Raw genomic sequence first — 144,179 nt, forward strand, 5'->3', positions numbered from 1 at the left:
CTCATCTGTGTTTTGTGCTAGCTTATAAAAGCTGTCTGGTCTCAGACACCAGTATTACCCCACGGGGTACTGCACGTCACATGCAACTGAAGGTCACTCCAGATTTCACAAACAGGAGTATCTTAAGTGGGATCCCTCTCTTGGATCACAAGCCCAATGGTGCCCTCTGCTTCTGTTGCTTGTGATGGGTCCAGCGTTACCAGCAGTTGGATTAGCTCAGGGACAGCAAAAGAAAAGACAAATAGGACAAATAACATCTCTGCAGCCCACCTAGTGCTAAAGTGGGCACTACCCATCAACTTAAACAGCCCATCATTACATTTCCCCAAGTCCTGGACATCACTTCAATATGAACGGGGCTCCACACAACCTCCCTGGGAGATGGTGTCACTGTATCTGTGTTGTGCAGCAGCTGGCTGGCCCTGAAGGCTCAGTTCTGCAGCTCATCCTAAGTAGTGTAGAGGAGGAACAACCCTCTCAGCTGAGTGGCCAACAGGATCTGCACCCAAGGACCTTTCAGACACAAAAGTCTAGAGTTTTTGGGCCTGACACACCAGGTTGGGAATTTAAAGGGTGCTGGTGTATGGCCAGGCATGATTTACAGACCTGTCCTGCCATGCAAGAAAAGCTCAAAGCTTTTGGATGTGTCATTGAGATGAAGCCTCCAAAACTTCTGTTCAAATCCAGATTTCCTCTCCATGAATATCTTTAGCAATATATGTGAGATTGATCTGATCCAGGAGAGTACACCAGGACATCACCACTCTTGGAAAGTAAATGCTTGAACTTGCTTGGAGGTGTAAGTTGAGCTGAACTTTTCCTCCAAGACCAGGAATGAAAAGACATGGCAAATTTGACTCTCAATAGGTTGGAGAAGTTCAGGTTGATTTCAACAGCATACTGCAGTCTTTCCCCTTCACTCTGTTAACAGGACCCTGCTTTTCCAAGGCCTAATGCCCACTTCTTGCAAGAGGAAACTCCTTTAATGTATCCAGCTCTATGGCTGGTGAAGCCTGTTTGTAAAGCACAGAATACTGAAAATGTAACCAAAAATGCTATCACAGCTACGTGCACTTGTGGGACAAAATTGAAAGGAAACAGTTCCAGGTTGAGGCCACAGTAACTTGGTAATTGAAATGTTATCCACAGCATCCTATAAACAATGAGCTAAATGCTAGGGACCTTCTTTCAAACACTGCTTATTATTTCCTTTGAAGCCTTATGCAAGTGATGTTTAGAATAAAAAATGAGCTGGCAATTTAGGATTTTTCCCACTGTTTGTATACAATTTTCTTTTTAAAACGTAAGTAGAAAAGAAAACAAAGGTTTCACAATGAGAACAAACTGAAATGCAAGAACTTCTGTGGGAGACTGAAATAGCAGCAGGATTAAGAGCAGAAAATACACGCATCCCGCAGGCTCCCTTCTTGCCTCTGAGGCCTTTCATTCAAGTACTGACCAGGACCACTGTGGCTTTGTTTATGGCATCTGACAAGCTCAAAGCCTCTGGCTGTATGACTGCATTAGGTATTTTTTTTTTTAAAGCATTTCTTGAAGCTCTAGGGAACAATAAAACGGTATTAGGAATCAAATGCAGCTCTTCCACATTTGCTCAGCACTCCATCTATACTGTTAGTGCAGAAGTGAATTTGTGTGTGTATGTGTATTATACGTTGAAATATTTTATTTAACTGTCACAGAATTCTTAAGATCTGCTTTTTATATTAAGGAAATCCAGACAATTTCAGAAGGATCTGAATGTGATCAAATCCTTGTATCTTCTTGTTTTATAAAACCGATTGTCTATATGTAACTTGTTATATTACATTTAAGAGTTATTCATAGCATGTTAGCCTAAATTAAAAAGCTTCTTTTTCATACATAAGGATTTTGGGGGGAATTTTTAAGTATTTGTGGAAGAGGATGGATCTTTAGGACTTGTTTCAGCACCACCAGAGTCAACAATTTCTCATCAACCTCAACATCTGCAGGACTGAAGCCCTAAAATTCAAATGGCTTACAGCTGTCATCTTGCCCTCTAGTGGCATTTCTTTAAAGCCACCACTGAACAAAAGCCAGACGGGCTGGAGTGTTTTAAGTTTATGGGGAAAAAATAAAAACAACAAAAACATAAGTTAACTTATGTTGCAGACGGAGAAGCAAATAGGCATAAAAATGACCAACTACTCTAATTTCCCCTAGCACAGCAGGCAAAATAAGGCTCTGAAAACTTCACAGGAAGGTTTGGAATTGAATGTCAGGCAACTCAGGTAGTTTGATTTATTTTGTTGGTAAACAATGTCCTTTTTTTTTCCAACTCCTTCTCCAACATTTTTGTTGCCCTTCATCCCTGATAAGAATATACTAATGTTTTGACATTTTATTTCCATATAGGGCTATGATGTCAGACTTATCTGATCTCTAAGTATCACTTAGGTTTGCAAGGACTGGGAACAAAGATTAAAAGCCATCATGACTACAGGAGTAGCGGTGTCTGTCTCATCTTGTTTGTAGGATGCAAAGATGATGCTGAGATTCAAAACTTCCAGTGAAGTGAAGATGACACTAGTCTTCCCCTTTCTCATGGTGGAAAGGAGGACAGATATTTGCCAAGGCACTTCCAGGCAGGTTGTGCTGAAGCTGACTCATAGCAGCATAAATGGATGCTGCACTGATCTCATCTATTTCATATGAAGTTTCCACAGTATGTCACCTGCTTCTTGTCTTGCACAGTATTTTGGTGTCTACTTGCGCTGTTCTCTGGGTCAAAACAAAAGAGGCTGGGAGCAAGGCAAAAGAAAGTTACTCTTAGGCACTAGCAGAAAAGACACTGAAAAAAAAAGGGTAAAATCCTATAGCAACCCAAGATGCAAATCTCTTTCTTGAGCTTTATCGTGTGTTTCTACCTAGTTTTACACTGGACCAGCACCATCAGCAGAAGCTGATCTAGCTGAAACCTAAACCAGCACGGGAGGAGGTGATTTCTTTTCAGTTAGAACATCTTTCCTATCTGGTTTAACAGGTAAAACCCAACACGATTGGGAGACGGAAGATCTTCCCAGGAAACCTGGACTTCTATCAGAGTCATCTGCAAAGGTACTGACTGAGAAATCTGCCAGGGATTTGGGGCAGAAACTAGAAGTCCATAAGAGCATTGCTGTACAGGACCTCTCTGTAGGTCACCAAAGCCTTTGATGTATTCCAGAGGCTCACAGAGAAGAATCTTCCACTCTGAGAGAGACAAAAACCAGCTTTCTCCGTGGAAGCAGTCATGGGCAATTCTGTTCAGAAGACAATTCAACATGTAGCCTCCACCAGTTTTCCATCCACTTGTATTTCCACAGAAGAGGAAATCTGAGGCTCTGCCTTTTATGTTTTGGCATCTTTTAGTAGTCCATGGAAGAACACTCAGAGGTACCTCGCTGAAAATGGAACAGTCACTGTTTCCCTGGAAAACTAAATGATATCAGACTTCAGGCTACATTTCTGCCAAAACTTTCACTTCTGGATAGCAGAGTCAGGATTGCAACACTCATACTTTGGAAAATTCGTAAGGACAATTCATGCTATCACTATTATGCCCTGTGAAACATTTATATTAGCTTTCATCTTAACGATCATGTCAGTTGGAAAAAAGTGTGTTTGCAAACATTTCTGAAAGCAGTAAAAAGAAGTGTCTTTTCAACAAGGCTTTCCTTTGTAATGGTGCAAAATGGTTTCTGTTTCATTCTGGAGAAGTCATCAGATTATGACAACTATTTCATCTAAATTTTCCACTGATCCTGAATTCCTTAGATGGTGCTTACTCACTCCTAACTCTGGCAAGCACCCTTTTGCTTTGAGGGTACACCTGCAAAGTTCTGTACCAGTCAGGGCATCTATCACTTCATGAGGGATTCTGCTGTGCCATGATTTCTCTGATCGTTCAGAACAAAGTAAAAAACTTTACTAGGCACAATTGTGAGCCACAAAATGGCTCTTGATCTATAAGTAAAATTGGGTTGAAATACGTATTTTGGCTCAATCTGCTGTGGAGATGGTCTGAATCAGAGTTCATAACCTAAAGAAATACAAAACAACTTTAAAGTATATTGATCTCTATAAAGAGTTTTGGATTCAGGCTTCCCTCCAGTTCTTCACTGTGAGATCATAATCTACCTGAGTTGACTGTTTACTACAATTAAAGTGCTCCTTTTCTGAAAGCAAGGTGATGTTTTATTTTTCTGTAAACCAAAAATAATTATAAATCCAGGCTTTTAGAGAAATATTCAAAATACTCCAACTTTAAGGACTTCAATTAACCAGTTTCTCTTCCTTATTACCCTTTATAGCCCATTGACAATGGTTATTTTTTCTGAACGTTCCTTGAATCAAATACTTCTGACTCTCACCTAGACTCACACTTTGGGAAAGCCTGTTGCTCTACAAGCTACAGATGGACCTCAGGGAAATAGGCTTTCTCATAAAACACCTTAATCAGATGCTTCTCTATGAAACAGTTTCTCTAAAAATAGAGATACAGGATATAAAACCCCACAGGGCAGTGGTATAATTTCCCTAAATGTCTTTAAAAGTCAGGTGAAATAAATCAGTGATTGCATTTTCAGCCTGAATCTTTATTGAGATTATTACCATGAATCTAGAGAGATGTATGTGGACAATTCTGGAAGAGCTATTCTACCCTGGCCCTACTAAAAAGAACCTCCCACTGATGCTGGACATTTATATGCAGTACAGACCAGAAAGAAAAAATTTCCTTTGAGTAAGTCTAGTGACCTAAGATATTTCTGTTTGTACAGACTGAACTAAAGTAATTGAACAGCCTGAGCTGTGCAGTGCACTCAGCATGCAAGCATAACATGCCTACAGGCTGCCAAGTGAAATCAAAAAACACTCCTCAAAATCTTTTCTAAATTTTGCCTGGACCACAACTGAAGTACATTTCTGTTGAAGGCAATACCAGTGTATACAGTTAATATGTGTTCGTGCATATATGCTTATATTTTATGTTATATATGTGCATATTATATATGATCTTTTATATATATAAATGATCAATCTCTCCATGCATATATGCTTATATTTTCTGTTATATATGTGCATATTATATATGATCTTTTATATAGATAAATGAACAATCTCTCCAGGTAAAAGACAAATGACTTATGAGAAGGCTCAGGTCCACCTTTGCTTTCCAATTAGTGGTAGGACAGTCAGAACATTTTTGAAAGCCTGTCCAAATATCACTCCTGCAGTGAAGCTGGGACTAGTAGCATAAATGGAGAAAGACAGTCCTGAGCGTAAGCATTTGACCCCTGGCGCTCTAGCCACGGACTCGATCACAAGGTTTCCTGCTCGTACTCTGATATAACCTACACGGTACCAGTACTAACTGGAGTAAGAGGCAGGAAGCTACCATGCAGTTATCCAACAGGCTCTGGATAAGAAATATTCTTAGATAAAAAAGTGTGGATACAATTTTATATTAACAAAGAAAGATAAAAAAGAAAGGAATGTGAGTGCTATGACTAACATGGAAGAGGCAAAAGGAGATCTACAAAAGGCTGTGGTTATGCATAATTGACCCCAAGAAGTACCTTAGTGATGGATGTGTCTTCTAAAGGCTCTGCAATGATCAGAATTTCACTGAAAGCACTTAATATATTCCTGGACTGGTTCTGCACAGCTACCTCAATTCCAGTAAGGCCCTGACAAAGCTGCTGGGGTCAGCTGGAACTCAAATCTTGATGCTGAGCTCCGTGCTCTAAAGGTGGAAGCCTACACCAAAAGGAAGTAGTGGGTTTGCGTGGTCTGAGCTGTAGGACAGAAAGGACAGCAGACTTCCCTGCTTATCATCTAGCCTTTGGCTTTGTTTAAAGCTGAGAAGACACCATTAGTCAGTCTCTCATATCCGTGCCTGAGAGGAAGAGACAGATTTAACCTTTGGCAAACTGAAGCCTTTAGGGACCTTTGTTTAAACTTTGTGGGCTGTGTTTCTACGAGCAGAGTAAGCCACAATACAGCACGGAAATATAGGACAAGTGATTAGTGTGTGCCAGATCTGTGGAGAGCGGGTGGGAAGTGTTCATCTGCATATGCTGTAACAGTTCATTAAACACAGTAAACTGCCTGTAAAAACTGCCTAGTGGAACAAAGGCACTTCATTTTTCCCTCTCTGTTTGAGAAAGACAAAGATCACTGACTCTACCTCAGCACTCATCATCTTAAGAGGATTCTGTTCACCACAGGGGAAGTACCAGGTAACACTTCGCTGGGGGTAGGAGTTTGCCTGTGCCTATCAGCTGCCCTTGGCCTCAACTCCAGAGCACAAAAAGTATACTTCTAGACTAGAAGAAAACTTCCTTCAAGATGTTATGCAGCAAATCTTCACTGCTACATTGGCTCTACATATGTTAAACATTTGCAGAGACATGCAAGTGCAAGAGAAAATATCAGAACAGAGACCTTCAACGTGGCTGCAAAGGAAATGTTTTAATTCAGTCATCAAGATGCAGATTTCATTGTCAGACAGTATCATACAATAAAGCTTTGCCATCTAGTTTGGGTGAACCTGGGTTATCTGTCATTTAACATGTAAACTATGTCAGAAAACTGACAGACATTCATATCTCCACTAAGTTACTTCTTCTAAGAAGAGTCCTTAAGTGATTTGCCTTCTCTTGCATGTATTTGCAGTGTATTATTACTTTAAAGCAGAAAGAATGCTATGCCTCTGTACATCTCCTTTTGACAGTAGTTATCTTGGATTTCAGCAGAAATTATTCAGATTGAAAGGGATGTGTTATTGTAACCGACTCCTATTTATGCCCCAAAATATCATTCCCTGTGGGTGGCGGGGGAACCTCCACCAACACGCTGATTTGTTCTGTTACTACATGTTCTTTGATATTATCAACAGCCTGAAAAAATGAATCTGCCATATGTCTATACTCAGCCATTCTCCATTTGGTTGAATGTACAATTCCTATTTTATAGAGCTCTGGATTTTACTCTCCTGAATCACACTGAATGGAGAGACTTAGTACTAGGGCAAATCCAATGATCTAAAGCCAAGCAGGACAATTACCATCATCCATCTGACCTTCTGCACCACATATAAATCTATCTAGTCAAGCCCAATCAATTTGTCGTTGAAGTAGGCTATCTATTTTAGGAACACATCTGCCCTTTTAGTCAGCTGCAGAAAGCCTGAAAGTATATGGCAGAGCACCCAACATTTTTCTAAAGAAAATGGAAACTTATAGAAAACAAGACTTTTGGGACTGTGAGAGTTTTTGCAGTGGTGCACTAGGTTTGGAGTATATCCTTAGATACTGTGCAAGTTTGCTGGAGAATTTCACATTCTCTGTGTATCCTCTTCTTTTCTCCCTCCTGCAGACACACGAAAATGCAACATTTTCTATAAAGTAAGGGAAATGATGAGTACAAGGAAAGTGTGCCATGTCAACTAGTGTGGCATGACAACTAAGGGCAGTCAGATCAGCTGCCCAAAGGAGTATTTCTGGTCCATTCACTAATTTGCTGGGCAGGAGAACCCCTATAGTCAGGTTGGATAACTCTTCTAGTTTGACATTTTACACCAAAGCACACATACAGATATGATTTTTTTAATAACAGCTATAGGATATATCACATTAACTGTATTTCCTACCAGGCATGAAAACCTAAGTAAGATTTGTCCAGATCTTAAACACTGGCTTGGTGAAAAGTCTACGTTCTGGCACTATTTCTCAGGTTCTGCTGCTGTTCTGTGATGACATGAGGTGGGGACCTCCTCTTCCACTGTTTTTTCCTCTCTTTTTGTGTACCCTATCAACACTACATGATATGCAGACTTAGTTTCTTCTATCAAATCAGGAATTTATCACAGTCTGCCCTGGGCAGCTGTTGTCATTTTGCAATGCCTACAGTTAGAACTGCCTCACTCCAGCCTGTATTATCACTGGACCATTTTCAAGGCAAGTGATACAATTTGTTACCCCAGCTTCTCTTTGGTTTGACACTCATGAACTTTCTTAGCCTTTAATATTACCTGAACACCACCACCTGCTCTTGATTCTATAAAGTCATTTTTAACCCATAATGTGCTGCAAAATCTTCTATGAATCTCCACCTACAATAGCAGACACATGGACCATAGGCTGCACCTTGGTATAGACTGTGGTCTGTGAGAACAGTGTCTGCTACTAATTCACTTTACTCCTTGCTCACCATACAAGAGTGAGCCAACAAAGCATCTCACACCAGCAAAGCTTTCTCCTGGCTGCCCAGTAATGAGCTGGGGGGAGCCAGGAGCAGGGGAAGAGAGAGGCAGTTCCCCAGGGGATGCCAATGTGCACACCAAGCACGGAAGCAGGGGTCTGCAGGGGGAGCAATGGCACAGGGAACTTGTGGGAGGAAAACTGGGTGCAAAGGCAGTGGCAGGCATAAGCAAGTGAAAGGCGGGTACCAGATTTTAGAGGAGAAAAGTTAGATGTTCCACGTCTAGATTGACTGGAGCAGAAGTAATTTTTGAGGGGAAGAGGGAGGGGAAGCATTTTGGCAGAGAGAGGGAAGACAGAGAACAGAGGCTTGGTGCAGGCCAAGGCTTATGTCTGTCTAAACTATCAAGGCAAGGTAAGCACAAGACCAGTCTAAAGAGATTTGGGAACACCTACCTTAGTGAAATGACCAGAGTTAAGACTGAGGTCTAATCTTGTCTTAGGTTCAGTGTATTGCCATGGGCAAGGAATCAGTTAGATGGGATTAATTATGTCTACCTATCTATTTCAAAGGGCTGCTGCAAGGATTAATTAGTCATTGTTCATCGATTTCTTTGAAGACGAAAATGTAGAACTGTATAATTAAATGACATAATTAGACATAAGGTTATGTGACTTTGATGTTTGTCAAAAGTGCATAAATTAATACCCTAACACCTACTTCCATTTTATTCTTGGACATTTTTGTAATCACGGATAAGGACTTAATGGTGCCTGTAAAACATTCCTACAGACTTGTCACATGAATAAAATCCACTTTATAAGTAAGGCTATATTAAAATTATAAAGATTAAAGGAATAAAACCTGGGTTTATATACCAAGCTTCCTGTTGAAGCTAGGAGATAGAGCACTGCTGTTTAAAAGTATTGTTTCATCTACAGAAACCAAATTTCTGGTTGCCTTCCAACACCTGGGAACTATAGCTGTTTCTCACTGCAGCAGTGAAACTCCACTGGAGAGAAGGGAATTACTGATGTACATGTAGTAAGGATCACAGTCTAGGACTGGAGCTGTGCGTGCTGGGGTGATGTGCTAGCCCACTGTCTTCTCTAGGACAGGGTCAGGCCAGAATACATGGGAAGGGTGATGGGTCATACCCATCTCCTGCTCAAATTAACTGAGAGATGGTGATATTCTGGTTGGCACACAGTTTCAGAAAGCAAAGAAACTGTGAAGGACATACCAATTCAAAAGACACTACACAATTTTATGCCATCAGCTCAGGCTGAAGGGGTTAATACCTATGAAAGAATCATGTCTTTGAAATTCAGTGGTTTTTTGGTTCTGCACACCTACCCACACAAGTGTAACAGAGGCTCCTCTGTGGTTTTTCACCATGGTATAATACTGAGGAACTTTATACCTATGTGTCATAGCTTTGCCCCAGCAGGCAGCTCAGCACCACACAGCCACTCACTCACTCCCCACTCAGTGGGATAAGGGAGAGAATCACAAGGGTAAATGTGAGAAAACTCATGGGTTTTCTCAAGAGCAAGAAACACTGTAGATGTTGTAGCTTAACCCCAGCTGGCAGCCAAGCCCCACACAGCCACTTGCTCACTCGCCCCTTGGGGGGATAAGGGAAAGAATCAGCAAAGTGATAAAACTCATGGGTTGAGATAAAGGCAATTTAATAGGTAAAGAAAAAGATGTGCATGCAAGCAAAGCAAGGAATCCATTCCTCACTTCCCATGGGCAGGCAGGTGTTCAGCCATCTCCAGGAGAGCAGGGCTCCATCACGTGTAACAGTTACTTGGGAAGACAAACAGCATCACTCTGAACATCCTTCTCCTTCCTTCTTCTCCCGGCTTTACATGCCAAGCATGACACCATATGGTATGAGATATCCCTGTGGTCAGTTGGGGTCAGCTGTTCCAGCTGTGTTCTTCCCAACTCCTTGTGCCCCCCAGCCTCCTTGCTGGTGGGGTGGGGTGAGGAGCAGAAGAGGCCTTGACTCTGTGCAATCACTGCTCAGCAGTGATGAAAACACCCCTGTGTTACCAACACTGTTTTCAGCACAAATCCCAAACACAGCTCTACACTATGAAAAAAACTAACTCTATCCCAACCAGAACCAGCAGACTATAGTAGGAATGATTTCTAATAAGATAGTAATAATAATAATATGATGATGATGATGATGAAGATAATGAAGAATTTGTCATCATAAATTACTCTGAAACCATCATGGAAAGCTGCTGTAGAAAGTTTCTAGACTAGACTTGTTATCAAAGACTTTTTTCTTTCTTTTTTTTTTTTAAATGGAACTCTATTAAATGTTTCTGAAAGGATACAACAGCTCCACCACCACAGTTTGCTTCTTTGTAGGTGTTGCTTAGAATTAATGTAATTACAATGCAAATGAAGTTTTGATTTAATTGGTTGTTTTCCAAACAGCTTTTGTGCACTGATTGACTGAACTTGGTTGGGAGGGGGAAATGAGAGGGAGTGTAGAAAATGTTGCATGAGGCACTACAGTTGTCTCCTGAAGTTCCTGAATATAAACAGACACTACACCACTTACCACAAACCTCTGAACTCTGCTATCCAGACAGTTCTCCATCCACCTCACTGTTCACTCATTTAACCCTCAGTTCCTACACTTGCCTGTAAGGATGTTATGGGAGATGGTGTCAAAAGCCCTACTGAAGTCAAGGTAGACAATATCTACTGCTCTGCCTTCATCTATCCAGTCAGACAAAACCATCACAGAAGGCTGCCAGATTGGTCAGGCTTAATTTCCCCTTGGTGAATCCTGATAGCCGTCTTTTCCTCCAGATGCTTAGACACGACATCCAGAACGAGCTGTTCCATCACCTTTCCAGGGACGGAGGTGAGGCTGACTGGCCTGTAGTTTCCATCATATCCTGTGGAAGTAAACCTAAAGATGACCTCAGCCAGGGAATGCATGCTTCCTCCCTTTTCATGGTTTAACTCCAGTTGGCAGCTGAGCACCACACAGCTGCTCCAACCTCACCATCAAGACTTGCCATATATTTTAACTTGCATTACATATAAACACATGCATATGCCTGTAAGCTTCACCACCCTTTTACACAAATATACCCATGAATTATTGGTTCTCTCTTGATACAGGACTTGGCAATAATTAATTATGTAGAAGTGGTAAGGTTTGGTGTGACAGAACTCTGAAGCAATCTCTGAGGGACACTGTGACAGACTTGTCATTTGCATGGCATGTTAATAGGCAGTGTATATTCGTACAAGTCTTTATGATGGGGCCTTTCCTCAGAAGCATGAGGAAGAAACCTGCCAGCACTTCCTCTCCTCATCCAGACTGCTTAGTGCCTGTCTGCCTGACACAGGGAATTCTAGACACTCCCAGTCCAAAGATTTCATGGGTAATCCACTACAGCAAGTGAACTGGAGGGAGAACAGAGGTCTATTCTAGAGAAAACATACAGAAAAGGGGTGCTATGGCTCCTGTACCTAAAGGGTCAGCTTTTCCATTACTCTGTACCTGCACAAAGTGGGCAGGGAGATCAAAATTCTCTATCTACTTGCACATCATATTCAATCTCTGCATCTTGCTCTCTACACCACCACTACACACACAGAGCACAGAAACATGTTGCTATGGAGGCTAAGAAGAAGAATGGAGTAAACTGAAACACTCTGATTTTATAACATCAGAATGAGGCCTACCTTGCATAGGTGCAAACTGCCAAGAAATGTGTGAAGAATTTGCTTTAGCTACCTCTAGTACCTGGGCTTAGACCCTCAGTCCATCCAGACCCTGGGTCCTAAGTTTCCTGAAGCATAGAGACACTCCCCTCCCTCCCTGCCATGTTCTCTCAGTCAACCTCAGACCCCACAGTCTCACAGAATCACAAGGTTGGAAAAGACCTTTAAGATCATTAAGTCCAAACATTCCCGCTAAAGCATATCTCTAAGTACCTTATGTACCCTTTTTTTAAACCCATCCAGGGATGGTGACTCAACCACCTCCCTGGGCAGCCTGGTCTATGGCCTGACAACTCTTTCAGTGATTATTTTTTTCCTGACATCTAATCTGAACCTGCCCTGGTGCAGCGTAATGCCATATGTCCCTCTGCCATATGTCTGGGACCCCCACACCCTCCCACAGCCAGCTCCTCCACTCACCTCACTCTGAGAGACATGAGCTCACCTGGCTCCACTCATTCCCTAAATCCAATGCACTAGCATTGTTCAAAATCTGTTCGTTACAGCCTTAGCTGGCATAATCATGTTGCCAGCTTCCTCCATGCTCTCTTTTATTTATATGTTCAAACATTTGCCTTTGGAATCCTCCCACTGCACAGAGGCTCCTCACTGGACAATGTCTAAACCCAGAGCGGCAACTGTACCCTTCTGAACGGAGGCTTTGTCCAGATACAACATTACTTATAATCACCAATTCAGCACAACAATGCTTTAAACTAAAAAAAAAAACCCAGACCTGCCTCAGAAAACCTGGCATTATATTTGGCATCATGTGTTCCAATACATACACATGGTGCTGTGACATACACTTTCTCAAGCTAGGCAGTTTCCTGGAAAGATTATATCCCTAAAATGTGGGGGATGAATGTTTCAGGTGTCTTTCCTACCCTGAGACAACTTTCAGCTGGATACATACATCTTGGACACAATGTGTCCTGTAAAAGTAACCTCTCTGCAAGAGTGGTGCAGCAGACAAAAAAAAGCCCACATTCAGCAAGCATCTAAACACCTTTGTTAGCAGTGACTGGAGATAAGTTACTAGTTCTGCTTCATCTGGAAACTGAAGACAATTATGTGTCCCTCACTGAACACATTTTCATAATACAACCATGTCACACTTGTATTTCAAGATTTTCAGAAAGTCTTGAAATGTGTTTCAAGAATCACTGCCAGGCAAACTATCTGAATTTTCTTAACCAAGAACAATGTGCTGTTTTATCACACAATATGCATTCTGGATATTAATAACATGACAAAGTTTTACACAAAGGTCTCCATTATTTACAATAGTTGTTATTCAAGTGACATTGCTTGTTTCATCTAAGTAATCACAGCTCTTAGGCTAAAATTGGGAACCGATATTGTGTAGCAGCTAAGAAAGAAGCAGATGAGACTATAGACATGTAAGAGCTTTCCAATTTAATATCATATATGCATTTCTATATGCACAATGATAATGCTCCCTAGGTACAGACTAGCAATCAATCAGGTTTAAATCACAATTGGTTGGTAGATGAACATAATGAACACTGGGTATATTCTTTGAAAAAATCATCATAACACCCTCTTGCCAAAAAATAGCAACACTTCTTAAAATTATTTCCTCTGTAGCACAGCCCCTTTTCCATGTGCAGAACAGATCACCTCCTGTTTAAATACCACAATCGTGACTGCAAACTACGAGAGTCAGCCAATACTAAAAACACTTCTGTGCTGTATATGTTCACAATAAGGAACAAAAATATGAAAGCACTTGCGAAAACAGATTGTGCACACTGGCTTCAGGGCAGCGGAGAGCTGAACAATGGCAGTCGTCTCCTGATACTGTGCTTCAACCTGCAGCCGCCTGCTTTGCCCAGGAGCCGCACCTGCCTCATCACTTATCTGACATAAAAGAAGACAGAACATTTTCTGAAAGATATATAAACACCCTAATAGGTAATGTTGGTGTCATCAGAAATGGCAATCAATATTATTTCCATTCTCACAATCTTTCAGATGTACTTAATTATCTGCTCTCTTGGGTTTTTTTTTTCCTCATTTTTGGGTTTAATTTAAAGTCAAATAAGCAGATGAGGCAGATGATAACAGTGCTCTACCTCACGTGTGGCATACTGTGGTCCATGTCCCACTCTGAATTTGGTTTCTACTGGTGGTACACAACAGCCTCAGGCAAATCACTTCTTTGCATCCTGTCTGTAAAATGGAGACGTTAATTCTGTACTTTCTCCTGGCTATCAACTGTGTGAATTCCCTGTAGCAAAGACTTTTTGTCTCTCTTCACGTGCTTAGGTAGGGAGTTTGGCATAATCAGTCCCTCATATTGACTGATGACTTCTGTTGTCATAATCCCAATGTTTAAAAACTGGTTAACTTCTACTTACAGTTCCACCATGGACTTCAGAAGAAATTCTGCTGCTATTTCAGTGAATGTCAATGTGATTAAACTTATAGACTTAGGAAATAATTAAAACAATATTTACCAATCATTCTGAGACACTTAGCTAAGATATACAGAATACTTTTAGTCCTTAGGATAAATGAGGCAAGCACACCTCCAGAACACTGGTAGTAGCACAAATTGAGTAAAACATTAAAAAATCTCACTATATTTGGGAATGTGATGCCTTCAGGATGGTTTCAATCTTCAGTGACATACATACTTCTGCCGATGACTGTGAAAGGAGGGAGTGCTTATGAATGGCATTTCACTCAGCCCTCTTGCTATTCAATTAGATGTGGCTGAGATGTTAAGTGGTTTTCAGTAAGAACATAAGGGACCAGCAGGAATGGCTTTCAACAGCATTAATCAATAATGCAATAGCACAGTGGTTGATAATGAAAAAGCAGCAGTTCCTAATGGTTAGCACTGTGCTCTCTGAGACACCGCTCTTCTCTCACCTGAGATGTTGTGGAGGGATGGTGACCCTTCTACGCCACAGACAGGTATGCCCTCCAACAGAAGGACAGTTCTCCAGACTTTTTATCATTTCCCCTCCCAACTACCATAGCACCAGAGTTACAAAACTAATTTGCGCTTTCAGTAATTGGATGTAGCCATCCAAATAGCTCCGAAATTTCAGGGCATGAGTTTATGTGCCCCACTCATCCCTCCAGAGTGATGACAACTAGGCCTTGGACTCATGATCATGCTAATCAGAGGAAAACAAATTTTGCACAAGATTAAAAGAAAAAAAAACCCCAAACAAACCTGTGAGCAACTTCTTGCTGTGAAGTAGGTGTGCCTCAAACAAAAAGCTTTACCCATGAGGATACCTCTTCAAACAAGAAATACATATTCTCGTGACTCAAAGCCTGTTTTTTGTTTACAAAGGTGTTCCCCAATTTAGACCAACAGTACAAACAGTAAGTCAACATCTACTGCCAATCATTCTTACCCCTATTAATCTCCATAACTGCAAGCCCTTCTTCCCCTCCAGATACCCTTGTGCTGGCTGTAGCCTATTCCAGGGTGCAGCTTGTATATTTATCTTCTTCACACCAAAGGCCCTGTAATAGTGCCAGCTGCCTGAGTCAATCATGGGCTACCACAGCTGGGACAAGGAAGCTCATGAAGCTGTAAGTTGACTGACCTCAGTATATGAACTCTAACAGCAGCTAAAAAGACTCATCACTAGAAGGAATCTCAAGTGCCAGCAGGAACACTAACCAGAGGATGTGAAGAGAACCCCTCAAAGTACCAAGTGAAACAGCTAGCACATACTCTGGCAGTATGAGGAGTACAAGGAGTACAAGGACATTGATTGCAACTACCAAGGAGATTCTGAGGGCTGTAAGGGAAAATAGCCAGTTAGAGCAGTAGCTTGCAAGATCCTAGGCTAGAAATAATGACAAAACAGACTGCCCTCTTCCAGGCTGTGAAGGAAGCATCTGCCATGCTCATGTCCCTCCTCCCTTCACTGCTGTTAGTGCAATTCTATCTGCATGTGCTTCAAGTTTTGCCTTTCACAGCATAGCCTACTGATTTAAAAAACTGGCCTCCTCCCTGTCCTTTGGTCTTTTGCCTTTTGCCTTTTATTTCACAAAACAGAGTCTAGTGCCTGTTAAAGGAAAGACAGAGTGTCCTGTTTATCTTCCTCTCCTGTTGATCATTTTTCACTGACATGTTTCTAACAAGCAGGATTTCAGCACCTCTTCTGGGCAGGACCAAATAAATCCACACTACATTCTTTCTCTGGTTCTATAAGTGGTTTAGAGGTCCTGGTGCCTAAAGACTGCTCTGTGGTACAATGAATAAACTACTTCACAAAATAATAATATCATCTAAGTTACAAAGCAGAATTATATTTTTTTTTTAGTGCAATCTACATTATATCTGGCATCAGGCAGCCTGCAAGTCACCTCTGAACAGAGCCTTCTGACCACATGCTATTCCTTTTACACGGTGATCATGTGCCACGGAGCAAATGAAACAAGAACTGGAATGGGGTCAGATGGGCATCCCTGCAGAGAGTATTAAGATAAAGGACTTTATATTTAAAACTGGAAGATCCAGTCATCTTAACACGGGCTAAAGATTAGGATCAGTGCTTACACAGGAAGATGAATTATACTCTGAGAAGCAGGGAATCTATCAGAATGAAAAGCCTGCTTCATGAGAGCAATTTAGCAAATGCAATTTCAACTACAACTGTAAAAAATTATGAACCTGACATGCTAGTAAATGTCAGATTCTTGAAGCTTGTTATTCACTTAATGTACAACAGAATTGTCTTAATATGCTACTTAAAGTAGGCGAAAACACGAACCCATTTGCTTTGTAATTCTGTAGTTGTAGGTACATAATCCATTATCAGTGGCTTTTTTCCTACTGATAGTTCATAACATCCCCTAAAATTATTATCTAAAAGGATAATGATACTGAAAACAGCTGTTTTCAGGTTCTTTTGGTAGAAAAAAAAAGAGGAATAATGGAAAACACTTTGTTTTTCTGCAAACATAAACATGCAGTTATTTTTTTATGCTAACACATTAAGTAGGGATGTAGTCATTAAGATCGCTATCCTATTTTGCATATTTTAGCCAAAATTGCTGGAAAAAATATACAGTTTCTCATATAAAGGAGCTATTTGAATAAAATTAGGTTTTTCATAATGTTTCCCATCATAACAGCAGTTGCCATCATAACAAACAAACTTTAGATCAGGTGTTTGTTAACACTGAGTTTCTAAAGACAAATAAAAAGCACTCTGGGAGTACTCACACTACAGATTTGTTTCTGATGTGTTGTAACTTACATTCAGAGTGTACCAGCAATTTTCAGACTTTAAACCTTTTACAATACTTTACATTTGTTTCACTCCAACCCCCTGTCATTTGATATAATAATATACTGCATGAAACACATCTCAACTTTGATTGCAGCTAGTCATGCATGATGTGAGCAAGATCTTTCCACTTTTCTCCAGCTACAAGATAAAAATCTGTGTCCTTGCAGTGCTGATAAGGGATCTAGAGTCTCTACAGACTGGGAGGAACAAAACAGAGGTGAAGGGATGCTTCTGTTTGTCCTGAACACATCAATAGAAATCAACTGTGTTTAGCCAGCTTGGGTGTGTATGCAGATGAGCCAATGGAATGATGGTCTTGGAACACAGGTAAAAATCAGATGTAAATCTCTGAGTCACACAAAGTAAGAGAAAGGCTGTTAGATGGATTAAGTAAATGAAGTATGTGGGATTTGGGGGTACTCAGTTCTCTTCTGGAGTATGTACTGTCTGATTCTTCTTCTTCAGCATGTACCACTCCATTATTCCTGACCTCAAGTGCAATTTTCTTCTTCAGCAGCAACCAGGGGATGCAATTCCTGTTGAGCAAACTGACAGATGTTACCAATTTGGGGGCGTTTATTACAAGAAATTTTGTAAAGCTCCTGTTCCAACACTCAGGCAATTATATCAGAATTTCAGTTTCCAAGGAAGCCTGAGGATTACGTCCTCCAACTTTCTCCATCCATTCTAACAGGGAGATGGTTTGACATGCCATGGCACAGCAGTACTGGTTAGCATGGCCAGGTCTATAAAAACTGGCTACTTCTTCAAAAACAAGGAATGCAAAGCCAGTAGAAGCAAGCATGTTTTGGGAGATGTAAAACTGATAAGCAATATACACTGACAGCAGCAACAAACCATTCATTCATCCATTCCACCAGCCCTGGGCTAGATAACAAGTTTATACACAGTAACTACTTCCACACACCCCCTAAAACTACCACTGCAGGGTTTCCTTCCTGCCCTGTCAGACTATTAGGAAGCAGGAAAGGGCATGATTAGTTGGTTATATATTGTGCAGAAAGCATAAACATACAGCAATCACTTGCCACAGCAACCTTAATGTATGGAGAATCAATTGCAGAAATAAACTGATTTTGATTACAGGAGTAAATGCAATTAGGAAATCAGCTCTATCCAGTCAATGTAAGAGAAAGGGAAAGCTGTTTTAGAAAGGAGTTCTGTTTCTTCAATTCATTAAGAGCTTAATAGGCATTATGTTCATATTCAGTTTTTTGGTGTACACTTAGGGTACCTAGCTGCAGGTTTGTGGTCCTCAAACCAATGTTAGAATCACAGAATATCCTGAGTTGGAAGGCACCCATAAGGATCACTGAGTTCAACTCCTGGCTCCACACGGGGCCAGCCAAGTCAGAGGATGGGACTGAGCTCATCATCCAGACACTTCTTGAACTCAGTCAAGCTCGGTGCTGTGGCCCCTTCCTTGGAGAGCCTGTTCCAGTGTCTGACCACCCTGTCAGTAAAGAACTTCTTTCTAATAGCCAATCTAAACATTCCCTCAGGTTCTATCTCAGGTCACTAAAGAGAGGAGATCAACACCTGCCCCTTTTCTCCCCTTCATCAGGAAGTCATGTCATACTGACAACTGTGGTCACCAGGAATAAAATTCATCCAGCCCAAGGTAAGTACGAACCTGTGAAATGCCTGTGTCTGAGTGAGCCACCCTTGGGTCACTTTATAGGTACTGGAGAAACACAGACATCTTTAGAGCAAAATGCATCTGTGGTAGAAAATTAACTATGTTTGCCTGTAAAGAAGACCAGGGTGACACACTTAGGCTAAAGACACTGACTTTCTGCATCTGAAGTTAGGGCTCAAGTGATCTTGACCCGCTACAGAGAGCCAATGCTCAAGGTTGCTTACTCATTTCATCTAAAAAACCCGCTAGATTTCTGTAGAGATGTAACCACAATCACAACAAGCTAAGATTTCCATCTACTGGTCAAGTGGCTTAACCACAGTTTTAGACTCTGATGGTGCTCACTCTCTTAACGCACTTAATCGATGTTTTTTCTCTGCACGTGGCACAGCTTCAACAAGATAACAAGTTACAGCCCGAGGGTATAATTTGGGCTACCAAACCTTGCTGCGGAGGAGAGGCAGGCAGTATCTTTTTAGAAAGAAAACCTCCTATGTGGAGGTTTATTACATAACAGGATAACAGTACTAGTGAGGGCTTTCAAACAGAGGGATGAACCTCAATTAGGGCTGTGAGAAGAATGGGACAGCTGCTTGTGCTCAGGAAAAAGGGAGCACCTGCATAGATGAAGTCAGGAATTCTCTTTTTTTTTTTCTTATAAATTTCCTTTATATTGAGAGTGCTAACTGCACCTAGTTTGGCAAAGCCTGGGTACCCAACTCCAGGAACCTAGACCTAATCTTAACTCTTTAGGCCTTGTCCTTATTTGAAAAAAAAAAAGAAAAGAACAAAAAAAAAGAATGACTCCTCTGCTTTTCAGGGACACTGTTAAACAAGTAGATCAGAGATTCTCAGGAGATCAGATGCTGTTGCAATGTTGTGCAAGTATTTTAAGATGTTATCCTACATACTTGTATCCTAATGATCTCATATTCTTGGCCTTTGAAAATGTCTATCTTTGCAGGGAGAAGGAAGAGTATGAAAAGGAAAATGTCAAACCACACACACAGTCTTCAGCCTCATGCATGGAGCACACAGTAATTACTTCCAATCCTGGTATAAGGTTTATTGGCAGTAGTTAAGCTTTTTATAGTAAGAGCTTAAAAGGATGGGCATTATGTAATGCCCACTTCCAAGAGTATTTTATGTTCTCTGACATTTCTTGTCATGTTTTTGATAAAGACTGAGCTGTTAGACAAAATCCTGAGAGACTACTTAAGTGTAGTTACCTTCAGAGGTGCCAGGAAATGTCTAGCCTTTTTTTTTTTTTCCCCTGGCTATTTTGCCTCAAAATACTTCAGTTTGCTTTTTCTGCAGTTGTGATGGCTACAATATGAAAGGAAACAATCAGCATACTAAAAAGGGGTGAAACAATAGCATTCTGCTGTCCAGAACTGGTATTTCCCGTGTGAATTAAACCACGGGCTGAACACAGAGTTCCAGTTTGCACCTCATGACAATTTGTCCCTGGAGTCTACTGAAACAAAAGGAAGTTGGATTAGTACAGACAGGGACGATCTAAACTCTAAGTAGCATCTACAGAGCAAAACAAAGGCCACAAAACAGCTCTACAGTTTAAAGGCAGGCATGCAGAAGTCAGGAAATACAGAACTGAGACGTTTGAAGCAACATTGGTTTGGCCTCATTTGTGTTTCCATCTTTTGCTACGTGATCCAAGACTTATTTTCATAGGATTCTGTCAGTTAAGGAGAATAAAGACTAGTACCTCTTCTGTGTTGAGCTGTTCAGTGTTTCTTCTACAAAACTGTGGCTAGACAGCTCTGAATTTTCTGTTTGTCTTAAATACTTGATTGTACTTCCCAGTTATTAAGAAATGCATTCTCAATATTTCAGTGTTCCAAGGATTAGGAAATTCATATATGAAAGCCCTGGCAATCAGGGTAACAAGACAAAAATCTGAGAATTGGTTTCCTCACTTTTTGCCCAAAATATTATTTGTGAGAACTTTCTCCTATGAATGCCTATTTGGTGCTTCAGCAAATCTAATCTCCTGATTATACACTGATCTAGTATTATTTTAAACATTTTATGAAGTCCATCACAATCACTTTTTTCATGCAGATTGGAAAGCTTTCCACAGATTAAATTTTCACATCTAAAAGCTGACAAAAAGGGGAATTCCATATTCCAAGTCCCAAGCCAATTTTCTGTCCACTGAAGTTCACAAGTACCAGAATTAACGTAACATTACATTTCACAATATGCTGGACTGGAAATGTCCCACTGTTTAGTTTTTATACTTTGAAAGAGTATTTCCCATATAGTGGGAAGACTGTATTGCATCCAGTGCAATACACAGCCAGTAGTGTCCAAAAAAACAGGTGGAAGGAATTTTTTTTTTAAATGTGACTCCACGAAGACTATCTAAGCAGAGGTGCTGAAGCATCAGCATTGATCTTTAAGTAGTTTGGCAGATAAGACTGTTGTGAGAGGTCATACCTGTGTAGAACTTTAGGTATCACCAACAGACTGCTGTATTATCAAATACCATTAGAGGGATGCATTCATGACTTTGAATATATTATGACACGGGGTATGTCTGTTTGCACAACATATTGCAGTATACCTCTGAATGCCTACTGAATACTGACATTATTTTCCACAAAGATGGCTAAAGCACCAGATTAGTTTTGTAGCTCAACTTGGTTCTTTCTGTTACTGAATGCCTTAACTCAATTTCCCTGAGGTATCTGTTCTTGTGTGAAGTTCCAGTCAGGCTCCCTCCATTCCTGAAAACTGTCTTCCAGTACCAGCACTGAACCCAGCAATTTCCGACAGGACCCTTATCTGACAGGACTCTCTGAGGAGACTGAGGGAACACTGTGTGCAGCCTGTGAATTGAACACAAAGTACAGAAGGCTGTGATAATTACAGACACAGAAGAATGCTAGCAACAGGTGACACTGTACATAAATGACAAAGCTCAAGTTCTTCAGGACATCCCTATTTCTCATTCCCACGTTTACAGATTACAGAGAGGCTCCTCCAAACAGAAAATCCTTCTGCATGAGAATCACCACATGCCTGACACTGCACATCTTTTAAAAAGATGTGGAGTTCTGCTCTGACTGCAGAGCTCCATCGCTGCATTTCTCTGTATAGCAGCAGCACAACCCTCCTCTCACAGACCGCAGCTTGGGCTCAAGCAGGTGGGCTGGCGCTCTCATCCCAGTGGGATCCCGGCACAGCAAAGCCACCTTCCCCCAGCCTCACGCCCACCCCCAGACATCCACCAGTTCCTACAGAAAGCACCTCTGCAGGGGGGGCTCAGCAAACAACACTGCGGGGCTGGCCCCAGGCACCCATCCCACGGCCCCCCTCCCCAGGCAGCGCGGAGGGGCAGCAGCCAAGCCCCGTTCCCGCCCGCCTCACGGCGGCAGCCCGCAGGGAACAGAGGGATGGGATGTATGGCTCCCGCGTTAGGGCAGCGAAGCTCCTAAAACCAACTCCCAAGCCGGACACATCACTCCCTAAACCAACATCCATGACTACCTACAAGGCTATCTTGGGAGACGAGGAGCCATACTACGCCTGCGCGCCCCCCCACCCCGCCCAAGCTTCCCTACGGATGGCGCCATGTGCCACGGAGGGGGCAACACAAACCTCCCCCGCCGCCCTCAGCGACCGCTACTTGGTACAGCCCGCTCGCGCTGCCTCGCGGGCCCCCTCCCGCGCACGCGCACCTGCAAGGGCCACTCGCGCCGCCCATCTCGCGCCGTTTGAATCCTGGGGGCGTTGGGGCGCGTCGCGCGTGCGCGCGACGGGCCGGAGCGGCGCCTCTGCGCCTGCGTGGCTGGCCGCGCGTCAGCGGCGCGCGCCGGAGGTGGCGTCGGGAGCGGCCGTTGCCGTTGCAGCCGCTGTCTCGCGCGAGGTGGTCGCCGCTGTGAGGCGAAGCGCGGGAGCCGTCGCCATGACCTCTGCCTTGGAGAATTACATCAACCGTATCCTTCCGCCCAGCGGAGACGCCCCGGGGTAGCCCCGGGGAACGGGCCTTCTCTCCTCCGCGGCAATGGCGGGAGGCCGGGTGCAGGGCCCGGCCGCTCGGTGCCGCTGAGGGCCGGGCGGCGCGTTCGCTCCGAGGCGCTGGCGGCTGCAGCATGGCGCGGGGCTGGGTGCTAGAGCCACTGTGGGTATCGGGTTCCTCCGGGCCTGCCAGGGTGGGAGCTGTGAGGGGATCTCTAGGCCTGACAGGTTGCTGAAGGGCTTGCAGAAAGCATGTCGGCCGGGGCTGCTGGCCTCTGGCATCCCGTTCCTCCTGGCCGTTGCCTTGTTTTCGCCCTTCCTGGTTGACTCTCCGTTTCTATTTAGGTGGGACTGGCATAACAGGTAGAATGGAGGTTACAGGAAAACCAGAGAATATAGCTGTTAGTGCTGCAACCCTGACCTGTGGTGAGGAGCAAGATTCACAATGGGCCTGGCTCCTCAAAGGACTGTTAACGTGTGTTTAGTTACCATTTCTACACCATTTGCACAAAAGCTGTGAGTTGGTGCTCTTGGAAACTTTTTCTTGCTTTTTTTTTCCCCCCTAACTTCTCATAGCCTATGGGCATTTTTATTTATAAACAGTAAGGTATCCAAAATCACTCGGGATAATGGATATGCAATCATCAAATTGTTATTGTTAGAGCTTTAGAGTGAATGGATGCTTGATGCCAGACTTGGGATCCCCACTCCTAAGCTGTTTTTAAGGGCTTAGCTTGAAGCGTTTTGTGAATCTCCTGTTTCAGTGTTTGGTTAGTGTGGTTAGTAATAGGAAGAGAGGTAAACTTAAATCTTCAGTATGCTTTTAATGGTGTTTAATGTTTGTGTGTCTTAGAATCACAGACTGGTTTGGGTTGGAAGGGACCTTAAAGACCATCCAGTTGCAGCCCCCTGGACAGAGGGGCAGGGACACGCCTCCACCAGACCAGGTTGTCCAAAGCCCCATCCAACCTGACCTTGAACACTTCCAGGGAGTAGGCAACCTGTTCAAGTGTCCCTGCTCTTACAGTGCAGTGGTTTTTCCATGTATCTGATCTAAACCTACACTTCATCATAAGGCAGTTACTCCTTGTCCTGTCACTACATGCCCTTGTAAACAGTCTGTCTCCAGTTTTCATGGCTCCCCCTGGTTGGGTAAAGGAAAACTTTAAAAAAGGTTGTGATTAAAAAAAATATTGTATTATAATTTGTTAAAACAAAAAGTTGAAATGCTGATAGGCTCTTACTGGCTCTTAAAGCTTGCGCTAATTATGAGTGATTCAGAAAATGCTAATGTTTCTATTTCAGATATTTAAGCATTTCCTTAATGAATTACTAGGTACTGTTGCAGTAATTACTTCTGATGGAAGAATGATTGTGGTGAGACTTGTATTTTGTTACATCTTATTTTGTCCCCATCAAGACTTTATATCACGGCAGTGAAGAAGCTATACTAGGATATCATCAGTTATGTGTTCACATGTTTACAACTGGGGGTTGTTTGGAGCTTTGTGGCCATTATTTTACATTGTATGATCTGAACAGGTTTTGGTTGTGGCCTGTCAGCTTTGTCCTTTGATAAACTCGTGTGTGCAGGTGTTCTGACTTCATGCCAAAAGGCCTTTTTTTGGAGGAATGCATAAAAGAAAATGCGCTACTACTTTTTCTGTTCAGCAACTCAGTTTCCATCTGAAATGTCCTTTTCACTAAGCTCTTTAACTTCCTTGCTAAAGCCATTTTCTTCTATGTGATTTTAGAAAAAACAGCTGATAATTGTTGAAGAGTTTTTATGGAATTCTCTGTAAGCCTGAAAAGCTGAGGACCAAAAAACCACTTAAATATTAGACCGTATAATTGTGCTTATTGTTTCTGTGTGTTTGGGGGGGGGGGGGGGGGGGGTGTTGTAGTATTTCTTCTCTCTCCCACCCCAACCCCATTCTCTTGTATTTTAAGTTAAACTTAATCCTCATGCAAAGATCATGCTATTATATTTTTCTGTCTGTACTTAGCTTTGTGCAGTGTCTGGAAAGAGAAAACTGTTCTTTCAGCAGAAAAATACTAGCTTCACCAAATCTTGTATCTGGTTGGAATCTGGTAAAGTTTGTGCTGTGAGAAAAGATAATTTCTACCAAAAATACTGGGATGGAATTGGTGTATGTGATTCATTGCTACATAGTTAGGTGGTATAAACGGGTATTAGTACTGTTTGAATGATGGTCTCTTCCATGAGTTTGAATTTCTTAATCGATTACTGATGGTAAATTACACAAATCATTTGTTAGCTCTTTTCTTTTTTCAAATGTCTATTGAGGTGTCACGGAAATTCTTCCTTTTGTATGTTCTGGAGGTGTTCTTGAGTACTTTTGTGGAACTAAATCAATCTCCTTCCCAGAGACACCACTTAAAATCACGTTTTAAGAGTAGTTTCAGTACTGTTGGCCAAAATAATAACAGTTTTTCTCCTCTTTGATTTCTGTAACTTTGTGATTTCTGGAAACTTCAGTACATGGAAGACTAAAATAGTGTAAGAGTAGTAAAATCAGTTGCCCAGAAGTCTGCCATTGGTATAAGGGAAATGTCATGCTCAAGATTACTGTAGCTGTTAACATGAACACTCAGTAGTAAATACAGATCCTTTTCTTAATTGGTCAGTTACTTTTAGAGTTTAATTCTCCATCTGTTTGTGTTTAAGCCTAACAATAAAGCATAAATAGAGCATCTGTTCTCTAGTCCTTTAGTACTGCCACTTTGTTTAAGATATCCTTAAAAGCAGAGATGAGAAATTTAAAAGGGATTTGGAGTGATGTGCTTTTGTGTGGTTTTTTTCAGGGAACCCTCAAAGGTTTTGATCAGACCATTAACTTGATTTTGGATGAAAGCCACGAACGAGTGTTCAGTTCTTCACAAGGAGTTGAGCAAGTAGTGCTGGGATTATACATTGTAAGAGGTGATAACGTGTAAGTATAATATATGCTTGTTTAAAACAATTCATAAAAATTTAGGGGGTGGTCTATTATATATATAATACCAATTCTACATCTTGATAGCCTCAGCTGTATCTGTGGGTAGCACTGACTGTGCTGCCAAAGCTGAGGCATATTAATTAGCAAATATCTCTGCTTCTGTTACTGAAGTGATTACAGTAACATTAAGATACTGTTGGTCAGGATTTACCGAGCTGTACATTGACCAGCTCATGCACTAATAGCAACCTAGGAAGGTCAGTGTAAAGCTCAGCATTCTCCTTTCTTGAGTCAAGGCATTGTGTAGATGTTCTCTATTCCAGTGTGTGAACAGTACGATCTGTGGCCAGAGGAAAACACAGAAGAATGAACAAAAGATGAGATAGAACTTGAGTGCGTCAAGTCAGCAGTCTGGTGTGCAGAGTTAACTGTTAACAGGACTTTTTTAGACAAGGTTTTCACTGGGAACTCTGTAACCTGGGAAATGCACGAAGGTTCTGGCTTCACAGTGTAACAGCTGGACAGCAGAGCCAATGTACTGACAGGTCACAGGTAGGACTTGATATTTGATGTAAAATGCCATGACAGAATGATAGTAAAAGCTCGTTAAATGCAGAGGAAAGTAGCTGATGTGTCAAACAGACGGGAGGGTTATAAGAGAGGAGGAAAGAAGGCCTGGTAAGTGGGACTGCTGGGAAGATGATTTTTGCAGCAGCATTCTGAAACTGACAACAGAGATTATTTTTCATCACAACTGGAAAAAGAGCATGTCACAGTTACCAACCTGTGAGCTCAGACAGGAATTTTAATCTTACAATGCTGTTGGACATTTCTGCTCAAAAATATGTCAAGGCATAGATTTATGTTTACATAAGTTATGTTTATCTAGCGTAATTGAGAAAGCTGATCACGTTGGAAGGCTCTCATTGCTGAAGCTTTTCAGCAAGAATAAGTAAATTGGTGAAAGTGCAGAGGTAGGGCTAACCATGCCCCTCTAGCAGTAACTTCCTTCAAAAAGCCAAGTCATTGTTACATACTTTACCTACAAGGATGCTTTTATTTCAGTATGTTAAAATTTGCACAAATACAGAATTATTAGTTCTCATGAATATGTTTCTAAATTTGTAAAGTTAACAAAAAAAAAGAATACTTTCTATAAAAGAATATCTTGAGCACAGTTATAGAGGTAATTGGATGCTGTGGGTTGTTAAAAGGAAATGGGGACATAATTGCTTCATTTAAATTCATTTAGTTTTCTCAGTTCTTGCAGAAAGGAAGATACTCTGACAAGTTATACGTGAGGGTATTTCCTTGCACAGTGTGGAACTTAATTGTGGCACTGCAGCGTGTAGCAAAGACCAAGAATAGGATTTTTTTCCCAAAAGCTATTGGATGAATTAGTGGCATTTTCTGGTGGCTGTTAAGTCTTTTTGTGGATACAGTCACTACCTCATAAGTCTCTGAAGTGGTAGATAGAAGGAAATGTCAGATGGATTAAACTCTTTGTTCTTACATTTTCTCTGTTTTTATCTATAGTTTTTATCCCGAGAACATCTATTGTCTTCACCTTCTTTTCTCTTCAAGGCAGTTTTACTGAGTCCCCTAGTGGTTTACTCCAGGCACGTCTTAATATAGCATAGGTGAAGAACTGGGTATTCACCCTTGGTTAAGGTAATGCTATTTGACTGAGCTGTGTGGAAGGAAATTATCTTGCTTATCTACTGCTGTATGCACTTACACATTGATATAGGTAGACATTATTCCTGAAAAGCTATTATCTCTCTGGAAGGTTTCCAGTTCTTGTTTGCGGTGTACCTACTGCCTAAAATAGACCAGTAGGAGTTTGTTTTTAAAATCTGTATTTAATAAAAAACAAACAATCAAAACATCAAAGTTCTTTTAGACTTTACTTACAGCCATCAGGCTTTCAAGCTTAAAGGGTGGAGCTCCACAATAATTTTTTAAAAAGAAAAAAAACCCCGAAGTTCTTTGCTAGCAAGTTAATTTTGTGGCTTTCCAGATTTGCACCAGAGGGTTTCAACAACCAATAATCTGTTTTCTATTCCAGTGCTGTCATTGGTGAAATTGATGAAGAGACAGATTCAGCTCTTGACTTGGGGAATATTCGAGCAGAACCTTTAAACTCAGTTGTGCATTGAAAACACAGGGAAATGCACAGGGACTTTGTAAATCTTTGGGTGTACAGACCTATTTAACAACGTGGATGATTTTTACAAACTGTGTTTAATTTGTTTTGTCACCATTTTTTTATTATGAATATATTGTAGTTTTGCATGTAAATTAAAGTTTCTACCTTTTACTAAAGATGCTTTCATTGGATTTCCTTTGGGGTTTCATGCTGCACAGTTTCACTGTAAAATAAGTACTGGGAAATGCAAGAAATGTCTCTGATAGTTCTGATGTTGTGTATATATACACCTCATTCTTTAAATAAGGTTTCATTCCTAAAGGTAAACCAAAGCTTTTTGTGATAACTCAAGATTATTTGGAGGTACATTGTTTAGCAGACAATTTAACCATGTTGAAGCGTAGTTCAGGCTGTAAGTAGAAAACTGGGTTTGGTCATTTTATTTTTTGTTTTCATTTGGTTTGGTTTTTTTTGTGTGTGTGTTGTAGAAAGCAAGAATGTTTAGTTTTCACAGACAAATTAATGACTTCTGATGCAATACGGGTTTTGTGGCTTATCAAACATGGTTCTCTTATTCCCAAAGATTATGTTAGAGGTGCAGGAGTTCTTAGAAGTGTCTTAATGCTTACAGATAAATTGAACTGGAGAAAGACAAAAGATTTTGGAGCAGGAACACAAAACCAAAACTAAATATGCACATTTATATGAAGCCCATAAAATTCCAGAGCAACTCATTCTCTATATTCTCTTCTCAGCAGCTGTTGTGTTGCTCAAAATTTTTGTAAGATCTATAAAGAGAGAATTGTGTGTGTGCTGATGTGTGACCATTGTCTTGCTAGTGTATAGCTCAGAAGACACAGAAACTTTAGCTAGAGAAACTGCATATTTTGAATGAAATTTGCCATAAAATAGAATATAAGGATCACGTGTAACTGTGATAGACCTCTTATACATCAACAACAGCCAAATTAAGTGGGGCAAACTCAGTTTTAGGCCAGATCCTACTCAGTGCTCAGCAGAAACGCTGGTATTGGTACCATTGGACCAAGCTTTTTTCTTTGTCCTCTAGTGTGCCAGCAAGTTCCTTCTCCCCTTGACCCCCCCATATATAAATGCACTGCAAGTTCACTGTTTGGAAACCAGATACATTGAACTGAAAAGACTGTTCTTCATGAAATCTGGCTCTCAATTCTTGTAGCTTCCAGCTTGTACAGAAGCAGCAAAGCAAATGACGAGGAGTAGTATTGCCTGCAAGCAGCCTTTGCTTTGTTCTTGCTGGAGGGAAAAGTTCTCCCAACTTTTCCTCCCAACAAAAAAAGAGTGGCTCCTTTTTCAGGGTTAAAGGCATGCCCACTGAGTTTTGATAGCCATGCAACTGTTAGCTGGTTCTTCAGGGTACATGAAGAGCCCTGCTGAGAGAGAACAGAGGGGTTGTAGACTGTAGTCTTCCTGAAACCATCTTTTCCTTCTAAAAGCTGAGATTTAAGATCTGGTAAGTAGGACCTTTAATGTGATGGTCAGTAAAATCCAACGTGTCCTTGCAGAGCAATAAAGTGACTTTACAAAAAGGGAGCAGGGCAGAGAAAGGTGATGCTAAGGACAAAGGGAAGTAACGCTGAATTGGAGGTAATCGTCATATTCCATTAAGTTTCCTGCGTTGCCCTAGGTTGTTGACTTCCTCCTTTTGTTTGTTTAATGGAGATCTTGGAGGGAAAGGACAAGTTCTGGAAAAGGATGCCTCTGGTGAAATGACAGCTGGCTTTTGAAGAGGTTAATTGAATTCGTTTGGTGTGCATGGAGCAGCACAAAGGCCATCTTGTGTGGTCCAAGGGCACCTTCCCTAATTGTGATTCACCTGGAAGTGCCTCCATGTCCACATATTTGCCATCAGAGTTCTTTGTGTATTATGTGGCCTACAAGCAGGTTACTGGATCTAAAGAATGTGGATTCTGTTTTGAACACTTACTCTGACAGTGGAGAATTTCCTTATGTTTCAGCCTTTGCTATCTACTGTAGCCTGTTATCCTCAGTCCCTGGAGTTAATGTTTATCCTTCAATCCATTTTGTCAGTAAAGCAACTGAGAGACACATCTAATGCTGTGCTAGAGCTGAAGGCAAAACACAAGTGGTTTGTATGCCAGATGTATCTCATGGCCATGGCCAAAATAGTTTCCTAGCAAGTGCACCAGATCCGTGGGCTTAAGTAGGTGTTTCATACCAGTGGCAACATGATTCCACCTCTTGGCCTCTGCTTACATGTCGTTAAGAAAGGATTGAATAAACTCCACTCCTAATGTGATAATGTGATAAATACCGAGCCATGAGCTGTTATTCCTGGAGGAATTGAATGACAGGGACCATGAAGGCAAGGATGTGGATGCCTCGATTGGAGAGACTTGGAAACTATGAATGTGAGTCATGGCAGTGAAACATCAGAATGGTTTGTGCTTGCTAGTTTTGTTTGGTCTGTGGTACATTTTGGCACCTGTGTACGCACCTCTACTAATTTTTACTGATTGTGTTCTTATTTCTGCTTTCCAGTTGGGAAGACTCCAGTTTATTAATTAGAATTATGAAAATAAGTCTGTGGATTTTCTTTTTTAAATTTTTTTTCTTTTAGTGGAAGAGCTCCTGGGTCCCAGTAAAGATGTAGAAATGCTGTCTTGTATCAGTCAGTCTTAGCTTCCCTGTTGCTCAAGTAATAAGGCCTATTTCACGTGTCAAGAGTCCGCAGACAGAATTCCACAGAACCCAGATGTGCCAGGGGTGATATTTGTACAGAGCAAAGCCTTGAGGCGAGGGAGGGCCAACCTGTACCAGCCTTAGGTTAAAACCACGTGGCAGAAGATAGTAGAGACAGGAGTTTGGCCTGCAAATCCAGTTCCCGACAGCCTCTTCTAGTGTGCAGTTTTCTGTCTTGGGGTCCTTTTTCAGTGGCCTTTTTTTTTCTGTTACAGTAGTTTTTACAGTAATGGCAGAAATGCCTGCCAATAGCAGCGTGTTCCCTGAAGAAAAGCTCCACTGACGAAGGTGGAAATCAAAGCTGAAAACAGAATCGCATTCGGGCTTCTGCCAAGAACTACTTGCTAACATTGAAAGCCTGACCTTATCCAGGCGGTAATATCTTCCTTCCTGGAGCTTTGCAGCACGTTCCAGGAACTCTGGAACTTGGCGGTGAATGACGTGCTGCTGCCGCTCGGCCTTACGTCGGTGTCGGCACCACCGAATGCCAAGACGTTTCGCTCCGGGCGGCTACTCGAGCTCTTAGATTAAAGGGGTGTGAGTGTGTTACTCACAGGAGCACAAGGGCCTGTGCATGTGCTGGTTCTGTCCCCTAAAACATCTTTAATGATTCCCCCACAGTCTTCTTTTTGGTTTATGCTCCAGAGTTACCTTCTCTTTGATTTAGTGTTGTTTTTTCCAGCAGTGATTATTTTTACAGTGCTCTGCATAGAACTGGAGTGGAAGTTACACGTGGGGAGAAATCACAGAAGCTGGATTCAAAGTAGTGAAATCCATCAAAAAAAAAAATACAGAAGCAAGCAAGGAGAGAAACCTGATGAAGCAAGTTAGTGCTCATTCCAGTGGAAGTCTCTTCAACACAGATACAATTATTCTGCATATTATGCGAAATACTGAGAAATTGTAAGAAATTGTCCTCAGAAATACTTTAGGGCACTAGAATTCCACATGGAAGAAGCTTCCTATTCTAAAATGTTATTATTTTAATTATGGTTCTTGCTTTGACTTTTGGTGCTTAAATCTTTGGGAATTCTCACTTGCATAATTTCAGTTTTCAACTCGTACAGATGGAAACCTGCGTGCTGATGCATCCTGTCATCTACAGACTGTCCAACCAGAACTGCTGGTTATGTATGGCAAGGATCTGCAGCATTTGCACTGATGGAACGTGCAGGTGATGTAGCGCCCTCAAATCCAGGAGACAGATGATCAAAATGGTATTCAGAGCAACATGCATGCAAAAGACCAGGGAAAAACCACGCAGCAGTGAACCCCCTACCTATTTACAACCCTTGGCATCCTGGCTTGTATCAAAAATAGTGGGGCCACTAGGTCTAGGGAGGTGATTGTGTCCCTGCACTTGGCATTGGTGAGGCCACATCTCAAGTACTGTGTCCAGTTCTGGGTGCCTCACTGTAAGAAGGGCATTGAGGTCCTCGGGCGAGTCCAGAGAAGGGCAACGAGACTGGTGAAGGGGCTGGAGGGCAGCTGAGGGAGCTGGGGATGTTTAGTCTGGAGAAGAGGAGGCTGAGGGGACACCTTATCACCACCTAAAAACAATTTTTACTGAAGGAGTTGTCAGGGCCTGGAACAGGCTGCCCAGGGAGGAGGTTGTCACCTTCCCTGGATGTGTGTAAAAGGTGGGTAGATGAGGTACTTAGGGATATGGGTTAACATAGGACGGCAATGGTTGGAGTTGATCTTAAAAACGTCTTTTCCAACCTTGTGATTCTGTGATTTCAAACTCAGTTTATAGCGTTTCTGATGAATAAAACCAGCTCTATCTAAACCCCACTCCACCTGTAGCACTTCACCTACACAGACTGGAGTGGCGGGAGTTCTGCTCTGCAGCGCGTTGCAGCGCTGAACACAGGCCAAGGCAGGAAGTGATTATGGCGAAGGAGCTGATGCCGATTGAAACTGTGTGGTGCCGCAGAGGAAATATCACACAATAGAGCCTCAGTTAGGCTGGAAGGAGATTTCAAAACCAGGGCACATTAAGAGGTAAACAGTCAATCAGAGCGGGGCCCGCCTTTCTCCTAACAATCAGCTCGTTAGCAGGTGCAAAATGGGTGGAAGTGTGTGCTTGTCGATGCCCAACGGGAGGGACCTCCTTGCTTTTTGCTGTTTCTTCTGCTGCTTGTCCTAAACTCATCCTGGAGACAAGAGTTGGGCGTAAGTGCAGCTTCGGTCTAGGAAGTGCAAATGCTCAAGGTCTTTGAAAAGGCAGGGCTGAGGTTCTTTTGTCTTAACTGTAATGGGGTAGGATTGCTCTCTGGAATTGCACTCCAGATCTTCAGGACTGCTTCCTTGAAAGGTCATCAGCTCACATTCAGTTAAAATTATCAGGATCTGAGTGGAAACAGTGTCTGATGAGAAATGGAGCATTATTCAAATATTTGGTAGTTAGCTGCTGTTGTAATTGAAGTGATGATTATTAATGTGGGTGAAGGGGACTTGGACTTGATCCTTATGTTCCCTTCCAACTCAGTATATTCTATGACTCTTACTTAGGGACTAGTTTAACATCTTGCATGGTTTATAATGTGCTTCATATAGTTTTGAGTTTTAACTAGTGATTCAACCATTTTTCAGCAGTTCAGCCCATGTAGAAAGCAGTAAGACAGACAGACATCTGGGAGTCATACCAGTTTATTTGTGGATAAGGCGTGTGTGATGCTGCACAGCCACATGGTTTTATGCCAGTGGCTTTGCTGTTGGTTCCAATTACACTTTTTCAATGGCAAAGCATGGATGCTGGCAGAGCTGCCCTTAGCTGAAAGGGAAATTCCAGGCCACCCTGCTGCTACTGCTGCACTGCAACACAGAGGTGTACCCAGAGCGATATTGAGAGACTCAGCTGTTCTTGGGTAGCCCCTCATCATCTTGGGCCTTTAAAGAGCTGAGCAGGAATTATGAAGGCAGGTTGAGCAAGAGAGTTGGGCTTGTTCAGTCTGGAGATGAGAAGGCCCCAGGGAGACCTTAGAACAGCCTTCCAGTACCTAAAGGGGCCTACAGGAAAGGTGGAGGGAGGCTGTTTACAAGGGCGGGAGATAGGACAGAGAGTAATGGGTTTAAACTGAAATAGGGTAGATTTAGCTTTAGCAAGCCCGTGCTGTACTTCCCTCCTGCCACCTTTCCCTAACATGTTCATTAATGCCTTCCAGGAAGATGTGCTCCATTCACCTTCCTGTGCAGCAAGATGAGCTGGCAAATTAGTTCCCCAGCTCCTCGGTCATGCCCTTCTTTAAAGATGGGATGGACATTTCCTGTTTGCCAGGCCTCAGGAGTCTTCCCCAGCTGCCATAGCATCTCTGACATCATCAAGAATGTCCCCACAGTGACAGCAGAGATGGACATTAACATGAAAACACCAGTGAGGCTTCTTAGCACATCACACACACAACCCCCCTCACCCCTCCCTGCCCCCACTCCTGACTGCCATCAACTCCGGTTTGCCAGGTGCCAGTGCTGAATTTCCATTCTGCTACTTCCATCAGCCACCTCTCACTGACAGCCTCAGCCTCAGGGCAGCACAGGGCAGCTCAGGAACAAACCTGAAACAGGTTGTGTTTCATCACAGTGAAAAGGCAATTGCTTTCTCTGGGGAGGGAGAGAGGCTACAAAGTACCATAAGCTTTAAAATGAACTTCTCTTCGATCGCTGTGGTGGTGCAGGCTGGAGAATTTTCTCAACAGCTTTCCCCTCTGTGGGCTACAAAATGGTCAGCTTCCCATGGGATCAAAACCTCTGGGATGTGCAAGGGTTTCATGGCTAGCAGAAGCTCACCCACTACCGTCTGGCCAGACCACAAGGATTGCTCGAAAGGGAAGAAAGGGTCTGGGAACTGATTATTAGCAACTCCTCCACTCTAGTCCACGACCTTGACACAAGGGTGCTTCAGGCCTCTGCAGAGGACACAGACCCGTGCTGGCCCTTTGCCAGGCCTCCAGGACAAGCTGCAGATACCACTGTGAACGGAGCTGAGCTGAGGAGAGCTCTGGAGAGTTCTACAGGCAGAATGGGGTGGGAAGCAAAGTCAAGAAGGGGAACATTAAAAGACATGTACTAGAGTACAAAGTTTATTAAATATCAACTTGGAACAGAATATTGGCATTAAATACAGTGTATTAGTTTCACAAAAATATAATAATATAAAAAGTAACAGAGTGTCACAGTAGGATTCATTGAATTAGTGGGTAACCCCCCCCTAAAATTTTTCCGGTCTGAAGTCATGTCAGTAGAACCATTCCCACTTTCCCAGAGCTGGGACGTTGGCCTGTGATCTTCCGATCGCCGGTGACTTTTGCAGACACAAACTGTCAACTTGCAGATGCTCAGCCACAACTCCCTGGAGAATGAAACCGCTTGTCTTACTGGGACAGGTTTCCCACAACACTGGCCAACATCTGGCCTAAGCCACCGTACCACCAACCACTAGCAGCAACAAAAAGGTGAGCTATCCTATCACACGGGTTTGGGAAAGTCCTGAGGAGTCTGAAGGTTGATGTGTTAGCATTCCATTTCCCCCCTGACGTGAAGTGTTTCAGGTGCACCACAGGTGGTGGTACAGGAACTGCAAATGTCTAAACCTGCAGCCAGCTTTAATACAAGAATGCCACATGAGAGGCAACGGGCACAAGATGAAACACAGAAAATAGAAACATCCTGTGAGGGTGACCAAGTGCTGGCACAGGCTGCCCTTGGAGGCTGTGGAGTCTCCACCTTTAGAGATATTCAAAAGTAAACATGGTCCTCCTTGAGGGCCTCCTTGAGCAGGGGGGCTGGACCAGACGACCTCCAGAGATCCCTTCCAACCTCACCCATTCTGTGGTTCTGTGATACGAAGTAAACATACCGAAGAGACGTAAACATACCGCAGAGACGTGGTAACAGCTTTCTTGGCACTGTCTGCTCACAGTGGTTTCAAGCTAAGGTGCATAAAGTGCCAGCAGTGTAAAGTGCCCTATTCTCCAGCACCAAGGCTGGTACAGCATACACTTCAGCAGCAGAACTTCTCACCGCCTCGGGCTCAAAGCACATCCAATAATGTCCTAAGCATTAAACACTGAATACACTAAACACAGACAGTGACAGGATTAAACAGAACAAAAGGGAATGCTTTTGTTAAGAGACACAAGTGGAGCAAAGTAACACAGCTAAGGTAGTAAGAAACATTCTGACAGTTCTGTCATGAACTGATCCTGTCACGATCAAGGATCAGAATCAGTCAGTCCGCTTGTCCGGAAAAAAGAGAGGTGCTTCTTTCTGTGAGTTGAAACTAAACCAACGACGCCTCCATCAACCAACAGGCAAGTGCAATGTGCTTGACAAACATTTAACACACCTGGAATTTATATCCAGTTTTATAAACTTTATAAATATCCAGTTATAGAAATCTTTTGCTATAAACAAGTTTTCACAACTGAACCGTGGAACGGGAAACCGCTGACATACTGATTTCCAGAACCTCTCCTAGCATTTTATTCAAATCAGGTAATTTTTGGTTAAAACGTCACGGTACTCCTGTACCGCCTTGGAAAGGGGGTCTTTGTCAACATGGCAATTATTTGAAGAACCATCAGTGGATACCACGGCAGAAACTCCAGCAGATCCAGTTTCAAGTTCAGCAGTGGCTAGGGAGAAAAGAGACAAGTTTCTTACATTTTCTCACTCCCTTCTCTGGTAGCAAAAAGCAGCTGCTTGCGTTTTTTTTTCTCCTGAATGTGATTCCCAGAGGTGCTGTGACCATCGCTGATGGGCTTGGCCTTGGTCAGCAGCGACTCCGGCCTTGAGCCTGGATGGTGTGTGCTCTGTCAGGCCTAGGGAAGCTTCTTAGCTTCTTCCTGCAGAAGCCACCCTTGCAGCCTCCCTCCTCACTAGAACCTCACCACACAAAACCACAACAGGGAGAAATGGGTTCATTTTCCTTGCAGTTGTGGGTTTTTTGTGGTTTTTATTTTTTTTTCCAGGCAACTGCACAACATTCCCCACAATATTATGGTAAGCACCAAGGTTTCACATTCAAGTCTAAACTGGAAAGTTTGCAGAACATTCCCCCCCACCACCCCAGCACTTCACACATGAACTTGACAACTTTCAAGATGTTTTTTCAAGAGTTAGGAACAGTTTTCTTTCTTACAGACACTCCCAACATAGTGACACATTTACCTTGTTCAAGTTCTTTAGTGATTTTTTCATCCACTTCCTGCCGCATCTGGAATTAGAAAGCAAATACACAGTTAATATTTTAACAGTTACATTGTTGTAATACTAAACCTCTAAAACAGGAATCCTAATGCCCACATGTAACATAGGATACTAAAAATATAAGCCAAAATAGAGAAATCTTGGTTTGGGGGTTGATTTTTAATGAAGAGAAACTCTTGATCAGCCAGGCTCATTCTCATCGATGAGCAACATTAACTGCAGCACAAACCAACCTGTAACTCATCAGCTGGATTACAACTGGGTATTTAAAAACTGAACAGGAAGAAAGTGCAGTGGAGTTACCACAGTGAAGGTATGGCTTAAGCCTGTCATCAAAGAGATGAGCAGCATGTCAGCTACATGCTGAGATAAGGGATAAATTCAGTTGAGGTTGGTTTCTGCAGCTTTCCAAGAGAAGAAGTGCAACAGTGGCTGCTGCAGGATTGACATACTCCACTGTAGAGAAAAGCATGCACCGGGATTCTATTCTTCTTTTAAGATGGAAAATTGAAAGAGGAAAGAGCTCACACAGATCATGCCAAGATTCTTCTTCAGTGTTACTGCAAATACCCTGACACACAGACATAAAAATACACACTTCTTTTTTCCTTGCAAGCTTTGTGCTAAGAAAAGAGCCACAGCTACAGCTTCTACACAGAACGTGCCGTGGGATTTCTTATGTAACCAAAATCAGCCTGGATCACTGCAAAAGATTGCACACACTTTTTTCTCCCCTAGAAGGTGTTATTGCTACCAATTAAGTTATTCTCATTTAGGATTTGGCTTCAAAGTCCCCATAAGAAGAAATCATGCCTTTTGAGAGCCATAGGCCAAGCGCTATACGCTGCTCTTCACTTCTGGTAACACTTGTGACCCCTACACGTTCTCTCCATCGAGTCCGAGACACACAAAAGTAATTTGCAAAATCGTTACCATACAGCTCGCAGGCTGATGGCAGCCAGGGAGATGCTGGAGGGCTGGAACTACATGAGCTAGCTGAACAGGATGAGAATCACAGAATGTGTCAGGTTGGAAGACACCTTTTTGAGGTCATCTAGTCCAATCCCCCAGCAGTAAGCAGGGACATCTTCACTAAATGAGGTCTCTGAGAGCCCCATCAAGCCTGACCTGGAGTATCTCCAGGGATGGGGCCTTTACTACCCCTCTGGGTAACCTGTTCCAGTGATCTACCACCCTCATCTTGAGGATTTTTTCCTGATATCCAACCCAAAACTACCTTTCTCTAGTTTAAAACCATTACCCCTCATCCTATTGCTACATGCCCTTGTGAACAGTTCTTCCCCAGCTTTCTTACAGGCACCTTTCAGGTACTGGAAGGCCGCTGTAAGGTCCTCCCAGAGCCTTCTCTTCTCCAGGAAGAAAAAGGTGTGACTGTTTCTTTATCAGAATAGAGAAAGCTCAGGGGGACCTTATCTATGTGTATAAATACTTGGTGGGGCAGTAAAGAAGATGGAGCCAGGCTCTTCTCCATGGTGCCAAGTAGAAGAAAAAGAGGAATGGAAACAAACTGAAATAGAGGAAATTGCATTTTAACATACAGACTTTTTTTTTTTTTAAATTGTAAGCACAGTCAAACACTGGAACAAGTTGCCCAGATCAGGGAGTGGAGTATCCATCCTTGGAGAGGTAAAAAAATTTGGCTGGACATAACCCTAAGCAACCTTCCATGGCTAAACCTGCTTTGTGCAGGGGTGGGGTTGGACTAGATCTTCAGAGGCCCCTTCCAACTTTGCCCATTCTATGATTCTCTGATTTTAGTACCAAATTGCTGAGAGAATAAGTGTGTATGTTAGGAATTGAGTAGGCTCACCTAGCAACATACCAACAAAGAGAAGAGCTGTCACACGGTACTCAACAGACCAGAGAGAGCAAAAGCCTCCTTAAGGGAAGCCCTCTGCAAACCCTCACAAGAGCAGTAACAGGCAGTAACTCCAAGGGCCAAAGTAGTAGAGGAAAGGGCCCTGTCTCCAGGGCTACAGGGATAGCTGCCACCAAATTCACCAGGTTCTCCAGGGGAAGAGCTATTTATCTGGTGGTACTTCATTGGAATAGTCTGTGCCTTCACAGCTAGAAGAGGAGAGCACAGAGCTGAAACAACAGTGGAAAAGGACCCCTCAAATCCCCAAACCTCTAATTGTTTTTAAGCAGGTATAAGCAGCAGCAAAATCCCAGGATGAAAGGTACTCCTAACACAGGAAGTGAGAGAGAGGTAACAGAAAAAAGCAGGAAAATTAATGCCTAAGCCAAGACAACCCAAAACCAGGACTAGTCCTAAGCAAAGCAGTAGTTGAGGTGTAAGAAGAAACCACTTTCCCTGGTTTCTGGAGCCTTCACAATGACCAGAAGGCCATCTCTGTGATTCTCATCCATGCCCACACCTCCTGAACAGCATGGATGACAATTCAGGTTCCCAAAAAGCTTATGCCAGACTACAGTCACATCTGGAAAGTAGAACAGTGATTGATCTCTCTTCTGTGCTAAGTTCCACACTGAGGCTTCTCATGTGACTGTACATCTCTTCAGTCAGTAACATAACTGGGTTCCTTTGCAGCAGTCACTGTCTCAGTAATTCTTCTTCAGAAAGTGGTATTACTACTTACCCACATGGGCTGCTTGACCACAAAGTGAAGTTGGATCCTCTAAGACTCCATGAGTCTAGGAACTCAATTTCAGAACAGTACTTGTACTCCAGACACAACTGCTGATACTACCAAGAACTTTTTGAACATCAGAATTGGCAAGAAGGATAAACCAGCCTACTCCTATAGCTTAAAGAAGTCCCACTAGAACAGATCAAATCCATCCACTGTATCTTACAGATGATTAACTCCCATAACATTACAAATACAGAAGCATGAAAAATACTCTGCAGCAGTCATTCATTCACTTGGACAAATGAACAAATTCAACATACTTGCAGTATTGGGAAAATGTGAATGCATCAGTAAGGTTTAACCAAAACCTAACAGCATACATATAGAAAACATTTCCAGCATAAAAAGCCACCCAATATGAAACAATACTGGCTACAAACCTTGTCATATATCTGGCTGCAGAAAAGAGAGAAAAGAAAAGGGTTTTGATTAAGGAGCTGAAGAAAGAAAAACAGCCTTAAGTTCAAAGGTCTTCAGTGAGAAACATGCCTACTAGGTAAAGGAAGCAAGTTAAAAAAGCTAACAATACAAAGACAGCTGTAATACAAGAGAGCAGGTGGAAAACAAAGTCAGAAAAGGAACAGAGGGAGCAGGAAGCAGACATTCCCTTTCTCATGTTATGTAGGCAAACTGGTTTCTTAAGTCCACGAATTCACACTGGTGTCACCCAGCAGAGTTCGCTATTATTTTCCATGTCAAGACACCCACATTGGCCTTTACCAGCCTTTTGTGCACCTGTTAGGATTTAAACTTGACATTTGTTAAACCTAACAAAGGGAGTTCAGGCCCATAGACTCCTTGGGGCTGACATTCCCAGGAGTTCCCAAACGATGGTACACAGACACCAGCAACCCCTCATGTTTGTGTTCCATCTGCTTGATTCAGTTCAGTTCTGGATGGTGACAGGCCAATTTCTGAGCAGTCTGGGAGGCAGCAGACCAGAGCACAAAGCAGATAAAAAGCCTCCATCAAAGATCTCTTGACTCCTGGAAAAGACAGGCAGCACATGCATCCTCCTTGTGGCACAAGTCCTGCTATGAAATACCTTTCAGCCAGCCTCCTTCCAGCACATAATAACTGCCAGTTGCTACAGACACTGCTTGCAGTTACATGCACAGACCTTTTCAAGCACTTGTAATTTATTCCTCATTACTGGAGCTCTAACAAAACCAATGAAAAACCCTCAAAGACATTTGCATATGACTAGTGTTTCAGTGGTTAATTGCTTGTGCCAATGTGATTATTTTTAATATAACTTTCAACATACTTTTGCACTTCCATTTCAAGGTTATTGATTTCTGTAGCATCTATATTTGATAAGGGGGAAGGGGCTATACTGTAATGGAACAGTTATGTTTTTTTGAAGAATAAAAAGCTCATATTTTGCTGAGTTTGCAACATGACCAACTTCAAAACAAAAGGCTCCACGGTTTAGGGAAACTGTGAAATCTTTCAAGCCTTTAAACTCCAAATTCCTTAGTTATGTCTAAAAGTAAAAGTGTCTATTTGCCAGGGGAGCACTTCTTCCTCTTGTTGACTTGGGCGCCATTTACCAACTTTTTATTCCAAGAGTTGCTGGTAGTATTTCTTTGTCAGTGTATTTTGAATAATAGCAGTGTGAAGTATTTTCACCTCCTTGCTCCTGAAGCTATTTAAAAGCTTTTGCAAAAGCCAAATTTACATAAGCATCCTCCTCTTAAGAATGGCACGTCCTCTACTTCAAATAGCCTTTCTCACCTTGAGGAAGCAACTCCAAGAAAGACCAAATCTGCACAGAGAGCTTTGACTAAAAAAAGCAGCACAGGAGGACACTGCAATTTAAGCTCCTTATCTCCCTGTCATTATGAGTTTTAGTGGCAGGAGCACTTGTAATCTCCAGGCAAGAGGGCACTGCTCAACTGGAATTTAAAGGCAAGACAAATTCTGTAGAAGAGAAACAAGTTACTGGAAAAAAATCCCGGGCAAAATTGAAGAAAATAGTGAAGAAAATGCTTAAAGTCAGAGAAACTCGTCTGTCTTTAAATAATCTGGTGACCAGGGAGAGCACTAAACGGCACAACCAGCAAAGTACTTCAAAACAGACTAAAACTGTCATCTCTTGAGGTCTTTCCTCATGCTCCAACTCCTCTAGTGAATGACAAAGGACTCCCACAGAAGTGACAGCAGAAACCGTGCATCTGGTGACTTTGCATTTCAAAACTGGCTGTGATTCACACCCATTACTGTATGCAAAGAGGTACCTGCAGATTTTCCCTTTTGTCACTTCCTGGCTTAAAGCCTTTTCTTCCAATTCAATCCTTTCTCTTTTTCTTTGATATAAACGTTAGGAATCCTGCACTTTCAGCTCCTCAGAGGTATGGTATAACTTCAAACACTGTTAATAACGTACTGCACCCAGTTGAGGAAACTTACACCAGCACTTAGATGAAAGTCCCCTAGCAACTATAGCACTCTGAGAACCCTGTTCCTTTTTTTGAAGGACTCCTGTTGAACTTGAGGCTACAGACAGTGCCATTACAATTAGTGTCAGCTGTTCCCTTACTGGTGATTACAGGAAGAAATACCATGAAATGAAGTGCAGCTGGATTTAGTTACAGGGAACGTAAATCCACACCAGTAATTCTGAGTCCCAGAGATCAGCCTTTTGCTTTGATTGAGGGAAAGCAGGCACACTAAGATTTCCAGATTTTTCTTAAGAGAACCTGGCAAAAATAGTAAGAAATGAGTAAGTTCTCTGAGGATTTAGCAATAGTTTTCCTCACCTTTATTCAGAGAATAAATTTATAGAATTTAATACTGTATTAGAATTAAGCTAATCCTGAGAAGACAAACTACATGAGCTTCTCTATTGACAAGGTAAGAGTCTCTGTAGGTTGTAAGCAAGATCAGAGAGAACTCCAAGTCCTACTAACAAAACTGCACTAAAGACAAGAAGTTTCAGAGTGTAAGAAAGCCTCCAAGCTAGCAAACAGAAAATCCCAGCTTACATCAGTAGTTGGAGACTGAGTAAGTGTAACGCATAACTGTTCTTCACCTTACTTGAGAGTTTGCTCAATGCTGATGGGCTATTTTGGTTCTCTTATTTAAACCTTCCAAGGGAAGCCTCAAAAACCAGCCCCAAAACCTAGAAGCGTTCCCAGCATGGCAATCCATCACAAAATGTAAGAGACATGCTCTGAAAAGAAACTTCATGGTTACTGTTGAAGGCAGAAATCTGAGGAAGAACAGTATCACCGTTCTCAGACCTTTTCTTGGAACCTATTCTTGAAATCTGCCCAGATGTTTTTCACAAGATTTGGAACTATTTTTCAGAATACACTGAAGCAGCTTATGTACCAACTTGAAATACGCATCTGCATGTATTAGCAACTGGATAAAAACAACAAGCTATAAAATAGCCTTTAAACCACTTCATTTCTGTAATATATTTCGGGGAATGAGATGGTAAACTCAGAAGCTCAGAGTTCCAATTTCTACAGGAAAATTAAAATGGAAAAGACTATCTGAAGAACGTTGCTGTAATTCAGTTCTGAGCACTCCCACTTTCTTTCAGTTCAGTGGCTTTTTTTCCTGATTCTTCTTCAAAAAAGGCACAGCTGTTAACTCTGTTTAAAACTGGGGCAGCTTTTTCCTTAGAACTGGGATGGTTTTCCTCCTTTGCCTTTCTTTCATCATCTTACTCTCATCTCTCTGTCCTTACTTCTCCTCACTTGTTCCCTGTTCCCTACCTGTCTTGGTCCCTTGGCCTGTCCTTCTCTGTATTTCACTCTTGCAGTGGGTGCCTGAATTTGCCTCCTTTCCACTAGTTGCATGCAGAACAGCCCCTGCAGATGGTACATTACTAACTGCTCCTTGAGTTCTTCCTGCAATGTACGTGCATCCTTCTGACATGAGAAACTTTCACAGTGATACAGAAAAGTTCTAACTGCCACTGCTATGCATTAGCTACTCTGCTTTGCCCTCCCCCCTCCCCTTTTTTTTTTTAACTGGGTGCAGTACGTAGACACACTGTTTATATGGGTTCCTTCCAGTGTGGGTGGGAGCGCTGAACTGAGAAGGACTTAGCAGGGAATTAATACCTCTCACCACCTCTAATTCAACCACAGAATACAGGAGGGATAGAACACTGAGTAGAGGAGTTTGCCAGGTGGGAAATTGATTACAATTTTTGACATCTGCTTTCCATGTTACAATGTTCACCATTCTGTGAGGGATGTGCTATCACACTCACTCCTAACTACTTTGCTCAGAAGTACTGCAGAGATTGTGACACTGCTGTAAAATTAAAAAACTATGAAGACTTTCTGAGGAGTAGCAACTTTACCTCTTCACATAAGGACATCTAGCAAGCACTACAAAAAAAAAAGCCTCCTACACATAGTTTATGTCCCACAATGAAATATCAAGTGAGCAGTTACATGATGACATTCATATCATCCTATTTTTGAAGCGTCCTTTTGTTGGTATTAATGAACTAGGAAAAATTCCAGCAAAGAAACTGCTAGAATGAAGATCAGTGAAAAAGGGCAAGGCATCTCAAGGAAAGATGTCTGATGGGATTTTGCACTCAGTCAAAAGTTAGCTGTTTTAAATACATACTATGCATTAAAATGTAATGAAGAGCTTAGCTGGGTACTTCCCATGCCACAGTATTCTTTACCACAGTTTCTCTTGTAAAAGAATGTAGTTACACAGTTCATTATTAGGGGGTCAGCACTCTTGGAAATTTGTCCAACCCTGATAACCAGAAGTCTTCAACCCTACCACATATAGATGTGCATTGTTTTGATGATTAGCAGCTGATCTGGTGTATCAGGCCATAGGGTTTGGAATGATAAATGGATTCTAACTCTAGGCTAAAAAGCAGAACCTTGTGTATGGAAACTTTTAGCAGTAGTTGAGAACAGTATTTCAAAACACTTACCTTAGCCACATAGGCTTCAACTCTGTTTCTTGATGCTAATGCATTCCCAGCTGAGCTTAGGAAGCTTCCTCCTAGACTTAAACTTCTGTTCAGTGCCAAGTTGTTGCCAAGATGTCCCAGTTCTGCTGAATACAGAACTGGACTTGCAGCCAGACCCCCACCGACAATGCTGCTTGTGATTAAAGACTTGCTTCTGTGACGCTCCTGAAGAAGCTTAGTGTTGGTGTCTGCTAGTTTCTCATTAGTTCTGAAACATACAAAGAATTATCTTCCTAAGTAACACTTTCACAAAGTTACCTTCAGTTGGCTATTATTCAACTTTGGAAAGTGAAAGGTATTAAAAGCATCCAAAACAAGAACATTACTTGATCTGAGTTGCTCTTAGAAAACCTGTTTCTGAAGTCACATGACCTCCAAGGAGCAGCAAGAGTTACCAACGGTCAGGACTTCTCGGCATTTGAGCTTCAAAGATACCTGTGAATGCCACATGTTTACACAGCTGCTTCTGAAAGGTATGTCATCTGCATAAGAACTCTGGGCTACCCTCCCCTGCCCAAGGAAAGCTCAAACCTCAGACACAGTGCAAAAATGGAAGCCAAAAGAGATAACTTTTTTTTTTTGCTTCATAAAATCAAATTTGCTCCCTGAAGGGTCTATCTTTATCCAAGCAGTAAAGGACATAAATTCATCTTTTCTGCTATACATAGAGTAAGAGAAGATTATTAGAGGTTGGCAAAAAGGCTGCCTGTTAGAACACAATTACATTATCAATGACATGATCAAGTGGTGTTACTGCTGGAACACTGAAGAGAAATGAAGACTGTTCTAATGAAGGGGATGGGTCTTTGGGGTACTTTCCTCACAAATACACCATCTTAGACTTACATGCATAATACTGACCAGATGTAAAAGAGGGATTTGGGGAGGAAAATGCATGAGGAAAAAGTAGTAACTTATCACCACTCAAAAAAGCACAGGGACTTACCTTTCCAGTTTATTTGCTAGGGATTTTCTAGCTTTTACTTCCTCCAGATACAGCTCTTTGTACTTTTCCACTTCTGCCTGTGTGGATTCTTTTTGGAAAAAACTGTCTTGTTGGATATTTTTTATCCTGTCCAATTCACGTTCAAGATCTTTAATTTTGTGTTTCAGTTGGTTTCTCAGTGAAGCATGATGACTGGCTCTGATCTGTTCTAATCTCTCCTGGGAGGCTGCCTGTGTCTGAAGCAGATTTGCAGCACTTTGAATCACCACAAAGAAAAAGAAACCTCTCCCCACCAGTGAATTGCATGTACCCCATTTGAAGGGTCCAACTTCACTCAGTGAGGTAGCTGTGCCTCCTCACTACTATCAGCAAATCAAGGCAAAACTTTGGAACTATCGTGTTAAGTGATTCTTTTCATTCAGAAAGAACCCCCCTCTTAGCATTATTGTTCATCAAAGATACTAATGAAAAAACACCATCTCTGCAGGATAGGGCATTTAGAAAAGAATTTCTCAAAGAAATGATGAGGATCCCTCAACGTCATCCCCCCAGCTTCAGTGACTTGTTTTCTGAACACTTTCCCCTGCCTAATGACAAGGCAGGGCCTGTATGCCTGTCCATGACAACTCTAAGTTGAAACACCCATTTGAGGATGAAAACTGCAAACAAGACCAGTGGACAGCAATACCCCTACAAGAACTGTCAAATGGAAGTCTACCTGGGCAAGGTTTTGATTCAGGGACCTGCAGGCACATTACACACACATGAAAGCTCAATGAGCTCTTGCTCAACCATATGCCCTTCTCCCACCAGCCTTCAGGAAAGGCAGAAGGACAGCTCTAACACACAGAATCAGGCACCAAAAATAAAATACAAAAATACTATGACCACAAAAACGTCTCTTATAGAGACTACAGACACAAGGGAGAAATTCACTTACCTGCAAAAACAGATTGACTTCTTGTAGTTTTTGTCTTACTTCTTGTGCAGCTCGTTCTTCCATCTCCCTTTTACATTGTTCTATTTGGCTATGATCCACCATGTTAGTCTCCAAATGATGTCTGAGGTTAGCCACCTCTTCCTGCAGCTGGCATTTGCTCTTCTCCAGTTTTTCATGGTTCCTGTGCATGGTGGACAACTCTTCTCGCAAATCCTGATTTTGTGCTTCCAGCTGCATGCATTTTTTAGATTCTATTTCCAGCTGCTGGGAAAGTTCACTAACCTGTAGACAGCATAAAAAAAAGGAACCCAGTATCTACAATTAGTTAATTCTGTGAAGATCCATAAAGGGGGTGACCATCAAGACTGATTTTAATACTGAGTCAGCAGGTGACAAATGCAATGTGAAACCAGGCTCTTCTTTTAAAACAATAATGCTTTTCAAATAGTTTCTGATGGGATTCTTCAGGTTCCCATCTTTTCTCAGTTCTCCTGCAGTAGGCCACCTATCAAGAGGTACGAAACTAGCAGTATTTCATCCATAGGTCTAGGTAGAAAAGCACTGGGGTTACCCTTCTGTGACATGCTCATGGGAAATCAAACTCACCCATACTTAGCCACCTTCTGGTTTCATCAAAAACACGTATCATGCTTTACAGGATTTTTTACATGCAGTCAACACAGTTAAAGTTTCATTATAGAACTAACAAGACAAGAATCAGATAGTTTTCTTTTCCATTATGCTAAAAGATTTGTAAACAGAGGTTAAGAACACAGCTTTTACCGCAGTGGGGGCAGAAGCTGTATTCTTTAGATCAAAGCTGCAGTTTATTTTTGAAAAGTTTGGGACCTATTCAAAATCTTATGCCCTGCAAAGATCAACTAGGGCTCCATCCTCCTCTTCTGCCCTCTAGAAACATACCTTTTCTACACTGACTAACAGAAAACATGATGTCCTGTCTTTTATTTAACACAAAAAAATATGTAGTGGAGGAAACTAGCATAGTAAACACTTGAAAGAGTCTCTAACAGAAAGTAGAGTTTAACACTTACTTAAACCAGCCTAAATGTAATGCACTTCCCCATCATTCAAAATAACTTTTCCATCAGAAACACAAAAACACTACTAACTTTGGAGCAGAGAATGAGCCACTGCAAAAGGCAGCTGGCTCACTCCACAAGAACACCTTCTAAAAATGAATGTAGCTCTCAAGACATGGCTGCTCTAACAACAAATCTGAGTAACAAGCTGGTAAGTAGATGAAAGGTTTCATGCTACTGAGCATCCAGAGCAACAGCACTTCTGGGAACTCTCCTTCTGGGTCCCTGTGACAATGGAAAGATGGGCTGAGTGCAAGTTAGAGAATTTCCTCTGCATCACCTCACTGTGCCCTGGGAACCAACGGAATCAGCACCGTGGAGAAAAGCGAAACCTGAAACACCTCCTACTCAGCTGGTGCTCAAGGGCTGGTCTCAGGCAAAGCTGACTTCATACAGTGGTTCCCAGTTATGGCAGCACTACTTCCCTCTCTTCCCAAAAAGGAACTTATCTGACAGACCAAGAAGATGTTGCCACAGCCTCAAGCTGCAGCCAGGCCTGTGCCAGGCCACACTGCTCTCAGCCCTGACCCTCAGCTGTGATGGGATGTCCTGGTAGGCTGCAGACCTGTGTGTCCCTACGGAAGGGCCACGCGACTTGCACTCTCTGCTGGCCTTGCTTACTGCCACCGGACCTCTTCTGCTCGTCTTGGTGAGGGCCTGTGGGGCTGCTCTCTGGCCTGTGTTCCCTGGAGCACAGGAAGTTCCACACCAACATGCAGAAGAACTTTTTCACAGTGAGGGTGACAGAGCCCTGGGGCAGGCTGCCCAGGGAGGTTGTGGAGTCTCCTTCTCTGGAGATATTCAAGACCCGTCTGGATGCCTCTCTGTGCAATATGAGCTAGGGAGCTGCTTTAGCAGGGGCGTTGGACCCGATGATCTCTGGAGGTCCCTTCCAACCCCTACAATTCTGTGAATCTGTGAATCCTCGCCCCTGCCAGCCTTGCTTTGATTCTTGGCTTGCCCTTCCTTTACAGGACAGCTTGCCCTTGGTGTGCCCTTTTATGCATACTGCTTCACACACAGTATTTTCATATTTCACCATAATAACTACATCAGTATTTGTTACTGTCATCTACTACTCTAACAGTAGAGGGACCATCAAGAAAAGCCAATCAATTCCACAATACAGTCAAAAAATTACAGCCAGAAAACTGGTGGGGGGGGGAGGAGGGGAAATGGGGGAGGAATCACAACATGAGAAGAAATATAGAGAAAGAGTAACACAGGCTTCAAAAGAAAAGGACACCACCACAAAAAAACCCAAACAAACCAGAGCTCACCTTTGTTCTTAATCTACAAACTTCATCGATCATTTCAGAATATCTGTTCTTCATTTCTCCCTGCAAACTAAGATGGGACTCTCTCTCCTCATACACTCTCAATTTCTTCATAGCTCTGCTGAGAAGCCTATTCAACCTGCAAAGCAAATTAATCAATGCAATGAAGTAAAGGACCAGTCTCACCTAAACTGTGCAGAGATAGCTTGCTTCATCTAATTGTGCCTCACAACATTGGGAACTACTGAAAAAAGAACAGCATTCCTGTGCCACAAATCAATAGAGGGTCCAAAGTTCTCCTGAGAAGAGAAACGCGACTTCTGTCCCTCCCAGGAGAACTGCTGGGCAACCTGCATTTGCAGTTCTGTTTTTTCAACACTTTTCAACAGCAACTGCACTTGCTGTTGACAAGTGTAGGCTCATGCACAGAAGTGCCTTGCAAGAACAAACACAGGGCTTGAATTTGCTCACAGTTATCACAGAACAGTGGGGGCTGGAAGGGACCTCTGGAGATCAGCTAAACCAACCTCCTCGCTAAAGCAGAATCATCGAGAGCAGGCTGCACAGAATTGCATCCAGGAGGGTTTTGAGTATCTCCAGAGAAAGAGACTCCAAAACCTCTCTGGACAGCCTGTCCCTGTGCTCTGGCACCCTCACAGTGAAGAAGCTTTTCCTCATGTTCAGATGGTGTTATAGTTTGTGCCCATTGCCCCTTGTCCTGTCACTGGGCACCACTGAAAAAGAGTCTGGCCCCATCCTCTAGATATACCTCCTTCAGAAATTTTTAAGTATTTATGAGATCCCCTCTCAGTTTTCTCCCAGCTAAACACACTCAGCTCTCTCAGCCTTTCCTCAAATGAGAGATGCTCTAGTCCCCTCATTACCCTTGTAGCCCTTCACTGGACTCTCTCTCCAGTAGTTCGTTGTCCTTCTTGAACTGGGGAGCTCAGAACCAGACACAGTGTTCCAGGTGTGGTCTCACCATGGCAGAGGAGAGGAGGAGGACAACCTCCCTTGACCTGCTGGCCACTCTCTTCTTAATGCACCCTAGGATACCACTTGGTCTTGGCCATGAAAGCACCTTCCTGGTTTATGAATAATTTGCTGTCTACTAGGACTTTTGAGGTCCTTCACTGCAGCACTGCTTCCCAGCAGGTCAACCCTTAACTTGTACTGGTGCCTGGGGTTATTCCTCACTAGATGCAGGACCCTACACTGGCCCTTGTAGAGTTTCATTAGGTTCCCCCTCCATCCAACTCTCCAGACCATCCAGGTTTTGCTGATTGGCAGTGCAGCCTTCTGGTGTTATTGGCCACTCCTCCCAATTTGGTACATTCTGTTCCCTTTTCCAGGTCACTGATGAATATTGTTGAACAAGACTGGACCCAGTACTGACCCTAAGGGCATACCACTGGCTATAGGCCTCCAACTAGACCCTATGCCATTTATCATAACCCTCTGGGCTCTGCAGCTTAGCCAGTTCTCCATCTACCTAACAGTCTGCTCACCTAAGCCACACTTTTTAAACTTGCCTATGTGGATGTTATAGGAGGCAGTATCAAAAGCCTTGATGAAGTCAAGGTAGACACCTACTTTTACATTACAATTAAATACAGCTTGACTTCTACACAGAGATACCTCTTACACCACACTAAAAACCCATACCTCTTTGAGTCTTTCTGCAGTTCAATGTTTCTCTTCATTTCTTGGTCCAGGCGCTGTTCAACTGGGCGTTTCAACTCTGCCAGCTTCTTCACTTTCTTTCTTTCTGTCTCACACTTTCAAAATAGGAGAGATACATGATACACAGCGCACAGGAACGTTATCTTCAGGCAGTATGTACATTAAGCATTCTCCAGAGTAGCTGCAGTATGCCTATCTGTTAGCCAAGCTCAACACAAGGCCAAGGGACATATTCCCAGGAATATTTAATTACTCCAGGTTTCACGTCAAACAGGACAATACTTTACATCAGAAACAGATGCACCCATTGAAGCAGAGGCCACCCTCTTCTAATGCTTCAAGCCAAAAAGCTGAATAAGATGCAGGAGAACACTTTTGGCACTTCCTCTGCTCAGGTATTACATGGGTATGGACATTGTAAAAAACCTAAAGCTTTCACCCTATCTTCAGTGACTAGAAGGCAAGGGGGACTTTCAAGAGAATTTGATCTTTTTGAATGCTTCAATATTTTCTTGCCCTCTGCCATCTCTTCTTTGTGGGTATTTACTTAACCACATGGTACTCAGCCAAACCAGAGGAGAGCTGGCAGCTAATTTGCCTCTGCACTTCCGTTTTTCCTCTCCAGAAAAGGAGAAAAAGGAAAGCCTGCCCCTTGAAAACTGGCAGCCATTTTTTATTTTGCAAGCTCTAGTATGTTTGGCCAGAATTCCTTCAGTAAGTTTTTCTGCAAGTCTTCTCAGCTCCTGGTACCCTGAAAACATGCAGCAGCTCCTTCATACACTGCAATGGAAACATCGAGCATTTTAACTCTACCAAGAAACCACAGGGTCAGAAGACTAGGAGGAGGAGTCCAAGGAAAGAGCTGGGGAACTGCAGCCTTGCTCCATGTGCTCAGCTGATAGCAAACCACACTGGGAACTCTTCCTAGCAGAAAACTCAACAATATGCACAAAGATATTCATCCAGCTTCTATTTGCATCCTGGATGATCCTCAAATCACAAAATATTCATAGCCTGAATGGCAGAGATAACAGGAAAAGCTGAGTGTGTAAGAACCTGACAGAAAGGGGAACACTGTTTTCCCGGGTATTAGGTAAGTGTCTGGAGAATCTTCTGGGCTCACCTGTTCCAAGAGTGCAGCCTTTTCCCTGTCAAGTTGAGCAACACGCTCTTCAAGCTGGGATCTTGACTTCAGTTGCTCTTCCCAGATGTGCGACTCCTTTGATATCTGAGCCAGCACATTCTGCTTTTGCATCTGTCAAAGCAACAGTGGCAAAAGAAAAAAACTAAGGTGACCAGAAAGGCAATGATGCAACAGAAAGCAGTAACAGAAATGGACACAGGCCTAAGCACTGCTCTCCCCATACAGGATCTACATTTAAGGGTAATGTGGAGTGTAAAACATGAAACACAATCAGGAACAGCAATTAAAGCTGTGCAAAGAATGAACACTTTAGAAGTGACGAGATGGGGTTACAACTGTGGAAGGCAAGACAACACACAGAGGCATGCAGAAAATCACCCTACAACTTTCTTCCAAAGGTCCTCCAGAAATCATAATGATACATACTTTATAAAAAAATAATTCCTCTAGTGTCCACCACAAAGAATACCCTACCCTCACTGCTTCTGTAACAGCTGCACATCTCTTGAGAACAAGAAATAGTTTTTAGATAGGCCATCCTATTTATACTTCTACCCGAAAGGACAGACCGAAAGATCTGTCTGACAGATGTGTTTGAGGGGAACAGAACTTGCTGGTTCAGTTCAAGTATAAAGAATGTAAGTTGACTAGATGATTTTAATGGCATTCTGTAAGGAAAAAAATATGTCTACTGATCTACAGAAAGTCCTGAAAACCTTAGCAGAAAAGCTTAGATACAAAATCCTCAGGATGTACAACCTTCTCAACTGTCCTTACAGAGTAAGTGAAATGCTGAGTCTAATGACAAAAGCTAACACAGTTCACAAGGGCAAGTTGTGACAAAGCTGTAAAGACCACACAGGTCTCTCAAGTGCAGTCTTCTCTCTCAGCCTTCTATGCCTCCTGTCTACAACATCCATTCCTTTCATAATCTGCCACAGTTTAACTCCAGTAGGTAGCTAAGCACCACACAGCCACTTGGTCACCCCCTCTCCCAGCGGGAAGGGGTGGAGAATTCAAAGAGATCATGCTGATGAACACAAGTATTCTGCACACCACCATGCAGATACAAAACACAGCAACAGGGGGAATAAGGAAATTTACAGCCTATTCCCTTGAGGGTGCCTTGCCCTAAAATCAGAAGGGTTTTTGTCAGCTGAGCAGTGCCTATGCAGGCCACCTGGTCTTTTTATCAATTATCAGAACATGAAAAACTCCAAGACTAAACCAATAATTTCTGAAGCCAGTCACATACCTGCTGCTGGTGGTCTTCTACAACTGCCTGTGTTGTCCGTAAACCAGTTATCAAGTCTTCCAGGCGGCTATGAACCTACAGAAGCATTAAAAGAAGCAAGAAGACACCCTGTGACTTTCCAGACTCAAGTTTACACCTCATTACCAAAAATAATTATTACATACACCTCTTCACTCTTCTAGTACTTATACCCAGCACCAACAATCAAAATGCACTTAGTTTGGTGCCACTGTAAAACTACTAGCAATAATCACATCTGCTGTTTGCTTTCAGGAGAGAGAACACTATGCAGAATCCAAAGAATTTTTAATTAAAAAGGCAGGAGTTTCCCACCCAGAGAAAACTGTCCTATTAACCAAAGCCACCAGCATCATGACTGCCTTACCTCTTCTCTTGTCAGTATCAGTCCATCACAAAGTTCAACTTTCACATGCAGTTATTTTAAAAATCTTTTAAGCCCTAATTAATGACTCCAGTCCTAACAAGAACCCAAGCTCATTGGTTACAATACAAACATAATTTAGTGCATTCAAGCCAAAGATGAAAGCACCTCATCTGAGCTAAAATTAAACACTGCATAGGGGCACTTAGTAATTCCAAGGCTCACACCGAGTTCTGCAAAGGATGCCAAAGGCATTCTTCAATGTTTCATGAAAAGGAACACACACAAAAAGCTGGCCAAAGGAAAAGCACTTCTATCCAGGAAAATCTTGAGGGGTTATAACTTTTATTCCAGTCTGATGATGCCAGTCAGGCCTTTAGCACAATTCCCCCCCCGGGGAATTTCCATGAATTAACTTGATGAATACCTTTAATATTACACATTGCAACAAGGGTCTGAAGCAGCATCTGATATCATGATGGAACTAAAGCAGACAAAAGTTACCCAAGTGTACTGGTGTGAAATTGTTACATTTTAGAGCATTAAGTAGGACTTGCTATACTAGCATGGAAAAACTCTCAAAAGCAGAAACCTGAAGAATGGATCAGGCTGCTTTCCAAGCAGAATGCAGGAACTGAGTTCCCCTCAGCTGTTGAGGAAAACCTCATCTTATGTTTTTTTTTTTTTCCCACAAAAAGAGGCAACAAGGCTCAGGAGCTCGTGAAAAGGCAACTTTATGATCAACTTACTGAGGTAGAGACTTGCAGGTCTCTCTGAAGGGTTTCAATCCTACTGGTTTGTTGCTGTACTGTGGCTTCCAACCTGGCATTTTCAATTTCAAGGCTTAAAAAGAAATACAGGTCTTATTAGGGAAATCCTCTGCAGCACCAATTCCGAAAGGACAGCCTGCAGTAACACTGTCTAAAGCAAATACATCTTTCAGACTCATGTAGTAACTTGCTGTGATGCAGCAAGGCTATCCAGTTGCTTTTGGTACAATCCCAGGAAGCGACAGGCTCCTTCCTGTGTTACTCTCTTACCGTTGCACATGTTCTTCCAGTTGTTTTACAGTAGTATTTGCCCCAGAAGATGCCACCATGACGTCTTGCAGTTTCTCAGAACAGGTTTTTACTTCTCTTTCCTTCGTATCCAAGGCAGTCTTCAAGTCAAGAACACAATGCTCAGACTGAAGACGCTGTTCTTCCACCTCCTGCAACTGCAAAACCATAGCAGAAATCCACAGCGGTCAGGTGAGCTTTTCTATAGAGGAATCAACTGCTGCTGCTGAAGAGCTCAAGTACTGCATATACCTGCACACTCCCTCCGCTCCAAGAGCTGTAATCATTTCAAGTATACTCAAACCTTCTCTTCTGCTAGCAAATGAACACAAGAGTATGATTTCACCATCTTCTATACTGGCCTCTCCCGTCCCTCTGCTGATTTCCTACAGCACTGTTGTAAGCAGTGAAACTGCCCTCCTGCCCTTCCAGTGGCACATGACACTCTTTGTATCCACTTGTTTGCTGCTCCGTGAAAGCAAAGACTAGGAAAGTTGCACTCCCCCGTAAGGAGGTTTCAGATGATCTCTATCTCAGATCTGCGAGGTGTCTGCACTTCATTTTTCACAAGAATACTGCAAAAGGTCCCCACCTCAGAAAGCAGCTGCAATTCACTGCAAGAAAGCTGCTTGGGGACTGCCAGTTACAGCTGGGCTAAAGAAGTAGAGGTGCACATGGAATAAATATGAAAAATAAGTTACAAAGCCATTCAAAATTGACCTGTTACCTGCTGGCAGGGTGTGGAGGGGGAAGCACAGATAGCATAAAAAAGTGGAAATTTAACAGTCCACTGTTTCTAATATTCTTGCCACCTTAGCACATACAAACCTGTGTGCCAATGAGGAGACTGTCCTCACGTCAATGACTTCCCAATCACAGACGTTCAATTTATAAAACTGTTCATCCTGTTGACGCTGTTTTCCAGGGCTTTAGGACAACATTCACTCCTACTTTCAACAGCCCCTTGTACATTTATTCATATAGTTCTGGACCACACATACCTTGCTTTTAACCTTTTCCAATTCCTTCTGCAAATGCAGTTTGTCTTCCTCCAGGTCACTGCGGTAGCGCATGGTAACTTCAAGTGAAGCTTCCGACATAGACTGCTTTTTAAGAGCATCAGCAAGCTCCTGCTGTAGCTGCCTGACCATGGCCTGATGAAAGAGCCGAGTGAGCACGAACAAAACATTAAGAACATGAAACACAAATTCACTTTATTTGATTACACACTTAGAGCTGTCTTCTGACTGCAATCAAGAGTATGACATTTTGCCTGCCACCAGCAGGCATCTGCACAGATCACAACCTCTTTTCACCCTTCTCAGCTGAGCACCTCCAAATTATCAGCAGTTGTTCATCATGATTTTTGCTTTGTAATACATATAAATGCTATTATGTATGTTCTTTTAATAAACCCAAATAAACCTGTTGAAATGTAAGAGAGATATCTTGACTGCAGATATTACTCTCATGACCAAAGGGAAAACTCTGTATTAGCTCATTTTTTGTTCTATTCCTCTCTTATATGTACACTTTTCTAAGTATACTTATATTTGAAAGCTTTATGTTGAATCACAACCTCTTGCAGTCTTCTTACCAACTTCATTTTAGAGTAAGAATTGCCTTTATACTAACAGATTAGGTTTGCAAACATCTGGATAGTTCATATATATCTACATAGTATCTTCAAAAGGAACCCATTATTTTGGTAGCAAGAATAGAAAGCAACTCGGAGATTAAAATGATCGACAGCAGTGCTGGAGTTATGGAACTCACAAAACTTTAAACTGTTCTAAGTGCATACTTTACCTCTCTTTCAACTTTCTCATTCTCGTATTTAAAGATCTGTTCTCTTAAATCAGTACATCTGGCATTTAATTCCTTGTTTCTTTCTTCGATGAGGTTAACTTGCTTTTCAGTATCAGCTCTGAGTTTGTTGAAGATATCATTAAACCGGTCCTGCACATCATTTGCTGCTTTTTCTTTGATGATCCCCTTGTTCTGCACATCTTCCAGTTGCTGACGCAGTAAAAGGTTTTCACTCTGGATCTGAGCCAAACGCTCCTGCATGGATTCCTGCTTTATTATAAATTTGCTTACTTGATCCTTCTCAAGCTGTCGAGCATGATCACATTCCTTTGCCTGACACTGGGCTTGACTGAGTTCTTTCTGCGTCATTTCTAAAAGCAGGTTTTTTTCTCTGAGCGTTTGTTTCAACTGGTGAAGCTCATTTTCCAGATTATTAGCTTTGCTTTCAGCTCTATTCAGCTGCTGAGACAAGCTTGTGTTGGTTTCCCGCGCATCGGAGAGGTCATGATGGAGCTTCTCTTGCAAGCGAAGCCACTCGTCGCGCTCTCTCTGCAGTGTTCGTTCCACATCGCTTTTCGACGACTGGTGACGTTCGAGTTCTTGGACAGTAGTGTTCAGGCGGGAGCGACACGACTCAATTTCTGTCTCTAGTCTGTCTTTGATTTCCTTGGTCTGCTCCAGTTTGGAAGTCAGCACTGCAGATTCTGTCTTTAATAAACTCAGCTGTCCATTGTACTGCAGAACCGTTTGTGTTAAGGCTTCCTCGTTCAGTTTCAGTTCCTTCTTGAGATCGTAATTTTTTTCTTTCAGGGTCTCATTTTCCTCTAAATATTTTCCCTTTTCCTCCTGGTGCCGAAGTCGTACTTGATCAAGTTCCAGTCTCAGCACAGCAATCTCATCTTGTAGTAACTGATTTTTGTACAAGAGATCTTTTTCTCTCTCGGTGTCAGATTCCTGAATGACAGGGAACATGAATAAAGAGCCAGCTGGGAAATGAATCTACAGAAACACTTCAGAAAAGTGTATTTTGACATTTCTAATACTGAAAAGCATGACTTCAAAGGTGAGAGTGAAACTTCAGGTAATACATAAGCTACTTTTAACCCATGCACGTGAACAATGTATGCACACACTAGAAGTGTAACATACACTTAAAACCTAAATGAACATTCCAAATACACAATGCTTTTTATTTTTTTTTCTTAAACCAGCAACCAAATAATAAAATTATTTCAAATGTGCATGCCTCTAGAATATTCCCTTTAAGATTAATTTAGCTGTGTTACAAATCCGGTAAAAATAACTTTTCTTCCTGGTGAATGATGAATGTTTATGAAATGAAAAGTAATAGACAGCTAAAGAAGTGGTGTCTTCTATTCATTTCCTACTTTCACATGCAATTCAGGTACATACAGGTTGATGTTGCTTTCCAGAACTTTTAAAGACATAAGGGAAAACAGAAAAGGTATTTGAACAGTTAAGTTACATTGGTACATGTAAATAGTCCATCAAGAAGCAGATTACATAAGATTTATTACGACTTTAAAACAAACATGATGAACTTTAATTAATTGGTAAAAAAAATAAAGATGCTTACTTCTGAATTTTTTACTATTGTTCTTGTCTCTTCTTCTAGTTCCTTCTGTCTCCAAAGATGGTTGTTCAAAATTCCTTCTTGCAGGGCTCTGGCACTCTTTTCCTGAGAGAGCTGTCTTTGTGTTTCATCACGCTCTTCTTCAACCTACAGTAATACAATTAAACTACTTGGCTCTTGAGAAAAAACAGATCTGACAATATTTGCTCATCCTCCCTTGTATTCTTATTATGATATTATAGGTTATGATAATCCATCTATAAATAATATTTTAAAATTTTCTTCTGAAAAAATAAGAAGAAACACAGAATGCCTTGTAGTAAATTCAAAAAACTCGGTCAGACTTTGCCTGAAATAGAAATGAACCCCAGATTTTGAAACAGGAGGAAAGAAATCATCAGCTTAAAGGGGAAAAAACAATCCCAACAAAACAGTCCACTTGAGAACCAACTGTTCACAACTGTACTCAAAATTTAGCAGTATTTATCCCATGTATCTTCTAAGAACAAAGTACCTCGTTCTTTAAGGCACAATGAAACATAATACCAATTAAAAAGAAGCAAAAAAAAAAAAGACATGTGTTTAACTCATACCTGTTTCAAGGCCTTTTTCAGTGTTAACAATTCCATTTCTAAATTCCTTGAGCGTAGCTCAAGCTGCTGTTTCTCATCCATTTCTTTACAATATTGATCTTCTTTCCTTCTGAGTTCTTCTCTTGTTTTCTCATACAGTGAATCTACTCTGAGTCTCTTTTCCTCTTCTTGTTTCAAAGTAAATCTGGGATTTAACAGAATATTTGAAAATTAAGGTATTGATGTAAAAAGCAGATATTCCGCATTCTGAATTTGCAAAGACAATGTAAACCATACAATGTTCAAGCTTTTCAGATTTCATATTTTTCCTGTAATTTTTAACTTTTTAAAGAATTCCAGCTTCATCCTCTTAACCATGGTATCAGTTCTACCAGATACAGAAATAAGCCATTGAGCGATTTTATCATTTATTTTTAAATTTACATAGGTGAGTATACAGTAGTATGTACATTTCTGTAATTCTGAATAAAAACTCCAAAACATCTTCAGATTATAGACACTTAGAGAATCACAGAATAATTTAGGTTGGGAGAGACCTTTACGATCATGTCTAATTGTTAACATAGCACTGCTAAGTTTCCTGTCTTAATCAGATCAAAGCATCATAAACTTTTACTGTGATTAATATGCATTTTTCTTAATATGCTGAGCACTGCCTACATATTATGAGTTCGAGTTCAGTGACTGCAACTAATACTGATGAAGCAGCACACCACTTATCTGTGACAGACTCAAGAATTTTTTAGCAAGCCTCCTGTAAGCCTAAATCAACTGCTGGCCATTGGAAGAGAGGGCAGTTTCTATTTACTCAAGAATGAGGTCAGTGCTCAAACACAGCTTCAGAAATGCATAGGGTTTAAGCTTAATACAACTTAAAGTAGTTTTAAACCTCAAAGGATCTACATCTGGGAGAAACAACAGCAATTCAATTCTGAAGCTAATTTATAATGAAAGTAAAGAAGTTGATGTTCCCTAAGACTATCCAAAACAACCAGCAATAAGCACCAACGTGGTAAAAAAAGGTCCAGGGTGCGTCCCTGCTACCTGTACAAGAAGGCAGGTTTATATTTTATAATTATTTTGAATATTTTTTCTGATATCCTTGCCATGTTCAACATGAAAAAAACCACATTAACATAAGGAAAGAACTGCCAATTAAAAATCTACTTTAGAAATTCTACACACAACTATCAGCAACCACTAATAAATTAGTCAAAAGACAAGAGTAGCATTTGTATTTGAATGGTTTATACTGCAAGGAAAACCATTTACATATAATCTTCAGTGTGATTTCACAAAAAGTATAGCTTTTTGTGCAAAGTTAACATCGCTTTGAGAATTTTAGAAGAAAAATATTAATCCTTTGTTAATTGATAAGTATTCGAGAGTTGTGAAAAATGCTTGGAGTCAAATGCAGGCCAGGCTGGGACTGTCTTTGTCTCCCTCACAATCCTCCTGCACTTATCAGGAGGCACTACTCTATGAAGCTTAGTTCCCTCAGCCTCTCCTCCTAAGGTTAGTCAAGTTGCCAAGAGGAGCTCCTTCTTCGGACCCTGTGTGGCCAGGGGTGTTGTACAGGGGGTTTCCCAAGGTCTTCCTGAGGAAGGGAGATGCTAGGGCAGCAGAGAGATGGGTCTGGAGCTACACTGATGAGGTGTGGGTGTTGCCAGGGTAATTGGCAATTGCAGTCCTGCCCTTTTAAGAAACCTCAGGGAGGCACCAGGCACAAGGTGTAGCCGTATGTGAGGAAGGGCACAGAATCATAGAATCATAGAATGGTCTGGGTTGGAAGGGACCCCAAGGATCATAGAGCTCCAACCCCCCTGCCACAGGCAGGGCCAACAACCTCCGGGCCTGGAGCTACACAAGGCTGACCAGGGCCCCATCCAACCTGGCCTTGAACACCTCCAGGGACGGGGATGAAAGAAGGAACCGAAGCTCTCCCAGCTGGTGATGACCAACTGAAATTGGTCATCACTCCCTTGGAAGGAGCTTAGCTATGGTCTCCACCTGGCACAAGTTCATCCTGTTCACCTAAGCCAAAATGGATGTGGGAATCCAGAGCTCCCGTGGAAGCATGAAGCTGTCAAGGGCAGAGCCTGCAGGGAGTGCCTGAGCCTTTCACTGTTAACAGCTGGCAACCCTGAGACCCGCTGTGCTCATTGCGACCAAACAGTCCATCTGCTCAGCATGGTGGCAAAGCTGCCAGAGGAAGCAGAAAGGTTAAGGAGCATCAAGGAGGCTGAACAAGAAACAGACTGGTGGAGCCAGGCTCTGCCCTCCTTGAAACAGAAATGAGAGCACCTGTGAAAAAGCAACCAGGATCAAGGGGCCCCTGTATCCTGCCCCAGTTAGGCCGAAGGCAGGATCCTAAACAAGAGTGAATGGAGGCAAGTTCATGGCTGGGGCAACAGATGAACACTCTCACTGTCCACTTTACCTCTCCTGGTACCTCTGAACAATAGGTATGAGGTTCTAGTTGAGGAAGGCCAGCCAAATGAGGATGTGGATGATGGGCAATCTACACCAGAAGCATCTCCAAGGTCAGAGAAGCATTCTGCTTGCATCATGACTACATCCACAAGGGGAAAGAAAAAAGAACCAAGAAGGGTAATAGTTATTGGTGTCTCTCCTGTGGGGAATAGAAGGTCCAATATGTCAGGAAGACACTTCTCATAGGGAAGTCTGCTGTCTTCCTGATGCCTGGGTTAAGGACAACACCAGAAAACTTCCTTGCTTGGTAAGGTCCTCTGACTACAACCTGTTACTGATCTTCCATGTAGGTGGAGAGGAAGCTATGACTTGTAGCCCAAGAACAATTACCAAGGACTTCACAGCCTGAGGGCTGTTGGTGAGGGAATATGAGGCACAGGTTGTTTTTTCCTCTCTCAGTTGCAGGCAGTGACATTAGATGGAACAGGTGGATACAATCTGTTAATATGTAGCTTCGTGGCTGGTGTCAGCACCAAAATTTTTTTTCTTTGGCAATGGGATGGCCTGTGTAGCACCAGGCTTGCTGGTGTCAAATGGCAAACACCTTTCTCAAAGGGGGATGGAGATCTTTGCCCAAGAGGTTGTGGGGCTGATCAACAGGGCTTTAAACTAGATGTGAAGGGGGAGGGTGATAAAACCAGGCTTGTCTGTGACAAGCTGTAGGATGATACATCAGGGTTGGAGGGATAGGGTGCTGATGGGCATTCATCGTGTTGCATTTATCATTGTTGAAGTTTGTATGGTGCCTGCTGGCCACTCTTGTCTGAAATGAGGTAAATGGTGATTAAACACTTCATACCATCCAGGTCTAAGCTCAGGTGTATGGTGAAAGGGGCAATCCCAAATTTGACCTTTCAAATAAAGAGGCAAACAAATGTTCTAAGCTCTATTTTGAGTTGCATTCTGTGGAGTTACTACAACTCCTAATATACACCAACAGAAGCAGCACAGACAAAACACAGTATCTCTTTTTTTTTTCCTTATGCATACTCTTGTTTTCTTCTCTTGCTATTAAAAAAGGTAAAACATCCAGAAGTTTTTACATGGAGTTAATATCCAGACACTTTTCCCCCTGACATTATGACTTATAGAACTTGCCTACAGGTGTAAAAAAAAAAACAAACAAAACAAACCCAAAGACCAGAAATTTCTCATCCTATTTCCTGTACCACCACCATCCTCTGGAACATAAACACTGACAGAATAACACATTATCAGAATGCAAAGTTACATACTTAAGGCTTTGAATATCATTTTTCCATTCTACTTCTTGGTGAGCCAATATGGATTTCAAATCTTTAGTTTCTTTGGCTATTAATTGAGAGTCCTCCTTCTCACTTTCCAACTTCCTTACTTCTCTCCAGACAGCTTTACGCTGGTTTTTTTCACGTACTATTTTCCGCTCATATTCAAGAAGTATGTTCTGTATTTTCAACAAGACACCAGAACCTATTTTGAGGCAGAAAAGACAAAAGTGAACATATCCAGAAATAGTTTCCAATGTAGGAATTATTTAATGCTTTGTTGTACTGGGTGTAGGTGGCATGGTTTTGGTAGTAGGAAGGTCTCTCTAAGAAGAGCAGAGATTTCCCTGTAGCCCACAGAGACACCATAGTGGAGTAGATATTTCCCTGCAGCTTCTTGAGGGCCATGCTGGAGTAGATATTCAAAATACAGCACTGTAGAGGACCTCATGGCAGAGCAGGTGGGTATTTCCTAAAGGACCAGCAGCCCATGGAGAGCCCATGCTGAAGCATAATTTCCCTGAGGGACTGCAGTCCACGGAAGGACTTGCACTGAAGTGAGGAAGGCTGAGGAAAAAAGGGCAGCAGAGGAAGACTGCTACGTCCTAACTAAAGACAGCAGTCTCCCTGAGCTGCTTGGGGAGGGGTAGGGGAGTCACAGACTCATTCAAGGTTGGAAAGTACTTTCAACACTGTAGCCAAGTTAACCCATGCCTAATGAAATTCAGCATAGTTAAACAGATGTACTGACGCTTTTACTTATATAATGCTACCTGTATAAATGCAAGCACATTATGACAGCTTGGTGTTTTGCTGCACTATTTGTCATTAGCTATTGGAGGGATACAAAGGGGAAAAAGAAGATATTACTAACTTATGATGATCTAACTTCTCCAGCTCTGACTAGACAAGAGAGCCAGTGATAAAGGAAAGCATGTTGGCTGACATTACAGCCAGACATTAGGGTTATGTGAGGTAATTTCACATCTTTTGAGGGGGATCTCTAATTATAAAAAAAATTATTAGACCAAAATACAAACCTAAAATACCTAGGAGTACTTTTTAAAAGAGGAATTTGTAACAGCTGAAGAGAAAGGGACTTGAAAACATACCTGTATGATCCACGTTAAGCTGTTCTAACAGCAACATAGCCTCATTGTAGGTTGAAGTCGGTAATTCAACATCCTCTGAAGTTGTGTCAGATGAATGAGTTAAATCAGGGTCATCAGTTACATCCATTTCTATGCTGACCTACAAGCAATACAGTATTCTCTGTATACAGCTGTCCAGCATCACAAATCAATACAAATAGAGCAACGGTTCGTTCCCTCATTCACAGCTCATAGATCTGGCTCAAAAATTATAAAGGTGCTCGATGGCAGCAATTTGTGTATCTGGTTGACCATTACATAAATGATATTCCCATCTAAGTGATTAAGAGCTGATAAAGTATTTAACAAGAAACAAGTTTTACAGTACCTTGTTTTTTTCTTTTCCTGTTTTTGCTGCAATTCTGGAAAACATAAACTCATTTCAGAACTGGAATGCTTACACTGCATTATGATCAACTTACAAAGTTATTCTGAAAAGTTGATATATTTTAGTTTAATTCACTTCCGAAATTAAGAATGTTGTTAGATGTAGTTGAAGACTGAAAAAACCTGTGTACTGTTGTGTCTATCAGAAGACTATTTTTTCCCCCCAGATAATAAAAAAATAGTTGAAATAGCTGTGCTGTTCTCTGCACATCACTCAAAATGTCAGGAATCTTACAGTTACATATATGTAGCTATATAAATATGCAGTTAGGTGTATTCTGTGTGATACTAGAGACTTAGCTCTCTTCAGCATCAAGAATCCTTCTCTTGCAGGTCAAAGAACAATAATTTTGGATTCTTTAGTGTATTGGGTCTGGCTGGGATGAAGTTAATTTTCTTCAGAGCACCCAACAAAGTGCTGTGTGGTAGATTTCTGACCAAAACAGTGTTGATAACACACCACTGATTTAGCTATTGCTGAACAGTGCTTGTACAAAACCTTCTGTTTCCCGCTTTGCCTCCCATACAACATGTCCACATTTCAGGTGAACAAAAAGTCAGGAGGGGACACAGCTGGGGGGAAAAAAAATTGCAGAAAAAAAGTGAGGTGCCTACAGTGGAAACGTGATTTTGCTCTTTTAAAAAATATAATATGTATGTATTTATGCATCTCCACACACTTGGGTAATTAATCACAACCTGTACACATCTGACCTTACAATAAACTAAGAGTCCTTTCAACATCTAGCTAAGCAAAGAAGTGGTGTTGAACACAAGGGGCACCAGGTAGTATTACCACATGAAAGAACAAGAATCATTGTACACATCAGGTTTACAAAACTTACCCTCAGCTTTCAGGCCAATTTTATCACTAAGTTTTATTTATAATATTCCTTATATTCAGTACCTTCCTTCATCTTGAGATGTTTCACTGGAAGTGCTATCATCCAGTACTTGAAAATGATTGCCACTGGAAGAGCTCATCTGCTGATCAGCCTTCTGCTTTGAAGTCCGTCTTTTATTTTTCTTTGCAGCTTTGGCCTTCGGGGCAATTTTACTACATTAAGGAGAGAAAAAACCCCATTACCAATCGAGTAGCTTTACAGAAAAACGTTCCTGTGAAACACATATATTTAAGATGATGTCCAGGAAAAACTAGACAGATAAGCTGTAACATATATAAGATCCCCATTTCAGAAAGTAATGATTCCTCTGAAGGACAGACAGAAAAAACCTGCTTCAGGTTACATAAAAATATCTGTGCCTTCTTAAAACTTTTGAGTATCTAATCTTTTTCCTTTTCCTGACAGCATCTGAGCTTAATGAAAAGGAAACCACCAAGTGCATGGAGATTCCTAAAATCACCTAGAAAAAGGAGAAAGCAAAGTAAGTTGCAAGTTCCAACTTTCATTTTTTGGATGGCCATTTGACTACAAAAATAAATGGGTTTTTTTCAGTCTTCAACTGGTTTTTAAGCTGCATTTGTCTCAATATTGAAAAGCAAATCCATGGAAATATGGTTTTTCTTTTTCTGATTTATTTTTCTTTAAAGCAGGCAAAAAATTTGAACCTCTATTATGAGCCTTTTTTTTTCTAATTTTTTTTTCTTAAATGTTTTAGGAGTTGTGGACTAGTCAGTATAACTTTCAGCACTGAGGAAACTACTTCAACTACTACAATATTAGAAAACGCAAAAATTCTTAAGTAGTACTACAAATAAGAATTAGTCATTATTTCATTCGTTTACCCTTTCATCGGCATTTTAATCAATTTCGATCTCTCTTCAGGTGAAAAACTCTTTTGGTCTTTTTCTTCTACAGTGTTTTCATTCTCCATTTTCAAAGAGTCACTCTTCCTTAGAGTAAGCTTTTGGTTCATTTGCTGATTAGTAATGTTGCCTGGTGGTGTATTTAAATTATCAAGATCTTCCTGCTTTGTCACCTCTTGTGCTCTGGAACATCTTTGTTTGCTTCTTTCCATTTCAACCTACAAAAACAAAGTTATGCTTTGTGTATTTCTTAACATTTCTAGGAGATAAACAGATGTAATGTAGAGTTTACCTCCAAATTATTAATTCATGTAGAGAAGCATTTTCACAAAAGTGCACTACAAAAACTGTACTAAGTCATCGAGAAAGATAAAACAAAACCACAGCCCTTAGAAAAAAAAACAACAGCATATCTTAAAGCACAAACAGCAAAAAGTTAGTGTTACTGATGGACAAAGAGTTAGGAGGCCTGCACAATTTTTTATTAAAAACCCAAACAACCCAACAGATCAAACAGAAAAAGAATCAAGTGGAAGTGTGCTAAGCTACTGTTTCCTTAATGAGGGATGATAAAATTAAAAAAACCACCCCAAATCCACAAGCAGAAATGGTTTCACAGAAAACAGAGATTTTAGTGATGGACAATGAAGACACACCATGCAGAGAATCACAGCAAATGATTAGATTAGTCAAGACCCTGTTCAGAAGCTATTTTCATTCTTTGATTCAGAATCAGAACCAATTATGTGCATTTCTTTTTATGGCAATGAAGTGATACCTACATACACTGGAATTGAGTGCCACCTATTGTTAAACTGGAACAATAATGCATTCTGTGTTTTCCAAAAAAATGGGAAAAGGACAACTCTCCACTGCGCTCTGTATTCGTAAGTATTGTATCTCCATTAAAAGAAAAACCAATTTGCACAAAGCATCTTCCCTTAATGATGAATAGCTAAAGTGAACAGGACCATTGATATGGGAGAAAGACCAAAGAATAATGAGTAGCAGGTGAACTTCTACCTCATTTTGCAGCTGCACTTTCTCTTTCTCCAAAGCCAGGAATACTATTTGCAGCATTCCTACCTTACTCTTAAATCTTTCCAAGTCTTGTTTTAGTTCTTCATCGAGATTCCTTTTCGGCACGCCACACGATTGCTGAGCATTTGTGAAAAGACTTTCAATTTCTGTTTCTCCTATTTTATTACTGTCAATAAGGCAGTCCCTGGAAACACCATCATTAAATTCACAGTCTTTTCCAAGTTTCCTTTCTGTTACAAAAGGTGCATTTTCATCACTTGTAGAAACAGGTCTTATTTTAGGAAGAGTATCAGAAGTGTCATCTGAATTAGTGGCTTTTAAGTTATGTCTGGGGGAGCATTGAGCACTTCCCTCTGCAACTCTACTACATCCATTTGCATTCTCTTCCATTTCCACAGTAGGTGCCTTTTTCTCATCTCCTTTTGCTAGAGACACCTTTGTATTTCCTTCATGGTTCGTGGTGTCTTCATCTGTACTCCAGGTATCTTCCACATTTGCATTTAAGTTATTTTGATCAGAAAGGACACCAAGACTGGGAATTACAATTTCCATTTTGGGTACTTTTCCACCTAGCATAAGTTTAGTATCTCCAAATTTACTTCTACTTTCTAACCTATTACTTGGTTCTCTTGCACAAGATGAGACAACACAAGAACTCTTCGATTCTTTGCTGAATCCATCTTCTGACATTTCTTCCACGAGGTGAGTTGCTTTCCCAGTTTCACTAATTTCACCAAACAGCAGCTTCAGCTCTGCTGTTATGTTTTTAAAATTTGTTTTCAATTCCCTTTTCTCATTTTCAACCCAAATTCTTTCATATCTTTCTTCCCAAGGCTTTGGAATTGACTGCTTGTCAGCACTGTGCGACTCCTCGTTTCCTGCTAAGGCTTCATGATGGGAACTTTCTGCTTTGTCAGTCTGATTTTCATAGGCTGTTTTTTCTAAAATATATTTATCCTTAAGTAAACAGGTACAGACAGAAAGATTACCAAAACAAACGAAGTTATAGTTAATCTAGGTAATTTCTGTTGCAAACATCCTACAACAGAAATAAGACATTCTGAAAGCAATTTTTCTAATAAAAAAGAATCAAGGGATAGTAAATTAAAGGCTCATGGAATCATCTTTTTCTTAGAGGTAGAAGGACTTACTTTAGATGCAACAGTTTTCTTGGACTAGATTTGTGTGGAATTAGGGTTGCTTTTACTTTTTAGACTGCCTGCTTTCTGTAACTGGTGGCATTTGTCACAGAATAATTTATTTCACATTTGACTGCTTTAGTAACATTTTTCATTACAACTGTCTACATTCTCTCACTCTTCTTTTCGTTGTCTGACATTTTACAGTCTCCCACCAGCTAAGCTAATGCAGTGTGAATGAACATGAGAAGCTTTTTACTGTCCACCACATGCAGAATTGGACTATTTCTTCACTCAAGATTCTGATGCACGAATTTCCATTCCATGCTCCAAAGAAAAACATTTCTTTATTAGGGAAACCTGTCCATTCCTTTTCTCATCTCAACAATAGGAACCCATGGTTGTATGAAAACCATACTGTGTACCAACCTCACATCCTTGACGCCATGGTTCTGACTGCTCCTGACATGTGTCACGCTCCTCACAACATGCTCCCCCTCCCCTGTCCTGTTCTCCTCAGCTTATGGTGCCTTCTAAAGAGGGCCTACAGCCTTGGTGTCTCAATGGGCTAGGACCATCCAACTCCTCACTCTTCTCATTTAGCCAGGCCCTTTTTTCCCTCTGCAAAAATTCCTCTTTTCAGAACAGGCAAGGAGCATTCCAGCCAGCCACCACCTCAGCCTCTCCATTCCCAAGCTCACTGCCCAACTACTACCACCTTCCAATAGGTTTAAGTTTTGTGCTCTGCCTGTTAAAACTAAGCATGTCCTTCTCTAACAGTACTTGGATGTTGAATGGAAATAAACTGCTCCGCTGCCACTTGAGGTGTTAAGACTCCAGATCTGTCCTACAGGCCCAACACAAACAAAATGCCTGCCTTATTCCCCTCCAAAATGCCCTCTGAGAACAAAACCCTTTTCAAACACTTACTAACATGGCCAAACAAGTGCAAAGGCAGAGAAAGCATCAGAAAGGTCACTAAATATCAAGGGATTTTGTTTGATGTTTTTCTCTTACAAAGAGGAAGACCAGGCATGTTTAATCAAACAGATCAGCATTTTATAGATAAATTTCCCTCATCACCTGAATGTGCATTTTGCACAGGGAAAAAACGCATCTGACTGCGCGATTTCTCAGTACCACACAAAAGGAAAAACATTGGTCAAGATTCAAGCAAAACTAGCAAGTATCCATCATCATGACATGGATTTTACCCCACGGTGTGAAGATCGTATCCAAGTTTACTTCAGACAGAAATACAACCTTCATCTACAGGACTCTCCCTTCAGCATTATTCACTGATTCAGACACTGAATCTGGCCATTCAGACTAGTTCAAAATACTTGGGTTTACATACCAGCACCCTAGAGTTTTCAATGGCATCCTTGATGTCTTCTTTTTCAGCTGATGATGTCACAGGAAAGGTAGATCCTGAGTACTCACCTACAGTGAAAACCACATGTTTTTATAACCAGCATGACTTAATACTACTTATTTACATCTAGAGTACACCCTGAATTATCACATTTGTGAGAAAAATCTTAACATAAAAAACAACACAGACCCTCAAATTTGTGAATTCCTAAGGGGAAAATTATCATAATACAGATTTAAGATGCCTCTGTGAATTTCTTTCTCCTTTTTAATGTATAAAAGACACACGCTGAAAAGTCTCTATAGCCACACATCAACCATTCCTGATTCTTAAAGGTGCATGATATCTCTCTCTCTCTGTATCTGTATATACATACACACACCCCTGACACATTATGTCCCATGCAGTAACTAGCTACATTCCTCTGGCAATTTCAATTTCCCTTTGTGTTGTGCACAGAAAAATAATCACAAACTACAAAACCACAGGCTTGAACTCTTTAAGGCCCCAGCTTTACTCCATACACAAAGCAAACGTCTCTAAACATGGATCGGGACTAAGTATTTCAGACAAACTGATGCTTCATCTGTTTCAGAAGATACAGACAGGACACTGAATGAGAGACAGGCTTGTGAAATGTTGAGAAACAAGCTATCATCTAGATATTCACCTGTACTGTTGAAAACTGGATTCCACCCTTTCCTCTCAAAATTTCTAAGTAATATTGGACAGGTAACAAACTCCTCAGAAGCAGTCACTTGGTCTGTGGACCCTATTATGGGGTGCCTACCTTGAATCTCTGAGACATCTGAGAACTGGCCTTTAGGTAGTCACAGATACAATTCAGAAGCAGCAACTGATTGTCACTGTTTGTGTGGAAGGCACACTGAATATATATTAAGTATTCAGAAAGAAACAAGCAGCTCAAGTGCAGCAACTATAAAACAACAATGGAGACTTTTCACCTTAATCACTCTGCGCCTCCTTTCCTGCTCCACAGTTCTATGTTTCTATACAATAGCCTTTCTATATAGAAAGCTTCATTGTTAGAGAGACATAATATTCTTTCTACAAGAAGAAGGTGCAGGACAGGGAGAAACTGGGTATCCTAAAAATGCAAAAGGGTTCAGAATTAATGAGGCACAGGGCTACCCTCATTCTGGTATTTTCTTGTTTTTCAAGAACATAAAGCAGATTGAGAGCCTTTACTGATCCATGTAGATACCCCAGTACCAAGCTGTTTGCTAGTGCTGATGAATGCTCCAATCAGCATTAGAAATAGAGGACAGATGTACTGATGGTCAAGAAACATTTGTAGATATTACCACCAAAGGTACTGTTAAATTATTGATACCAAGATGCTTGGAATAAGTAAACACTTAGCTCCTACAAAAATAACCCCATAATATGGAGATCAACATCTTCCTTTCCTCCAAGAGTTACACATAGTTTTTGTACATGGGTCCTTATCCCTCTTACTAGAACTGTAATGTGGCTGGCTAACTTGAACCACCAAGTCCCTCTCTCACTGAGCATATGCTTCTGGGAGTGACAACTGGAAGGGGTGTCCAGAAGCATTGGAACCTGATGAAATCCAAAGGAAGTATCTGCACAGACATCACACTGATTTGTAACATCCTTTTAGAAGAACAAGAAAAGACTTTAAGAGAGCAGGGCTAGGCAGAAAGGCACTCAGAATGTTTCTGGTCTGCACATAAGCCTCTTGGGCAGTAAAATTATCTTCTAGAATGAGACAAGTCTAGACACTACTCCTAGAAACCACTCCACCCCAAGTACAGCAGGAGGTGGTCAATCTTTCAGACAGATGGGACTTGATCCTACACTATTTCCATAAAAGTATGTTACCAAAATTTATTCTGTCACTTCATCAATGTTAATTCAGGTCACAAATTGCAGTATGCATGCAGCTTCCTACCATACAACTTGATACATGTGATGACTCCCACCATGTAACACGGACACCGCAATTTCACTTAGAAGGGAAGACAAAGCATTTTCTGGATGCAGCAGAGCTGTGACACCTTCCTGAAAAACACTGCACAGACTGGCTAAGCTTTCTGGTTGACTGTATCCATCTGAAAACTGGATAAAAGTAGGTCTACCAGTACCCAGATATTTCTGCTGGCCTTCTAAACATGCAATTCACACACTCTGCTCAGAGCATGTAGGTCTCAATGCCCACTTTAAAATTAGGTGCCATACTGCTATAGTCAAAACAAAGCCCAACTCCTACTCCATCTGCTCATCACAGTCAACAGTAAAGTTTACAGTAGCTGCTGTCTGAAGTCTCAGTCTTTATGTAAGATTTTAGGTTCTCTGGACCCCTTAAAATTTCTTTTCCATAGAGTTTAATGGATCTTGAAATTTCTGTACAATGGGCACAGAACAAGTAAAGAGTCAGGGAAGATGAAAGGAAATGATGTTCTCTTCCATCTGCAAAATTCCAGTTGTCATTGCCTGTAACTCTAGTAAGGAATTACTTTTCCAGCCACTGTAAAAATAATTATAAAACAAACTAAACCCCCCCCATACTTCTCCCACAACCTGCTGCAAGTAAAATTTCTTCACTTGTTGGAGAAGTAATTTATGAGTCTATTATTGGCTTCTGTCAACACTGTGAAAGAGACATTCCCATTGCCTAGGCCTTTTCACTTTTAGCAAAGGAAGAAACTTTTAGTTAAAACTGGTAGAACCCATCTGAACATTCTGAAAAGCCTACCATTAAAAAAATAAATAAAAAATTCACAGAGTAAGTTAAATTCCAGTATTCTTGCCAGTCATTTATTACTAGTACATGCTTTTATTAAAAGATACCTGAAGTGGGGTTAGATGCATCTGGCTTCATGTCTTACATATAAATACACAGAAATCCCTGTGCATACAGAAGATACAAATCCCCCATTTTCTACCCCACCTGTTATCTTCAAAAGATGATTTCTAGCATTCTATCCAATTAGCTTTTACCTTTCCTCTGTTTGACATTTCCCTCCTCAAATTGTGTTACATAATGCCTTTTTGCAGATTACAACGCAAAGCACCTACTTTGCTATACAGAAAATATGAGACCACCACTACCTAATTTTGATCTAAAAATAGATTTTAGGAAGTTGCAAGTCAGTAACAAAGTAAATACAACGGGAAATTTCATCTTGCATTCAGCAGTTAGTTGTGCAGGATAATACACCTGCTTTCCAGTTTGATAAAATAAATTTGGGCAGGATGGCACTCAACCCTTCTAGAGTTAGAAATATGCATCAGGAATCAAAATGCTTTGCTAGAAGAACCTAAATTGTTCAAACCTAAATCCAAACATTAAATTTTGAAAGAAATGCTCACATGCATTTCTTAACAACTCATCTTCCAGTAAAAAACTAATATGACAGAAATTAATATACAGGAAAAATAGCTGATATGAAATGAGCTATGGCAAGGCTATCTTTCCTTTCTGTGTTTGTACTATTGTGACATACTGATCCACTATGGGGCTACATTTCACATTACTGTGTAATGCAGACTAAAGAAAACCCCATTTTTTACCTGAACATCTTTTCACCAACTGCTATGTGTCTTAGAAAATCACTATCACTGCAAAATACAGGGTAAAAACAGGACCTGGTTTTGCTTACTTTTTGCAAATATACAAGAGAGGAGGACGGTGGCATTCTTCCCCAGAGAGAAGTTTAATCTCTATTACTTTGAAAAGAATAATGGTACTTCCCCCACCCCAGCCCCTGTAAAACAAGGATGCAAAAGAACTTGGAACTGTGTTTATTCTATACTTAGAAGTTACATGTTCAGGTATTTGCCTACATATCTGTTCCCCTCCGGTTGATATTTTCAATAGCTCATTGTAGAAACCTTGACAGGGAATTGTTTCTCATCTCTAACAAGTATGCAGATCAACAAATATTAGAACAAAGAAACTAAAAAAAAACCCAAAAAAAACACGTTAAGCTCCTATATCCTCTCTCCAATATATAGTGGACCAGCCAGCTGCTTCACACACAGCCCTGTTTCCCAAGTAAAGAGAAATCCTGACAACATGTGACGCTGTCATTTCCTCTTACCTTGTTTCTTTTCCCCACTTCCTTCCCTCACCTCTGAAACTGCTGGTTAGTTTGCATGAAATGAGAAGGAAGCCTCAGAGAAATGGATTAGCTACATGTTTCAAACCAACTGCCAGCCAGGTAAAGAAAAGCCAAGCAAGTCATAATTCCTACTACGCACATCTACAGCGTGAGCCCGAGCATTACACTTTGTCTCACCTGCAGCTCCTGGACAGCTTAGCTTGCCGATCTGTAGCCTGGAGTCAGCCACAGCACACACTCACAGAGCACAGAATATCAGGAAGGGTTTTTTTGTTGTTGTGGGTTTGGTTGGATTTTGTTTTGGGTTTTTTGGTGGTTTTGGGGTTTTTTTTTTGAGAAATTGGAAGGAAAGCAAATTTCAGAACTGCCTGGAAAGGGGAGGTATGGTGGATGAAGCCTACATGAAGGACATTTACAGTGTTCAATGGCAGATCAGACAAAGGAGCACACATATGCACAGAGACCCTCTGCTCCCAGAATACCTTGTTAGAACCATTAATTTAGTATTAGTGAAAAACCTGCAAACACAGCATGTCTGTCCATAAAGGAACACTACCAAGAGACTGTTATGAATACCTTCAATATCCTCTGCATCTCCTAAACCAAATTCCTCCAATAGATCTGCAAAAGAAATAAATCCAATGCTTTATTAAATACTTTATCCAGAAAGATTATGAAACTAACCCCAGAACCTCGTGAATTTAACATTACCTGATTTCTGCTGCCTTTTTTTAGGTGAGGTTTCACTCATTTCCAAACCAGATTCGTGAGTCTTCAACTATGAAAGACAATTCAATGATAAAAAAAAACATTTTCAGAGTAACTACATACCAATAATATGCTATGTATACTATGTATGTAAGCTGAATAAGTAACTGGTCTGATATGAACAAATATTTACCTCAGAATTGTTGGGTTTCTCTGAAAAGCCTGGAGGTTAAAAAAAATGTTTTGGAAAAGTGTTATTTTATTTAATTGAAGGTGTCTAACTCCATTCAACATCAATATTAATTGCAAGCACTATTTCACTGATAATACAATACTTAATATTCAAATTGCCTCATCACACAGCATTTATACTGGTATAGAAGAAATGGAAAACACATACTTAGCACCATGAACCTTGAGTCTAAAAGAATAATTATCACAGAACTAGGACAATTCATGTGAAGCAACATGGTCAGGCTTTTTAACAGAAAAAGATCACAATATTTAGTCCTTTAGAGGAACTGCATCCTGCTTTCTGAAAGGATTATTTCAAAAGCCAAAGATGCTGCAAGGAATGACTGCAGCTATCAATGTGATTTATCCTACAAGAAATTAATGTTGAGTAGTACTTTATTTTCCATTGATGGAACAGAGAAAGCATGGGTGCAGACACAGAGACCTCAAACGTCATTCAATGAGATAAAGACAAGACAGTTGCCATCAGATTGTTCTGCTTCAGCTCGCAAGGAAAAAAAAAGAAACATTTCCAAACCCACACAATCTACTAGTCCATCTACATTTCTCAAATCCTCTGTTTTAGTCATCCTACAATTTTGAGTCTTCTCAAGAAAAAAGCATATGAAATGTTATGAAGAATGGCTCCAGACCAAATTTTTTATATTTAAAAGAAATCATTAAAAAACAAACAGCATTTGATTTCAATAAACTCGGTGGTCTAGCAGTATAGAAATACCTAAGAAAGATTACCATAATCACCTTTCACCTCCTTTTCACATTAATTTTAGACTTATCTTAGTAGAATCATACAAAGCAAACTTGCATGACAACTACTGAACAAGTGGCTTTATAAGCTCCAAGGAGCTTGTAAAGTTCTGCTTCCAGCTTACTAAACTAAAACTGGATTAGCTTCTTCAGCTATTTTGTAAGCAGGATCAAGAAAATCCTTTGGAAGATTTCTACTCCAACAGCAAAACTTCCCTGCCATCCTGTGCTCAAGAGACAGTGTCAAAAACTACAGGCAGAAACCCTCAGCATCAAAACCTGAAGTTTTAGTCCGATTTTTAGCTCTTTGGCAAAGCACAACAGAAAGCTATCAAAAAGCCAAGCTAGAAACCAAAAAAATGCTTAGCCAGATCATAGCTTTTTTCTGCTGCATTATCATCCAAGAACGTTTAAATGTTCAGACAGGTCAGTCCTAAATACTGGTAACTGGTATCAATTAACAAAAACTAAGCACTTCATTGCTGTGGCAACCCCCAGATCCTAACAGTATTCCTAAGACAGGCACTGATAAAAGTTCACTTTAGCCTATAAATGCTTGCAGACAAATGTTCAGTCCACCAGGAAGGTACCATTGTTGTGTTCCCCTGAAACGATCTGTGAGCACGCTCCATGTCTGTCTGCAGTCAAGAGCAACACACCGGCTGTTACTTTTCTTGTGTTTTCAGAATCTGTCTGTAGAATTTAAAACACAGTTGTAAGAATTGGGACAAATGCATCTGCAACTCAATTCATGCAAAAAGGCTCCTGCTAAGCCAACCTGCATAGCACGGTATCAATTATATTTGAGATATAAAAACCTTTGAGAAGACCCTTGGAAAAGACACATCAAGACATTAAGCATACTGGAAAATCACAACAGTGGTGTGTGTTTTCCAAACTTAGGCAGAAATCTCTAAACTCATCTAAACAATTCTGTCATCACTACTCTCAATTTCAAGGGCCATTAGGGCTGAACAAAGACTAGCAAGGCAATGCTCACAGAAACTAAGGCTACCTTAAAAAAAAATAAATTAGTCTTGGATTTTGAAGAAGAGGATGGGGCAGAATTCATTTTTCCTCATTGGAAAAGACGGAGAGAGATAAGCTGCAGACCCTGCTTGGTTTGCAGAACCAAGACAGGAAAAAAACCCCGAAGACCCTAGAAGGGCAAACACAGTCAGCGCATGTGGTATCTCTTTTGAACATGACTTTCAAAACAGGGCAAAGTACACTTATGGAACATAGAGAAGATCTATTCAGAAGCAACTGTCTAGACTGTAGACCCTAAGGGCAGCTACTGATCAGTTTTTCAGAACAGAACTGTATAGTGAAAAAGCAACAATCCTGCCAGCCCCTATGAAAAGTTCAGAGCATTTCAAGCAGCAAAAAGCTTCTCTGCCTCAATACTATACTAGAAACCAAAGGCCAGCTGCTATAAGACCAAGTCCTTAGCTTGACCTATCTTCATCCCCATCCTAACTGCATAGTTGGCCTATAGCAGAGGTATTTCAAGGGCCTCCTGTTACAAGCATATGGCAGAAGCAGGACAAGAGGGAATAAGCCTCATCAACAGGGTTCCGCCTACCCCCAGTGGGAATGCTCTGTGTCCTTGACAGAATGTACCTCAGAATCCCAGGGAGATTCGTCATCTTCCTCTTCCTCTGCTTCCACTGCTGGCTGGGCACCTACAGATATAGTAAGAAGTGAGATACTGAGTGTTCATATTTCATCTGCTTTTCTCCATCAGTCAAGCCTGGCATGCAAAAAATGCACAATGATTCTATTGCTGAAGACAAACTACAAACTAAGTGTTACTCAAAGGTTTCTTCACACCCAGCCACACCATGGTATTTCCTTTATATTGTCACCTCCTCTTGCTTCATTTCCAGCAGTAAATGGCTATGCAGAGTAATTGACACAGTTACAAGCAACGGAAGGGGTAACATACATTAGGAGACTCCAGTATGTTGCAGTCCTGTGGTAAACAGTTTAGGTCATCTGCTCTCCAACCTACACTCCAGAATTTGGCTTCTACTACTCACTTTCCACTGCACAGGAGGTGCTGTAGAAATACTACTACCCGAAACATCCTCACACTGACATCGCTAAATCCACCAAGACACAACACTCCTCCTGCAGTGCTGCCAGAAAAGATCTTCTTCCTCCTCATAAGAGTTGTTACCCTGCACCCGCCCAGAAGCTAGACACCTAAGCATTGCAATTTCAAAAGAGAGTAGAGGCTCACAGCTCACACACTCACCAAAGACACAAAAGTAATGCCAGAATGGGAAACACTACTGTCACACCCAGGACACTCCAGTCCTCCTCCTCTTTTTCATATATGCATTTTGTTGAGATCGTCTCAGGAAAAATACAGCAACAAGAGCAGGAATGGCACTTGCTTCATATAGCATCACTTAGAACCCAATGGCACGATTTCAGTTCTTCAAGAATGAATGAAAAGAACAAAAGCTGCTCTCCTTCTCTCCCAATTTCCACTAGGATTCACAGGCAAGGGAAAATTTGCCACCTCAGAAGTCAAACACCATTTTAGTTCATTTACTGTGCATTCATATTTATAGAGCAAGTATTGTGATCCGTGTTTACGAATTCATTTCTCTCACCAGCATTGTCTTTTGAAGCATTGTGGACCTCATTGCTATTACTACAAATAGAATTTTTCACACCCTCAAGAAGTGTGGTTTGGAGCTTTTCACCAGTGCCTTCCTTTTCCTGCTCCTCCTCCTCTTCCTCTTCTTTCTGTTCAAGTGATTCTTCCTAAAAGAAACGGACCAAAAAAGCTGGAAAAAGCAGAAACAAGCATTTTCTCCATCCACTGACAACCTGAAAAATACTTTGTGTGAAACAAAAAGGAAATTTTGTCCAGCTTTGTTTTACAAGGCCTCCAGTTTTTCCATGGGAATGCATGTGAGTAAAGTTGCCTAATGTTGCAAGTCTCACCACAGTTCTGCAAAGCTCCTGAGAAACACTTCCTCACGTCGGCCTAATTCTAGCTTCATTTAAATTACATCATTCTGGAACACGTTCCTTCTTTTTGCTACTTTGCTCTAAGGAAAATCCCTAGATTCCTACTCTCAACCTTCTTCAAACTTTTTGTTTCCTCACTTCAAGCCATCACACCCTAAATTTACTAAATGGCAGTAAATCTTCAGAGATTTATATATGTAACTGAGAAAACTTTAACTGATTCCAGAGAAAGCCTACCACCTATTCTTTTTCCCCGCAAAACCACTGTATCAGGGAGATGTGGGGGGTGGGGAAGAAGAAAACATTCCCTAATATTATTCTTATACCTAAGAAACTGCTTTGACTAGATGCAAGACATTTTCTAATATCGAAAAAGTTATGATCAAAAGATGGACATATACGAAATATTAACAGAAATCTAGTTTGCTAGTTGTTTCTTACCTATATTACCTTCAGAAAATACCCTGATGGGACTGAATCATCCCTATATACTTACTTTGGCACTTGAGTGAAATGCTGCTCCTAAATTTTCTTCATGCCTATTTGAGCACAAATTTCTGCTTTGTTTCAGTGCTTCAAAGACTTTATCACCTACTTCTTCATATTGCTTTTCTTCAGCATCTTCATCATCCACTTGTTTAAGAATGAGGGAGTCTGGTCTTTGACTTTTAAGCCTTGGGCTTTTTGCTGCTGACCAAGAATCATTACTACTTTCAAAGCCATCACTAAAGCTTGACCTTTTCTCCTTAAGACCACAACTATCTGAGAGAGGCTGAAATATCTCTTTTTTCTGGTTTGTCATTTCAGAGTCTGTTGAACAGGAGTCAGCCTTTTTGTGAAACTTCTGAATCATGCTTTTCCTGTTCCAGCTTTCTTGTGTATCTTGTAAATTATTTACATTTTGAGAGACAGCTTGTTTTGGTACTGACTTGCAAGATACTTCATTATTCATGATCTTGGGAGACATGGCAGTTATATTTTCTTGCAATCTTTCAAAACACCCAGCTATAAAAGACACAGGAGTATCAACAGGTAAAGAAGATTCCTTTACCTTTCCATCAAGTTCTTTACTTACTTTATCATCACAGACATCTCCAGTTCCACACCGAGCTTGCTCTTCATACTTAATGTCACTAAAATACTCCAATTTCTGATTATTTTGCCCTTTAGGTTCTTTCTTCTCTCCTCGGTCCTCCTCTAGTATGTCATTAGACTGAATTGCTTCATCTTCCAGATCTTCCTCCTCTTTTTCATCTTGAGTAAGATCTTCATCCTCCTCTTCTTCCTCCTCATAATCTTCATCATTATTATCATCATCTTCATTGTCATTCTCATCATCTTCCTCCTCCTCCTCATCCTCCAATTCTTCTTCCTCCTCATTGCTTGCATCTGAGACATCCTGACTCAGCAGTTCTCTATGATCTCCTTTCTTCAGGTTTGCATCTGAGGGTTTTTTCTGTTTGAGGCTTTTCTTGGGTGACTTCAGACCTACAATTCTAGGACCATCACCACCTTAAAGCACAGGAAAAGGAAAATGCATGTGAACAACAGGAGTCATAAATAACAATATGCATGTTACAAGATTAATGCACAGGGGAGGAGTCACCTGGGAATGTCTGCAAAAGAAGCCAAGTAAGGGACAGGCAGGATGAAGGACTTGACCAGGGAGAAAGGCTTAGGAGGGTACTAATATCTTCATTTTAAGAACTCATTTTTTTATGAAATGCCTAAGTGATGCATTTTCAAAATGCTATTTTGCTATAGCAAAGAATTATTAACAGCAACTTAGGAAGTCTACTTATATATCAATGTATCATGCAATCTTTTTCCAATAGCTTACTGTTTTTCCTGAACTGCTGGGAAGCATTCATTAGCAGTGTCAAGTTTGGCTTCTGCTGCTTCTGTAAATAAAGATTTAAGAAAAAAAAAATTGCAACACTAACAACAATAAATCCTTTGTTCACATCAAATCTTTACTAGTCCTTTTGATAGTGCTCAGATGCTGGCTCCATTTTACACTTCAACTACACAAACACTCCTCAGATATGCAATTCAGAGAGTATTTCACTCCAAAACACTGTACAGGCACCCTTTCACAAGTTGTTGCCAAAGCTATGCTTACATGCATAACAGCTCTAAAAATCTGGGGGTTTATATTTTTAATAAATATAGCTGAATTTTTACTTAAGAAAGATAGCCCTTTCAGGATGCTTACTTGCAAATGTGCACCACACAAGTAACTGTTAAGATCCCTACACTTAACGCATATTTTGTCCCTGCAAGAATGCTTACCAAAATAAGCCCAAATTTCAAAAGCATGCCAGAAAAATGCATCATTTCTACCTAAATCAGCTCAAGAAAATGAAATTAAAACTAGTTTAGTTAAAAGCTAAACATGCTTGCACCTCCAGCATTATGGAGTGTTTTGAACTAGCACACTCAGGCACCTCATCACTGCAGAATCCCAGAGCAACAAACAGATGCTCCAGACATCACTGCATTAAGTTGTTAATTCTTAACAACATGAATGAAAACAGTAGGTGTGAGAGCTTGTACCTGACAAAAAGAATACTGCCCAAGCACTCAGGGAAAAAGGAAAAAAAAAAAAAAAAACAAAAAAAAACAAAAGGGAAAACATGCAGTGTGAGAATACATGCAAGTATGGAATGCCATCTCATATTAGAAAAAAGATGACCCATTTGAGTAACTCATCCATTGAGTGCTCCAGAGGAACCTGATGAGGAGGGAAGGAGAACTAGGTGATGAGGGTTTTCAGAAGGTCTTGAAAAATAAATGCCCTTTTCCCTTATTGGTTAGGATTCTATTGCCAAATTTATAGAAACAATAACAATGTTTGACGAAGAACAGGCAATAATAGTAACTTATGAACTTTTAGGGTCTTCAAGTATGACTCGAATAACCAAGAACAAATACAACAATGTGGTTGTTTATCTTGTCACCTATTGCTCTTTTGCCCCAAACAACAAAATCTACCACATGCTCTGTGACAGCTACATGTCTTTTAGGAAAAACTCACAGCAGAAGAAAGGCTGATGGGCCAGAGACTGCTCCTAAGGAGAAACAATGTTGGCTGGAACCACAATTTTTTTCCAGCTCAGAGAAAACTTGCCTTCAAATCACTTACTTTTACAGGGTGTGTTTTCCTGTAAATGCACCATACCTTGGGGGTAAAATCAAGTTCCTCTTCCTCAGAAGTAGGCCAACTGTCACCAAGCTCCTCCTTCTCAGAGCTTCTTAAAAAGCAAAGCAAAATGAGTATTGTGTCTCTCAAATCATTCCTCAGGTAGCCATTAATTATTTTAAAAAAACTCACCTTATTGAGTCTCCTTGGGAAAAGTCATCTATTGCTGTTGAAACATTAATTGACACACTAACATTAGATTTGGCAAACTAAAAATTATCCAGTACACAGAAACATTTAACATGGTTAACTCTATGGGTCATAACAGAATGAAACACTGCATAACCAATACAACACAAGACAGCATAAACAAATGCCTTTCCAGAACAACTGCTTTTCAAGGCCATACTTTATAAAAACAAACAAAACCCCCTCAAATCCCCCAAACTCCCCTCCCCTGCAAACAACCAAACAAAATACCCCACAGTTGTATCTCCCTTGGTCCCTTGTATCAAGAACTTTAAGAAACATCTCTAAACTAAAAAAAAAAATAAATCATAGCATGAATATACTATGTTAGTAAACAGTTAACAAAATAATAGTGGTTTAGCAAGACAGTGAGACAATGAACCTCTGAAGTACTTGTATTCCACGCAGGAGTACACATTACATGCAGAGACTTTACTGTTTTATCTAACATCGTGCTATGTATTACACTGTCTGCAGCTCTACCCAGTTACAGATTATCCTGAAAAGGTAAAGGAAATCAAAAAAGCATAAACAAGATCTAAAGCTAATCCTCAGGTAGAAGAATCACTAGCAGTTCTCCACACTACACCAAAAAGGGTATTCAACAGAGAAGAGGAGCATAACCAGGCATTCTATATTACACTCCAAGCTTTCATCAGTATTATGAAGGCAACTTGCATGAAATATTATAGGGATAAATCAAGTCAGAGGGGACCTGAGAAAGACTCTTTGCCAACCGCCTCCTCCAAGCAGGCTCAGCTATGAGGTCAGATAAGGTTGCTTAGGGCTTTATCTAGTCTAGTCGGAACACCTCCATGGAGGGAGACTGTACAACCTGGTTTACTGTCCTTATCATGGCGAAGCTTCTCCAATCCAATTAGAAACTCTGTTGTTTCCACTTATGCCTCTTGTATTGCCGCCTCCTGTCACCACCACTGGAAGCACCTGGCTTCTTTGTCTTATCCTCAGATGTACTGGAAGCTGCTGATAGATCCCCTTCAAAGTCAGCTCTTCTCTAGTTTTCTGAGCCTCTCTTCAAAGGGCTAGTACTCCTGCCCTGGTAACTTTGATTGCCTTCCACTGAACTTGCTCACTATTTCAAGATCAACCTCTTGCCCTGGGGGCTTAAAATGATACCCAGGAAGCTGGACACAAACGGTAAGTGCCAGATAGGAGCGAGAAATCACTTTCCTCAATCTCTTGGCTACGTTGCTCTTAATACAGCCCAGGACTGTTGATTTTCTCAGTTGCCAAGGCATCCTGCTAGCTCTCACTCAGATCATTCTCTGACAAGAAAGACCCTCTGTGCCTTCTCAGCAAAGCAGATCTCCAGCCAAGCAGTCCCAGCATGTTTTGTAGCAAGTGGTTGTTCCTTTCCACATGCAGGACTAGGCATTTGCCCTTGCTGCATTTCAGAAGATGGACTTGACAGTCTATTTACCCAGCCTGTCAATGCCCATCTGAATGGCAGTGCTGCCACGGTATCTACTGATACCCCAAATTGAATCCGTTTGCAAATTTGATGTGAGTGCACCCTAGGTACATTACGGATGTACTAAGGAAATTAGGAACCCTAGGAATCCAGCCTGAAGAGTGCTAAAACCTAAACTGAACTATCAACAACTAAGATAAAAAGGCTCTTCAAATCAAGACAGAAGGGAAAAACCCCACAAATAAGATCTCTACATAGTAGGTATTTCAGTGTTTGTCAAGTTCTTGATAACAACTTCTTGTTAAATATCGTAACAAAATTAAGGTGCTTATAAAGAGGAGATTGGTCACCTTCCATGAAATCGCAATGACAACAACCGAACTGAGTTCTATGACAAAACCATTAAGGGAAAATAAAGGCATATCATGCCTGAAGACATCCCCTAACAAATAATAAACAAGCATAGAAATCGTGTCTATCCTAAAGAGGGTTTATGTGGAAACTTTGATGAAATGACTGCATTTCCTGATCTGAACAGGAATTTCACACAGTGAAATACAGTGTACATGGTAGACATGTCACATAGACAAAATCCAGAGGCTGAACCTTGCAGTGCGAGGAAAAGCTAAACTAGTTAGCATACACCTCAATAAATCTCTGATCTTTAATGTTTTCTATAAAAAACACATAATATTTAAAAACATTAATTAGTTTTACACACCACAGTTTTCTGTTAACTCGCTCAGTACCAGCGGCCTAATCTACCTGCTAACCTCCCAAACCAAATGAAAGTCTTTCTCTTATCAGTGTGGAACAGGCAATTATAACCTCTTGACAGGTGACATTTTCAATTAGTACAATTAAAATTAATCAAACCAACTAAGTTATCTGAACTGTGCTTTCAATGCATAGCAACTTCAAGCAATAATAAAAACCAGGTCACACTGGCCCACAGAAGGCAAGAGAGAAAGTCCATGAGCTAGCTTTCAGAAAGACCTTGATGCCCTCCCATAGAAACGATATCTAGAAAAGCGGTCTCTGGGGATTGCTTGTTTCCACTTTAATTGAAGTCAATTTCCATTTTGCAGTAACAGAAAAGCATATTTAAAAAAAAATACTATTGCTAATGACACAAAGCAAACACTCAAGTCCATAAAAAAGGACCCATGCAAAACATGCAAACAAGAAGCGCCCAAAGCCTGCTCTCAAATCTAATTAACAAAACCAGAACTATCAAAATGCACATCCAGAATAATAAACATCACAGATGCGTTAATATCTGTATTGCACACAACATATTTCATATTTGAAATGCCACTGTATAGAATACCTTTCCTTGATTTTCCTGTTCTTGATGTGTGATTAGGAGATTGTTGCATTCCTATATCCATTTAGGAAAAGGCATGGAAAGGACAGAAGAATGACATCAAAATAAATCTGAATTCCCAGAAATTTGGAAAACATAATCAGTACATGAACAAAGCTACAATGAGAGAATGTACTGTGACTATCAGTCTACTCTACAGCTCTAAGTGCTAGAAACAAAACCAAGCATCTACAGAAGTCTACTCTCAAGGGACAGCGCCAAACAGCACAACTTCATTTACTTGCTCTATGTAAACACCCATTCTGAAATACTGAAACAGATCAACATAAATTTAGTCTGCTGCTAACTTTATACTCCTTAGACTTGACTAGTCTTTGTCTCGCACAGATTGCGAATATAAACCAGCCTGCAAACACGAAGGAATTATGTATTCAGCACACTTCAAATCCCTCTCTCTAAGCATCCCAAAATTCCTTAGATGCCAACAAGTAAGCTTCAGCTACACTATCCAGAAATTTTGAAGGAAATCTTGGCTCTCAGTACTCACATGATCATGCAACTTTGAGCCATTATAATACTTACACTCGAGTCACAGTTTTAGTGTGTTTGTTGTCCCTCACTAAAAAAAGCAACCCAAAAACTTCCTGCATTAAGTCAGCCCACCTTAACAGTGTGCTAATGCCTGATGCAAACATAGGCCCCTCCTACCTCAGTCTGAAAAGAAGAGTCCTGCTTATATTGATTTGACCATGCTGACCTGTTCCCATACAGAAGCAAGGCCACCAAACAGAGCACAGACATGACAAGCAATCAGAATGAACACCCTGTTCCCCCAGGGCTATAGAGCAGGCCACAACTGGACCACAACAGGTGTAAAGGCAGGTGCGCGTGCCATGCATGCGTACAGCTGTTCCCGTGTGTTGTGGAACAGAAGTTTTAGAATACAAATCACTATCCACCTGCTGTACCCACCTGACTCAGTAAAAATTTATATTTTAAGTCAATGAATGGTTTGGTTCTGTTATTGTAGCTACCTGACACATTTCTTTGCAACAAAGCCATAACCTGGAATGGGTATGGGAAAAAGGACTTCTATCAAAGACATACATATACAAAGAGTTAAGAAAGGATGAAAGGACATCAAGATGGTTTTTCATCTCTTCTCCATTTCTCACTTTTCTTAAAAGGTGGTTCAGGACAACTTCGCCTAACCTTAGAAGATGTAAAGCACACTAAAGTACCTTTTTTTTTTTAAAAGAGCTCTAGGATGAGAACCCAAGAGTTTCTGTGGGGATTCAGGTTAACACTGAAGGAAGAACACGCTGTAATATGTAGTGCAGCAGCCAAAAAGAATGTTGCCACTGCAGACCTACTAAAGATCTGAATCCTTGCCTCTAGAAAAAACTGCGTTAATTTTTTTTTTTTTTGAAAAAAAAAAGAAATCCAGTTTCAAATCTAAAGAGTCTGTCATTCAATATGCTAGGGTTGGAAGCCATTCATTTGGACGTTTTTGCAAACCTGTTTGATTAGAAAAAGAAGTTCATGTTCTGACAAAAAGTAAATATTAACTAAGCATATGCAAACTTCTTAAATACATTGATTTGCTCATTAGAGAATATTTGTAGAAAGCTCATCAAGTGCAAAAGCAGCAAGAGGAATAAGGACAACACTGAAGATATCCCAGGACAACTGTACAGAAAAGCAATAGAAAAACCCCAAGAATTTCAAAATTAGTATTTCTCTGGTCTCTTAAGATTATCTCAGTTTCTCCTCTAACAAAAGCTTGGAAGCCTGTTACTGCAGCATATCAAAGGGAGTCTCACAATGCAGGACCCAAGATTTGTGGGTGCAAGCCACAGACTGCAGAGTTAATGCCAATACATGTTGCCTATATGCTACTAATCTCTCTCATCACACTGAGGTCATCTTTAAGCCACTAAGCACAAGGAGAAAAGGATTCATACTACTTGGAAGAAAAGCCCTATGAGAAACTGACTGAGAACAAAGCAATCTCTCTCCTCCCAAGTCCTTAACCCACCTAACACTCTCTTCAGACTTATTATGCCTTTTCAAATGAGGGTAAGTAGTAAAGATTTTCTGTAAAATTGGGGACTTACATTTGTAGTACCATAATTTTCAAGGAATGGGGCAAATTGTTTGGTTCATGAACCCACATTTCCCGGAGGATATGACAGTTTTACAATCATATAACAGCATTACATTTCAAGCCACATATTTTAAAATAACCCAGGCCTGTCAGCCATTACAGTGTGGTACCACAGCAATTATCTACATTCACAGAAGGCAGAAACAGCGTTGTTTGGGTGAAAGCAACATGTTGCTGATCAAACTACCTGTATCAAGCCGTTTCCAAAATTTTAAAAATCTACCTTCAATCTATCAAGAAGCTTTACAAGACTGACTAGATCAAAGCAACTGTTCCAAAGTCAAAGGAATGAAGTTTGACTCTAAATAAATTCCTCTATACGGGAAAAAAAAAAACCCAGCGAGGAAAAAATATTCCATGTTTTGCTCTCATTTCTTGACACAATTTAAAAGGAATAATGAACTGTCTGCTGCCCATGTGCCACACAGTTCTAATATAACACCTTCAAAAATACCAAAAAAATAAAACCTCTCACTGTAAGGCCCAAGATGTAAAGTACAACACAATTTCATTTCTATTAAGATATCAATTTTCTAAGATTCCTGTAGGGCAATGTGAGCTTACAAGCACAGACTGGACTTTAAACTCACTGATGGAATTAATTTTTTTTTTGATCACAAGACAATTTAATTGTTCTTCTGGATTACAAGATAACAGCAGCTTTTTAAAAGTTCATTTCATAAAATTACTGTAAGTGGAAGAAAAGCTTTATTATTATTGTAAATCAAGCTATGTCCAGTAAGACAGAGCATATACAGACACTGCATTGCTGTTGCTAACAAAGTGACTTTTCCAAGACAGTTTTTCCTAACTAGGTCTCTACAGATCCTGCATGGAAAGCAATTGTAACTGATGCTGAGAAATACAAAAACTCACAAAAAGGACCTTAATGCTCTTAACATCAAAATCAAAACCACACAAATTCAGTGGAAATCAAGAAAACAGGTATCCTCCTGCTAACTCATCCGTTGCTTCCCAGATGAACAAGTACTCAAGATGAGCCTACTGCTTCTGCGATTGGATTTTCACAATCTGAATGGCCATCTACTGGTAAAAGTACACACCTGAAAAAAAAAAGCAACATCACCTACTTCCTTCCCTGTTTCTCTTCTCTCTGTAGGAAAACCTACACAGATGGGCAATCTGACAGGTAGAATCACAGAGCCACAGAATTGCAGGGGTTGGAAGGAACCTGAAAAGATCATCGGGTCCAACCTCCCTGCCAAAGCAGGTTCCTTAGGACAGATCGCACAGGGTGGAGTCCAGACGGGTCTTGCATATCTCCAGAGAAGGAGACTCCACAACCCCCCTGGGCAGCCTGTCCCAGGGCTCTGTCACCCTCACTATGAAAATGTTCTTCTGCATATTGGTGAGGAATTTCCTGTAACAACCCTATAGTGGATATGTCACACAAGTCACAACTCACTTCACAGCTTGACAAAACTTCTTGTGCTACCCCACTGAAAGTCAATGGTGAATGCAGTAAGCATTAACAACACAAACCACCTAAAGAAAAGGCCACAGTGATTCTCCTCATGAGCTCCTCCATGGTTAAGGAGCCTACCTCTGTCCATAGCAGGCGCACCCAACATAAAACCAGCAGCTCCTGCTCCGTGAGGAGTGCTAAGTCCTGTGATGCCTTGTCCACTACTTGCAGAAGCTTCTCCTCTGTTTTCCCAGTCCATGTATTCTGCCAGCTGTCCACTAAGACTATATAAAGAGAGGAAATATATTTGGTAGAAATGCTTGCATATACCATTCAATAGAATAGTTAACAGCCACTTATTATCCATCCAACACATATTCATAACCATATGAACTAATATACTCATTTATATACTCATAATATTCACTAAGGGTAATACACAAAGAACTTGTTGTATCATTGTCACATACTTCTATATTCAATGCAGTCATGTTCAATTTATAGAAGCATATTCATACCTACAAACTTACTAATTCCTGCTTAGTACATTTTTTCAGCCCAGCTTTCAGGCACATATAACCACCTGAAGAGAAGCAACAGTTGCATGTACAAAGCTACGCTTAAGAGGAGTAAAATTCTTTTAATATTGTAACGAAAGGTCTATCAGAGCTCCTCTGAAACAAAAGCAGTTCCTGGCCATTGTAGTGGAAGTCGGTAAGACAATAGTGGTGGTATGGGGAGGGGCTTTACATGCATTTTAGTTTGCCAAGTTCCACATCTGGATAACTGCAGGACACAGATGCTTTTTAGAGTTTACATTAGGCAGATATGAGCTTAGCCACAAAGCTTGATTCCTAACAGAGAATTCTGGGTAGAAGTTTGCCTTAACTTCCAAATTAACACCACACACAGGAACAATATGTATCGGAAGATATCACTGAGCACAGCTTCAAGACAAGTCTCAATACACCGTTAAAACTTGGTGCTGTCAACAAAAATGTTAGAGACACTGATAACAGAAAACTTACTGTAATGACAGTGAAAAACTTACCTAGAATGTCCATGAATAACAGCATAATCCTCAGCTGTCCATCCATTAGTGTCTTTATGGGAAATATCAGCACCATAACGAAGAAGAACTTTTACCAAATTAAGCTGCCCACCAGAAGCAGCGGTCATAAGAGGTGTTCTGAAAACATCCAAAATATGATATGAAATAAATAATCTTATACAGATAGACACTGTAATTATTTTTATTCCTATTTGGGAGAAAATACTTTTTTGAGACATTACCTTAAAATGAACAAAAGAAAAAGGCATTTTTATTGCATATTAAGAACTATAAAATGGGAAAGGTAGTCAAAACAATTAAGTTTTCAATCTTCAGACAAAACTTCCACATAGACAACCCTTACATACAAACTAGGCTGCTATGCAGGAGATGTTTTTTTCAAATTAAAGCAATGCTACTGAGCTAATGACAGGATTCTTGGCAGAAGGGCCACCACAGACAATGCATTCTTGCAGTTTTCAATGTGGAAAACTTGATTTGACAAGTCCCTTTTCTTTTTCAGAGATTATTCTCATGAAAGCTAAATAAATAGACCCCTCACCTTTCATGCTGATCCCGAGCATGCACATCAGCTCCTTTTTTCAGGAGTAACTCTACTATCTCTTCATGGTGTTCAGAGACAGCCAGAATAAGTGGGGTAACCCCCTCCTGAAAGGGCAGATGAGTAAATCAAGTTAAAAACCAGGGTCAAAAAACCCTTCAAGACAATTATTAATGCAACTTTTTGGAAGACCTTCCTTCACAAATATAAAATATTACCTTATTCTGGGAATCAATATTGGCATTATGCTTAAGCAACAACCCTGCTACAGATGTGTTAGGAGAGGTGACAGCGAAGTGAAGGGCAGTGTTGCCATCAGTGTCTGCCAGGTTTGGCTCAGCACCATGCTCCAGTAGAATAGCCACACATTCTTCTTGCTGGCACTGTACTGCCTGGAAACAACACACACCAAAGGAAAAAGTTCCAGCATTTGCATTTCACTCAGTTACAATTCCTCCAGTCTACCACTGCAGGAATATAAGAACACCTTCAAAGATTAGCTAAATGTTGTAGTTTTGCATGGCCAGGTTCTGGTGGAGGTAAGAAGGCTGCAGGGGTGGCTTCTGCAAGAAGCAGCTAAGAAATTTTCCCTGGTCCCAAAAGAATAAATACCAGCCAGGCTCAAGGTTGGTCTTGCTGCTGACCAAGGCCAAGCCCATCAGCGACAGTCATAGTGCTTCTACAAATTACATTTAAGAGAAAAAAAAAAAAGAGCAAGCAGATGCTTTTTGCCACCAGAGAAGGGAGTGAGAATATGCAAGAAACTCTGCAGACACCTACGTCAGTGAAGAGGACAAGGAGGAGGTGCCTCTCAGTATTTATCTTCTCCCCTGTCCAGTTGAAAAGGGGAGTGACAGAGAGGTTTTGGTGGACATCTGGCCTCCAGCCATGGCCAAACCACCACACTAATATATGCCTTTTCCATGCCAACCACAATGTGAATGTTTCCAGACAGATCTATGTAAAGAATCCTGCAAGACACATCACTAGTGCATAATCAGTAAGCCCCACTTACAAGAACATAACATATTCCACATACCTTCATCAGTGGTGATCTGTTATCACTGTCAAAAAGATTTATCTTACATTTGTTTTCCAGTAGATATGTAACGACATCCACATGGCCATATGCACAAGCGAGGTGCAGAGGTGTCCTGAAAAAATTAATATATTGAATTAGCACAGGCAGACAACTAAAGAAATCATTTCAGGCTGTGAGGAAAGGATACAACAGATTTCCTTTTGCAAAAAGCAAGCTTAACAAAAGACCTCTCATCCCATTATCAGTAACAGCAGCAGCACACCAAAAGCCTGAAGCTGCCTAGCAAAACCACTCCACGCTGTCTGCTTAGTAAGGTGATGTTTCCTTCCCTGCAGAGCTGAATGAGCACAAAAAGATTCCTGTATCCAAGCATCAGTCAGTACCTCCAACAGGACTACTCACTGGCACAGCAACAGAGACCAAAGCTTGGGAAAGTGAGGACTATGGCAAATAGTATAAAGTTCTTGCAGAATCATTCACGTGCTAGAAGTGTTTCAGAAGTGTAGGAGACAGGTTTTATAACAAGAATATTAGTTTCCCTGCACTTCAATAACTTCTGCTTTTCCTCCAGCTTGCTTACTAATGCAGCAAAGCCAAGAACACACTTGCATCAAAGCACCACTGATAACCTGGATCAAACCAGACAGCAAAACACTGTAACCCTGACTACATAAAGTACTATGACTACAGAAAGACTATGACTGCAACTATCATAGTCACAAAAAACATACTACAGAGGAAGTTCTCTCCAAGGAGAGAATACCACGTTTCCACAATATACGACCAGCATAAGAAAATTAAACATTTTTCTTGAAGTTAAAGCCTTGCCAGAGAGAAAAGAGCTCCTTCAAACCATACAAATTCTTAGGTCTGATGTCAATTAAGCAGCCTACTTGTACTCAAAGACACTATCACCCAGAAAGTCTTTGCATGCGTTTCCCCCTAAATCACAGACAGAAAGCAGCACTCACTTCATCCTGTGCAGAAACCAAAGTGCCTGCTACTCTGCAGGACACCTGTCTGAACAGAGCAGGAGACAACCTAGGAAACAGTCAGGACCTTTCTCCCTTGAAGGTGATGCAATGCTGCAGTTCCTTAAGAACTGAGTGGAAAGCCAGCACTAGTTTTGAACTGCATCAGTGTGGGCAGTCCTCTGCAGTTAGGAAAGCTCAACAGATCTTGCAATTGTTCCAGTACCTTGCTGAGACACAGGAACACAGTGGCTCACTGGCTAGGCGGGAATAGAAAGGGAGAGGTACACAAATGCAGTGGCATGTGATGCAGAACCACAGTAATTCATGATGCAAATATTCTTGTTAGATGGCAGCTGATGAGCATCCTCCATGGCAACAAGGATGAGGAAAAGAAAAACCACAAGACTTCTAAGAACTTATAATGTCCTTCGTACAGACAGGGAACAGACTGCAGCATCGACACAAGAGTCTTTCCAGAACAACTACAGCCACTTTTTGAGAAATCCCCACCTACGCAAGATCCTTCATCTGAAGGATCATGAAGAAATGACTGACTGAGATTATCTGAAAGCTAATCAGGACTAGTTATGAAGGAATCCATGATCATCTAAACACTGCTACTACCAAGTGCTGGGAAACACGACAAGCCTGACAAGCTTTGCAAACAGAAAAGCTTTCAGAAAACCTGTGGACTCATTGCTGCCCTCAACGAAGCCTCACAATTCTCCAACAGGAGATGGATCTGCTTGCAACAAAGCCTGCTGAGCTCCACAGAACAGGCAGACAAAACAGTGTTCAGAGTTGCCTGTCCCCACAAGAGGCCTCCAGTTTTGGTATACCAAAAGCTGTTCTGCCACAAAGCCCTGGGGACCCTGCCTAGACACTGTTCCTCCTGTTGGTGCAATCCTGTGCTGATCACCCATGTGGTAGAAGAGAACTGCTGATGCCCGAGTGGCTCCAAAATAATTCCGCTGGGAGACCAAAGGGAAACAGCAGGTTGGTGGCACATACTTCCAGTGGACCTTGAACAAACAACCCAGCAGCTACAAAGCACACAGTTTACCCTGACAGACAGCTGACAGACTAAATCTCTCTCTGCGATTAGCTTTGACCCAGGATTCATGACTAGCTGGCATCGTGCCTACAGTGCTGCCAAATCTGTGCTGAATTTCGCTCATACCTTTGAGCAAGGCTGAAAGCTTTGCTCAACCACCTCTGAAAAATTACGGGCTCCTAACTGATACTATTCCAAGGGTGGGTTTTGGTACTACAGGCTACAGGGCTCACTTTATGAAATGAGCCTGTGATATATGCCATGTCCCTGGTGCAGTATTTTGCTTTTGGAAATCCTGGGGAGCAAACCCAAGACAATCATATGAGCAATGCACACATTATAGCTGTTACTTCCCACATTTCTTATTCTTCAATTCTATTTCCAACTATGTCAACTCTTCCAGTCCCTAGAGGAAACTGTGAAGCTCTGAAACAATTGTGTCTGGTGGTCACTCATGACACACACCACACCCACAAGCACTGGGAAGACATAGGTGGGCCTGCGACTTTTATGGCTGGTGGTGTGCACAGGGGCTGCAGCAAGCAGGTAGACGCTGTCCAGCAAATCCCTCAGAGGTAAGCTTTTCAGCAGTGGGTATTCTCATGCCAAAACACTCGTAGTGCTCCATGATACATACCCTGTGTTGTCACACAACAGGAAACTTTTCCAGAGGAAAAAAAAAGCTTTTTAGACAAGACAAACCTAAATGCAAAAACTAACCAAGTTTCATACCAGGGTCTGCTGCTTTGCTAAGACCAGAGGACTCACTAAGAGCTATGCTGCAGCCCAGGGCTTCTCCTTAAAATGTACTTGCCAAGTATTTGCTGTGCTTGACTAACAGTCTACAGAATAACACCTATCAGAAGCAGCTTCTCCTGCAAGTTGCTGCCCAGATCTTCCAATCCAAGGTACTGATTAGCTGTATCAAAGCCTCAGAGCAAACAACTAAGTATCTGCCACCTAAAATCAGACTGTTGCCTTAGCTGCCACACTGGTCACAAAAGGCACATCACATACCTGTGTTGGCAGCATCAATAACCACCACATTTGTTCTGCACTATAACGCCTTTGTAACTGCAGTGCTTATCTCTCCTTAAGCTACTTCCAGCTGAGGAAGTGAAGTTTTCTCGGCTCAACTACTAAACACGCACATTGAGCACACTGAGATGCCCCGCGATACGTGGGATTGAACTTTAAAGCCTGAATGGAGAATGCCCAGAAGGCTCCTTCTGCAACCTACCTGTCAGGCTGTTGCCCGCTCCATCCTACTCCTGCAGCCCCAGGCAAAGAAACACGCCTTCGGGAATGAGGGCACTGAGGAGACCAGGGCAACAAAGCTAAGATGACCGTTGGATGCTGGGCCGAACTCAAGAGTTTCTGACAGCACAGGTCTGATTCCCACACACAGAGGAGAGCCGAGATGGGCTGCGGAGCCAACACTCCAGCTAGTTCCTTGCAGAGACACTGCCCGCGGCGCCGCTGAGCTGCCGGGGCCGCGGCTGCACACGGGGCTCCCGGCGCCGCCGGGACCCCCCCACCCCGCCTCAGCCCCCGCCCGGCGCCGCTTTTGCCCCCTTACCGCCCTGCCTTGTCCCGTCCGTCAACGTCGTGTTTCTTCAGTGCCTGCCGCACCTGGGCCAGGTCGCCGCTGGCTGCCCCGCGGTGCAGCTTGCCCAGGTCCTTCTGCCGGAGGTCGTAGGCACCGGCAACGCAGGGCAAGGAGGCGCCGCCGGACGGCGACTGCTCCTTCTTCTTCCTCCCGAACCCGAAGATCCTCTTCATCCCGCGGCAGAGACGCGGGAACAGTCCCGCCTCAGGTGACTGCGTGAGGCAACCAGCCACCTGCACGAGGCCGAGGCAGGTCCAGAGGAGCGGAGTTCCAGCAGCCGCCCCGGCCCAGCACAGCTACTGCGGAGCGAAGTACTGACGGGCTAGAGGCCCGAAAACTCGACCTCAGCCCCGGGTGGCTGCCGCCGCCGCCCCCAGGGCCGCAGCCTCCCGTCAGGCGGCGAGTCCCGCGCAGGCGCGGTGGAGCGACAACAGGCCGGTAACAGCTCGCTCCGCCCGGCTGGCGGGGAGCGCAGGCGCCGCCGCCGCGGGCGGGCCGAGGCGTGAGCGCGGCGGTTAAACACCAAGCGGCAGGGCGGGCGGCGCGCGCCTCTGCGCGGCCAGTCCCGGGCCTGGCGGTGGGAGTTGTTGATCGGGCGTGTCACGCAGCGGCGAGTGGCGGCCCCTTTTCCTCCCTCGGCAGCGGCGGGTGACCGGAGCGTTCCGCACACCCTACCAAGCCTCAGGGCGCTCGGGAATCGGTGCTATGAAACCCGCGTGGTTGTTGGTGTTACCTGGCAACGGCCGTGCCCTGCCGGCCCCTGCGCGGGTGAGCCTGTGGGGTGACTTGACAAGTTTTCTTTAAAAGGAAGATTATACAAAAACGGAGGAAGCATTTAGTGCAGAAGGACCAAGATATCTCATCAAATAGTTATGGATAGGGGTCTCTCATGAAATTCGTGCCTCAGTTTCATTAGTGGGGCTGCTTTGGTGCTCTGACTAGGTGAAAGGCTGCCAAAGGGAAAACACTCCTGGAGATCTGAAACGACTGTATATGGCTGCCTTCCTGAGCTTCCCCTCACTTTTGAAGTAGGCTATGACTTGGAAACTTGCAGTTTATCTTTGCTGATGGCTTGTTCTAGCTCCTGATGCGAGGCCATGAAAACTGTCCTTTCATATCTGGAAATGAGAGGCCTGTTGTTGGTCTCCCTACTTTTGAAAGATGCCATGATCCCATCAGTTTGCAAGTACGATAGGAACAGCATCTGTTCGTATGACTGCTGCAGTACCGGGGGAAAAAACAGCAATCATGGTCGGAAATGAGATGGAGGGGGTTCTGAAACATCCAAAATATGATATGAAGCAAATAATTTTATACGGATAGACAATACAATTATTTTTATTCCTATTTGGTCTCAAAAATATTTTCTTCATTACCTTAAAATGAACAAAAGAAAAAGCTGTTTTTATTACACATTAAGAACAAGTCCCTTTTCTTTTTCAGAGCTCATTCTCATGAATCCAGCCTAATGAATACCAAATAAAGAGACCCCTCACCTTTCATGCTGATCCCAAGTGTGCACATCAACTCCTTTTTTCAGGAGTAACTACTATCTCTTCATGGTGTTCAGAGACAGCCAGAATAAGTGGGGTAACCCCCTCCTGAAAGGGCAGATGAGTAAATCAAGTTAAAAACCAGGGTCAAAAAACCGTTCAAGACAATTATTACTGCAAAAAAAACCCCAAAACTGTAAGCAGATGCGTTTTGCCACCAGAGAAGGGAGTGAGAATATGCAGGAAACTGTGCAGACACCAAGGTCAATGAAGAGGACAAGGAGGAGATGCACCTCAGCATTTATCTGCTCCAGGCGCCTCTGGGACCCCCGATTCTGCCTCAGCCCATGCCTGGCACTGCTTCCCCCCTTACTGCCCTGCCTTGTCCCATCTGTGGATGTCATGTTTCTTGAGGCCCTGCCACACCTGAGGTAGGTTGCCGCTGGCTGCTGCACGGTGCAGCTTGCCCAGGTCCTTCAGTCAGAGGTCATAGTCACCAGCAACGGAGGGGTAAGGAGGCGTCGCCGACAGCGACTGCTCCTTCTTCTTCCTGAAGCCGAAGATCCTCTTCATCCCACAACAGAGATGCGGGGTGGTCAAGGCAGGGTCAGAGGAGCGGAGTCCCTAGGAGCTGGAGAGACCATGGTGAAGCAGCAGGTTGTCAGCAGGTGCTCCTGACCTGGCAGCTCCTGGCAATGAAAAGCTCTAGAATTCCCTCTCCCAGGGAACAGGGCAAATCTCACTTTTCAAGCCACCAACTTGACTGGGAACCCACAAAATGTCCTTATGGCGTATGCTTCCACATGACACCTAGAAAGCTGCCAGGGTGTTGGTCATGTGACAGGGCTGCCAAGGACTAGCAGAGCTTGGCTCACCACCAGCAAGCAGCCATATTATCCCATCAGTGGCCCACAGTCCCTCACCGCTCCTGTGTGTCTCGCCGGCGGATGCCAATTCCTTTCAGCCACCAGTGACACAGCCTGCTCATGTCCTCCTGGAGCTGCTGGGTAGTGGTGGTGGTGGCAGCAGCACAGGGTTGTCCATGAACGCTGCTGGAGGGCAACTGCTGCTGTATCCGCATGAAGAAGAAGGTTCCCACGTCCCTGTGTGTTGCAGTGCTGCCGGGCTGGGGCAAGAACAAGGACAAGGGGGAGAAGGTGCACAAGGGGGAAAGATGAGCTCGGCCTGAGCAGAGGCTGTGGCCTGAACCCTCCAAGGCAGGAGAAGGGAAGTGGATAGTCAGGCAGTGTTGGGACCTGATGCAGCTTTTCCAAGCATAATAAATACATGCTTGGACAGGGCTTTTGTGCTGCCTCGTTGCCTTCCAGTCTGTGCCACCTGAGGAAGGAATGAGGTCACCTGAATGAAGAGACTAGTAGTTGTCCTTTCGGAAACGTGTTGCTGCTTTCCACATGCGTTTTTTGCCATCTTGTGGCAGCAGTGTATTGGTGTACTGTTTGCCTCTGATAATTCCACTTCCTAGGCATGGTACAAAACTGTCTGTGCTGTAGGACTCCTCCTACTCAAATAGGAATGATTCAGAGAGTTAAAACATTTTAACTTAACATGTTAATGTACTCTAGTGTAGATCAGCAAATGATAGACCCTGAATAGCCAAAATAAGGAGATGGCCTTGAGCTGTATCCACAATGTGTAAGATGACATACCGAACACAAGGAGGGGACATATACCAAACACGAGGAGATACACACCCAAGATAAGCTGAGGTGTGAGGCAATCATTCAAGGACAAACCAGTCTGAGGTACTTTTTGAATAACCAACCTTTCTGTAGCTCTTATGAATATTTGTGACTTTGTGTAATAAATATCCGACTGCTTGTTGAAACGGTGTGCAAGTTAGGAGGCACGAGCCCCCTTGCACCCAGCACTGCAATAAACATACCTGCTTTATAACTCTCCCTGAAGTTTGTTGTGAAGTTTGTTTCCCAGAGTCAGGAAGATGCAGCTATCTGTAAAGGCTATGGACTGTACAGCTCTGATGGAGGGCTGGGAGATGAGTTTTTCCTAGACTGGCTAGACCGGGGAAAGTATTCACTCCCAAATATAACCACAGGAATGCTCAAAAGCAGTGCTTTTCTAAAGTTTAGTGGAGTTTTGAGTTATTTAGGTGAATGCTCATAATGTTGTCACATGGATGCTTTGATGCTGATTTGAAGGTCTGAAGGGTAACACTGTGGGGCCTCTCAAATGAAAAGTCCTATTGTGATGGGAATGTTTGTTAGATCTGTGACTCCTTGCACAATTAGGTATACTCTGTCTCTGAAGTGCAGCAGTTTGTGTTGAGGATGCAGCTCCAGGACACTGATGCCAGATTGCTTCAGATGTATTTTCCTCACTGAACTACAGTTCTGAAGATTTGAAAGGATTGCATGTGGCTGCCTTCCCGAGCTTCCCCTCACTTTTGAAGTAGGCTATGACTTGGAAATGAGTTTGTCTTTGTTGATGGCTTGTTCTAGCTCCTGATGCGAGGCAATGAAAAGTGTCTTTTCATATCCAGAAATGAGAGGTCTGTTGTTGGTCTCCCTACTTTTGAAAGATGATATGATCCCACCAGTTTGTAAGTACGATAGGAATAGCATCCATTCATATTACTGCTGCACTCCTGAGTCCTAAAGTAACCATTAGCAGGCTTTGGTATGGGTGGTAACTCTAAAAAGGCCATACCAGGTATGTTCCAAGTTCTTTGGGACAGACGTTGCATGCGGCAGGAGATACGACATGAAGTTTAGCTATTGTGGTGTGGTTTTGGCATGTCCTGATGACCTGAAAAGTAACTTTGGAGTGGTCCTTTATCTAAACAGCTTCATCAGGGCAATCATCAGAAGCTATCTTGCAGAACAACACAGAGATGGTAGAATACTCTCCAGGAGGATGTAACATCCAAACGCATTGTGGAATGCTTACCTTTAGGAAGCAAGCTTTTTTGAAAATGCATTTTCCTCTGCTCCAAGCCAGGCATTATTTCTCAAGATATAGAAAAACTGTGCAGAGTACAGTCCATTTAAAGGCAATATTGAAATTGCAGCTCAAAGTAGCATTCCCACTGGTGACTGGGAATTAAGGAAGGTCTGCATTCCATGGTAGAGTGGCTTTCTTAGCATGATTAGATTATGCTGCCATAGCTAGATTTGTTCCCATAAGAAACTGAGCTTGTTTAGCAGTGTCTTCACCATGTTCAGCAGGATGCCATGAGGACAGACCCTAATCCCACCTCATTTGATGTCTGTCTACAGAGCTGTTTCCCCAGTGAGCTCTCTAGTGGCTCACCTCTCCCATGTGTGAAAACTGCTTATTTGCTTTCCTCTATGGAAACTTCACAGATGGCTGCTGCCCAATTACTACACTGTTTCCAGATGTCTAATTGATAGATGTTTGCTTAGCAAGCATCTGTGGTGCTGTAGGGTGATCTCTTCTCCAGCTGCTTGCTATTGTCTTCTCAGAAGGCAAGCAGTTGCCTTTCACCTCTGTGGCACATGTAAGTATTTTCTGATGGACTTCCCCTTTTAAAGTGATCAACTGTATTATGCCTGAAGCAGTTGAGGAAGTACTCAGTAAAACTATCCACAGCCTCTAAGTAATAGCTTTATGTGGTGGGTTGCTATCCACAGGCTCTAAGTAATAGCTTTATGTGGTGGGTTGAACCTGGCTAGATGCCAAAGCACCAAAGCTCTCCCTCCTCAGCTGGACCAGGAGAGAAAATATAATGAAAGGTTCACAGGTCAAGATAAGGCCAGAGAGAGGTCATTCAGCAGTTAATGTCATGGGCAAAACAGACTCAGCAACAGCAACTTAATCTAAGTTATTACCCCATCAAAACAGAATAGGACAATGAAAAATAAAACCAAATCATTCCCCACCACTCCCCTTCTTCCTGGGCTCAACTTTACTCCCCAATTCTCTCTCCTCCCCACAGGCGGCATAGGGGGATGGGAAATGGCTGTTGCAGTCAGATCATCAGCGTTGTCTCTGCTGCTCCTTCCTCCTCAGGAGGAGGACTCCTCCCACTCTTCTCCAGTGTGGGGTCCCTCCCACAACAGACAGTCCTCCACCAACCTTTCCAGTGTGAATCTTTCCCATGGAGACTCCATTCTTTATGGAATACTCCACTGTGGGTCCTTTCCATGGGCTGCAGACCTTCAGGAACAAATTGCTACAGTGTGGGTTACCCAGAGTCACAAGTCTCCCCAGCAAACCTGCTCTGGTGTGGGCCCCTCTCTCCATGGGCTTCAGGTCCTGCCAAGAGCTTGCTTCAGTGTGGGCTTCCACAAGGTCACAGCCTCCTTCAGGTGTCTCCACCTGCTCCTGCATGGGATCCTCAACAGGCTGCAGGTGGAATCTCTATTCCCCACCTACTTCCATGGGCTGTAGGGGGACAGCCTACAGCCTGCTTCCCCATGGTCTTCCCCATGGTCTGCAGGGTAATCTCTGCTCCAGCACCTGGAGCACCTACTCTACCTCCTTTACTGAACTTAGTGTCTGCAAAGTTTCTCACATCTTCTTTCTCCTCTCTCTGCCAGCGCAATTATGTCACTCAGATTTTTTTCCTTCTTAAATATGTTATCACAGAGGTGCTATCACCATCATTGCTGGGCTCAGCCTTGGCCAGTGGTGCATCTGTACTTGATCCAGCTAGTATGGGCTCTGTTGGACATGGGGGAAGTTTCTAGAAGCTTCTTGCCGAAGCCACCCTTGCAGCCCCCTCTGTTACCAAAACACTTTATATGGGGTTATTGGCTGCTGGTTGCAAATTATTCTTTGCTTACACACAGCTGTGGGGTAGTAATACTGAGAGAGGGCCTGTAAACAGCAGCTGAAAGTGGAAAAATCCTTCACCATTCCAGATGAATCCAGGAGGGGGTGAGTAGTCATAGACCAAATGCTGCACAATATAAAGAATCTCTGCATTTTCCCTACTCCTTGGAAGAAGCATTTTATTTCTAAAAATCTATTGCTGCAAGAGAGGAAGTGAAGCTGAGTCTTAAGAAGGCTAGCAAAGAAAGAAAGAAAGAAATAACAATAGCAAAGATATCTGGAATGTGTGTTTTATTATTGTGATACCAATTTCTCATAATAAATCAGAGAGTTGATGTGCTGATATATAATGACCCTGAAAAACATAAACGTTACATATTTATGTAATGGTCCCAGTAAGTAAGCCAAATTGCCTGCTCTAGATTATCTGCCCTATGTTATTTATTGCAGGACGTAGTTCTATAGTGTGCTAAACTGGGAGCAGAACCCTTTCCTTACCTTTAAGTAGTGTGATGTGATTAAGAAATTATGCTTTTTCACCTCCACTGTACGTTTTGTGCTGTGTCAAAGTCTCTGTGCATATAATGTTTTGATTTCTGGGGGTTATTGCAATTTAATTTCAGTTGCTTCTGCTGTCCAAGGAAATTGGTTTACAACACTCCTGAAATAATCCCCTTGTAAATAATTTTCAGGCTGCTTAGTTTAAAATTATAAGCTCATAAACTGAAAGTAAAAGGCTCATTGAACCATTAAACCTAGTATTAGTTTAAGCCCCAGCCTTCATTCATTGCCAGTGACTGTGATAATGGTTCTTCATGTATCTGGGAGAAGCTAAGAAACTGTCACTTACCTGTATGAGTGATATAAGGAAGTGTCAAATTCTTCTCTTGAAGTGAAGCTTGTTTATAACAAATATAAAAGGAATAGCTATAAATGATAAAACAACCCTTCTGTGGCTGGTGCTTGGCTGGCTGTATTTGGTATTCTCAGAGCTAGACAGTTCCTCTGTTGTATTGGTATTTGTTTTTTTGGTATTAAATAGTTTGCTGAATGTGGTCAGCTCTTTGTTACCAGATTTACCCATTTTTTCATCCTATATTTAAATAGCAAACCGGCTTGTTATGTTCATACAGAGCTTGCTGCAAAAGGCATTGAGTGTTCCACTGCTATTGTACAATTATAATAATCTAGGACTTTTCCCCTATGCAACTCTAACCCATGACTAGAGGAAAAATAGGCATTTATAATTTTATTGGGTTAGCAGTAATTATCGGAAGGGCAACTATCTTTACAGTAACTCGAGTGAGAGGTAAATAAGCGTTGAATACTAAGGTGTCTAATGAAAGATAGTTCGTTTCCCCAAATTGCAGGATTGGAATTGGCCATTACATGTTATCAGTGTAATTAAAAGGAAAATGAGAAAAGAATTACCCATGTAGTATACAAGCTGGAAACTGTAGGATAAATCTGTTTTTCAGCATCAGGCTTTTAAAAAACATTGTTTTCTGTATTTGCAGATAACTCTAAAAAATGGTATGTTAGTGAAAGACAGAAACATGGAGTATGATTTTTACATGAGCTTACAAAAAGATTACTTTTGATAATGAAAATACAGATTGTCTAAGAAAAATATTTTATAAATAATGTGAAATAACTGGTTGCATTTCATTATTCCATCTCTGGGTACCATTTTTATGCCAGGTATATACTTTTTTGCTTGGTTAGTTTCTACTAGCATTTTTAAGTGAGTAATTACAAATCAATAATTTTCTTCTTCATTACAAAGACTGGAGCTTTCCCTGCCTATTGTTATGTATTTCAAATTATGGTGCTCTATTTGTACACACCTTGCACTATTTGTGGCTCTCATTATATCCATAATACACATGCACATATATAGTTGAGTAGGTATGTATATATAACACAATTGATAGGCTATTTAAGATGTGTAACTAGATTTGGAATACAAACCTTGTTTGTTTTCAGAGGAATTGTGGTTGTAGAGTACTTGGAAAAACCTCCCATCCTTTTTCATTTATACAGAAAACAAACAAATAAAACACCCCAACCAACCCCCCAAATTAAGTGTTGTAATAAATCTAATTTACCAAAGATCAAATCCAGAATATTTTCTCCAACTCTGAGAGGAGATCCTTCCCCCTTGGCCAGGACCCTGGCTAAGGTAACTTATCAAGAATCCTTACCTGGAGAGGGGAGGTAAGTGAATATTTGATATGCTTTAAGTTTGTAGTCTCGGGCGATTGAGTAACACACGTGTAGTATTTAGTGCACTTGTGAGCTGTGACAGTGTGTGCCATGGAGCTGCTCTGGTTGTAATACTGACTCTTGTGACGTGCTCGCAGGCGGTGATGGTGAGTGACAGGCCTGTTGCGGGTGTAATACCACATTTCGTGACTGCTCCGTTGGCAGTAGTGCATTTTGTGACTCTCTTGTGGCTGTGATGAGTGTAGTTGTACTTCTGAAATGCAACGGTGCATTTCTCCATTATATCCATAACACCTGCAGTAGGGACATATAGAATCTGCACGTGGGTTTTAAATAAATCATTATTTTTTTATTTTCTTTTTTAGACCTGCAGCCAAGTGTCTTTCCATCACAGTTGGGTAGCAACACAAGTGTTGCAGTTTTGTGTAGCTGTGCTGCTGAGAAGGCTTTTGAAAGCTGCAGTTACAGCTTTCTGCAAGCCTCAGACTGTAAACATCAGTCAATTCAAGGCCAAAGTTGCTGCTGACCAGGGCCGAGCCAATCGGAGCTGGTCATAGCACCTCTGTGAATCACATAGAGGAGAAAAAAAACTTCAGGCAGACGCACTTTGCCACCAGAGAGAGGAGTGAGGAGATATAACAAGCTGTGCAGACACCAAGGCTAGGCCGGAAGGAGAGCGGGGGAAAAATGCGGAAAGAGAGTTTCCCCTGCAGCTCGTGGTGAAGACCATGGCAGAGTGGGTTGTCCCCTTGCAGCCCATGGATGAGGACAGGGAGCAGAGACATCTGAGGCATGTGAAGAGATTGACCCCACCTCAGTAGGTTTGCCAGGGGACTTGTGACTTTGCGAGGAACCAGGCCGGGGGGTCTAGGCCTGAACGTCAGCACCCTATGGAAGGGAGTCCTGCTGAGAGGCCTGTGGTGAGGAGGCGACACCCTGATAGGACACAAGCTCTAGAAGTTCATGGACTCTCGTGTGGGTGGGACCCCACAGTGCTGCAGGGGAAGTGTGTGTGTGTAATGCGCCCCACCTCCTCTCCCCAGCTGAGACAGAAGACAACTCGGGCAGAATGGACTGAAAACCCCCATTCCCAATTCCCTGCCCCTCCCTGTGCTGCGATGGGAGGGAAGAAGGGAGCGAATTTATGATTAAAGTCAAGTGTGCGAAGAGGTGAGGGGTGGAGGGGAAGTAGAAGTGTTAAGAGCTGGGGAAGGAAAGCAGCTTGTGAGGAACCGCCAGAACCCCACTCCCCATTCCCTGCCCCTCCCTGCACCATGTTGGTGGGAGAAGAAGGGAGTAAAATCGTGATGAAGTTTAAGTTTGCTAAGAAGGGGAGGGGTGGGGGGAAGGTGCTTTAAGACCTGGCCGCTTCTCATTATCTCGACTCCGGGTCACTCACTGGGTGTATTAGTTGTAGTAGTAATAAATCACTTTTCTTCCCTTTATTCTCTGTTGAGTCTGTTTGCCCATTGCACTAATTGGAGAGTGATCCCTCTGTCCTTATCTCAAGTCCTAAGCCTCCCAATATATATTTTCTCCCCTTTTTGGCTGAAAGGGGGAGTGAGTGAGCGGCTTGGTGAGCATTTGGCCTCTAGCCAGGGCCAAACCACCACAAGAAGTGACTTACCAGGTGCACTGATCTAAAGACAGCAGATAAAAACAAATAAAGTCTGGAAGAAAGGAAACTAAATACAAAGTTAGTCAAGATTAAAATGTTTAAGTGAGACCAATAAATACAGTCTGTAAAATGTTTGTCATTTGTATCAGTCTTAATTGTACTGAGGAACAGTAAATTTGTGTTTCCACCTAGGGAATCAATGTTCTGGATTTTAGGAGAGCAACGGCCTGGCTTCTTCAAGGTTGTCCACTTGTGAAGTAAAACCCCAGGCACCTCAGACACAGAGCAGTCAGGTGCAGGCTGAATGTAGGCTTTGAAACTCTATGAGTAGGAGACAAACAGGAACTAAAATGTCCAAGGCAGACAGTAGCAAAGTAAAAACAGTAGTTATCCACAGAGCCCACAGGGGTAAAACAGTGGGGTTACTCTGGCCCCCATAGTCCCTGGAATCCAGGGAACATGTCCTGTTTTCAGTGGGATAGTTTGCGATACGGGTCCCTTTGTCCCTGCCGTGTTTGACATGCATAACACAACCTAAATATGCAATCCTCCAAATCAGCACTCCCCTCATCTCTTTCTCCAAGGCAGCCTCCCACATACCTGCAGATGGTACCTCTGATACACCCCCAGGAAGGCATTCTCCTTGGTCACCTTGTGATGATTAAGCTGTGGTCCCTCCTTCTGCTTCCAGAGAGCAGTATCACCCTTGAACCCTAGTGAGGCTCTGCTTCCCCCTTCACTTCAGCAACACCCTCCAAAAACCCCCCATCACGGCCTGTAAGGTGTGTGCCATCATTGAGCAAATCCCACTGGTATCGCAGCAGTTTATGTGTCTGCTGATCTTTGCTGCCTGTTCTCTGGCTCAAACCTGAGGGTGGAAGAGTTACAGAATTCCTACATCAGCATGGGAAGAGTGGAGCTATTATTCTTGTTGGTTTTATAATTATGAGGAAAAATAAGAGATACAGCAGCTAAGCCTAGGGCATAGCACAGAACTATCAGTGAAAGAGCATCGACTTTTGTACAAAGCAATTATTAAAAAACACTTCCCAAACATTTCCATAATTGAATGGTCAAAATCTACAGAAGGTTTTGTTCAGAACAAAGATAGCCATGTCTTTTTTTGCATACAGAGAGAATCATGTTATCTTTAGAGGATTATTTGTAGCATCATCACTCTGAATGTGACCCCCTTCTTTCTTCCTCAGCTTTGTATGCTGAGCATGATATCATATAGTATGGAATACCCCTTTAGTCAGCTGGGGTCACCTGTCCTGGCTGTGTCCCCTCCCAACTTGCTAGTGGCACCATGAGAGAAGCAGAGAAGTCCTTGGCTCTGCGTAAGCACTGCTCAGCAGTGATGAAAACACCTCTATATTATCAACACTGTGTTCAACACAAATAGGAAACACAGCCCTGTATTAGCTACTATGAAGAAAATTAACTCTATCCTAGCCAAAACCAGCAGAGCACCTGCTTTAGTAATTGTTTAAAGGTGCCTAGATGCAGATAACTGTTTTGGGGACTGCGTCACCCATCATCTGTGTGATCTGTAAACCTCTGCGGCTGTGTGACTAGAAGGGCAAACCTGCAGCCATTCAAACTGTTTCATTGAAGCACTGCAGCAGTATTTCCAGAGGCAAAGTACTTTAATGGTTAAATATTTCTAGAATAGACTGCTGCCAGTGGGAGGCTGGGCTCTGTTAACTGAGCTGGTCATTTTCCCAGACATGTGATAAGGGCCAAGATCTCATCTCTGACCCTTCAGCTCTGCTTTTTGAACATCTCAGATAGTTAATTATAAGCTCTTTCTGCATCAGTAGATCTCATAATTTCCCATGCAGTGACCAGTGGTAAACCATAGAAAAGCTGTGTCACAAACCTATTCCTCCTAGCCAGTAAAAAAGGGAGGATGGTCACATCTGATCAATTGGAAGGGCAGAGAGGTTAATTATTTTTGCCTCTTTTCTCACTACTAGTCTTTTCGGGCCCCTGGAAGGAGACACTGTGGAAAAGTTAGTGGCACAGAAAGTAATTTCCCTGGTGAATTTGTTTATTTACAGCCCATGCATATGCTTTGTTCAATAAAGAAGAGAGAGGGGTGAGACTGAGGTGCATTAATTCATCTCTGCTGGGGTTCTGTGAAGCCCTGCCATGCATAGGAGCTCTTTTCTCAGGCTAGGGAGCCCCACTGGCTGGGCTTGGAACCCAAGCAAAGTGCCACAACTTTTTCTAATGTGCTACTGTCACTCAGCAGAAAAATTGCTGGCAGAAGGTACAAGCCAAGTGGTCCAGGGCCGTATTCCTGCCTAGAGCATCACAGCTATGTCTGCCCTGGCTCCCCACAGTTCTTCAGTTTACAGATACAGCTGTTTGTTTCCTGGGGTGAATCTGTTCATGCCTTGGTGATAGGGCATGGGAGAGAGAAGCCGTGGCCAGTTCCTGTCCATGTGTGTAGTCATCCTCCAGTTATTGTCCTGCTCAGCTTCCATGGGTACAATTTCCAAGGCAAATTTTTTTTTTGAGCTGTAAATTAGCATGGGTTTGTGATAAAGCTACTAGAACAGGTAAATTCAGTGTTCCACTTCCTCTACAGTGAGTTTCACAGTGATTGTAGAAGCTTAACATTTGAATTTAATAATAAGCTTTTGTCTTACTATTTTATATGTGTAGTCTCTGCTTTTGCTTTTTGTTATCATGCCAGACTAGCAGTCATATCTTGGCAAGAAGAATTAAAACAGTATTTTACTAACTTGAGCTCTACTAACTTGCTTTTTTACATAAAAGTGAGGAGGGGGGCTGCAAGGGTGGCTTCTGCAAGAAGCAGCTAGAAGCTTCCTCTAGGCCCAACAGAGTAAACACCAGCTGGTTCAAGGCCAGACCTGCTGCTGACCAAGGCCAAGCCCATCAGCCATGGTCACAGCACCTTTGGGGATCACATTTGAGAGGAAAAATACCCTCAAGCAGACACTTTTTGTCACCAGAAGAGGGAGTGAGAAGATATAAGGAACTGTGCAGGTACCAAGTCCAGGGAAGAGGGAGATGAGGTGCTCCAGGTGTCAGAGATGAGGGGCCCCAGGTGCCGGAGAGAGATGCCCCTGCAGCCCACAGAGAAGACCGTGGTAGAGCAGGTGTCGCCCTGCAGCCTGTGGAAGATGATGGGAAATGGAGACCCCACCTACAGCCCTTCGAGAGGCCAAATGCTGGAGCAGATGGAGACATATGGAAGATGCTGTGACCTGTATTGAAGCAGTTGGTGAAGTGGTGAAGCCCCATAGGAAAGGACTCACTTTGGAGAAGTTAAGGGATGACTGCCTACTGTGGTTGGACTCCCACGCTGGAGCAGGGGAAGAGTGTGAGGAATGCCCTCCTCCCCACCCCCCACAACCCCTGGGGTGGGTGTGGGAGGGTGGATGTGTGGAAGGGAGCGAAATCATGACTAAAGTCTGCTAAGAAGGGAGCGGTGGGGGAAGGTGCTTTAAGATCTGGTCACACTTCCCATTATCCGACTCAGGTGTCATTGGGTGTGCAGTGTCATGTAATACCTTAGAGAGTTTTCTAGTTTTCTTTTATTTATTCCACGTTGAGTCTGTTTTGCCTGTGACACTGATTATGGAATGAGCTCTCCCTGTCCTTATCTCAACTCCTAAGCCTCTCTCTATATATTTTCTCCTCTGTCCAGCTGAAAAGGGGAGTGATAGAGTGGCTTTGGTTGGTGTCTGGCCTCCCACTAGGGTCAAACCACCACACATATTGAAATCGCTCTGGAAGATGTATTTCCAATAATTATGCTGTCTGAAAGATAACACAGATGCCTAATGGCCAATAAGAGCTGTGGTCTGATCCTTCACCATCCAGCTGGTAAATTTAGGGGCACTCCTAAGGAGCAAGTTTACAACACAGGCATGTTAAGAGAGTTCAGGTTTTCTACAAGGGTAAGTTTTAGTCTGAGTTTTACATCTTAGGCATACCATTACTGTTGTAACATACCATGCACTGCAATCCCTGAAATTTGTCAAGTCTATCTAATTTTAGAGTTAGTGGAGCAATCCATATCAGTCCTAGGGACAGTACATGGGGCCAGCATGGAGATGAGGGAATCCTGCCATCACTATACATATATACTTAAAAAAAATGGATGCAGAAAGTGCTACCAGGCCTTCCCAAATCTCTGCTGGAGTCTTGAATGAGAACTGCCATGCTGCCGGGTGTCTCTGGGCATGCAACTGTATGGCACAGGCCATTCTGAACCATCCATGTTGGAAACCTGACCCACTGTGGGTATGGTACTCAGCATGGCCTGGGCTAACTTGCATGACCAGAGGTCTGTGCAAACATGTGGTGGGTACTACGTAGAAGTGTAGAATAGTCTGGGTTGGAAGGGACCCCAAGGATCATAGAGTTCCAACCCCCCTGCCACAGGCAGGGCCAACAACCTCCAGGTCTGGATCTACACAAGGTTGCCCAGGGCCTCATCCAACCTGGCCTTGAACACCTCCAGGGATGGGGCATCCACCACCTCTCTGAGTAGCCTGTACCAGCACCTTACCACTCTCTCTGTAAAAAATTTCCCCCTAATATCTAATCTAAACCTTCCCTCCTTTAGCTTTAATCCATTCCCCCTTTTCCTGCCATTATCTACCCTTTTAAAAAGTTGATTCCCCTCCTGTTTATATGTTCCCTTCACATACTGGAAAGCTGCAATGAGGTCCCCCCCCAGCCTTCTCTTCTTTAGGCTAAGCAAGCCCAGCTCCCTCAGCCTCTCCTCATAGGAGAGGCCTTGTCCTACAGCCTTCTACTACACCTGGGACCCAAGCTAATACCTGGATAACACTGAACTCTGCTGCATGGGGATGCCCGTTCATCTGGAGATAGACTCAGTGTCTCTGCCTGAGACTAGTTCAAACAGGGCAGCGTAACCTTTGGTAGGATGCCAAAGAGCAGGTTTAATTTTTTTCTTTGTACATGATTTTCTTGTGTTCAGACGTTACTACAGGATGTCTCAGTTCTAACAGATTGGTATTTGCCACTGTGAAAGTATTTTGCCAAAATAATAATAAAAAGGATTCTTGTTGACTCTAATCAGACATCATTGTGTAAAAAATGAAACTGTTCTCAACAAATTCATTAACAAACAACTTAGGTTGATACATTACCTTTCTTTGTTCATGTATTTGTTCCGTTAATCACTAATTTGATCACCCTGATCATTAGTGTTAATTAGTGAGGTTTGGCTGTTTCAGAATGTCAGTGAGAGATATCAAATATTTATAATTGGTTAACTACTACAGGATATTTTCAGCAAGAGTGAAAATCTAATTTTATAAAGCAATATCAGCAGAATATCACAGAAACCAATATTAATAATAAAGATAGGATACGCTTTCTTCTTTCTGTGCCAAAACACAATGACACAAATTATTCAGGCTTTTTACCACTGATGATGTGTGTGGGAGTGAATTTTTTTCTAGCAGTTAAATCATTAAGAAGAGTGGTTTTATAACTTGATCACAAGTGACAGATGGGTTTTGAGACACAGAAGGAAAAGAGAAGATAAGCATGACATCTTTCTCCATCTCTCTCTTGGGCTGCTTGGATATTAGCTACTAATCTATAATAAGCAAAATTTTATGCTTCCTTTACCCCCTTCCTGGTATGCTCCATTATAATTTTCAATTGGGTTTTCATTACCTCGGGTAATGAAAAGCAGCTTAGATGAAAACAAAGACTGATGCTGTAAGCAATTTGGGTGCACAAAACATTATCAAATTCTTTGCTAATGTAGGAGCAGCCTAATCAGAGTTGAATTATTCAGCTTTTCAGTCCCTTTTCCAGCAGATATGTGAGTGGAAGTTCTCAGGTTACTGTTTTAACTTCAATAATATGCAGATACCTCTTGAGGGCATTGTAATGTTTTACACAAGTATTTCAGCAGCTGTACTTTCTTACTGTACTGCTTTTTTGTGGATTTTTTGTTTGTTTGTTTGCTTGGTGTCTGCATTACTGCACATCTACTTGCCTATAACTTTTCTTTTAGGCCTGTAATGTTAAAGTTTACTTGGGACAAAGTCTTCTGTTATTCTCTCCTCTCTTTTTCCCCCCCAGCTTTATTGACCTCCTTCCCAGTGTATGCAGTTTGTCTGCCAAATGGCTGGGATTAGGACCATACTGGGATAGCACTTCTCTGTTTAATTCTTATTTTACATCATCTGTGTTTCATAGTGTTGTGGTCCAGCCCCAGGCAGCATCTGAGCACCACAAGATCCTTGCTCAACCCTCCCCTAGGAGAAGAAATAGACAGAGCCCTGCAGGTTGGGGTAAGGACGCTTTAGCAACAACACTGCAAAAACAAAAGCCTGGGACCAAACACACGCACATGCTGATAACACAGAGTACTTTACTGACCCAACATGCTATGGTAATGCACAGCACCCCAACAGCCAACCACACTCAGATTGCCCCCAAGATGCACCAGTGCACCCCCTCCCGGACCAGACCCTTTTACAGGGCAGTGATGTCAGGTGGTGTGAAAAAAAGCCTGGGCTAAGTCAGCTCACTAGTGCTGGCTGCTTGAGGAGGTTGACTCTGGCCTGGCCAGAACCAGGGATCATGAAGGAACTCACTGAGACCAGGGTATTGTAAGAGAACATGGTCCAGACATGATTTGTTGTGGGACAGAAAGAATTTTAGCTTTCTTAGTCCTCATTGTTTTGGTTTTCCTTTGCAGTGCTGACAAGGATTTGGGAGGGGACACAGCCAGGACAGCTGACCCCAACTGACCAAAGGGATATTCCATACTATATGATGTTAAGCTCAGCTTATAAGGGGTTTGAAGAAGAGGAAGACTGTAGCTACCTTTGGCATGTTGGTGATTGTCTTCTTGAGTAACCATTGGTCATGATGGACCCCTACTTTCCTGGAGAAGGCTGAACCACCTATCTGCTGATGGGAAATGGTGAATGAATTCCTTGTCTTGCTTTGCTTGCACATGTGGCTTTTCCTTTAGTAATTAAGCTGTCTTTGTATCAACCCTGAATTTTCTCAATTTTCTGATTCGCTCCCCCATCCCACCAGGGGAGGGGAAGATTGAGCAGCTGCATGGTGCTCAGTTTCCAGCCAGGTCTAAATCACAACAATGGGTAATGTGTGTGAAAATAAATTTTCTCTCCTCTTTTCTGGAATTAGTTCAGGTCATAGTAATACCCTGTGGTAAGATCCATCTCACCTGACTATATATATAGTCTCATTTCACCTATACCTGTCAGCTGTGCCTTTCTAGTCAAGAAGAAACATAGGCACTTCTAGAGCATGAATCACAAGACCTGTTTTAAATACCTGCTTTAGGGAGTGATGAATCTCCTCTATCAAAGAAATCTTGAGTGACTTACTCAGATGTAGGATAAGATGATTTCCATCCATTGGCGCCTCTCTGGTGGACAGAAATATCAATGCAGGTGTTTCCTGAAACCTATTACAATAGTTATGCCTTAAACTGTAGTTAAGAAAAAATGTGTGAATGCCTGGGTTTTGTGTGTGTTTACAAAATAAGAGGCTGAGGTTCTTGCTGGTTTTCTCATATCTGCAGTGCAATGATTTCACTTTTTATATTCTCTAACAATTAGGAAGGGAGGGGGGAAGTAGAAGAAAAAATAATAAGGTTTTATTTATTTCCTCAGTCCAAAATGAATATTGGGGTAAACAAAATTGCAGCACCTTCTAGTGCACCTCAGAGCTGTGGTGGTGCAGCCCCCAGGGCCACTCTGAGATCTCAGGATATGACCCATTGTGCTGCTGTCTTGGATACAAATGCAGTGACTTGGGTGTCAGACATGCTCTGGACACACCTGGGTCACCTGCTGCCTGAATGTATTACCAGAGTGACTCAGCACAGATTGTAGCCACAATGGAGAATACTGACCAAAATGAACCATCTTGAGATCCTATATATATAAATAGTGATCCAAAAGGGAGACCCTTGGAGCTCTCCAGGACCGCAGCAGCGGGCTGTGTGACCACATACCCCCCCTGGGCCTGGCTGCCTCTCAGGGTAGATGTCGTAAGTTCAAAGTTTGTCCAACCACAGTTTCTCAAGGACGTAAAGGCCTGATGTTGCCAGGTTCACTGCCTGCCTGGTGATGAATGCTGGCACATAAAAGTGAGTCATTAACAGAACTCGTGAAAAGGGACATTTTAATCATAGGTTGAGCTCTGTGTGTGCGTGCATCTGGTTAAGAGCTATTTGTCTACCTCTGTGCGTGTAATTGTGTTCAGAATTGTTTGTCTGTACGTGTGATTTGATTTAACCCCCGTCTGTGTGCTCAGCCCTGATGTAAGTTTCATGTGATCCTTCCCATTCTCAAATCTTTAACTAAGGCGTTATTTTGTTTTATTAAAACAAATTTAATTGAGTCGCTCAGATTGACTGATGATTAGGTGCTGTTGATAATTGTACAACCTAATCTTGTGATTTATCTCAAAAGTATTAATAAATCCTAAATTACACCAAAGCTGTGTCACAAAGTCTTACTCACGACAGGTGTTTTTATGTTAGACGCTAGTTCATTTCTAGGGAACATACATTTCAGATTTAAGGGCCGGGAAAAGCTTTGCCTAAGTGCACCCAGAGGAGGTATTTCTCTCCCCATTTTTTCTGTACAACATGCTGCCACCAGTTGCTCAGTTATGTCATGTTCCATCATGTGGAGAAATACATGGTGACTGTGACAGCCAGATGGGACGCGTCCCTCAAGGAGACACTGCCAGAGGGAAAATGATCATTATTTTGAAAACCATGACATTCTTGAGAAATGAAGTTATAAAACCCCAACTATAATACCCAACAACAGCTCATCCCTCCTTGTTCAGAGAGACGTTGGCTGATTCTCCCTGCAAAGATCATTAGAGACCAGACACACTAGCGCGCAATTAATCCATTCATCTAATAAATTTTAATGAGAACAAAGAGGGCTCAGAATTCCATCTGCCTGATAAAAAATGTAATGAGAACAAACACCAGCATTAAGATGTGAACAGAAATTATACAAACCCTTTCCATTTGATTAAGGTTAGAATGGGAGCACCAGGACAAGTAAATGATGTAAATTTAATCGATTCTTTGGACAGCAATTTGATTGTTCTCTATAGATGCAGTGCCAGCTCTCGACAGGCATGGTATACTGTAGGCTAGGCTATGAAAAAGAAAGAGACAGAGACAAAGAAAGATGAAGAACAACATGTATAGCAGCTTATGTAAGGAAAAACAGAGCACACAAATATACCAAGGAAAGAAGGAAAGTTGTCAGTGAGATGTGGTATGCAGTGAAGATACCTGTTTCCTTCACTGCTGAAGGAGTTGTGAGATGTGTTCAGAAGAGTTACTGACAAGGAAAGTGGCTCAGCCAAGATTCGGTCTAGCAAGGCAGGAGATGGCGCTGAGACTAGCAGCTGCGTTGAGTCGCAGAATGGCAGAGAAGTGCTGCCTTTCGCAGGACCCTTGTGTGCCAAACTCGTAAATGCCAATGATTTACACGGATCAAATAAATGATAATAACAAGTTTGTGGTTGCATCTGGTGCAGTGGCAGTGAGTTTCTCGTTTTTAGGTGAAAACCTAGTCAGTTTAAGACAATACAAAGAAAAAGTCTCAGGTCTGCCTCGCTGAGTTCTTCCTCCAGTCTTTATGAGGATGTGAACATATGGAGGAACAACACAAATGGAGGAACCTGTATTAGGAAGGTCACCATCTATAATACATTATCTGTCTTCTGAATTTCATATATTAACATTGTGGAGGGGACCAGTCTATCTCTTTGCTCTGACAGATAAACATTAGGTTACAAAATTTCACAGGTGCCCTCTGCCACGCCATCAGATGTTACTGCTGGGATCAGCCAGTCTGGTGTTTACTTCAGAGACTATTAAAGGCTGCCTTTATATTCCTCATAGCCAGCTGAGGGAGTTTAGTGCAATGCTTAGGACTCAGTGACTCCTGGTAGAAAACAATAAAAGAGGGTCCTGCCTAAACCTAAAGTTCTTGTGAAGGTAGGATTCAATTTGAGGAGAGAACCCCAGGTTTAATACCATCTAATCAACCACCTAATGATACCAGCTCTTCTGAAAATACTAAATTGGGACCAAGAGCTCATCCCTGTGGGGACACTACCAGTAAAATGTTTGCATCTGCCCATTAACAGCTACTGTTAAAGATCTGGTAATGACCTAATTTTTGATTCAAACGTGGTGTTGCCTAATGCAGTGAGGGATTTTTATTTGAAGTATCATGTGGTAATAAGTGGTGCTTATGAAAACGTGGAAGAAATAATATCAGCACAGTACTCTCTATCAGTTAGCCCTGTAATTTTCTCAAAGAAAAAAGAAACAGTTTTGTATGACAAGACTTATCTTCTATTTGACTCACAGTAATTGCATTTGGAGCGCTGCAATTACATGTTGTAGTACTAGTTGGTAGTTGTATTTTTTGTTAACTGTGTTGTAATTTTACTTGAGTGACATCAGGCTGATCAGTTTATGTTTTGCTAGGCCATCCTTTTCAGTCTTTTCAAATAGAGAAACAGCATCTGCAAATCCTCTGTCTTTTCAGTATCTCCCTTTATAAGACCTACGAGACTACTTTTAGTATTAGTGGTTCACCCACTAAGCATCTAGCAGGGTGGGAGTCATCTTAGCTGACTTTAACCATCTAGATCTTGCTCATTTAGCTTAAACTAAATTATGCTTGTATAGCCAATTCTATTGTATAGCCAGTAGAAGAAGAAAGACTCCACCAAAGAATAATTAACACTACTTCACTTTGAATATGAGCTGCATTTTAGAGGCTGTCCTCTCCTGAGAAGGAAAAGATCTTGTTTAGAGAATCAGAGAATGGTTTGGGTTGGAAGGGACCTCAAAGATCATCTAGTTCCAACCCCCTACCGTGGCCAGGGACACCCTCACTAGGCCAGGTTGCCCAAAGCCGGTGCAAACTTATAACTAAGTATTGTAATTATTGCAGCAACCAATCCCACTTCCCTGTTTTCTTTTGAAACATGTAGACCCTCTGTTCTAACACTGGAGATACGTCCTTAGCAGCAGGCATCCTTACTCCGTACCACCTCTTCATAAGGCATCCCGCTGCTGCAGAAAAACATATTCTTAAAAAATATGGTAGTGGCCCACAGGATTTTGCTATCAGTCTTGCACAAGTACAGAATATTTCTAATCACACTCATTTAAAGCCTAAGCATAAACCTAAACCAAACTCAGTTTTCAAGAGGAATTGTCCATCAGTTTAGAACGAATTGATTTTGCAAACAAAGAGGATTTTTATTCCCATAAGTTACACCTGGGCACTCTTTATTCTCTGTCTCCACAAATGCAACTAAAATAACCAAATTTATGCAGAAAGGAAAATGTAAAGACAAGACTAGCTCTTTATATAGGTGTTTTATATTTATATAGGTGTTTTCTTCTTCTCTCTCTGGTGATTCCTGCTGAATTTTTTCCTCCGCTTGCAGGAACTGTGAATGATGGATGAGAGTGTGCCCTATTTATTCCTATTGTTTAGCAGTTATTTCTCTGGTAGATTCATTTATTTTGATGAAACTGCTAGGAAAACAGCATCCCACTCAAACTGATTAGGCAACCAGAATCTGATTTTGTACTTTCCAAGTACAAATAGGCATGAAAGATAAACAGGAGATGATCTAGGTGTATGGAGGAGTAAGATTATTGTTCAAGTGGTATGCCTATTTTCCTCATTTTGTGTAGGAAGTATAAGAACATTGTTACCTTAGAGTTATGGCAAATCCCAAAGCCTTAAACAACTTCCTATGAGATTGAAGGGGTCAGTATATCAATTACACATCAATTTTATAATCTGTCCCCTAACTTTCAGGGGAAAAAGCTAGCTATTACCACGTGCAAAAGATACATGGAAAGCTTTTTGATGATAGCAATAGTTTTGATGTCATTTTCATAGCACCACAGTCAAATCCCTTTCTGACTCCACAGAGGAACGTTGAGGAAATTTGGAAGAGCCAGTCTTGTGTTTCCTATTCACACATTTGGGACAACCGAAGTTCAGGGCTAATTCATTGGAGGAGTGGTTGAACTTTTAAGCTCAATATACAAAAATAATACATGTGTAGATTAATACTCTTGCATATATACCACAAATGCTAGGTATGGATCGTATTAGAGCAAAACTAGCTTGAAGGTTAAGAAAGTGCAAATAACCACTGTGGAAAAGTCTGTATGCTTTAGAAATACATTTGAGTAATAGTGATTGTCTCATCCCCTGATTCAGATACATCATATTATAGCAACTTTTGGAAAATTACTAAATCACAGAATCATAGAATGCTTTGGGTTGGAAGGCACCTTAAAGATCATCAAGTTCCAAACCCCTGCCACAGGCTGGGACACCTCTCACTAGACCAGGCTACAATGTCACAAGAGTCTATACATCTTAGCCATGGCAGGTTAAATACATGAGACATATGTGAACTACAGGGCAGACAGATTAGCGGTGTTGATTTTTTTTTGAGGAAATCCAAGTGACAACCCAACACAGATTTACCAGCAGGGATAAGGAGGCTTCAGACTTTCCTTTAGCATCAGCTGACACAAAACATATTTCTACACTGATATCTGTTGACTGGCTGCACAGCTCTTCCTCCCCCTTCTCCCCCAGCCTCCCCCTTTTTGAACCAGGTCTCGCTCCATCCCTGTTGCTATGCTTCAGGCTGTCATGGTCTGCACTGAAGGCAAGTACAGCCTGGCATCAAATGTGAGAAATAGCTGAGGATACTGTCAGACATATTTAAAGTCATTAGTATTCTCCATTGATGTAATTGACCTGGTGGGTTGCTGTTTGTTATGCTGCAGGGGTTTTTTTGGTGCTTCTCTTGACTGGCCGGGCACTGTAGTGGATTCAGTGCAGTTACAGAGTCCTCCTGTATCTCCCTCACTGCGCCAGTCTGACCCAAAATGATGGATGGCTTGGAGGACATTTTAAACAGCAGCAAAAAGGCAAGAGCTTTTGCAGTTTAGGAGACATTAATGGGAGACATGCATCAAAATATGATATTCTTCTGCAGGAAGGGGGAGGAAAGGACAAACTGCAAATTTAAAGTAGTCAGAGAATATCAAAGACTGTGATACTAGATACAGGATATTTAACTTGGTAGACTGTTGTTAATGAAGAAGCTACATTAGGGGATGGGACAATTTAAAAGCTGTTTTAGAAAGATATCTATCAAATATGATAGAAATGAAGGAAGGAAAACACCTAAATATGTTATTAGGTGTCAGTGAAAATTGCTAGGTTCAGCAAAACTCTTGATAATTAACAAATTGGGCCACTGAGAAATTTGACACTATTGATGTGCATGAACTGGAAATAGATCAATGGTAAATTAACTGAAGTGATTTTTTGTTGGTGTTGACTCTTACAGCTTAATCAGAGAAATGAACTGAAACAGGCAACTGAAAGAAATCACATCTCCAAGTTATGTGCAAGTAGGACTGATTGCAGCTACCAGATTTAGAATGCTAGTTTTAATAAACTTTCCTCCAGTAACAGATCAAGCAACTTCGATCCCTTGTAACAGGCTTTGGGGCTAGAAAGTAAGCATGTTATCCTTCTAGATTTTAATCTGTCAATATCAGGATGCTCACACATCTAAAACATCACAGATATGTGTGGCAAAGCTACTGGCTACTTTGTGCACCTTAAATGAGTGAAGAAGAAAAAATAAAATCCCAGCACAATCTATCCCCAAAACAATCACAGTATCTCCTGAGTTGGAAGGGACCTGTAAGGATCATCAAGTCCAACCTCTGATTTCTGAGACTTGCACTTGCTTTTGGAGTTTTCTTCCCTTCTTTCCACACAGTGCAGCTGCAGACATGAACTGAGAGCTAAATCAACACGTCATCTTATTTCTAAAAGTTCTGCTCCTACATTACAGATATTAACCCTGATCCTTCACTTGTCAGCCCATTGGGAGCCAGGAACGGCAGGAATACCTCAGCTAAGCCTGATCGCCTACCTGGGAATGACACCCTGAGCTGTCTCTGAAAACCTGTGCTGGGATTTAGCACAAAGCCTCTATCTGACTTGATTTACAATGTCAAAGCTTATAACAGTTTTGGATTTAAGATGCATTTAGGAAGTTTACTACGTGATGTTATAGGTGACATATTTAATGTTGTAGGGCAAGTGCTCTCAAGAGGCAAAAGGAAGAAGATTAAGTTCCTGACCTTCATTAGAGACTATCTGGACCTCAAAGAGAGCCAGAAAGCATGTATTTGCAATATTAAAAAGGGATGGGTTTATATGCTCAGGGCAGAGAGAAGCTTTTTATCCAGCGCAGAGGAGACTGAGGATTGAAGTACACAACCCTGTGGCTTCTCTTCCCAAATGTCATAATGAGACCTTGTGTCACGTTGACAGAACACCTTTTCAATCTGATGTCCTTGTTCATATCTGGTAACTGGTATTGTTCTCTATAAGCAGTCCCAGGAAGGCTTCCTGGGGCACAAGAAGCCTCTCTTCCCAAGCTATGGCATCCAGCACAGCACTGTGTGAGCAAAGCCCAGCTGCAGTGCAGCAGCCTTGCATTTTGTGCCACATTTTGTTTCCTTTGCCTGTAATGGCTGTGAGCTGCGTGCTCACTGCTCCAGCTGCAGCAGGGTGAAAGCAGTGCAAAGCTTGTACTGAACCTGCCTCTTCCCAGACATGCTCAGAAGGGTGCCTGTGCAATTCCAGGACATGTGTCCTCAGCAAGGTTCAAGAGACCTCGTAGCCTCCCACCACTTTATTGCTGTGAAACTACCCAATGGGTTTTATCCTGTCTTAGCCCCGGAATTTCTGTCCACCAGTGAAGCCCATATGTATATGGCAGGGAGCTGTGCAAGAAGAGATAAGAGGTGGCCAGCATGGCCTTGCTGTAAGTTTATTACTGGTTGCGTGCTCGTTGGTGGTGTGTGTGGCTACACGTCAGACTGATGCTACCAAGACACTTCCCTGCTTTGCTTGTTCATCGACAAGTTAGAGCGTTCAGCAGTCACTAAATTGAATAGAGTGCTTGTATCTCAGTGCTGACATAATGTAAAGGAACAGAAACTCCCTCTGCGATCCCAGGGAAATAATTTAAAATCTTGGTACCTCATTCCACCCACCTGTGGATACAATACTACTTCTCAGACCCAAAGGATTTAAGAATAATTGCTGTTCAGATTTGAAACTATATCAGTAGGAGCCAGTAAGTATGGTAAATAGATACTGAAAAGAGTGGAGTTCAAAAATGCCCATGGACCCAACACCTATTCTGGCAGCTCAACACTTTTCCATCATAAATATCATCTTTCCCTGCGGGAGAATCAGTCCAAAGGCTCACTTCTCAATGGGTAGCTTACGAAGCAGTCAAAGAATGAACCAAAACTGGATGCTTAGCTGCCATCAAACACAGTGGGGTATATTCATCAGGGCATATAATCATCTCATGATGGTTTATTTTGTATATTAGGACTTCTTTTAACCCAGGTGATTTTCATATGTGTATACTGATACATTCCCACCCCACCCCTTACACCTAAAACAGTCAGAAAAAAAGCCCCAAAAGTACTGTAGGTAGGAGTAATTAGCTGTACTGTGAGATTAATTTTGCTGCTTGCCTCTGTGTGATTAATAGAAATTGGCATTTGTCAAGAAGAGGCTGCCTAGCATGGAAAAGGAATCCTTCAGGGATTGTAACAGGTTCCAGTTCCATACAGCTCTGTGTGCAGGCTTTTGCTATCCCAGCACAACTTCTTAGTAAGAAAACAAGGAAGTAGCAAGATTCTTGTAGATGCCATGCAGGAAAAGCTGCAGTAAGACCAAGTAAAAATAAAGAATATTCTTAATGAGCAACATGTCGTTGTAGGTGACCTGGATAAAACCAGAGGTGATATAGGTAGGATCACTGAAAGCCCTGAGACTGTCACACTACAGGTGCTTATAAGCTCTGTGTCAAAGCTCTCAGGGAGAGCTACTGCAGGGAGCCCTGGGGCCATAATGTGCACCAGTGGGTGTCTGTCAGGTCCTGGTCCAAAAGGGAGGGACAAGCAACTCAGATTCACTGATCGATTCCCTGTGTCAGAATTGAAGTGAGGTAACGCTTAAGGTCCATAGGTAAACAACAAAGACTTTTATTCTACAGCCAGCCTCATTGGTAAATAATTTGGTAGCAGAAAGGCTTATAGCTTAAAGGAGTGGGAGAGAGGAGAAGAGGAAGAGGGAGGGAGAAAGGAGGAGGAAGAAAGATAGAAACTGAGAAACAGAAATCTAGACAGAGAGAGACCTATCACTGGTGCAGGTTCCAACATTGATTCAGATGATGGAGGGGTCTCTGGTTTGCAAGTAATCTTATCTTGTGTCTGCCATATGAGTACAGCCCTGCAGGAGAGTTTCATCTCAGTTTTACCCCTCATGTCACATATATTTAGCATGTATTCCTTTTAGCTCATTGACATATTTAGGGGTGTCAACTTTAATTCTCATTCCACAGTTGATGAAGCCAAAGGTCTTGCTCGGGGCACCATTACCTTTGAAGTTCTGTGTAGAAACCGTCTATGTCCAAAACAGGGCTCCCTCCTTCAGTGTTTATCAAGACAGTTTGCCCTGCTGACAGTTTTGCTCCAGGGGTTTTGAACCTTGCCAGTGCTTGAGATGTTTCATCTCTTACCTGTTGTCTGCACTCTTCTGAGGAAACAGTCTTTTGTTCCAGGAGGTAACAAATCAGCTTTGGTATTCAAACTATTTGTTCTTCCAGTTGGTCCCTGACAGCGAGTGGATCCCTCAAAGTCCTCCTTCAGAGCAAAGACAGAAACCAGCCAGCCAAGGGAAGGAGCTGAAAGTTCACCTCGCTACCCTTTCTCCCTTGGCACCAGGTAGATGGAGGAGTTAAGAAAATGTGATGAATCTATTGTTTTTTCTTCCAGCTTTGCCCATAATGCCGGGCAGGTGTGGACTCAGACCTTTGCAAGATGGATGAAATGTCAAAAGGCTTAGGATACTGAAGAGATTTCTGACCTTTCCTGGCTGCTGAGCAGAAGAAGGAGAAAGGTTGAATGGGAAAAAAGAAGCATGAGATCACAAGCAGAGGTAAGGAAAAAAAGGATTATGACTGGAAAAGGAAAAAAAAAAAGTTGTGTGGACAGTTGAAGTCCTGTATGAAAGATGAAAAAAGGAAGTAAATATTCAATCAGATCTTATGGGCATATGGAATAAGTAAAATATATTTAAGATTATATTGAAATAAGTTAAAATAATTATAAGCACCAAAGTAGGTATTTTATTTTGATCCATTTCTCCATTTTTTTGGTGTTTTGCCTGCATTTACCTTCTAGCCTGACAGGAATGCAATTTAATGGCTGTAGCAGAACACCAACATACACTTTAAAGAGAAAATGCTCCATTTTTGTTAATCCAATATCCATGCCTTTTTTTGTTGGAAAACTGTATTAGTGTCATGAGCAGAAGTGCTAGAACCGTTGTATATTTAGTGATTATTTTCTTTTTAATGGTTAGCAATGCCCAGGACAAGCACTGATATCTTAATTGCTGTAAGTCTGGTAAATTCAAATGTTTCAAATGAGTTTGTTGAACAATGAATGTTAATGATTTGATGCCAGATGATCTTTCATTCCAAAGCTGGAGCCCTGCCTTTTTTTCTGGTGTACCTGCAAAAACAGTAATAAAAGACAATAATGAAAGAAAATTGTAATAAGTCAAAATATTAACACTACTGCAAAGTCACTACTGTATTTTAAGGAGATTAAATTAAAAAATAATAAACCAGTGGTTTGTAGCAGTCTCTGTGCTAGGTCCATTTAATCCAATGGCACAGCTGATAGCTGCTTCTCTTTTTTTTGAACCACAGTGATCTCTGAAAGGAGATAATACAGTTGAGAACAATCTCAAGATGTTTCCCATCCTCTTTCATTCTTCTTGTTTCCCCCAGATTAACATCTGTAGGCACCACCCTGAGAACAGCCCTACAGTACCCTCAGCCTGTAGAAAAAGCTATAATATCAGTGCTTGTGGCTGCCAGCTGATGCTCTCCTCCTTCTCTTTCTAGCCTTACAAGAATGTGAAAGGAATGTTTATTTTTAAAACATCAAGCCCACGTTTCAATAAGTGAGTATCCTAAGTACTTCTTTTTTGTCAATTCAACGCCCATGCCCGTGCCATTTCTTTAATAGCTCAAAGCCCTGTGTTTTTAACAGGTTCTTAAGGAGTTTGTTATATGGGGGTGGGGATGGGTAAATGAGCAATATAAAGTAAAGATATCTAAAAATCAGGAACACCGAAGTTTCAGTTTTGCAAAGTCTGTTCAAATCAGCGCTGCCAGTCTCATGGAGGTAGCTGCATCTTTCTAGCCAGCCATGAGGAAGTCTGGAGTACAGGCAGGAAACGTGTGTGGTTTCCAGGACAGTGAAAGGGAGATCAAGAGTTTAGGTAGATAGGAAAATGTGCCTTTATGCTTAGGGTTGTCCTGGCTGCATGCTAAATTAGCAGGACTGAACATTGGGTAGATAAGCAGATGAAAAAGAAAGAGGTGGCCTTCCCCTGGGTGTCCTCATTTGTGGAGACCTGTGCAACCCGAGATACTCTGATCCCAATGCCACATCACATGGTGCTGCAGTCTTTCTGCCAGGCATCCCAGAAAAAGTGAGCTTCAGGCATCCACCGCAACAAACCTGTAGTGAAATCAAACTGGGCCTGGTCTTCTGCCAGAATAGTCTCTTAGCTGTGAAGGCAGAGCATCTTAGACAGCCTAATCTACTCAAGGGTGATCTACTCAATCTGCCAGTGGTTAAGTATGTGATACTCAGAGGCATAAATAAATGGCATGCCTGTGGAGCATATACATGATGAAGTACACGTAATACATCCAGTATGTTTAACTCTTGTGTAAAAGTAGTTGAATAGCTGAAGTCAGTTGCTAAACCCAATTCCAATGCAAATTCTATTGGAATAAATGAATAAAAATGATCAAATGTTGCCTTTTTTTTTTCCCATTGCACAGCCTCAAGTTATGTGTCCTGCCTAAAATACTGAGAAGCATGAACTGAAGAGTTCAGCTGAAATCAAAGCACTTATACAGCACATGTCAATATTATGAGTTGTAGACTCATGGTAGAAGTGCATGTTTACATCTGACTGCTTTCTGAATAAGCCATAGTTATCAGATTGGCTGTACTGACTTGAATAACACAGACCTGGAGGAGTACATTAGTCCTGCACATTTAATCTTGAGTTAGCAAACTCTGCATTTGCAGGGTGCAGCATAAGTGAGTGCTGGCATCATATTTTCTGTAGCTGTGTCACCTGTGTCTGATTTTAGTAGGACTAGCTTTGGAAAAAGAAAATGGGCTCAGCTGTTGACAAGTGCTGTGTGTTGACAAGATCTAGGTGATGGAAATGTTTACTGTAGGACAATGATGCTTCGGTGTAGAGGACTGTGACAGACAATACCGTAAGAACTGTGGTTGTTTAATAAACTGATATATAATTTGTACAAGTAAATAAAAGCTGTACTATCGTTATGCAGATCATTAGGATTTCCTGAATGACTCTATTAGCATAACAGCCTACAGGAATTAAACACTGGAAAGCACTGGAGATATTTTGTATACATCCTGTCACCACCATGCTACCAGTAGCAGCTCCGAAGGTCTTACAGCCTGTCTCCAACAGGATTCAGGATTAGCTTTGCCAGCTTTTGATCTTGACAGATCAAAGTTCCATGTAAACACTGAAAGGTAACTGGGACTTCAGGCAGCTATCAGGAGTGGAAAATGCTCAGCTACCTTTTAAATGACATCTTCCTGTATCTGTTCAGAACTAAGAGATGACTCTTTCACCAGACCCTGCTGTAGTAGGAGCTGGGTTTTCTAGGAAGATGACAGTCGCTGAAGCAACAGGACAGATAAAGATATCCTCACAGACTGATGAAGATATAGTCTACTCTGTCCAGACTGGAGCTCCTCAGCATGAGAAAGATATAACTGAGTTCAGCACAGGGCCATGAAGGTGTCAAGGGGCTGAAACATCTTTCGTATAAGGAGAGGCTGACAGACCTGGGACTGTTCAGCCTGGGGAAGAGGATGTTTAGAGGAGGTTCAGAAGGATCTTACCCATGTGTATAAATAAATACCCCATGGGAGGGAATGAAGGTAAGGAAGCCAGGCTCTTCTCAGTGGTGTCCATTGATGGGACAAGGGACAATGGTCATAAATTAAATAATATGAAATTCCACCCGAAAACAGGGAATCAGTTTGATACTATGAGGGTGGTCAAACAATGGGATGAGGTTCTACAGTGGGGTTGTGAAGTTTCCTTGGAGATATTCAAAGCTTAAATGGACATGGTCCTGCACTACTTGCCCTAGGTTATGTTGCTTGAGCAGGAGGGTTGGACACGATGACCTTCAGATGTCCTCTCCAATCTAAATGATTCCATGATTCTGTGAACCTAACCTGAAATAATTTGGTTTGGGTTTTTAGGTTTCTCTTCCTCTCCTTTTGAATATTTTTGCTTTCTTTTTTCTTTCTCTTCCCACCCCCCAACTTTTTTCCCCTGAATATATGGAATTTAATCTTAGATCAATGATTAAATGCATTTAAAAATTTTTTGTCATGATACTGAAAATAATTTTCTCACCCATATGTAGAACTCATGTATTTGTGAAAAGTGGTGGTTGCATTATGTGAGTAGACACTCTTTTTCCTTACTAGCTAGCAAATACTTGATGGGTGACACTGGGTGATGGACAAGGATATAGAATGGAAAGAAAAGTTGATGAAAGGAAAAAGAAAAATAATTCTCAAGCATGGAAATAGCGTCATCGCATATAAAATAATAATAAACTGAAGAATGCTGTAGATGAACCTGAATGATTCATAAAAAGCAATCTTAGTGACAGGAATGCATTAAAAATCCCTTATAAAAGGAAGCAATTACTTGCCCTTTCACAACAAAAAACCCAACACTCAAATACATGTATGAAAAGCACTTTGTGTCACACAGTCATGATTCTAAGACAAAAGAAAGAAAAAGGAATTATTGCTTTTACTTAGTTCTTATCAAACCCCTGTATCTTTTCCTATTATTTTTTCCCTGACACTTGTTTTATATAGTTATTTTAAAATACTGGGCAGCTAGAGAAATGAAGCAACATGTAATGCTTGAAAAATGCTTGATAACCTGCACTCCTTTGTCCTAATGCTTTCTGCCACAAAGGAACGCTAACACTCTTCATGTTTTCATTGCATTTCCCAGAGGTTAAAAAATTATCTTACTGGGACAACTCAGCATTGCAGTGAGGGTCAAGAAATGGATGGTCCAAAAGGAACCAAAAAAACCTGTGCAACATGTGGATCTTCTGTCAGTGGGATGGAAATGATGAAAACTTGGGGTTTAATAGAATGCAATTTATTGGTGTTAATTAAAAAGAAAAATCATATTTTATATTATTGCATTTATATCTTTGTTAGCATTTGTCAGTCAGGCTTAAGGCCTTTATCTGAAAATCAGATATTTAAATGTCCAGGTAATCTTAATATATTTATTTTGATTGCTTGTACACTTTAGCTTAAGAGGAAGAAACATTTGGGCTGGTTATAGCCCCTGTCCCCAGCACAGTCATTCCTCTCTGTGAATCAATATGGGAAGAACAATTAGGTTAATGTTTGTGATCTCTTTCCAAAGCACTTGTGGTTAAATACTGCAAAATGTTTTCAGTAATAAAACAAGAGCTGTTTGTAAATTAAAAAATTCTATGATTCTACAAAAACATTAAATGCCCACTGGAAACAAAAAAACCAACTCACAAGCACAACAAAAACCTCAAAAGTTGCTGTTTGCTTTTTCCCATGCTATTTTTTTTTCATTTTTATGTTGTTTTTATCATTCACGACATTCTGAATTTTTAAGTGGAAGGCCGTATGAAGGACTTTGATTATGTTAGATATTCATACACTTTGAGCTATTTTAAGAAGTTTTATGGATTTTATTACTTCTGCTTCTAGCATTTTTACTTTCTTCCTGAGTATTTTCTGTGCCTTGCTGCTGTCTGAGTCAGGAGACCTATAACTAACTGTCTACTAGTGGGTGCACCCTAACAGGAACGTTGTCAGAAGTTAAATTCATGATTGCTGCAGCCTGAAACTTGTCTTCTCACTGTGATATGGGGAAAGACTAATGCAGACATCTTCGCTAGATTTACAGACTTGTGTTGATCTGTCTCACCAGTGTTTCAAGATTTCTAAGAGTACAATACTTCCCTGATAACCAGAGAGACATTATTACCTGTCACAGTTTGTAGTTTAAATATATTCCATTATTGCCTGTCACAGTTCGTACTTCAAACACATTCGGTTTAATACTACAAACCAGTGAATTATGACACAGATCCATCCTGAGCTCAACTCTTCAGGTAATGAAATATAGTATCATCTCTGTGGTGTTATGATTAAGGGAGAATGTTTCTTAAAGCCATGACTTTACCAAAAAAAATGTCTTTTAAATTGTCAGTTTATTTTGTAGCTCAGCAAGCTTTCCTCACAAATGCCTGTGAGTTTGACTTTAGACGTGTTCAATCTAGTGGGATAAATATCTGAAATTACAAAAATAATTAACTGAAAAATACAATTTATTTAGTAAGCCCATGCCTTAATTTTATATTGAAAACATTGATATTGATTTAGCATTATTATTAATCTTTTAAAGTGTTTTTCAACCTGTTATCTTTAAAGAGAAGTTAATCATTTGGTGTTTTCCACCATGGAGGTGACTTATGAAAGAACCTTTCTATCAGCACATACATACTCTATCACATAACAGGTTGAATTAATATTAGTTTTTCAAAACACAGCACAAACAGTGTACTGATGACTATATTTAGTCATTGTAAAGAGTCACTGAGTGTACTCCTGTTCTGCATTCCTTGTGTTGGTTTTGCCTGACAATAAAACATACACACGTGTTGAAATGCAATACTGTATTGGATACATAGTTAAGACTAAACAACAATCTCCATTATAATGTGATGCTGTTGGGATCCCCAGAGACTTCTGTCCCTTTAGCTCAGTTCAGTAGAATTTTCCAGTCATGATCTCCACTCAAATGTGGCATTAAAAAAACCCATTTACAGACACAATTTCATTATGCTGTTCTGTATGATGAATTCATTTTACCCATTATATCACTGTTTCTGTAGCTAGCAAATTTAAACTATACAAATATATAAAAGGTTTACATTTAAAAAACCTGTGTATCTAAAATTGTTTAGATTTGTAAGTCAAAAGACGAGAATAGATCTCATTGTTTATCCTGAGATAAATGTGAATTCTTATGATGACAGACTACAGAATTCAAATATGTATGTTCTATTTAACAACCCATCTAGGTTCCAAAGGCTTGTCTTGTTTTGCATATATATTAAAAAAATATATTTAAAACTAAAACATGCAAATTGCATTGGTATAAAATACATCCTTGATGGCCTATGTTTAAGGACTGATATTAAAGCTTCAATCTATGAATTATTTTGCGGGGAGGTAATTTAGTCAGTTGAGAAACTGCATGTGCTAAAAAGAACAAGTTCCTATTATGAGAAAAATATTTTTTTCCTATTTTGTATAACTCATGATTTAACATGTAAAAATGTGCATGTGTTTGTGGACTTTCAACCAATACCTAATCAAGATCGAAGCTCCAGTGCAGTGTTATCATCTGCCTGAAAATTTTTGATACCTATTTGCTCATTTCTGAAGATATTGTGCAATGTTCATGACTTTATGTCTGGATTCACTAGTGCCAGGTTAGTTGCTGTTGCAGGAAAGATCATCCATTTTTCACAGACATAATGCAGAGTGCATTTCATTCCTGCCAGGCACAAATCTTCCTGGTAAACAGTCCTTTCCATTCAGTTCTCTGCATGTGGGAGGGGGACATGCTGCAAAGGAGATGGAGGGACATAAATGAAAGAAACTAAATGGGTTTTGTAACGTGAAGCAATGCGTACCCATCACTGTATTGCCCTTGGGACTAACATTACGTGTTCTGGAGGACTGGATGATAATATTTTAGATTTCAGTTACAGAATCCATTTGCCTGCCTCAGATTTTGTGTAATTCTGTCATTGCAGTATCAGAGTGCCTCCCAGGGATATAAAAATAGAAATGGCAATGATCGACTTTCTTTCCCAGCCTTGAAAGGAAAAAGAAAAAAAAAAAGAAAAAAAAAAGGTGAGTTAACTGATAAGTTTATTTTCTTCTAATTACAGTGATGCTTAAGTCAATGCAGCCTATGACAGGAAGCTGATGTAAGAAAAGAATTTAAGTGGAGTTTTTGTACATATGTGAGCATGGTGAGCGCTGCTGTGCTGCACCATCAATAAGAATTACTCCACTGTTTTCTGATTGCTTCGGACTGTTTAGTTTTTCTTCAGCAGAGCTGGTAACAGATGATTTATTGCCTCATCTGTTTCATTATACGCACCTGCCCTTTCTGTTCTTTTGTACCTTAAAGCTGTTCTAATGAGGGTGGTGTTTGCCTATAGCAAACCAGAAACAACCTTCTGTAATTATTTTTTAACAAAAAATTTTCTGTCAATTAAAAACCAAACAAACCAACCAACAAACAGCTACCATTCTCTTCAAAGTCTTTTAACCCCATGCATCAGGAGGAAGTGGATCTGGGAGGACAGGGTGCACATGTCCTTTCAGCCCTTCTGGTTCTAGTGGGAGGAAGAAACACCCCACCCACCATCACCATCGCCACTGCCTGGAATGTGAGGTTCTTGAAATCTCTGGGGTTTGAATTAACTAGGCAGGAGTGAGCTCAGGAGACCAGCTATTTTGGAGCAACACTGTTATTTGTTTCACACATCATTATTTTAATATCATTAGATCTATGTTCAAATTTTTATTGTGTGATTTTAAACTTGATCTACCTTAAACTTGATCAAGCTTGATTAAGCTTAAACTAGCCTCAAATACAAACCTGAGTGTTACCATGCTCCCTGACTGAAATGTGTATTTCTATTTGACCACAAATAGAGGCAGATTTTCATTGCTGTCTTGTGTGAGTCAGTAAACCAAAAGAGAACACGAGAGCATTTGCAAAGCTGACAGGTATCTGTACTGTGTATCCACACTGATTGCTTAAATCTCCAGAGCGCTGTACGAGCAAGTGTGTAGTCCCCAGTGCAGGCCTGTACAAGGTGGTGTTTAGCATGGTATAGTATAGCTACGAATCCAGCCCCTATTCAGGGAACAAAAATAGAGATTGAGTAACTATGTGAGGTTAATACCAGGTGTATCTCTTAGGGACTGAATGGATCATAAAACCAATTTTGCAGTAAACACCTTTTTTTCCATCAAGATTTGTGCCAGTGCTACGTGCGTCAGACCTTACTCTCCGCTCCTCCACTTCTGCAGTGGCGAAAGCGTGCGCGCCGCTGGTCCCTGAGGAAAAGGCTTCAGGCTCCGCTGCTGCTTCGTGGGTACTGCAGCGTATCAGCTATCTCTGATCTGCTGGACGGCAGCCAAGAGCAGCCCAGAGGAGGTGGTGAGAAGTGCTCTTTACAGTAGTGCAGTGAAGGTTGTAGGAAGATAAACCTTTTCAATTATGTTGGGAGCTGTAAGAGTCTAACAGGGGCTCCAGTGGTGAGATAATTGCTCCAGAACTTGGTGCGATATAGAAGTTCCTATTTTATGAAGTGCTGTGCCTTTCTCCCTCTTCACCTTCGCTGAGGGCTTTTTGCTTTTTTTTCCCCTCTGTTGAAACATTAGCAATTTACATAGCAACAAATGTGAAACCCTCTGAGAGTTGAATCTTGATTGTTGCTGATTCTGTAACAGGAGCATGGAAACAGCTCTAAAAGGCAATTTCCTCACCTATTTAATTTCATGTTCAGTAACTCCTTTGTAGGGATGACTCTTTATTGGTTCTTATAGTCATTGCCAACTTCATCCTAATATTCACTGAAAAAAACTCCTGTAATATTTTTCTTGGTAATTGTTTTTGCATTTTTGTTGCTATCATTATTATTTTTACTATTATTATCATCATCATACAATAGTAAAAGTATGTCCTCTGCACAATTGCATGGATGATTGCAATGTTTCTTGTGCTTTTCCCTGTGCTAATGGCCCTATGACATTTAGCACCTCCCGGGTGGGATGCCACTCTCTATTACAGCCTCCTCCTGCCTGAACAATTGTTTCAAGAAATTGGACTCTGATGGGGGCTGCAAGTTTATGAATTGTTTCTTCAGATGGGTCACATGGGACCTACAAAATTCAGTGTTATCTGAGGATTTAGAACGTCTCGGTTGAGAACTGAATCAATAACTTTAGACTTGTAATAAGTACTTTGCTTTGATAAAGTGGAGCTCAGGTTTAGTGGGCTCCAGCAGAATTGTATTATGCAGGCAATTTGCTATTAGACATCAAAGAGGCATCCTGAGTGTTACCGACAGAATAAATGAATGAGTGGGAGACATGCCCAGAGTTCCTTCTAAAAATTATACAAAAGCAGCATGCAACCTGCTTCCACGGTCCACAGCAGCAAAAATAACTTCTGACTAGTCTATTTGATTAATATATTGCTTGTCACATTTAATGTAGTATGCCAAGTTTTTTCAGTTAGGCTCTCAACTTTTGGTGTAACCGGCAATATTGTCTTGCAGAGTCCATTTGTCTATTCAGGAAGGCTACAACTCTAGTTGTTAATAGCATATAATCCCCAAAGGGGCTATATTAGACACAGAGTGTCATCAAAACTGAACATACACCTAAGCAGTCTGATGTGTTGCTGCTTGATGTATTTGTCCACTCTTGTCTGGATTCTGCTTCCAGTGGAAACAGAAGCAAAATGCCAGTGATGCCACTGCTATATTCATGATGGAAGCTTGTTATTCCATCTGACATGAAAAAATGTCATTATATTTCTAAATCCAGTCATTTTGTTCTTTTTTACACCAACATAGGTAGGATGTACATAACACCTGAAGTACTTTTAACCTGATTTCCTAAAGAACAAAGCATATATAGCTGCCTTTTCTGCATGCCCTTCTCTGCCTTCCTAATATTTTTTTCAATTTTTTGACCAGGGTTCACATTCCACAGAAGAATTGAGGTCCTGAGCATGTTTAAGTTATCACATGTTGGTAATGAATGGTTCCTAAATAGAGGAGAGAACTCTTCCTTAGTAAGGAAAGGCTGGTGACTTTTGCTTAGCAGACTGTGGACAGCTCGAGGTGGGTCCTAACCCACAACAGCCAATGGATGTGTGGAGTATGACATGTAGTCTGGGGAAGGAATGGATGGAGAGGGCTGAGGGGACACATGTTGATGTTCTCACTGCTTAGGCAGTGCTTTGTTTATAGGTGTTTCCTTTTGGTAGCCTCTTAAAATTTGGCTGTATTCCTGGGTCAATGATACAAACTGTTGGCCTGAATGCATAGCTGCTGCCAGCTAAATTGCCTTCTGATCAAGTGGGTAACCCAGGAGTCCTTAGTGACAGTGCAATGGAGCCCACCTGGAACACCAGGAGGTCTTCTGAGGGCTGATGAGGCACGTGGATGAGGTCCATCTCTTCCCCCAGTGTTGGAAACATGCAGAGTGGCAGCAGTTGTAGCGTGTTCATCTGACCTGAGGATGTGGCATAGGGATGCCAACTCACTGTGAAGCTGATTTGCGTCCTGTTCTCTCTGGTGTGAAGACATTACATAGAAAAAACACCATTGTTCTGAAGATGTGTCCTCACTCACAGCATTTACAGTCTGGGGATAGCTCATGCTCCGCAAGCATGGCCCATGCACAGCCAATTTGATAAGACTGATGCAGGATGGACATAAATGCTCCTGAAAACTCAGCCAGTGTAGAACAAAGTAATCCAATGAAGAGTTCAGTCTGGGAAGAAGTGTTATCATTTTCTTAAAAGAAATAACCAGAGGAAAGAAAAGAGAACAAGAGACAAGACCATATCTCTCCAGACTGTTAAAGTTTGGATAGAGTAAAAGCAAGCAGATAATGAAACGAAAAATAAGCTAGTTTTCCAGTGTTCCACACAGAGCCTCAAACTGGGTACAAGTTTTTGTGACTGTAAAGGAGTAGAGGGTTTTCTGATGCAGTCTTTGTGAGGAATGCCTTGGAAGTTTCTTCCTTTTTTACCTTTTTGTACATACAGGGTAATGTGACCTATTTTATTTGCAATGTAGAGACTGCCTTGTGTTATAGCTCCAGGAAGGAAATAGCTTTGACACAGATTGTCTATGTCATTTGTCTTCTTGACAGCAACACACCTTCTAAAAATGAAAATACTGCAAAGCAAAGTTGATCCTTTTCATGCCTCTCTATGGAAGAAAACTTGCTTAGTTCAAAATAATCAACAACCTTTAGTGTCAGCGTTCTGGGAAATAAGAAGGGGCAATTATCAATACATTAAAGCCCCACTCTTAATTGGAAAAACACTTGACTTTAACCAAAGAGCATATATTGAAGTCTGGATTGATGTCAGAGACAGCAGACGTGACTGCAGTGAAGCCTGACCAAAGGAGGCATCTGTTTTAGACACCTTTTGGAGACAGCTGTTACAGGAGGGAAGTATTTTGACAGAGCCTGGGGCTGGATGCTGAGTATCAGCTGCCCCAGGTGGCTGGGCAAAGTTTTACTGAACAGGTTCTACTTTCCTCTGGGAGGCTTTTTTAGTCAGGCCAGGAAATCAGTCACCAAGATACTGCCTTGGAAACCCAAACAAAAGGTAGAAATAGGGAGGAGATGCTTCTGAATTTCATACACATTTATCTTGAAATAAGTTAAATCAATTGTAAAATACTGGTAAACAAAATCTGGAATAGACTGATGTTTACTGATTAATACTGTAATACCCTCTGGAAATCCAGAAAAAATAATCCAAATTATGGGCTTAACAGATTTATTAGTCGGTAATGAATATTTTAGACGTAGTGGAAGCTATTGCTAAATAAGTATCACATTTTCTTCTCAGAGTCCATTTAGCATTATTAAATCATGTTTTGAATGGTCTTTCACATGATAAACATATATTAAAAAACCTACAAAGCCTTCCCTAGAAATGATACTCAAATGAAAGGAATTATAAAGATGTACTGCGTACTTGCAATGCAAGTAAAGGGGTATCTTTGAAATTTTTTAAGCTGGCCAAGGTAAAACTTAAATAAGTACCCAGAATCATATAAAAAGTTTTTTTTTTTATAAAAAAGAATTAATATAGTAGTTTGACGTATGTTGATGTTAAGTCTTATAGTAGAACAATCATTAATTTAATTAAACTTAGTGTAACTTTTCTTTTTCTTTTTCCATGTGTATTACCATCTGTGGTATCTTTTGTATATTGAAAATCTGAAAGAAAAATCAGGATTCTTGCTTCACAGATAGCATAGCAGAAATACTCCTGAAGGGTGACATTAAGAGATTTCCAATAATGAGTGGCAAATGAGCACCAAAAACCCCATATGTGGTGTCTGCCACTTCAGATGGCAAAAGGAAGAGGGTTTTGGCTCATTTAAATTTCAGAATAGTGGTTAATTCTGTGTTTCAAATGCATACTAAAATTAGCAGAGTCTTTTATTTCTTATTCTATATGTTGGAAAGCCAAATATCACAATTAGCCTTTCTCTGCTAAGGTAAAAAAAGTCACTTTTCCCTAGCAAATGTTAGTAGCCTATGGATAACATGATAATGCTTTGGTGATAACAAGAAGAGAATGAACATTTAGCAGAGAGCTGTTTTGCTGATAGTCCTGGTAAGTTTAAACATGCAAACTTCCTCAGCTTGTAAACTTAAAGGTTGTAACACCCTGGCCTTAATAAAATCAAATTCACTATGAATGATTTGTAAATCACAGCATAGAAATTACACTACATAAAGAGATGGGTTATGCAAATCTGAGTCATATAAAAACCAATGTCCAAAGTATAAGAAAGCAGAGTTCTCTCCTGTGTTCTTAGCAGTTTCTTGATTACATCATATCAGCTTAATTTTCAGGGATATAAGTAGAACAAAACAAGTATATGGCATCTCTAATTTAGTTGTTTATCCCAGTTTCAGATCTATTCCTTCCCTGGTGCCTAATTACTGTTAGAATAAGAAGGCATGATACATAATGAGACTTTGGAAAACATCTCCTCTGAGCTTTGCTAAAGATACTAATATTTATTGAAATATGCTTTATGTTTTCTAAGGTACTTTTACCTCTGTACCACTGCAGACTGAATAAGTTTTATTGTACAAAAGTCCCCATGGAATCTGATAATGAATACATTATTGCTGTAAGCACAATTGAAAAGGAAGATCCAAAAATAGCTTCCATCTTTAGCTGGAGTGACAGCATTAATATTCAATCCCTTTTTTTCTTCAACCTCTCACTATTCTGTTCATGCCACTGTTAATCTATGGGCTTTATGTCATCTGAAAAACTAACAGCAATGTTTTAAACTGTTCTAAATGGCAAACATTTACCATATGCCATAAAAGAAGTCATTGGCCTTGTTATTTGAAATGAGCTACTGTACATTAGTTGCACAATATTGTTACTGGAGCCCTGAAAACCCTTTAAGTATATTTTTCCTTAATTTTATTGCCTACACTTCAAATATATAATAGCACTGAAAATATACTTTTTCTATAAAACAATAGAAATAGGACAGCTTTTGAGGAAGATTTATACTATCAGGGATCCACATGAACATACCTGTAATTTCAGTTGCTGCCCTGGGAAATGTGTTTCCAGAAAGATGGTTTAACTGGTTGACAGGCAATTATTCTTTGAAAAATGTAGACTAATTAGACACTTCTTCTTGGTCATAGATATTCAGCTATTGTTCTCTGCAGGGTGGCATGCTGACAGACATACTGCCCCGTTTATAGTCTGGTGACAGGTAAAAGCTTTTAAAACAAATTACAAATGTTGATATTATTTAGAAGACACTTTAATTTATCAAAAATTAATGTTACTTCAATTACTTAGGGAAAACATAAAACTTTTAAAAGCAGAAAAACTAGCCTGTGTTCCCAGGCAGTGGTTTTACTGGCACCAGTGGTGCTATTCACATGAATCAAATAACTGTATGCTGCAGTGATTTTTTTTGCCAGATCTGTGGGTGGTTCTCATTTATTCTGAAATAGAAACTCTATTGCTATATGTTTCTTCTCACTCTGCCTAGTCTGTGAGAAGTAAAATAAGAAGTCAACAGCTGAACTGAATTTTTCTTGTTTTACTTTTGGTTTGGTTCAGCTCTGGCATACAGGACCCCTCCAAACGTGCGATGCATTTCATTAGAGAGGATCTTACCTTGCTGAGTAACAGGCACCAAACTTAACACCTGTAACACTTGCCTATCAATGGAGAGCCATAGGCAGTTCAGATGAGCTGTTATTTATCGACTAACGGAGCAACATCATAGGCTAAACTAGGATCCTACTGTTAGGTCCTATGGATACCCTGTCTTACTATTTTTATTCCTGCACTCACAAGTCTTAAGAGAACTGGGACTTTCCTTATGTCAGGTACTACATACCACGTAAGACTTTGTAGTCGCCACTGCTGATTTGCTGAAAAATGGACAAAGGTGCAGAAAAACATGCTCATGAAGTCAAGATTGCATGTCAAGTCATTGCCTGAACTAGGCTGATCCAGTATCTTGCCTGCCAGCGTGCCTTACACAGTCCGAATTAGTTGCTGTCAGTCTTTATTTTCCTAGTCTAGCCAGACAGAGTTAGTATTAAATAGCTTATTGTAGAAGTTCATTATCAAAAAAAGATTAAAGCAGGGTCTGAATTGAACATTCAAATGCAAATCACATGGAAAAAATGTTGAATTCAGGCCTTGATCTGAACATATCACTGCAGTTCTTGTTTTGAGCTGGAAAATGCAGCAGTTTCAGGTTTAGATCTTATGGACATGAGCACCTGAACAGCTCTCTTCTTCCAGCTGAAGCTTCTTCTCTTTCCCTCCCAGCCAGCACCACACACTCTGCCTCAAGCCACGCCCAGTTGATCTGAGGTGAGAGGATGAAGCTGATCCCTTTCCACTGTCTTCCTTTCCCTTTCCTTCTTCTGGGAAAAAGACTCTGTGATCCTCCATTTGCTTGCTTTTGCCAGCTGGCATGGAAGATGGAGTTAGGCATAAGCACAGCATGTGCTTCAAAGGCTGACATTCTGTCTTCCAGCCCTTGATCTCTACTAAGGCTCTATCTGAAGTTCAGTTGTAGGAGGAAGACATCATACCAAATATCTGTAGTGTCCGTGATCAGAGTGGCTGAAATTTGTATGAGATTTCGCAGTGAGGTGCACATACAAGGAGTCACAATGTCTTCAATGAGACTGCTCAGAGGAGGAAAGTAAAACTTATGTAAAATCCTTAAAGGAATGAGAGTGGAGGGATAATGCCACAGAAGAAAAGGATTCTTTTGGAAACATTTTATACCTTCGGGATACTTACAAAACCATATTTAAATATATGTAATTATCTATGTAAACAGTGTGTCAGAAGAGAAAGTGTACAATATTAAACCCAAATCTTTCACCTCCCTCCCTGTAAATCTCCTGTCATACAAATATGGAAGTGGGCATTACAACAGAAAAATACATTCTGGAATATCCAGCATTGTCTCTGCAAGAGAAGATGAAAATTCATTGTATTATACATGAAAAATTCTGCTGTTCCTAAAAAAGGGCTACTGTGCCCCCATACATAATTAGGGAAACCACCTGCCCAACACTCATGTCCTTTGGCCTCTATTTATAATTATAGAATTATACAATGGGTGAGATTGGAAGGGACCTTTAAAGATCATCTAGTCCAAGCCCCCTGCAGTAAGCAGTGACATCTTCACTAGATCAGGTCACTCAGAGCCCCATCAAGCCTGACCTTGATTATCTCCAGGGATGGGGCCTTCACTACGTCTCCTGTAGTGACTGCTGTTCATTCCACTGATCTACCACCCTCATATTGAAGACTTTTATCCAAATATCCAACCTAAATCTCCCCTTTTTGAGTTTAAAACCATTACCCCTTGTCCTATTGCTACATGCCCTTGTGAACAGTTCTTCCCCAGCTTTCTTCAAGACACCTTTCAGGTACTGAAAGGCCAGTATAAAGTCTCCCTCACAGCTTTCTCTTCTACAAGCTGAACAAGCCCAACTCTCTCAGCCTAAATATTTATAAGATAAGTATTTATTTGTGTTCAGCCAAAGTCAAATAGCAAGCATTCTCCCAAAAATGAAAAATGCCCATTACAGTGGACTGTTTTCCTTCCTGTTGTCCTTCCCTGCTTTTAAATTTCCTGTTTTTATTTAACTTTCTCTTTTTTTCCTTCCTTTAATTTTGTATTTTTACTCCCGTGTTGAAAAATACTTTCCCCTTTTTCAGATTCTCTCTAGACTGAGAGGCAAATAACAAAATAAGAAATATGAACTAAACAGAGTGTGAGGAGTGGCCTATTAAGATGTTAATTTAGATCAACATTTTAAAGAGTATTTTACACACAACACTATCTTTCTTTTTTTTTTACATGGTAGAAACATTCTCAAGTATTTAGTAAAGGAGGACAGATATTTGGTCCCTTGTAACACGCGGTCATGCTATAGGGGCTCAGGAACCTCCAGTGTTTTTAATTTACAGAATGTCCCCAGTTTTAGTTTTTAATTTAGAAAATAATGAAAGTAATAATGTTAAAAAAATAATCATGTATCATCTGAACCTCCATAGACTGATTCAATATACCCACTGATGAATGTCTGACATTGCAGAATAATAGTTGTGCTGAACTTGGTGGCTGTGGGACATGGCTATTTTTGAAGTTTAACCTGACTTGTATACTGAATGTCTGCCAGTACCTTGCTAACTTAAACTTTTAAGCAGCACTGCAGTTTTCTGCCTGTTTACTGTTACCCCCAGAGATCCCTTGTTTCTCTGTTTTGTGCTCCTCAGCATCTTTTCTCCTTTCTATATGACCTTCTAAGTCTTCCTTTCTTTTTCTACTTTGCTTTTACAATTTTCTGTTACTACTTTTTTTGGTGCTTTCCTTTCAGATCAGCCTTTCTTTTTCCCAAATTCCTGCATGTTTCTAGATATACAAGGGATATTTCAAATATACAGAGAAATCTATTCTCCTTTGAAATACCCTTGGAAATCTTTACCTGCAAGTCCAGGAAAGCTCATTTGTATCTTGTATTTTAACTGCCAGTGTCAATGAGGATGTTTAACGTACCACAGAGTATGTCAAATAGCACTAAATGCCTGTGTTTCAGGAACTGGAGAAGAGATGATTCAGGGGAGACCTTATAGCAGCATTCCAGTACCTCAAGGGGGTCCACAAGGAAGATGTGAATGGACTTTCTAGAAGGGCATGTACTGCTAGGATGAGGGGGAATGGTTTTGAATTGGAAGGGAGTAGATTTAGATTGGACATTAGGAAGAAATTCTTCATTACTAGGGTAGTGAAACACTGGAACAGGTTGCCCAGGGAGGTGGTGGATGTCCCCTCCCTGGTCATGTTCAAAGCCAGGTTAGATGGGGCCTTGAGCAGCCTGGTCCCTGCCCATGGCAAGGGGGTTGGAACTTGATGATCCAACTCTAACCATTCTGTGATTCTGTGAACTGAATTGTCCTTACCATCTCCTCCTCACTTCACTGTGAGCTTCACCACCATATTCTCTTCTCTTAATCTTTATTTTTTCCACTTCTTAAGATCCCACCTTAAGTGGTCTCATCTTGTTCCCCAAAATACTACTAGCAGAAGTGTGTCCCTTTAGGATCTCACATGTCTGCCAACAACAGCCTCTTTGTGTTAGGAACGTCATCTCCAACCTCTTCCATCCTCAGATGGTCCTGCAGTAATCATCATGTCTGTGTGCTTCCATCAAATCCCTGCCTCCTTGCAACCATAGACAAACATAGGACAGAGAGAGAAGATGATGGTTTTGTTCAAACTACAGAGGCAGTTGAGACTTTGAAAAACCTCTCAGTGTATGGGCATTTATGAGGAGGATCCTAAGCAAGAAAGTAGTCTTTTCTTACACAGAGTGACAGCCATTGCCCCCTTGATACTTCTCATTTGAAGTCTGACTGGAAAAAAGACGATCTCCTCAAGGAGATTCAGACAAGCAGCCTGACATAGCCGAGTCACCGGGGAATAAGAAGCAGACAATCAGTTGTTTGCTTTGGCAAGGAACGGAGGAGAATTGAAGAAAATCATGTTTGGGACTGAGAACAGCAAACTAAAGCCACATTGCATCTCCTCTCCTCCAGGGATTAACTGCCCTTGGCTGGTAAAAGGAGGAGATGCCTGTAAACATTTGTAGGCCTCGATGTGCACAGCGCTTCCCTACCCTTCCCAGCGGTGAGGAAGCAATGAAATTTGCTAAATGCGGCTGCTGTCAATGTTCAGCGTACGTAAGGGGGTGATTCATACAACTGGAGTTATGGTTTCCACGGTGCTAAATGAATGAACAAACTACTTGTAATGGGCTGTTTCAGTCTAAAAAAATTCCCCAAACATAACATGCAGTATGAAACCCTACTGTTAACAAGAACCAGAGAATGTCCCTGAGGAGAAAAAAAAATATGTATTTACTACCCTTTCCAACATTTATTTCCTACAATAGTACTTTTACTATAATCCATTCAGTTCAATGCAATAGTACTGCATAATCAAGGGAGGTGTTGAGGGGGCAGTTTTAGCTCAGGGATTTGGGGAAACATTCACATTTATGGAACACCCAGTCTTGCAATTAAAAAAACATAAAGCAGAAAGAAGTGTCTTGGTTGTCTTAGTGTCTCCATGAAAAGTATGCAAAGGGAGTACTTCATGTTTTGCCTGGTCCTATGTTTTGCAGGAAAATTCTCCCAGAACTTTTTAGCAGTTTTTAGTGATGTTTACTGCTGATGTGAAGACAGAGGGCTAGGTCACTGTTGAGCCTTGTGATGAGTCTACACAAGACTCACCTATGCACGTGTACTGTTTCACAGACTCATGGCTCAGATCAGATACTCCAATGCACTCACAGCCAAGGCTAAAGATAATGTCGTAAGTAGTTTTAACAAGCAGGGTGTCATTTATTATTCATTTTTGGGAGCAAAAGACAACTTGAGTGCTTGGCCACAGAGCTCAATTTCATCTGAGTCCAGCTTGCCCGCATAACTGAACATTTATTGTTGCACCCTTGCTATCAAAACTATTTTCATTTGCAGTGGCTGAGCTAGCAGCCTGTGTATTAATTTTTACAACATTATTCTCAGGGTAAATTTTATAACCCCTGTGTTCAGTATGTGTTTTTACAATATGAAATACATGAGTCATATAGCAGCGTGGTTCTTCAGCTACACTAGACTATTCTGAGTCCTGTAATGTATAATTAACTTTGCAATCATTAATTAAAAATGTAATTACTGCTTATGATATATGACCATAATATAATATAGACAAATTTTTACTAGACTATAAAAAAGAAATTAAGATACTAGGAATAATCCTGCAAATTTTAATACAATACTTAACTTACTGTTCTGCTTGGCAACACGCTTCCAGCAGATAATTTTACAGTGCATATATATAAATAACAGTCTTCTAACTCATTCTCATGGCCTTTTGTCCCTTGCTCATACACATAAAAAAAGGAACAAGAGGTAAGACTTTCAAAACTGTTTCAGTAGCTTAACATCCTAACTCACACAAAAAAAATGAAGTTCCAACTAACTTCAAAGCCATGTACCTACATTCTGGATTTATACTTCAGCTAATTACTTTCCTTGGCAGAGCATATTAGGGGGAATCAAACTGAGCTGGGATGGCCCCTATAGAAATGACTGTGGCACCGATACCCAGGTCAGTGCTCTGTACTAGCATGGCTGTCAGGATTGGTGCATAGATGTCCAAACCCAGAGCTGCCATTGACTTTGTACCAGTTGTTGGATAATTATATGCTGAACCTTTTAAAAGGAATCATGTGATAAGAAACTAATTTAGGTGGTGTTCCCCAGGGCTCGGTGCTGAGGCCGGTCCTGTTTAACACCTTCATTAATGATCTGGACAAGGGTATTGAGTGCACCTCAGTAAGTTTGTAGATGACACTAAATTGTGTGGGAGTGATGATCTGTTGGAAGGCAGGAAGGGTCTGCAGAGGGACATGGACAGGCTGGATTGATGGGAAGAGGCCAGCTTTATGGGGTTCAGCAGGGTCAAGTGCCAGGTCCTACACTTTGCTCACAGTAACCCCAGGCAACACTAAAGGCTTGGGACAGAGTGGCTGGAGAGCTCCCTGGAGGAGAAGAACCTGGGGGTGTTAGTGGACAGCCAGTTGAACATGAGCTGGCAGTGTGCCCAGGTGGCCAAGAAGGCCAACAGCATCCTGGCCTGTATTAGGAATAGTGTAACCAGCAGGAAAAGGGAAGTAATAGTTCCATTATACTCGGCTCTGGTGGGGCCACACACTGAGTACTGTGTTCAGTTTGGGGCCCCTCACTACCGGAAGGATGTTGAGATGCTGGAGTGCGTCCAGAGGAGGGTGACAAAGATGGTGAAGGGTCTGGAGCACAAGTCCCATGAGGAATGGCTGAGGGAGCTGGGGCTTTTTAGTCTTGAGAAAAGGAGGCTGAAGGAGAGACCTTATTGCTCTCTACAACTACCTGCAAGGCAGTTGCAGAGGTGTCGGGGTTGGTCTCTTCTCTCAGGTGACAAGCGACAGGACAAAAGGGAACGGCTTCAAATTGCACCAGGGGAGATTTAGGTTAGATATCAGGAAGAATTTCTTTACAGGGAGGTGGTGGAGTCACCGTCCCTGGAGGTATTTAAAAGGTATAGATGAAGTCCTTAAGGATCTGGAGGTAGACTAGTCAGGTTTATGCTGTGGTTGGACTCGAAGATCTAAAGGGTCTCTTCCAACCCAGGTGATTCTATGATTCTAATTTGAAAATCATGGAGATTTTGCACTTGCAAGTTGGGAGAAAAAAAACCCCCGAAACATAAGAAGCTGACCAAAACATTTCACTGACTAATTTATTTATCTAAAGAATTCATATGCTGATTCTTCTGGCAGGCACCTTATTTAAAAGCATTTGAGATTTTGAAAGACTTAGTTTATGGCAGCACTTCAGAAAACACATAGGTACTTACATTCCCATGCATGGACAAAGGCCATTGTCAGTGCTGAGAAGTAAATGTCTCTTTAGTTACTCCCATTTGTTCTGACAGGAAACTGAGGAGTTAATGGTTTCTGGAAAGTATTTTAATATCTACAAAGGGAGAGCTCTACCTAGCTCTAGATAATATTATTATTACCATTATTAGAATGAATTACAATAGTAAAAAACATAGTAGCAGCCAGTCAGTGATAATACCAGTATGTGATTAAGAAGGGAGGCACTTTCAGACCATCTCAGCACACTTCTTGTGCCTTAGAAAAACTGTACTTTTTTTGTGACTGTCTTGTGATTTGAATGTCTGCTAGCTCTGAAATCATTAGATTTCAATTATACAAATGACACTCAATTCTCTATTTCAACCTCCCCAACTTCTCCTATGTATCAGATTAATCTGAAAGATGCAGTTGACATGAGAAATGTACTAATAGCTAATCGAGGTACTCGCAAAACAAGACCAAGCCTGCTGAATTAGAGGAGTCAGAAATGATGCTCAGATTCTTAACAAAGCATAGAAAAGGAAGAAAATGAGGAAGGCTGCTAGAAAACATTTCATTACTCATGGAAGGGTAGGTTTACTCTGCACCACAGCAGGGAAAGTGAATTCAAAGGCAAGAAAACCCTCTCATTTTTGGATTACTGAAGGAGCTATACGGACCCAAAATCAACCATATATTGATCTTATTTCTTTTTAATGCTATTCCCCCAAATTTTTATCTCTAGCTTTACTTCTTGGCTGAGGGAAGGCAGAGGGCAATGTGGGTCAGACAATTTGTTGTGGGATTAGGAGAGATCTTTGCTGGGGATTTACTTCAGGTCTGGATGTGTGTTTGCATGTTTATCTGTCTGTATCTATTTACCTTTGCTGCATTCCTGATTTCTGGCTATTTAGCATGAACACATCCACGTCCCTTTCCCATGATCAGCAGTACTGAAATACTGGAAGTACTGGCAGTACTCCAGCTGAATAAGATAGCTTTTCTGCTGTGGGAGCTAGAGATCTGTTGATATACAGTGCCAGTACTCACTTTACAGATTCACTTTCCATTAGGCAGAAGAAGGACAAACAGCTGGATGGGTCTGGCATTAGTGCCTGTGCTCTGAGACTAAGAGCTGCTGAGCAATAGCTGGTATATTTCTGCCATGTTGCATGGAAAGCAGTGGAGCAGGTCAAGGTGGGAAGGATGCACTGGAATTAACCTGAAAACTTTGGATTCTTCTGTGGTGGTTTGACCCTAGGTGGAGGCGAGACACCCACCAAAGTCACTCTATCACTCCCCTTTTCAGCTGGACAGGGGTGAAAATATATCTTGAGAGGCTTAGGAGTCGAGATAAGGACAGGGAGAGATCATTCCACAGTTAGCATCATGGGCAAAAAAGACTCAATGTGGAATGAAAGGAAGGGGGGGAGGATTCCTCACACCCTTCTCCTGCTCCAGCGTGGGGTCCCACCCACAGGAGACAGTCCTTCATGAACTTCTCCAATGTGAGTCCTTTCTGCAGGGCTTCAGCTCTTCACCAGCTGCCCCAGTGTGGGTCACTGCTATGGGGTGCAGTCATATATCATAGAATGTCTCTCAGGCCCAGACTGCTCCAGCCTGGTCCCACAGGAATCACAAGCCCTGTCCCATCCCATAGCCCCCCACCCCAGCAAACCTGCTCTGGTGCAGATCTCTCTCTCTCTGTCTCTCACTCATCTCTGTGTCTCTGTCTCTCTCCATGGGCTGCAAGTGCTGGCAGGGTCTTGCTCCAATGTGGGTCACAGTGTCTTCTGTATGTCTCCACCTGCTCCAGTGTGGGGCCTCTCCATTGGCTGCAGGTGGGGTCTCGGCCTTTTCCACGGGCTGTGGGGAGACACCCGCTACACCATGGGTGTCTCCATGGGCTGCAGGGGCATCTTTCTCTCCAGCACCTGGGATGCCTCCTCCCCCACTTCCCCAGCCTTGGTGTCTGCACTGTTTCTTATATCTTCTCACTCCCTTCTGTGGT

General features: G+C 41.6%; 2 protein-coding genes across 2 annotated transcripts; one reads left to right on the plus strand and one right to left on the minus strand.

Annotated features, from left to right (window-relative positions):
- Positions 1–22,787: 22,787 nt before the first annotated feature.
- Positions 22,788–28,202, plus strand: LSM8 (LSM8 homolog, U6 small nuclear RNA associated). Its single transcript, XM_084263856.1, has 4 exons — positions 22,788–22,901; positions 24,260–24,300; positions 25,750–25,877; positions 27,952–28,202. Exons 1-4 carry the CDS (start codon positions 22,871–22,873, stop codon positions 28,040–28,042), a joined length of 291 nt encoding a protein of 96 aa, XP_084119982.1. The 5' UTR covers positions 22,788–22,870; the 3' UTR covers positions 28,043–28,202.
- A 6,643-nt stretch (positions 28,203–34,845) lies between these two features.
- ANKRD26 (ankyrin repeat domain containing 26) lies at positions 34,846–94,016 on the minus strand (the record flags this gene model as incomplete). The annotated part of the gene is made up of 37 exons (XM_084279955.1): positions 34,846–36,410; positions 36,946–36,991; positions 44,584–44,830; positions 45,569–45,804; positions 46,509–46,790; positions 48,889–49,024; positions 50,551–50,663; positions 51,692–51,823; positions 52,968–53,042; positions 54,099–54,192; positions 54,390–54,565; positions 55,409–55,561; positions 56,217–57,170; positions 57,814–57,957; positions 58,404–58,587; positions 62,132–62,345; positions 63,253–63,391; positions 63,620–63,653; positions 64,586–64,735; positions 65,426–65,664; positions 66,470–67,444; positions 68,984–69,069; positions 73,687–73,731; positions 75,411–75,513; positions 76,444–76,505; positions 77,445–77,580; positions 78,305–79,320; positions 79,649–79,709; positions 80,990–81,062; positions 81,143–81,176; positions 83,962–84,012; positions 87,690–87,835; positions 88,603–88,740; positions 89,165–89,271; positions 89,383–89,556; positions 90,204–90,318; positions 93,814–94,016. The coding sequence occupies 37 exons, from the start codon at positions 94,014–94,016 to the stop codon at positions 36,262–36,264; spliced, it is 7,422 nt and encodes a 2,473-aa protein (XP_084136081.1). The 3' UTR covers positions 34,846–36,261.
- Between the last annotated feature and the right edge of the window lie 50,163 nt (positions 94,017–144,179).

This window comes from Gallinula chloropus (genome assembly GCF_964237585.1).
Source record: "Gallinula chloropus genome assembly, chromosome: 1".
NCBI classification, from domain to species: Eukaryota; Metazoa; Chordata; class Aves; order Gruiformes; family Rallidae; genus Gallinula; species Gallinula chloropus.

Coding starts and splice junctions, on each gene's coding strand:
- LSM8 (XM_084263856.1), top strand. CDS start 22,871: ATGACCTCTGCCTTGGAGAATTACATCAACC. Junction 22,902..24,259: donor CTTGGAGAATTACATCAACC/GTATCCTTCCGC, acceptor ATGAATTACTAG/GTACTGTTGCAGTAATTACT. Junction 25,878..27,951: donor ATTGTAAGAGGTGATAACGT/GTAAGTATAATA, acceptor TTTCTATTCCAG/TGCTGTCATTGGTGAAATTG.